Source organism: Diplotaxodon limnothrissa, linkage group LG23 (assembly GCF_057381915.1).
Source record: "Diplotaxodon limnothrissa isolate DT_005_m linkage group LG23, D_limnothrissa_male_GT1.1, whole genome shotgun sequence".
Taxonomy (NCBI): domain Eukaryota; kingdom Metazoa; phylum Chordata; class Actinopteri; order Cichliformes; family Cichlidae; genus Diplotaxodon; species Diplotaxodon limnothrissa.
In genome coordinates this window covers 34,130,143-34,254,355 of record NC_140617.1, presented here as the reverse complement: position 1 = coordinate 34,254,355, position 124,213 = coordinate 34,130,143, and the positions used below count along the sequence as shown (strand labels likewise).

The window sequence follows — 124,213 nt, the reverse complement described above, 5'->3', positions numbered from 1 at the left end:
ATCCATAGCCAGTGTACCATCAAGTGGTACCTTTTTCCTAAATTGGTTTGAAAACCACGTAAAAATTTGGCTCCAAAAAGTTTTCAAGACAGGGCAATGCCAAAATACAGGGAGTGCAGAATTATTAGGCAAGTTGTATTTTTGAGGAATAATTTTATTATTGAACAACAACCATGTTCTCAATGAACCCAAAAAACTCATTAATATCAAAGCTGAATGTTTGTGGAAGTAGTTTTTAGTTTGTTTTTAGTTTTAGCTATTTTAGGGGGATATCTGTGTGTGCAGGTGACTATTACTGTGCATAATTATTAGGCAACTTAACAAAAAACAAATATATACCCATTTCAATTATTTATTTTTACCAGTGAAACCAATATAACATCTCCACATTCACAAATATACATTTCTGACATTCAAAAACAAAACAAAAACAAATCAGCGACCAATATAGCCACCTTTCTTTGCAAGGACACCAAAAGCCTGCCATCCATGGATTCTGTCAGTGTTTTGATCTGTTCACCATCAACATTGCGTGCAGCAGCAACCACAGCCTCCCAGACACTGTTCAGAGAGGTGTACTGTTTTCCCTCCTTGTAAATCTCACATTTGATGATGGACCACAGGTTCTCAATGGGGTTCAGATCAGGTGAACAAGGAGGCCATGTCATTAGTTTTTCTTCTTTTATACCCTTTCTTGCCAGCCACGCTGTGGAGTACTTGGACGCGTGTGATGGAGCATTGTCCTGCATGAAAATCATGTTTTTCTTGAAGGATGCAGACTTCTTCCTGTCCCACTGCTTGAAGAAGGTGTCTTCCAGAAACTGGCAGTAGGACTGGGAGTTGAGCTTGACTCCATCCTCAACCCGAAAAGGCCCCACAAGCTCATCTTTGATGATACCAGCCCAAACCAGTACTCCACCTCCACCTTGCTGGCGTCTGAGTCGGACTGGAGCTCTCTGCCCTTTACCAATCCAGCCACGGGCCCATCCATCTGGCCCATCAAGACTCACTCTCATTTCATCAGTCCATAAAACCTTAGAAAAACCAGTCTTGAGATACAGTGGGGCAAAAAAGTATTTAGTCAGCCACCGAGTGTGCAAGTTCCCCCACCTAAAATGATGACAGAGGTCAGTAATTTGCACCAGAGGTACACTTCAACTGTGAGAGACAGAATGTGAAAAAAAAATCCATGAATCCACATGGTAGGATTTGTAAAGAATTTATTCATAAATCAGGGTGGAAAATAAGTATTTGGTCAATAACAAAAATACAACTCAATACTTTGTAACATAACCTTTGTTGGCAATAACAGAGGTCAAACGTTTACTATAGGTCTTTACCAGGTTTGCACACACAGTAGCTGGTATTTTGGCCCATTCCTCCATGCAGATCTTCTCGAGAGCAGTGATGTTTTGGGGCTGTCGCCGAGCTACACAGACTTTCAACTCCCGCCACAGATTTTCTATGGGGTTGAGGTCTGGAGACTGGCTAGGCCACTCCAGGACTTTCAAATGCTTCTTACGGAGCCACTCCTTTGTTGCCCGGGCGGTGTGTTTTGGATCATTGTCATGTTGGAAGACCCAGCCTCGTTTCATCTTCAAAGTTCTCACTGATGGAAGGAGGTTTTGGCTCAAAATCTCACGATACATGGCCCCATTCATTCTGTCCTTAACACGGATCAGTCGTCCTGTCCCCTTGGCAGAAAAACAGCCCCATAGCATGATGTTTCCACCCCCATGCTTCACAGTAGGTATGGTGTTCTTGGGATGCAACTCAGTATTCTTCTTCCTCCAAACACGACGAGTTGAGTTTATACCAAAAAGTTCTACTTTGGTTTCATCTGACCACATGACATTCTCCCAATCCTCTGCTGTTTCATCCATGTGCTCTCTGGCAAACTTCAGACGGGCCTGGACATGCACTGGCTTCAGCAGCGGAACACGTCTGGCACTGCGGGATTTGATTCCCTGCCGTTGTAGTGTGTTACTGATGGTGACCTTTGTTACTTTGGTCCCAGCTCTCTGCAGGTCATTCACCAGGTCCCCCCGTGTGGTTCTGGGATCTTTGCTCACCGTTCTCATGATCATTTTGACCCCACGGGATGAGATCTTGCGTGGAGCCCCAGATCGAGGGAGATTATCAGTGGTCTTGTATGTCTTCCATTTTCTGATGATTGCTCCCATAGTTGATTTTTTCACACCAAGCTGCTTGCCTATTGTAGATTCACTCTTCCCAGTCTGGTGCAGGTCTACAATACTTTACCTGGTGTCCTTCGAAAGCTCTTTGGTCTTGGCCATGGCGGAGTTTGGAGTCTGACTGTTTGAGGCTGTGGACAGGTGTCTTTTATACAGATGATGAGTTCAAACAGGTGCCATTCATACAGGTAACGAGTGGGGGACAGAAAAGCTTCTTACAGAAGACGTTACAGGTCTGTGAGAGCCAGAGATTTTCCTTGTTTGAGGTGACCAAATACTTATTTTCCACCCTGATTTACGAATAAATTCTTTACAAATCCTACCATGTGGATTCATGGATTTTTTTTTCACATTCTGTCTCTCACAGTTGAAGTGTACCTCTGGTGCAAATTACTGACCTCTGTCATCATTTTAAGTGGGGGAACTTGCACAATCGGTGGCTGACTAAATACTTTTTTGCCCCACTGTATTTCTTGGCCCAGTCTTGACGTTTCAGCTTGTGTGTCTTGTTCAGTGGTGGTCGTCTTTCAGCCTTTCTTACCTTGGCCATGTCTCTGAGTATTGCACACCTTGTGCTTTTGGGCACTCCAGTGATGTTGCAGCTCTGAAATATGGCCAAACTGGTGGCAAGTGGCATCTTGGCAGCTGCACGCTTGACTTTTCTCAGTTCATGGGCAGTTATTTTGCGCCTTGGTTTTTCCACACGCTTCTTGCGACCCTGTTGACTATTTTGAATGAAACGCTTGATTGTTCGATGATCACGCTTCAGAAGCTTTGCAATTTTGAGACTGCTGCATCCCTCTGCAAGATATCTCACTATTTTTGACTTTTCTGAGCCTGGCAAGTCCTTCTTTTGACCCATTTTGCCAAAGGAAAGGACGTTGCCTAATAATTATGCACACCTGATATAGGGTGTTGATGTCATTAGACCACACCCCTTCTCATTACAGAGATGCACATCCCCTAATATGCTTAACTGACCCAGTATGAACCTTCCAGATCCCTCAGGTCATCTGGATCCGGTCTTTTATCAGTTCCCAGAGTCAGAACCAGACACGGAGAAGCTGCATTCAGCTTTTATGCTCCTTATATCTGGAACAAACTCCCAGAAAGCCTCAGATCAGCTGAAACACTCAGTTTATTTAAATCCAGGTTGAAGACTCACCTATTCTCAGCTGCATTTGAATAAAGTACCAAATCCACACTTTTAAGCTTAAATTTCAAAACTTACATTAACTACTGATTTTATCTGTTTTGATTTTATATACTGTTTTGTTTGTTAGTTAGTTAGTTAGTTAGTTAGTTAGTTAGTTAGTTAAGTGGGTTTAGAGCTCTGGGTAGCTCCCCAGCTGGGTCTAGACTGGGTCTAGAGAGTATTTTAAATTCAGGGAATTTAAAATAGAAAGTAGCTCGTCCACAGAAGGACTGGTAGCTCCCCTTACGATAAGGGTTCAGATCGCACGAACAGGTGTGAATGTGAATGTGTGTGTTTAGTTAGTTAGTTAGTTTGCTTGTTTTAATCAATTTTAAATCATGCTTTTTTGTTTTTGTTTCTAATGTCTCTGTAAAGCACTTTGAATCACCTTGTTGTTGAATTGTGCTATACAAATAAATTTGCCTTGCCTTGCCTTGCCTTAATTGGTAGTAGGCTTTCGAGCCTATACAGCTTGGAGTAAGACAACACGCATGAAGAGGATGATGTGGACAAAATACTCATTTGCCTAATAATTCTGCACTCCCTGTAGATGTGCAAGGGAACCTTCACCGATATTACATCTATCACATAAGGAGGATACAGAATTATAGATCCGGTTAAGTTTAAGTTTAGAAAAATGTAATCTGTGAATGACTTTAAACTGGATTAATTTATATCTGGCATTTATTGAGCCTTTCTGAATATTGGACAAACAGTTTGACCATTGGTCCTCAGACAGAGGAACACCGAGGTCTTCAGCCCATGTACTCTTAATTCGATCAGAATCAACTGGGATTATAAAGCACTTGACAAACTGAGATATCAGATGTTTAAAGTCTGCTTTCCGAATTATATCAAAGTAAGTATGACTTAGTGGCTTCAGTGGAAAGTCTAAAAAGTTTCGTTGAACAAAATTCCTTATTTGAAGATAACGAAAAAAATGTGATTGAGGTAACTGAAACTTTTGTTGAAGTTGAAGGAAAGACACAAATTTGTCATCTATATATAAGTCCTCAATGCATTTCAATCCCTTGCCAACTTTCTTCTGATTGGCCAATTCTTGCAAAAAGCAGGTCAGAACCATAGCTGGACTGGCCATCGGCCCCCCTGGCAAATGCTGATTTTTCGTTTTTATGGGCCAATGATTTTTGATTTTTTTTGTAGTAACGGTATAAACAATGAAAGGTGCTGAAAGGTGCCAGATGCTGGCAGATGTGTAAAAATAACTCAATTGTTTGGTGGTGGCTATGGCAGAGCTTCAACAGAGTCCAGCAGGTGGATGAGGGAAAGGGGAGGCAGGAGGAGGAGAGATCCAAGGCGGCTGCCGGTGCGAGTGTCAGGTGAACTGAACTTCAGGTAAGAAGTTATGACCTGCAGTCTATCTGGGTCAGATATAAACCAACTTTAGGTGTAGTTTATTTTCGTTGTGCTGACTTTTTACAGTCAGTTACAATAACTCGTACTGTGTACTAGCTAGCATGACAGAGCTTACATAGAGCTGCTGGGTGGGTGCAATGATGTTACTGATAGTGAACTTTATTTCATTCATAAGGTTAGTTAGTAGAGTTGCCAACCGTCCCTTAAAAAATGGAATCGTCCCGTATTCAGGGAAAATATTACGGGTTTCGTATTGAGCCGAAAAGGAGCACAGTTTGTCCCGGACTTCAGCTAGAATGGAAAAAGACACAAAGCTGGATTTATTCTGCGTCTTTACGCTGTCAGCTGTTTCTTCTTCTCTCATTCTCTCCCCCTCCCTCTCCTGTTTCTACTTCAATCGTGAAACTGATCAATGATCAGCTGATCGGCTTTTCTCTCTTGTTTGTTTATCGCCCACTTTGCGCCAGAAAGAGGAAACCAGCGGATGTCGCGCTAAACAACAGCAGCACGTTTAAGCTTGATCAGCTGTTGTTAGAATTTATTTGATATTAATTTCTAGTATCAGCTGATGTTTGCTGGAGCCACAGCTGTAAAAGCTGCTGGTCATGGTATCAGTTTGGATATGTGATGAGAGGGAAACATGAAGATGAAACCAGGAGATGCTCTTACTGAATCATCAGAGCTGAACAGGTGATGGAGAAACAGGTTTACCTTTATAGGTGGTTTGAATGAGTTTAAGGGAAGTTATGAACTGTTTCTGAGAAATAACACCAGGATCCTTTTCGGTGTAGCTGACAGCTGGTAACTGTGCAGGGGTGGGTCTAGCAAAGTTCTGTCAGGGGGCCATGTAGGGCATTAACAGGGAAAGGGGGGCACAAAGAAATACTTTTCTTTCTTATTCTCATTTAAAATGTCTCGCTTTTATTAAATAATTATCTGAATCTTACAACCAAAGTTTTTATCTGACATAAAATGTATAGAAGTCATACATATACCAACAAGACAGTGTACATGACTGTCACAACAGCGTCTGTTTTCATTCAAAGGCTTTATGGCTTTTCCTATAATTTTCCTGGTGGGCTGGTCTCTAGTCAAAATGCCCGGGCCGATTTTTTGTCCCAGTCCAGCCCTGGTCAGAACAGCAAACCGTCTGTGCTCACAGCTGTAGCTGTATGTGTGCTTGACCTGACCATATTAGGGATCTGCTTTCTATGACATCATACGCATGTGTCTACATTTTTTTTCTTCTTAATCAAACCACACATTACTCTGTGCTCTATAGTTTGTATTTACCCAAACCTATTTTGGCTGCTCCCTTATTCACAAGGATTCACCACAGTGCACATTTGATTGGGCAGACTTTTACACTGGATGCTTTGTCCAGACACAAGGCGTGTCTCCTAATTTACCTACTAGCAGTCAAATGCCATCCTTAGGAAGCACCAACCCGAGCTTGATTTACTGCCGTGTTTGGCTGTTACTTTCACTGAGGGCAGGCCGTACTAATTGCAGACTCATACAAACCCTCCCTGCAGCCGTGAACCTCTGTTTGGTCTTATTACTAGCTCATTAACTTCCCCTGAGTGCGTGCAGTACTGGTGGTCCAGGAGTTGCTTCCAAACCATTTGTCTTCTGCTTCTGTCCTGGGTGCTGCTGCTGGTAGCAGCTCTCCAAAAGCTGCAGCCAGCCTAATGAGAGCATTTATCCCATTAGGGACATCATATTTCAGCAATGCTGGATTTACAGCAGATGTTTGCATCTCCAGATCGTCGGGACTGATAATCTGCTCCTGTGAGTCCTTTTAGGGGACCAACGGCAGCACTTTGTACTCACAAAACTGCACAAGGAAAAAGAGCTGGTTGAGTACCTCTAATTAAAGCCTGTCACTCAAACGCTCACTCAGCATCACCTGGAAATAGTGCAGAGTGGGCGTTGGGTTACAGAGTGCACATTGAAGTACATAATATTTTTTTAACTACTAATGAAGACAGTTTTTATCTCTTATTTTGACAAATTTGGCAGAAGACTGCTGAAAAACATGCCTTAATCTTTATCAATATCTTAAGCATAGAATTTTAATCGCAAAACTATGCAACAACTCTACAGGGAATCTAACAACGTGTTAACAACAGGCCATTATTCACAGTATATGATTAGGAAGAGGTGTCTCATCACTTATACTTTAAAAATGTATTCATGCGGCATTTACACATAACAAAGCCCAGGGCGCCACAGGCAGCTGCCTGCACCTTAGAGATGATGCTAATGAAGGTTAGAACATATCAAAGACTCCCAAGACTCATCAGTGACATTTTTGAAGGCAGGAAAACATGGCCACATCTTTGTTGGAGGGCCTTGAGCTGAGCCAATTTTAACGTACCCCCCGTGTGGTCCCTTGTTGAAGAGCTGAGGCAAAGGCCATCGCTTCACACAGATGTTGTCTTTAAGAAAATTATTAACAAATTGTATTTCAAACCCCTTCAGGATTATTTATTAGAGTCGTACTTCATACATAATGACACAAGAGCACAAAAAACAGGAACAGTTCAAGACATTTTTCTTACATTAAAGGACACCACGTGAAATTGTCTTCACTTGTCATGAACACGCAACGACCTCCAGGGTGAAAATTGAAGGCCATGTGAAAGTGCCAAAAACTACAGTTCCTCTAAAGCCACGTGGCACTTGTTCCAAAAGCAAATCAATCCCAAAGATGAATATAGCTGCTGTGATGCCTCAACATTAGCATCTGGCTATCACTTTTGTGGAGCCAGAAGTTACTGTACTTGGACAAAAGGAAGACGTTTTTAGCTAATGGTAGCAGGCTGTATTCACAAACACACAAGTAGCAGGCTAATAAAACCGAAGCACAAACTTTGATAGTTTGCACCACAGAGCAGGTTGTATTACCTGTCACATCTTTCTATTACAAAGGGCACAGACAGTAACACGCAAACACAAGTCCAATTAATGAAAGTGAGACGGTAGCAGATGGCTTGTATCTGGACACCTCTAATTCAAGTATCCAAATGAATTGATTATATTAAATTTATATAAAATTTTTCTACTAGGATGTGGTAATTCTGTAAAGTTGGGCATTTTAACATGGGCGTCAGTGTGGACTTTTGGAGCCAGCATCAAATGGCCATTAGAGGAACTGTAGTTTTCGGCATTTTCACTCCAGCTTAATCTTTAAACCCTGGATGTTGCCTCTTGGTAACTCGCCATAAACTTCAAATCTAAAATTTATAACTCTACATTATTAAAAATCATGCTTTCAGCCTGGTGCACAAAGTGTTTGGGTCTCTATGGATACTCTTTCCCTCTATGACAACTGAACAGGAGGTAAATGTTTCAGTAACTCACCAGCCATATGGGTAAGACGTGACACATATAGCTATCGCCAAAAACTTCATTCATGTATGTAACTGAAAGAATCCTGCTGCTGGTTCCTTTTGGAGCAATATTATTATCTGGAAAATAATGTGGCTTGCTGTGAACTTTAGATACCAATGAGTAAAAATCGCAGTGGCCATGCACATCTTTCATTTACAGTCTATGATCATGTTGAGTGTCTTCTTAGGCTCTGGAGGGAAAGCTCCAAACGTAACTGGCTAAACAACCTCAGATTTGATGTTTTCCCAATGGGTTTGGAGAAAATGGATATTTAGAGGCTAAGGTCGATCAAATCAAATACACTGTGGAATCATGGGAAACACGAGTCAGTTTTTCCAGGTTCAATTTGAACCATTATTTTCTTAATCTCTCTCTCACAAGTCCGTCAGCTTAGCTAAAGTGAAACATGAAACCACTGGAGCGCCCCTTCACAATGGACAGATTATTATGGCAGAGCATTCCCTTGCTGCTGCTCTCTAATGTGGATCATTCACCGAAATTACTGTCAGAATTAAACCTTCCATTTCTGGTTAATTGGCAAGTCTCCTTTCTGCTGCAGAAACAGTTTTAATAACTGCTTGGCTAAAAATCTGAAAGAAGGAAGGACCGACCCCCATCCCCATTCTCCCAAAAAGCATCTGAACCCTTCATAATGATTCTGAGTTTGGAAATTGAAAAACCAGTCAGCAGCCTATTCATTTAAAATTAATAATAAGCTGTCTCGTTAAGAACACAAAAGACAAAACTCACAGAAACTGAAAACCCTGAGAATTAGTGTCGTTGGAGTTTTCATGCTGTAGATTTTATTAAAGAGTTTATTCCTAATCGTATTAGGAACAAATTAAAAATGCTGAGTGTCCATTTAAATGTACTAGAGCCTCTTCAAGCCAGATATTCAGTGTCATTCATCACATGCCCTGCTTTGATTGAATCAGTCACCCATGTCTCTTTTACTATCTTAAACTTCCTCCTAAAGCAGCGCCTCAGAGTTCTCAAATCCAGAAGTCTTGTTGCCTCTGCAATAATAACATGTGAAACGCCTTCCTCCAGCTCTTCCACCACTTTTCCTCCATGGTAACGAAACTCCAATGCCCTGGTGTCCAGGCAGGTGGCAGGTATGGCACTTTTAGGGTCTCCTATGTCAGCAAATCTGTCCATATATGCTGTGAACGGTCTGAACATGCTGGTTGGAAGGTCATCCCAGCCGTAGCGTCCCTCCACCTGCGTGACATTCACCTCGTTTGCTGCGTCTGCGCTGCTGATCCTGTTGAACACTTCCCGCAGCTGCTGCTCGTCTGTGTCAACAAAGTAGCTGTCACCATAGTTGTCGTACTCCTTGGCAAAGTGCTCCCTGGTGGAAGGCGACATGTGGATCATGTGGCGGGGTTGCCATGGAACCACCTCCTTCTGGTCCAGGCACTCCAGCAGCCAGGTGGCCCAAACTATGTCATGCTGGTTGGATGAAATCAGGTTCTTCACGCGCATGTTCTCCACACCGGCAACCACGCAGTAGGTGTCCCGTCCAGGGTTCTGAACTACAAAACCTCCACACCTAAAGTGGGAATTACATAAAAAATTATTAATTATTAGACACTCAGTCATAACCACCACCTGAAGTTTCTTCCTGTTAAAAAGGAGTTTTTCCTTACCAGTTTTACCAATCGCTTGCTCACAAGGGGTCGTCGGGGTTCTCACTATTCTCTGTATTTTAGGGTCTTTGGCTTCCAAATGAATCCTTTCATGCATGAATTATGACAACCTCAATCAGGATTTTTTTCTTGAGTATTTTTATTCATCTTTAGGCATGAAAAAAAGAGTGACCCCTATGCGTGAAAGGGTTAAAGTGCCTTGAGGTGATTATTGTTGTGATATAGCGCTATATAAAGAGAACATTTGAGACTTTCCTCCAACAGCTGGATAGACTCCAACTCTTGGAATCCAGTGGATAATGAAAGTCCTTGTCCTGTTGTTGCCTCTCTAACCAAACTTAAAACACATGGAAAGCTAGTGCTGCTATGCTATAGCTTACCATGGCTGTAGAGCAGAACAAATGATATTGTTTCCAGCTATAGTCCAAGATAGTCGAATTGGAGTCATCTAACTGGTTGAGAACCTTTTGGAATTACAATTCATTTAAGAAAGCGAGGAAGTGCCTCCTGAATGCCAGTGCCACTTGCACCGCCACAGTTCTACTTATCCAGATGTTGTTTACTCAAACATAAACACAGAAAAAGTGATCATAATAACAAAAGTTGAAACAGATGTTCCCTGTTTCTTCACAGGGCTTGGCTAACACACCATTAAAGTCCCTACTGTTAGCTAAAGCAGTAAAGCTGTATCTCTGCTAGGGCTGTCACATGTTTACATTTATTAAAAGTTTATCCATTTACATTTTCTTACAATGTGTCTTCATCCTGTAGACACATTATAAAATGTATTTATTAACAACTTTATTAAAGTGAGAACTCAGCCACGATATCAGCGCTTTACTTTAAGATAGAATTGACTTAATCATAAAAATTTCATTAAAATACTAAATACGTAAGAAAAATGTTGTCTGCCCAAAATTTCTAATTCAGTCATATTTTTTTCTTTAACTAAAATACCAAACTAACATTTACTTTACTAGAAAAAAATAACTTCTGTTACCTGGCCACACCCTTTTCCAGTTCAGACTTGGGATGATCTTCGGTGCCATTCAGGATGCAGAACTCCACGTCCTCAAACATATCTGTTTCCTTGGTCACCCCGGAAAGGTCCTGGGGCTTAAATTGGTCAATGACGCCGATCACTTTCTTGGGTTTGACTGGGAGCTTGCGCTTCTTCTTTTGCGGTTCATCGTTGTCAATGTGAAGGTGCCGAGAGGCAAGTTTCCCAGACGCCTTGCTGCGGAACTGATCCAGCTCTGCCAGTGTCATGCACTGGTACCATTCTTTGTCATCTCGAATCTTCTCAATCCTGGGGAAGCGCAGAGTACAGTTGGTTTTATACATGTCGCTTCCGACTATCTCAGCCGCTTTAACCTGGATGATAACGGAGTTGCAGGGTTCAATGTAGACTTCCGGTTTCTCTGTTCCACACAGGATGGATGCTGGTGGGTTGTTTTTCCGGTAGACCTTCCAGTGTTTGGTGAGCTTTAAACCAAGGTCATACAATTCTTTCATGGTGTAGCCGGAGCCAATGCGGCAAAGGGTATGGAAAACTGAAGGTTTCTCGCCAGGCTCTGGAGCTTCGGCCACAGCACATAAGAAATGGGACATCATGCCACCCCTTCTCCCTTTTCCCCAGTAGCCACCAACAATCAGCAGGTCAAGCTCATCCATCAAGCCATCCACATATTCTGGTTTTATCTTCAGCCAGCCTTCCCCTCGCTTGTCAGGTTTATAGATGGATAAAGGATCCTTCACCATGATCCCCTCTTCTCTGCTGTCAATAGCATCGTTAAGAGCATTCACCACCTCCTGCATGGTTCTGGCTTCAGCCTTTGGCACCAGATGCAGCCTTCCCTTGGCTGGAGTGAAAACTGTCTGAAGAATCTCATGTCGCTTCTTGAGAGTTTCTTTGCCTAACTTCTGATCATTTATTAAAAGCACGTCAAACACACAGAAGCATGTCTGCAACTCTGAGTCATCCATCAGCCTCTTGATGTCAAATTTGCTCCCTTTCTGCATGAAGGTGTCTGCTGCCGGGTTGTATGCCATCATCTCACCATCAAGAATGCAGTTCACCACATTGCTTTTAAAAACATTGTGGATATAAGGCGTCAGTGATCCTTCCAACGGGGATCCTCCAAACTGCTGCGTGTACTCAAAAGCATTTCGGCTGAAGTACTTGTATACATCCCCATCTTTGTGCAGCTGAATGCGCTCTCCATCCAGCTTTGTCTCAATGTAAAAAGTGCTGTTTCCCATCTGTTTCTCCACGTTGCGGATGTTAGCCACAGCTGCCAGCATAGGTTTGAAAGCAGAAAAAAGTCCAATAGAGACTTCACTTAAGGACACGGCTGGATTGTGTAACTGCTGGCACACCTTGTTCAAGTCTGTGTTGACGTTGTAGAGCTCAGCAGCATCTGGGTGGAAAACTTGGAGAACGGTTTCTTTGCTGATCCCGAGCTTCATGTCCTTCAGAATCATTCTAATGAGCCACTTTTGCTCAAGAGCTGAGCTCTGGGTGATGAGGTGCAGCAGACTCTTTTTGACAAGATCTTTCTGCTTGGTGGCATTGCTGGTGGCTACTGAATCCAGGAAGTCGTTGACCTCTTTAATACTGAGATTTCCTTGGCTGGTGCATCGTTTCTTCAGCACAAAATACGCCATGCCAGCAAAGTCTCCAGCTTCTCCTTGGGACGTGGTCGGTGCACGGTAATTCAACAGCTTATTAGCCTCAGGGCCATTCTTTGGGAGGCCTAATACATCAATGTAGAGTTTAGCCAGCATGCTCTCTTTGATGCCATATGCCACTCGCTCTCGTTCAAAAGGCGGGACTATGAGGCGCATGGCAGGATAGAAAGAGTCTGTAGTTTTGGAGTTGTCTTTGTGGAGGGCAGAATGAAATTCCCGCCATTTCTCAACGAAGTACCCAAGGATCTTGGATTTCTCTGGACGGAGTTTGGACTTTTGAATTTTTTCTAATGTGGTACACAAGTGAAGGAAAGGAACCTGAGAAGCAACAGATAACTGACTGGAAGCATCAGTTTTGGAAGTGCTGTCCATGGTGAAATCTGTAAGACCAGCTAAAAGAAAGAAAAAGTCTGCTCAGTTTAGCCCTTCTTTGAATTCCTCTATTTACCAGCATTTAACAAATTAAATGAGTCATTTGAGAAATTAGTTATTCAACAACAACAACAAAAAGAAACAGATTCTTTTAATAATACAACTTTAAAAGAGGGAATTAAATCTGGTACCACATGTGAGGACTTAATGCTTTCCCCATTTTGTGTGAAGCTGAATATATATTTTTAGACATTCAGACAAAACAAGATGAAGCCAAGACTTGACATGCTCAGGAGCGCAACAATCCAGTATCTAGACTAGATGTTGACAAGTCCAACACACACACACACACACACACACACACACACACACAAAAAACAAAAAAAAAACACTGAATGTCAGTGATAATGAGCCAAACTGTTCCATTTCATCCTGTGGTATTCCATGTTTACTACACCACTCGTCATTAAAGTAAAAGATCAAAAGTTAAAAGATCTTTTGCACTTGCTATGATAACATGTTTAGACTTGATAGCATCACAGAATTCTTGGCTGCACATCCATGATGGGACTGATGACTATGAAGGCAATTTGAGTAGTTGGAGATGATGCATTCAGCATTCAGAAGATTGATACATTGTGGTCATTAAGGGATGGACATGGTCAGTGATAACACTCAGATAAGCTGTGGAGTTTAAACAATGGGGCCTAAAGTGGGCCATGAAAATATCCCCTACATTATTACACCATCAGCACCAGCTTGAACCACTGGTACAAGGCAGGATGAATTCATGGCCTCACCAAATTCTAACCCTACCATGCTTGGTTTCAATTCCAGCAGGTCACCTTGACCATGCGTGCATGCCTAAATGCACTTGCTACCATGTGATAAAAAAAATGATTGCACATCTTCTCATCACAGTGAGAAATAGTATGTTAATGTGATAGCGGTATTAACTGGTACTTGAAATCAGCAAATATATAAAGCCAAGGTATAAGTTGGAATAAAGCATGACTATAAAAGCGCAATACATTGCTGAAATAAAAACACATTTGTAATAATAATGATAATAATATTACTGCTAATAATAATAATAATTTGTTCTCTCTCACTTTCAATAGAACAACTTGTTTTTAACAACTTGTTTTTTGTAGGTTTTTTTTTTTAGCTCAACTACAAAATAAAACTTAATTCAGAAATAAGCAATCAACTTAAACCACTGCTAAATACTTGTGGGTAAAAATAAATTTTAAAATGACTTAACTGCTACTGTAAGTTTACAGGTGCACAATCGCTGATTATTTGTCTGTGAAGGTTCTCAGTCATCCAGGTCATCGTAGTCAAAGGAGCTTGCAAAGAAAAGCGTCTGGACTTCTTTAAGTTACTTGAAGACGTTTCACCTCTCATCCGAGAAGCTTCTTCAGTTCTAAGGTCAAATGGTGGAGAGTCCCAGATATAAACCTAGTGGGAGTAACCCCCCACAGAGGGACAAAAGGACCCCCTGATGATCCTCTAATCGCCTGAGCCAAGGTGTGAAACTGGGTGTGGGTCCCAATCAGCCAGAGTTTCGGGTGTGTTCATTGTGAAACCTGGCCCCACCTTATCATGCGAATTCCTGAGGTCCGATGGCCCAGGATGTGAGTGGGCGTTAAGGCGTCTGGGAAGGGCTCTCAAAACTGGATTATAGATGGCAGAGAGTTGGTGTCGTAAACCACCGCCTCTGTTCAAAGATGGTCGCTCACAGTGGACATAGATGGCTTCTTTCACTCCTCTTTCAAACCATCTGTCCTCTTTGTCCAAAATGTGAACATTGGCATCCTCGAAAGAGTGTCCTTTATCCTTAAGATGCAGATGGACTGCTGAGTCTTGTCCTGTGGAGGTGGCCAAACAGCCACTTCACAAGCGCATGGCACAACACAGAAGAGCCACCTCCACAGGACAAGACTCAGCTGTCCATCTGCATCTTAAGGATAAAGGACACTCTTTCAAGGATGCCAATGTTCACATTTTGGACAGAGAGGACAGATGGTTTGTGGGGGGATACTCCCACTAGGTTTATATCTGGGACTCTCCACCATTTGACCTTAGAACTGAAGAAGCTTCTCGGATGAGAGGTGAAACGTCTTCAAGTAACTTAAAGAAGTCCAGACGCTTTTCTTTGCAAGCTCCTTTGACAATCGCTGATTATTGTTCCACACAGATCAAACATGCTCTGACATGTCTCACACTGACTATAAACTCGTTAAGCAGCAGACACTCCTACAGAACCGGAAAACTGTCTTTACCTACCTACCTTGTAAGTATTTAGTTAATAATAGCTATATATACTGAGAACTTGATGTCTGGTACAATAAAGAAAAGCCTTTTAAAGTGTTTGAAAAAAGAAGCAATTCCGCTTACGTTTCAAAATAAAAGTACTGTTGTCGTTTCACATTTGTGTTCGTCGGGGCATGTCTGCTCACAATGAGTTCAAGACCCTTAGTGACAAAAGCTAAAACAGATATGAGTCATTTTGTGTTTTAATTATCTGAGTGAAATATTCCGTTCACACAAAGCAAAACGTGAACTAAGCGCATCAAACACTCTGCTAAAGTAATGCCGGTTCCGTTTGAGAGAGTAATGACACATATTAGCAAAAATAGTGAAAAATAAAAGGTTAAAGATTTACCGTGTTTGCTTATATCCTCAAAAACGGCAGTAAAAGACTGATTTTTCTCACCACAAATACATGTTTACGCTTCCTCAAACTTTAGGTGGGGAGCTTCAAGGAAACCCTTCCCATAGAAACCGAAATGGAAACTTGGTTCCTAGAGACAATGTTTCCTTCCTTTGAAAGAATTATGAAAAATAATTACAAATTTTCTAAAAACCCACAGGTTTAGCATTCAAACAGGACAGGAAGCGCATCAAAGGTTTGTTCTCTTGGTAGTGCAAGCAACTGAGAGACGTGAATTATTTCTGAAAACGTGAAACGCCATGTCATTAATAAGACGTATTCATTCATCAAACCGGCTTTTGTCGAAAAGTGTCTCCGTCCTGTATTTAAAGTCACTGCTGTTCAGACACTGTATTCATGGGGTGAGTCATTGGGTGAAAAGCTGTGTTTGTGCAACGCGTGAAAAACAGAGGTCAGAACAGAAGGGGTAGTCCTCCTGGCTTTTATTTGGATTGGTAATCATTTCTACTCTTTATCTTTGTTTTGATTCTTTATTGTGCTTTGTTTTCTAATGTATGTATGTATGTATTTATTTGTTTTATTATTATTATTATTATTATTATTATTATTATTATTATTATTATTATTTGACCTGGTTTGTGGTTTTTCTTCACCGATAACTCTTCCTCAGTTCAGTTTTATTTTTTTATATTGGGCTCAGCGGTGATTTGTTTCTTGTTTGTGATTGCAGATTAACGTCTGCTTTCATTTCATTTCATTTCATTTCATTTTTATTTATTTCACACTTGGTACTACAAATCAAACAAAACAACCACATCTTCTGTCAACAAAACCCAACAACCATGTGTGAAAAGGAGCAGGAAGAAGAAAATATTCTTATTAAACCCTGCCCCCTATCTACCATCGAACTTATATCACCGGTGGGCACCAAAAATCAGGAACAAACTAATATTGACCTTTCTCTCCGGTCGAATCCCAAACCAACATCACATTCATTCGCATTCTTCATACTGAGTTATCGTTTTAAACATATAACACTTTTTAAAACATTGTAAATTTATACAATTCTTTAAATTATAATGAAGTGAATTCCACTTTAAAAACACAAGCAAAAAATATGGTTTTTGTCCTTTCTTTTAATGCTCAACAAATTTGGCAAAAGAGACAAAGGATATAGTAGCATATGATGTTGTATTGTAAAAATAAAATAAAATAAAGCCAAAATCATTTTTCTATATTTGAACAGCAGGTTTTGGTTAAATCCAGTGAATGCACCATATATACCACACAGGATAACCCTTCCTCCATTGCAATTAAAGATTAAAATAAATTAAAGGATCTTTGTGTGACTCATTTGATCAAGAGGTTGGTTTAAACCTTAAACACATGTTTCAGTATTAGGAATGCTTTTTTCATAACTACAGGACTGCTTATAACATTTGTTGCTATCTTAGTTAATGTGATTATCAAACTGTGGACATGTTCTTATTTTTATTTGACATAAACATCTTCTCCTTTAAATTTCCCTCGATATCATTTTCTTTTTCCTGTATCCACCAGCAGAGGGCAGAAATGAAACGCTGCAGTGCTGATGGAGGTACAGGTGGAGGTTGTTTACTACTCTGATCTTGGGGCAGCTGAGTCCGAAGCAAAAGTAAAAGGTAATTATGCATTCATACTTACTGGTAACCATGAGGCCATTCTCCTCACTATAGAGTTTGTGTAATCACTGACCAGAGTCCACCGGAAGGAGGAATGTTTATGTTTTCTGATAATTTAATAGATTGTAACTACGTGCAGTGTTCTCAAGTTTCAGTTTACAGTATTTGGGATTTACCAGTGTTTACTCAGAGAGTGCAGTACTTTCCAGAGTCCCAGCTATATAAATAGAAAATAAATAAAAGCCCCTGGAAGCTTTCCAAGATAAATGGTGTTATTGTCTTTTTCCACTGTGGGGAATCTGTATGGTCTTATCTTTACCTGGCATGTCAGGTGTCACGTGCAGCACATGTAAGTGGGAGAAGTGTGATTCATTGTACTTTGATGGTTGTAGAGCAAACAATATCAGAACAAGGAAGCACTTTTAGCCCTACTGCAAAACTTTGCCAGGTATTAACAACAACAACAAGTTGTTGATCAGTAATCTGCCGTGTTGAGGCCGTGTTCTGCAGAATTCTGCAAAAACTGAAAGCCTTGCCTCCTCTTTATTCTAAGCACCTCCTAACACAGACAGAATGTAGGGGTTAAATTATGACTGGGCTGGCTCTAAGAACACCGGGAGAACCATGTAGCGGTGCAGCATGCATGTGGAAACGACTCGCAGAACAATTTGAGCTGTAAACTTAGTAAACTAAGATTAGTTTTCTTTGTGTACACGCTGTGATCAGGTGACCTGCACTTCTGCTGCTGCTCTGAGATTTACTGCTCTTTGTGGATTTTCCCAACAGCATTCTGCAGTAAATAAGAAGATATAACATTAGCCAGAATGGCTGCTTCACAACCCCTATCCAGTGTAAAGCAAGAAAAGATGATACTAAAGAGCTTCATGATCTTAAATTCAACCTAACCCATAACCAATCCCCGAATACCACAATTTGCCCTGCACCAGGTAGTTGCCCTCCAGCACTGTGAACTTTATTACAATACTCCAAACCCAGTTTTATTTATTATGATTCATTTAGCTGTAAATGACATTTCACAGTATAATATAACAAGAAGCACTCTGAGAATACAAACCTCCACCTCCAATTGTATTTTCTATATATTCATTTTGTTTTCCTTGTTGTTGTTGTTGTTGTTTTTACTTCAAAGGATTTTTACAGCTGTAAAAATGAGGTCATTGATCAAATGTGATGTGATATTTAAAATCGTTATGTGGTAGTTTCTATATGTCAACTATACACACCAAACTTGTAAGACCTTTTGTCAATTTTCAACTAAGAAATCATTAAATTGACCTTGAGGACCTTGATGGATGCAAGGGAAGTTTTAATGAATTGTCATAACCTCCCTGGTTATCATACACAGATTCACTGTCTGATTAAAAAGCCTAAACTTGAGTGCTCTGATTTTCCTGCCTTTCTCACATCTTTCTCCATCTGTAAATTCTGTCACACGTAAACATTTTTGTTTAATTTACCTATTGGGGGCGATCGTGGCTCAAGAGTTGGGCGTTCGCCTTGTAATCGGAAGGTTGCCGGTTCGAGCCCCGGCTTGGACAGTCTCGGTCGTTGTGTCCTTGGGCAAGACACTTCACCCGTTGCCTACTGGTGGTGGTCAGAGGGCCCGGTGGCGCCAGTGCCCGGCAGCCTCGCCTCTGTCAGTGCGCCCCAGGGTGGCTGTGGCTACAATGTAGCTTACCATCACCAGTGTGTGAATGTGTGGATGACTGGATATGTAAAGCGCTTTGGGGTCCTTAGGGACTAGTAAAGCACTATATATATAAATACAGGCCATTTATTGTCCCCGGGACATACAAAAATATAGTCAGTCAGATTAGAAATCAACTCTCTGAAAAGTTGCATTTGACATGATATTAGCGACCACTGATTATTAATAAAGAGCATCAGCTAGATGATGAAATTGTGCCACTGCAGCTTTATTGACATCTGCTCACGTGAACACAAGAGAGAAACAAGAAGGTGTATGTGAGTCTGTATTTCCATGGCACCAGTCTGAAGGGATGCTGGGATCCAGCACATAAAAAATGACCAGATGTTATGATTATTAAACAGCCTGCTAGATTTAATTACTCATAAATGAAAGGTACAGCCCTGTTCTGGATCATTCCAGCCCACCGTAACCCCTGTATATACGAGATTCGTGTATTCTCTTCTCTGTTCTTTGTATGTCACAGACCTGATCATGATTTTGAAAAATGAACTAACATAAAATCCAGTGAAGGTGCAGGAATCAGCGTCCCCTCTTAACCACTTGAACTACAATGTGCTGAAACCATTAAAGATTACTATTAAAGATTTTCCATCCAGTATGTTGCATACTCCAGCTTCAGTGCATATAATATGATTTACAAATTCAACATTTGACAGTTCTGCCATGTCCATGTGTGAGGGATGCAAAGGGACAGCTCGACTGCTTTTTAGCCATCGGCTTTGTTTCCATTACAAACTTGTTTTGACACTTCATTAGCTGGTAGCTGGTGTGTTTCCAAGTACACGCCTGTTTCTTTTAAAGTAACGCGAAATCGTTCCAGTGGCATCTGGCTTCAAATCAAAACTATTTGAGGCATGTGCTGATGTGGAATCCAAAAAAACACAGGTCACATTCCACGCCCGTCCAGGCAGGGCACATTCTTTGAAAATAAACACAGATGCTCATTTCTCCGAAACCTGGGATCTGAGTCTGTTGGGCGTCCCTATTGGATGGAGCGGCTGAAGGCTTTTTGTGCAGTTTGATCTGTTATTAGAATGGCAGCTCTCCTCCAGCTTCAGAGGTGCTGTTCAGTCAATGACTCTAACTTCTGATCTGTGTGTGTGTGTGTGTGTGTGTGTGTGTGTGTGTGTGTGTGTGTGTGTGTGTGTCTCTCCCAAGCTTTACTTTAAAGAGCACAAATCAGCACAAAGAAAAATGACAAGTACTGATAATGTATAGGTGAGATTCTGTCATACTATGAATCTTAATAGAGAAAACGTATTCATAGATGTGAGACACATGCTCCATTAACACTTAAACAGTGACATTGAAGCTGTTTACAGCTGTTATAAAGTATTTATTAGATCAGCTTAAATAAATTGCCATGAAGCAAAAGGTCACCAACGATAAAAGCATTCAGGAATATCACAAGTGAGCTGTCACTGTGATCATTACCAGAGATGACAGCAGCATTTTTTTAAAAAGACAGAATATCTGATCTATTGGGAAAGATGAATTCAATTCTGCTTTATTTATATAGTGCCAAATGACAACAACAGTCGCCTATATTGTAAATATCTGTTTTATATGTAAAGATTCTGCAATGATTCAGAGAAAATCCCAACAATCCCCTACAACTATCCTCTGCAAGCAAGCGCGCTTGGTGACAGTGGGAAGGAAAAACTACCTTTTAACAGGAAGGAACCTCCAGCAGAGCCAGGCTCAGGGAGGGACGACCTTCTTCTGAGACCAACTGGTGGTGAGGGGAGGGAGACAGGACAAAAACAAACTGTGGACATCAGAGGTGTCTCACTTTTTACATGAACTCTCTGGCGATAACATTATGTTTAACTTTTTTAAAGATCAGTAGACGTCCTGTTCAAGAAGGTTCGGCAAGTTTATCTATTATAAGCTATACATGATACATTTAAAAAGACCATGAAAACAATAAAATACAAATTGGGCCACAAACCACTTTAAGGAAAAATGCCAAACAAAACATTTCAAGCACAGTCCAAATCTTGCATGTTATGAAACACTCAAATGAGTGCAGAGAAAATGCAGCTTAATCTGTTATTTGTCTGGTGTTTCCTCTAATTTAAGCACTGACATCAGCTCAGTAGGAGTGGACCACCTGTCTAGCAGGAGGACTTAATTTTGACCTGATAAATAAAAAAGACCCCGGCTCCACTTTCACTTCCTCAGCAACCCAAATTTGGTTTTGGTCATTGCTTCCTGTTGCCAGCAGGGGGCGAAGTGTGTCCACTCTCGAAAAGGCAGGCAGCTGTGAGCCAGAGTTGTTTACCTCTCTGCTGATGCTGCAGCAGCAATGGAGGACTGTGGCGTGTGTGTGTGTGTGTGTGTAGAGGGGGTCCTCTTGGAGTTATTATGTGCTCCAGGAGTGAAACCTCTGTGTTTTCAATCCGTACACAATGCAGGCAATGGAGGGAAAAGTGTGTGTGTGTGTGTGTGTGTGTGTGTGTGTTTACTGTATGTCTGCATACAGTATGTGCATGCACCTGAGCTTATGTGCGTGGGGATGATGTATCGTGCAGGCTGCAGCATGAGACCCCCACCGACCCTCCCGCAGCACACACACTCTGCAGTAAAGCGTCCGTCATGCTGACATGAAGCAGGCAAGGGGGTTACATAAGCCCTGCTGGATGTGCTGCTGCACTGCAACGAGAGGCGACCTACAAGACAGTAAACAACTGACGTCACTGCTTCCGTGGCATGCGTCAGCTCGCACTGAAGAGAGAGAGAGGGGGTGAGAAAAACGAGGAGGGGGGCTTGTGTTTATAGCGTGCTGGTGGGACTCGGTATCCTGGCATGGAGGCACAAGAGGAGGAGAGAGAGGGGGGCTGCAGAGAAATCACGCTGTTTGTGATTAAATGGTGCTTCCACTTTCAGAGTGAGCTGTTGGAGGAGTGTGGCTTCAGAGACAGTGGTAAACACTTCCTGGCCCATGCAAGGGGGAGGCAGGGGGCTGACACACTGAGAAATGGGTTTGCCAAAAAGCTTCACCCACTTTTTTTACACTCTGCTCAGGTATGAAGGGGTGGAGGGGATCCAGGTAAAGGATGGAGACAGAAATGGCAAGAAACAGAGAGGCAGTTTTAAAAGAGCTGCTAATTTTACATGTGACAATCTGCTAACTAGTCAAGAGGAGTGCTGCTCAGCCGTGAAAGCAGTTGTATAACATTTTCTGTCAGCCCGGAGGGAGCTTTTTATGGGCTGGGAAACTAACCCTAATGATGTCAGAGTGAAGTCATTAGAGTTTAGAGTAAATGCTGTGCTTAAATTCCAATATCCCTGTTGGTAACACTCACTCTGTGTACACCATGTACTTGTTTGTGTAGTATGAAAATCCAGTACAAGCTGTTCAATTCAAGGAAGCGATGTGTTTGCAGCATTTGGAATTGATTCTCCTGCTAGCTGTGGCTTTTCTTTAAACTAACATTTAAATCTCTGAACTCGGAGCACACGATGCAAAAATCTTCCACACTCAAGCACGGTGGAACGCAACACCTGAAATCCATCTTAGAAGACCATAAATTCAAGCGTGGCCGCTTAACCTGTCAGATCAGCACATCTAAATGCCAGCTGACATCAGCTGATATGCTTGTGTGCATCTGTTTGGCAAATATGTTGGCTGATTTAACCTGTCCCTGCTCTAATTTCATTCTACTGTTGTCTGTACAATAAAGCACCTGTTGTGAACTGGACTCTCTGAGTCCACATATTGAAACTTATAAGATACAAAAGGAGTCAAAAGAACCTCACGACTAAACTGCTGTTAAATCCTGATTCTTTGCTTAGAGCTTGAGCTTAAAATCCCTTACCTCTGGCATGGAAGCCTTCTATATATTCAATTAGCAAATATCATACAGGCCATGCTATTTAAGCTGCTTTGACCTACATCTGCAAGCCACTTTGGAACCAATTTCAACCCCAGCATCTTTGTGCTGTATCTGACTTAGACTAGTATTTATATTGCCTATGGATATAACAGTCTCCTTTTTGGCTGTAGTGGTCCTGACCGAACATATTAAACAGAAATGCTCGTTATAGATCTGAAGAGTATTCTCGTCCTGATGGTTCCTTCCCTTCTTCCACTAGATGCCAACCCCTGAGGGTAACAAGTGTACAAGTATAAGTTCCACACACTTTTTGGTAGTTTTCAGCATACTATCCTGGTACTGATAGTGTACTAAACATAGCCAGTGTAAAAGCAGTCAAAATACCCAATATAACATAAACTAGGCTTATTTTGAATTGCGAATCAGGCAAAGCTACTATAGTAGAGTCCAGGAAATGAGCATAATAGGTGTCTTTTAAACCTACATTGTCAAACCTTACTGTTGATCCATCTCGAGTGCTCAGGGGAAACATTCCACAAACATTCTCCTGTAATTAATTACATTTAAGCATGTGACTTCATTGCAGCTTAACCACAACGCCTTTACCTGACTGCTCTTTTTTTTTCTATTACAGCCACAGTAATGTGGTTGCACAAGCTCAGTTTCAAAGATAAAAGTGAAAATAAGATAAAGTGGGTAGGTTTCCAAAGGCTGATAGATTGTTACTCTTTAGTCTTACCTCAAAATTCTTACGAATTTCTGTGCTGTTATATTTTATATACGGCAGGAATAGATATCCAAAAGTCACGTTCTAGTCCATTATCTGTGCTTACTTCATGTTTTTGGTGCTGCTGCATCACCTGAAATTCCTCAAATTCACTGTTGTTTACACTGTTGTTTGCACCGTTAAATGAAGCATGTTCTTGAAACCCCCGCGTCTAGTGCACCCGCTGTAAGCAGCAGCCCAAGGGCTCGGTCTGATATACATCACAGGGCTTACAAGCGTACGTGTTTTTCCGTACAGTATGTACCAACACGTACAAGTGCCTAATTTGTGTTCCCAGCAGTGGCTGTCTATACAGAGTGAGCAAAAAATAATCCACGCTTGCCAAAGCCACGTTTGATGTTGTGCCGCCGCCTCGAGACACAAATGAAATCCTCACCACATAATCTTACATAAATGTCAGGAGAGATGAGGACAGTGCGATCCTGTTTGTCAAAATTGCAGAGCACAGAATTTTGTGCGAGGCCTTTTCTCTCTCTTTTTTTTCAGCTGGCAAGGCGAGCCAGACAGAACCAAGAGATATTAGGATACATTAGACATCACTGTGATTCTGGAACTCTTTGATATCTGTCTGTCTTCCCTGTTTACTCCCCTTCATAACATGCTGTGTCATAACAGCACCTCCCCTCTCCCTCTCTCAGTTGTTATGAAATGCCATTCCTGTGAAATCCCTGACTGGACAGCAGGCTAACCTGTAACCTGTGATTATGTCATGTAGCATAATAGCATAGGGTTCAAGGGGTCAACACAGCAGCACAAACCAAGAGACAACAGCTAGTTCAGCCATAAAACAAGGCAGATGCACCCCTGGTAGCCAGGGTTAGATTATTAGAATGTGAGACTGTGAGACTTGTTTTTAGGAGCTAATTAAGTCATAGAAGTCATTCAACAACACTCGTCAGGTCCACTATCAGCACAGTAGACTTGTGTGAGTACATTAAAGGGAGGTGACGGGTTAATGCCAAACTCTCACTGATGCCTTTTATGCCTTAAACTTAAGCCCATTCAGACTAGTGCTTTCTCATTGTGCTGCTGCTTTTGGTGCCGCCAAATACATTATCCGAATTTATTAATAAAATTCCAGATTTCACACGTCAGGATCTAAATTAGATAGCTTCTCTCCTCTGTCTGTTCTACCGGAAATTTGCAGTCTCTAGTGTTTATAAACAAAATGAGAAAAACATAACCGCACGCCCACGCCAAAGCTGATATTGACTCATCAGTGCTTCGAGGTACGATCGCATTCAGAGCAACAGTGTCAGGAAAGACGAGGACAGGGAGATTCTGCTTTGCTAACTTTCAAAATATTATGTTAAGTTTTTGTTTTCCAGCTAGTGGTGTGGAACTATGGAACTAGTCTTCAAGCGAGAAGTGGTGTGTCTATAGTACAGTGGCCCTGAAAGGTCAAACGCATTGCAACTTAAAAAAATACTAACAAATCCCACCCCCAAAAGAAAATGCTGCAAAAGCACACAAAACACATCAACTTTGAATGAATGGAAATAAAAAATTTTCTTGAAAACAAAAGTACAAACTTCCTGTAAAGTTTATTCCACAGAGCAAACCATATTATGGTTCTCAGAGGTTGTCATAAAGGGGAAACTAATTATAAAAGCCCAAACCATTTTTTTGTACCGCGCTGTATATCAGTCTAGTTTCAGAGACTTCCGTAGAACTGAGTATTGAAGGTGCTCAAAGATGTGTTTTTAACTGCCGACTCTGGAAAAAGTACTGTTTTAAACCTTTTAGGCTTCTTTTAGATTCAAGTGAGCTTTTGTTAGCTCACTTGAATCTAACAAGGTATCTGTGAAAGGTATCACATTCAAGTGATACCTTTCAGCCCAAAAGCATCACTTGAATGTGCCTCAGGGCTCGATTCTGGGGCCTATTATGTTTGTGTATGTTATGTTTGTATCCTATTTGTTTTCAGCCTGGGCCCTCACTGTTTACAACCTTGCATTAATTTTTTTACTATTTCAGTAAATGACCATGAAGGAAGTCTTTGTCAATAGTAAAAGTTGTAAAACTAACAAAAACACAGTTAAAACTCCAAAAATGTATGCACTTCACCACATTTCTTTCACGAGGGGACTCAACTCAGCTGGCTGCCAGCTGGTTGTATTCTGGTTATTTTCCTATAGAACATGAACGTTGCTTAGCAGAAATCTGATAGTTAAGTGTTTCTGTCTATGTAGAGAGGAACAAATGTTTGATTTTCAGTGATTTATCATAGTTAATTGCTGCATTATCAGTAACAGATTGCATGTACTTTTCAGCATGACCCCATTCAACTGCAGACACACTATTTCTTATGGTAATATTTATGGCAGGTTAATAATCTCATTTTGCAGCAAAATGAATAACTACAGTGAGATAACTTTATCTTATTGTATAAAACAGATACTGACAAAGTTGAACTTTGAGGACATATTCGAAATGTTATAGATTGTGATATATCTTCCTGCAAAACCAAGAATATCAGAAGAATGTAAAAATCACAATGATATTGTATTGCTAGTGAAGTGTTGTGACAATGTTGTATCATGGGGTGTCTGGTGGGTCCCACCTCTAGTATTTGCATTGTTATTCTGTCCATTTCTAATGTAAAAGCAACACTGTACGGAGTTCCCTGTATTCTCAACCAAGGCTCTCTGCAACATACATTTGCACTGTTGTCATTTATAATGCCAGGCTTCTCCTCCCATAAGGTGATGTTGTTGATCTCACTGACGCTGCTGTAATTGTTATCTGCTGCAGTCTTACTATCTGAATGTTTTCTATGAACTCAGTGACTTAAAGAGCTTTGTCGTCAGGAAGAGCTGCTCCCATCCTGACCTTCAGCCTAAACATGACGCGCTAACCTTCACTCGCTGATAATACGCACAGTATCAGCCACCACAAAGAAGTCAAGACATTACCCTTTAATACATCTTATGTAACCTTATACTATCACTGGTCCTTCTCTAAAGTACGAAGCTCTGCACAAACAAGTCCTTACGTAACATTCAAATTAATGACATTTCTGAGGGACAAGGCATCTTGTTTGGTGAGGGGGAAAAGCTCTGATGCGAACGCAAGGGGTTGTTCCAAGACAGTAGGCTGTACACTTTGAACTTACTAACATACTGTTGGCTACTTCACTGCTGTGTTGTTTACTTTTATAACAATTTATTGTGTTTAAACTACAGTTCCATCATAAAAACATGAACCTAGATATTTACGCTCCTGTGAAATGTTACGATCAGCTCAGGATTAATTTATATAATAATTATATATAAATTGCATATACGTCGCTCTGTGTTATTGACATGTTTTTGTTTTCCTCAGGCCGGCACTCTGGCCCTGCGTGTGTGATACCAGTCTGGGACACTTGGCAGTGGCTGTAATCCAATGAGCAATTGGAGCGACTACAATCTGGTCATTTGTAAACAAACATTTGCTCGCAGCCTGTCTGGGTGGCCCAGAGCAGCACTGTCTCAATGTCTACACTCATTTGTATTTTGAAAATGCCAGACTATGCATGTCCAGGTCTGTGATACTGTTAAAGTCAAGCAATATTATAGAGTTAAAGACTTTAATCATATTAACATGTGAGCAAACCCTCAAACAGCCCATTAAGAGCAAGTCAGATTCACAGATCCTATGCGACATTACCTGCTAAATGATTTTTAGTTTGTGTTTAATGAAGTGATTTCTATCAATTACTAATGCTTTGTAGACTTATCTATAAAAACCCATTGTTGTTTCTCCTCCATATTAATTGAAACTTACTTAACTTCTTACCTTAACAGCATCTGCCTAAGCATGCTGTTAATGTAGCATTTTGAAACACAGTAAGTCCACTTCCTGAAATGATTTCTCATTCCTTTTTTCCACTGAAACTGATAAAGAACAACCCATTAGGATATTTTTGACTGTACAAAGATTGATTTGATTCAAACATGTAAAGGAAAATGGGAAAAAAACGCAAAGACTGTATATATATATATATATATATATATATATATATATATATATATATATATATATATATATATATATATATATATATATATATATTACAATGAGGGAAATACTCCAACAATGCAGCAAATCCCAGATTTGGAGGTGAACAGGGTCCAGCATTCTTGAGTTAAATCATTTTTCTTTCTCTTAATGTATAGTTCTGAAAATATTTTCATAGTTTGTGTTGCATGTGTAGCCCGGATGGGAATTTGGGAGTAGATACTCGTAATTCCCATGGACTTAAACGCCACAGTAACATAAGGTGTTCACAGTTAATATTATGTGATTTAACTGTACTCTGAATGTAATTTGCCCTGTAATATGTCACAAGGTAAATACAGGTAATTAGAGCAATGAACCTGTTATGTTAATCATAAAGTATTATTTTATGGTATGTAACTCTGAAGAGAGTTAAAGTATTGTTCAGAGTTCTAATTTTCTGGAGGCCCGTGAAGGTAGCATGAAACGGGACCTGTGTATCTGTTGTAATGGAGGAAGAGAGGAGAACGGCATGGAGAGATGCACGAGGTTAGCTGAACCAAAGTGAGAGACTCAGCTAGTTTTACTGAAGTTACCTAGCACAAAAGAGTGTCGGACTAGAAAGCTAACCGTGTGAGAGCTTCGCAACAGAGTGTGGGGGAAGTGACTTTGTGTTCAATGGTCGCACCACCGTGAAAAAACTGTGTTTCCAGCTACGACCGCCGAGGCTAAAGGCTAGCCCGGACTGCCTGGCTGCGCCACGGAGGCAGCCGCTATGGACTGTCGGAGAGCTGGACAGTGACTGGCTAACGCGTTGTAGCAGAGACAGTATCCGGTCCGCAGGGAGAGCGGAGAGTGAATTTAGTTTGGGACTGGCGAACGGAAACCTACCGAGCAACTGAACTGTAAGTTGGACTTTCGTGCTCTTACTGGGGAGAAGAGGATTTTTCTCCATCGTCCGGCGTGAGCAGCAAACAGGCCTGCAACAAGTGTGAATGTGAGTGTGTGTGGGGCCCATGTGTGAATATTGTGTATCTAGTGGATTATATAGCATATTTTTGAGTGTACATTCGTGAGTCACTTACCAAGAGGTGATAACATAATTTGTGTTGTTTAACATAATTTCAAAGGGAAATATTTCATTTACACAGCATGTTTCATTTGTTTATGGAGCTGGATATCATTTGAGTTGAGTTAAGAAAAGGGTGTTTTATACATTACTTTTTCCTGCCCTTACATTCAGTAAACGTTTGGTTTGTGTTAAAGAGTTCTCTGGGGTTGATTCTTTTACTACTGGTTAAGTCTAACTTGCAGGCAAAGGTTTACTGATAGTTTCCCTGATTCCTGTCTATACCAGAACCTTTTTGTGGTATCTAGGCTGTAACGAACCTAACACCCCGCCTAGGGGGTCCAAACTGAGGTAAGTGGATTTAGACTCCGTATCACGGGTGGGGTGCTACATAAAATGGAGGCACCGCTGGGATAAAGACTGGTAGTAATTAGTATTAACTTGTGACCCAGACAACCTTTAAAGAGAGGGTGATTTGAAGTTATAGTAGGTTACAGCAGAGCAAAATCAGTTTGTGTTTGGTATTGTGTTACACTATACACATACAGTAAGATTCACACACTCAACACCAAGAAATGGCTCAGTTACGGCACTGGTGTAAAGGAGAAGGCCTTAACCCTTCGCATGCCATACTACTTAAAGATGTTCCCGAGGACACAGAGATTGAAGTCATAGAAAGAACTCTGCAATCCATTAAAGTTCTTGGACGTGTGAAGGTTAGAGGACGTATGTATGATCCTCAGAGCAAGTGTTTGACTGTACTGTGTGAATGCAGAGAAAAGGTAAATACTAAAGCCATTCCTCTGGACATTCTAGCTGATGGCAGCAATTCACCCTGGAGAATCATCGGCCACTTAGAGGAGGAGGATGGTTCAGTTGACCAGCTGGTTGCAGATGACTGGCAGGCATCTCAAACTGATTTGGGACCTGCCGCCACACTTCAGGCCTCCACTCCTGAAGCAATCATCAGAGCTGTTGGTGACCTTCTGCAAAATACCTCTAAGCCTGCCAGTGACAATAGCAGCTACAGGAGGTTGCGCACCTTCTCAGGGGTTGTTCCCACACCCCCAGGAGAGGAGCAGTTGGAGAACTGGATACTACAGGCTCGACTGATGATAGAGGAATATGATCGGCCTGACCGAGAGAAGAAAATCAGGATAATGGAAAGTGTAAAGGGTCCCGCGTTGGAGATTTTACAGGCTGTACGATTTAATAACCCTGAAGCAACACCTCAAGAATACATTGATGTAATTGAGAATACTTTTGACACACCAGAAACAGGAGAGGAACTCTATTTTGCCTTCCGAATGCTATGTCAACACAGAGGGGAGAAACTTTCTGAGTTTCTGAGAAGAATGGAGAGATCTCTCAGCAAGGTGGTCAAAAGGGGAGGTCTGTCTCCTGCCCTAATAGACAAAGCACGTCTTGATCAGCTCATTAAAGGTGCAACAGGGTCTGACCTGATGCTGTTAAGTTTGCGTTTAAGGGAACGAAAAGATAATCCCCCTACCTTTCTGCAGCTGTTAAATGAGGTCCGCATTGAAGAGGAGCATGAAGCTTCTCGGCGCAGACTTAACCTCAATAAAGTCGTGCATGTCAAAAGCGCTACTGTACCCACAGGGGCACACGTGGAAAATCTCAGACTTGAGATACAAGGTCTGAAAACCCAAGTCAGTGATCTCACCACTGCTGCCGGGGTGCCAGGTGTCCATTCACCTGGGGCAGCATCCACAGAGAATGTGGAAGCAGACGGCTTGGGAGAAGACAAAAACTTCCAAGCATTAAAGAAAGAAGTGGTGAGGCTAAGAAAACAGATCTCTGTCATGTCAGTCAACCCCAGCAAAGGGGTTGCGGTGCCCTCACCCAGGCACCATGGTTCTCCCACGCACCTTCAGCGGGGAGCAAGAGCACTCAGAGATCCCAGTCACTTTTTCTGTTATCGCTGCGGGGAGGATGGGCACATCTCTACCAAGTGTAAGGCTCCAGAAAACCACCCTAAAGTGATACAGAAATTCATTCATGCTCAACGGAAACAGGGAGAAAGTAATAGAACTCCCAGTCCTGCCAAAGAACCGACCACCACCAATGTAGGTGTTAACCGGAGTGTTGTCAATGTCAGGACGCCTAGTTTCCCTGAAGGACTGGTAGGGCCACCCTCCACAGCCGGTGTGAAGGTAGATGGTGTACCTTGCACCGCTCTCTTAGACAGTGGCTCTCAGGTGACCATCATTTTTGACAGCTGGTATTCAAAACACTTGTCTCATGTGCCTTTACGCTCTGTTACGGGCCTAGATATTTGGGGACTAAGTGAATCAGAGACCAGCTATCCTTACAGGGGGTACATTCAAATTGAATTGGAATTCCCCGAAGAAACACGAGAGAAAGTTGAGACTATCCCAGTCCTCGCTTTGGTGTGCCCAGACCCTCGGTGCTCAGATACCATACCTGTCTTGTTGGGCACCAATGTTCATAAAATCAGACCCATTCCTGCAACTGGAAAGAAAGTGAGGGTGGGGAATGTTTGCTCTGCCAAAGTGAATGTTCAGCAGCCTCAGAACCTACCGACTATTATGTCTGAGTCTGCCAAGGATGATGACAGTCCAGTAGCTAACGTTAAGTGGACTGGTCCTGGCCCACTGGTCATTCCAGCTGGGAAAGAACGTATAGCTGTCTGTAAAGTCAAAGACATCCACACTATTGGAGACAGCATCCTCATCACAGAACGGGCAGCTTCACATGCCCTTCCCCCGAGTGTGCTTGTGCAGCCAACCGTACTGTTCTCCAAGATGCTTGATAGAGACAAGTTTCTGGTGCTCATGCGCAACCAGTCACTAAAAGACACTGCCATTCCCATGGGCACTGTGGTTGCACATCTGCATGTAGCTGACATAGTGACTGATGTCCCCGGCCCAAACACAAAAGCTTCTACTATGCTTGACCCATCTCTGTTTAATTTTGGGGACTCTCCTATACCAGCTGAATGGAAACAGAGGCTTAGTCAGAAACTTGCAGAGAGAGGCAAAGTTTTCTCGACGGAGGAATGGGATGTGGGTTTGGCTAAAGGAGTGCAACATCACATCCGTCTAGCTGACCATACCCCCTTCCGAGAGCGGTCCCGCCGTGTTGCCCCAGCTGACCTGGATGACTTACGCCGCCACCTGCAAGGACTTTTGGCAGCGGGGATAATAAAAGAATCAAGGAGTCCCTATGCTTCCCCCATCGTCTTGGCACGAAAGAAAACGGGGCGGTTGCGCATGTGTGTGGACTATCGGACCCTGAATCGCAGAACTGTCCCTGACCAATACACAGTTCCTCGCATTGACGAGGCGTTGGACTGTTTGTCTGGCAGCAGGTGGTTCTCTGTCTTGGATTTGCGTAGTGGATACTACCAAATTCCCATGGCAGAAGAGGACAAGGAGAAGACCGCTTTCATATGTCCTTTGGGATTCTTTCAATTTGAGAGGATGCCCCAGGGGATAACCGGAGCTCCCGCGACCTTTCAAAGAGTAATGGAGAAAGCAGTGGGAGACATGCACATGATTGAGGTCATAGTGTACCTTGACGATTTGATCGTGTTCGGAAGAACTTTGGAAGAACATGAGCAGAGACTAATCAAAGTTCTTGACAGACTGGAAGAGACTGGCCTAAAATTGTCCATTGACAAATGTCAGTTCTGCAGGCCACAGGTGACATATGTTGGACACATAGTGTCAGAGAAAGGGATTGCCACTGACCCAAGCAAAGTTGAGGCGGTAGCTCGCTGGAAGCAACCCACCGATCTCCCATCACTGCAGTCTTTCCTAGGGTTCTGTGGGTATTATCGTCGCTTCATAAAGGACTACTCCATCATTGTCAAGCCGTTAACCGAACTATGTAAAGGTTACCCACCAACCCAGAAGGGAAAGCGAGCTGTCAGAGTCCCAGAAAAGACCTACCATCGCGTAAATGAACCGTTTGGGGACAGGTGGGATGCTGCATGTACAGAAGCTTTCCAGAACATTATACATTCTCTTACAAATGCACCTGTTCTAGCATTTGCAGACCCAACCAAGCCATATGTGTTGCACATTGATGCTAGCCTTCAGGGGTTGGGTGCTGTGCTCAACCAAGAACACCCAGAAGGGCTGCGACCAGTTGCATTTGCTAGCCGAAAGCTTAGCTCATCAGAGAAAAACTACCCCGTGCACCAGCTTGAGTTTTTGGCGTTGAAGTGGGCTGTAGTTGACAAGTTTCACGACTACCTGTATGGAGCACAGTTCACTGTGAGGACGGATAACAATCCCCTCACATATATCCTCACCACTGCCAAGCTCAATGCCACCGGGCATCGGTGGTTAGCTGCTCTTGCCACTTACGATTTCACTCTCCAGTACCGACCTGGGAGCAGCAACATTGATGCTGACGCGTTATCGCGCAACCCCTTACCAACAGAGGACACTGATTGGCAAACTCTGCCCTTGGACAGTGTCAAAGCTCTGTGTAAGCAGATCTCCTGTAGAAATTCAGCAGGAGGGGGGGCAGTCAGCTTTGCTGAATCGTTAGGAGTTTCCCCTGAGGCACTCCCAGAGTGTTTTGTTTTCCCCACTCATCTTGACTATGGGTGTTTGACCCAGATAAGCAAGGCCGAGCTTATCAAAGCACAAGACAATGATCCAGTGATCGCTCCTGTAAAGAAATCTATGAATGGAGCGATTCCCTTTACTTTCGACAAAGACTCCAATGCAGAAGCCATGTTGCTTCAAAGAGAGGCAAACAAGTTGGCAATCACTGATGGAGTACTCTACAGGAAAGTACAGAGACAACCTGGAAAGGAAATCCGTCAGCTTGTACTACCCCGAGAGCATGTTGCCATGGTGCTTAGATCACTTCATGATGAGTCAGGTCACCTGGGGGTGGACAAGACTGTGGAGCTCATACGAGACCGATTCTACTGGCCTAGGATGAGTGCAGAAGTTGAGCAGTACATCAGGAATTGTGGGAGATGTGTTGCACGTAAGGCACCCACACAACGAGCTGCACCATTGAACCAGATCACCAGTAGTGGGCCACTAGATCTCGTGTGTATTGATTTCCTATCCCTAGAGCCAGACTCTCAGGGATATGCTAACGTTCTGGTAGTGACTGATCACTTTACCAGATATGCACAAGCTTTTCCAGCTAAAGACCAGAAAGCCTCCACAGTAGCCAAGATTCTCTGTGAGCGGTACTTTGTGCATTATGGACTTCCGACCCGGATACATTCCGACCAGGGACGTGATTTCGAGAGTAAGCTGATCCACGACCTTCTGAAAGTGTTGGGAATCCGGAAATCCCGGACAACGCCTTATCATCCCCAGGGAGATCCACAGCCAGAGAGATTTAACCGGACGTTACTTTCCATGCTGGGAACCTTGGATCCCAAGAAGAAACAGGCGTGGAATCAGTCCATCAGTCATTTGGTACACGCGTACAATTGTACGCAGAACGAAGCAACTGGGTACTCACCCTACCTGCTTATGTTTGGCAGGGAGGCCCGGCTGCCTGTGGACATCTGTTTCGGAACCAACGACCAGACACACAGCAGTCTGACACATCACCAGTACGTAGCTAAGCTGAAAGCTGATTTGCAACAAGCTTACCGCCTAGCGACAGAGGCTGCTGACAAAAGTCATCAGAGAAACAAGAAAGCACATGACAAGCATGTGAAAGAACAGACCTTGGCACCAGGAGACCGGGTGTTGCTAAAGAATTTTGGTGTCTCTGGAAAGCACAAGTTGAAGAATAAGTGGAGAACTGCACCCTATGTTGTGCTTGACAAAATGCCCCGTCTACCAGTATACAGAGTGAAACCTGAGAAGGGAAGGGGGGTGGAGAAAACGGTGCATCGTAACCACTTATTACCCATAGGGTATCTAGTGAGACTTCCAAATGATAGTGAACCAGAGTTGTTTGATAGACCTGTCACTCGATCCCAAAGGGGACTCGCCAAGGCTACACCAGTTGACAATCAGGGAGATGCAATATCTTCTTCAGAGTCGGAATCCGAAGATGCATGCCTGACACAATTCCCATACATGGATTGTGAAAACCTTCTGTCACTGTCAGAACAGCTTCTGAGGGACCAAGGTCAAAAGCCAAACGTGTTGGATCTTGAGAGTTCAACCACTGATTTTGCAGATATTGAAAGAAATTCAGATGATCATAACCCTCCAGCTCTCCAGCTAGACCCTGAGGCAGTTACAGTGACTGGCCCTGAGGAGGGAACCGAAGAGAGTGGGATGTCGCTGGAAGGAGAGGAGCATCCAGTGGGCCGCCCACAGAGACTAAAGAGGCCTGTGGTGAGACTGAGTTATGATGAACTCGGGCAATCATCAGATCACCCTGTAGTGGTTTTGAGCCATGGGGTTTTGGTGGGAAGTGGCACTTACAGACATTCACGAGATCACACTTGCCAGACTTCATGGTGTCACCCACTAGCACTATGCCCTTCCTGTGTTAAATTAGAGCTGGACTAACAAAGCACAGATTTTTGTGTTTATAAATCTGTGGGGTTTGATAGGGGCATCAAACGCATTTAGAGGGGGGAGGGTGTAGCCCGGATGGGAATTTGGGAGTAGATACTCGTAATTCCCATGGACTTAAACGCCACAGTAACATAAGGTGTTCACAGTTAATATTATGTGATTTAACTGTACTCTGAATGTAATTTGCCCTGTAATATGTCACAAGGTAAATACAGGTAATTAGAGCAATGAACCTGTTATGTTAATCATAAAGTATTATTTTATGGTATGTAACTCTGAAGAGAGTTAAAGTATTGTTCAGAGTTCTAATTTTCTGGAGGCCCGTGAAGGTAGCATGAAACGGGACCTGTGTATCTGTTGTAATGGAGGAAGAGAGGAGAACGGCATGGAGAGATGCACGAGGTTAGCTGAACCAAAGTGAGAGACTCAGCTAGTTTTACTGAAGTTACCTAGCACAAAAGAGTGTCGGACTAGAAAGCTAACCGTGTGAGAGCTTCGCAACAGAGTGTGGGGGAAGTGACTTTGTGTTCAATGGTCGCACCACCGTGAAAAAACTGTGTTTCCAGCTACGACCGCCGAGGCTAAAGGCTAGCCCGGACTGCCTGGCTGCGCCACGGAGGCAGCCGCTATGGACTGTCGGAGAGCTGGACAGTGACTGGCTAACGCGTTGTAGCAGAGACAGTATCCGGTCCGCAGGGAGAGCGGAGAGTGAATTTAGTTTGGGACTGGCGAACGGAAACCTACCGAGCAACTGAACTGTAAGTTGGACTTTCGTGCTCTTACTGGGGAGAAGAGGATTTTTCTCCATCGTCCGGCGTGAGCAGCAAACAGGCCTGCAACAAGTGTGAATGTGAGTGTGTGTGGGGCCCATGTGTGAATATTGTGTATCTAGTGGATTATATAGCATATTTTTGAGTGTACATTCGTGAGTCACTTACCAAGAGGTGATAACATAATTTGTGTTGTTTAACATAATTTCAAAGGGAAATATTTCATTTACACAGCATGTTTCATTTGTTTATGGAGCTGGATATCATTTGAGTTGAGTTAAGAAAAGGGTGTTTTATACATTACTTTTTCCTGCCCTTACATTCAGTAAACGTTTGGTTTGTGTTAAAGAGTTCTCTGGGGTTGATTCTTTTACTACTGGTTAAGTCTAACTTGCAGGCAAAGGTTTACTGATAGTTTCCCTGATTCCTGTCTATACCAGAACCTTTTTGTGGTATCTAGGCTGTAACGAACCTAACACCCCGCCTAGGGGGTCCAAACTGAGGTAAGTGGATTTAGACTCCGTATCACGGGTGGGGTGCTACACATGTGTTGTAAAAAAACAACCCAGTTATCGATCACAGCACAGTGCGTAAATTCTGACTTCCTGATTCACTAAGCAAACTGCTGTTCACGGGTTTGGACATTTCCATGGTAACAGTGACCTCCACCAGTCAGTGACATCGCTGTTTCAACTCTGCTGTAGCTCTTTTTCATGACAAAGTGAATCGAACGCTCTTTTGTTAAAACAAGGTTGCTATCATGCAGACTTGTGTTTCTACGGGAGCACAGATCATCATTTCACAATGTCACACCTCCCACTAAATCTGCTTTGGATGGCTACAAGATTATGGCTTATACTCAAAATTCCTTATGGAGAGCCAGAAGTTTCCATAATTAGGTAAGAGGGGGGAGTGCTTTCCGTTCCATTTCTGCATTTGTTTCCTTAATGGTGTTTTATTTTAAATATTTCAGGCATTTAAGTATTTTATGAATGCAAACTTATATGTGAGGTCATGAAAAATAACAATTTTGATGTGACAAAAGTCAGTCCTATTCACCCTATTGTCATGTGTAAAATAATTATTTAGTCATTAAGTTGTTTTGTAAAAATTCATAAAGTTTTGACCTATGACCATCTTCAGCTTCAGAGCATTGCAACAGTGTGAAAAGCCTTTTAAGAGTCAGGTCCATGTTTAGGTAGAAAATAACATAACTGGAAGCACAATAGCCCGCTTACAGCCCCACTCACACCTGCAGGCGTGTCTTATTTAGTAAGCATTATGACAGGAAATAAAAGGTCATGCTCTGTTTACAACCATCTTACATTAATACAAAAATTGTCACGTTTATGATGTTCGTTGAACTCCTTGTTGAAGCTTATCACAGATTCCACCCCACCTCCACCCTACTTTATGTTGTTTCTACAAGCTGGCTTCAACTGTTTCGCACCTGCTGGTGATGTCAGAGCGATGGGGCATAGAGTTGTTTACTGGATTTGATCAGCAGGTTGCGTGTGCAGCTTCTTTGCGTGCTGCCGACCTCCATTAAGCCCCTCTGAATGTGTGTCTCCGTCTTACTCGGCCCTGTCTCTGTAAGCTTTAGCCGTGTGGCTGGGATGTTTGACAGATGATTTACTTGGCTGCCATGCAGGCAAACATGCCCCCGATGTTACCTCGGTTGGGTGTTGTCGTGTCACTGACTAGGCTTTCTATAGGCACTAACCCATTCAGAGTAATGGGATTGTTTCAAATTGTGGCAGACAGCCATGTGTAGAAAGATCATATGGGGAATATGGGAAGCACTTTTACCACAGAGTTCTCTTACACATATAAACATATCTGTATATAGAGAACTCATATTTCAGGTTTTATGTATGTTCATGTTTGTAGCTACTGTATGGACATTAATAGTGAAACAACTAGTAGCACAGTGTTCCAACATTTGGAAGAAGTAACTGTTATCACAAATGAGGTACAACACAAATGCTAAGGCAAAAGGAAGCCTGGATGTCAGGTCAGGGGGTAGATATCATCACCCCCACCTGAGATTAGGCACCAAGCCCCAAGTCCAACAGAAGGAGCGTTGAGTGCAAGAGCTGACCTGAAAGATAGCATCACGGTGAAGCCCCACTAAGACTGGGAGAGCATCTGGGAAAAGGACGCAACACATAACAGCAATGCTCAGTGGCTAGTAAAGCTAAGAGCAGACCATAGTAACCTCTCTGAACAGGGGCCAGTAATCTTCACAGTTTGAAGACTTGGACACAACTGACCATGTGCTTAGTGAATACTTCAGGCAACAGAAACCCAAGAAAGAAGAGGAGCAAGAAGAAGAACCATCATAGAAGGACAGGCCTCTGCAGGGTGTGTACCACCGGCAGAGAGAAGAAGTGGCTGAATCCTAACAGCTGGACAAAGCTGGACTGAAAGACAGCACAGAGACACTAGTTATGACAGCACAGGAACAAGCTCTAAGTACAAGCTCCATAGAGGCTGGGGTCTATCACACCAGGTAAGACCCCAGGTGCAGGCTGTATAAAGCACTTGGTGCTGTGAACCCCAAGCTAGGCAGGTGGCTCCAGCAGATCCCAGGACAACAACCGAGATCTTCATCCAGAAGAACAGAGTCCTATATATATACATATACATGGGTTCTGCGCTATTTATGCATTTATTTTCATCTGTAAACCTCATGAAGTACAGTGCATTGATTCTAAAAGTGACATTTAAAAGGGTTTTCTGTTCAATCTGACCCAATACTAAATTCTTTGCAGGGGGGTGGGGGCATCCAAGAGCCTTTGGAAAGAAATATCGACTTGCTGTGCTCATCAATAGCTCCCTAACATATAACAAACACGTCAGTGGAGTGTTTTCAGCAAACATGAGAGGAAATTGCCATAGATTGGTCAGAGTATAATGGCAACACACACACTGGAACTGGTCAACAACTGCCCGAGGTGCATGTGTTTCCACTGTGTGTGTGTGTGTGTATGTGTGTGTTCAGAATGCGTAAGCTAAGTGGGCCTTTATCTTTGTTGTGTGACCTTAAAAGCCCGGTTATTGGTCATAAAAGCGCACGCGTCAGGACACTGTGCGCAGACAGAGTGTAAGGCCTCAGCACCAGTGTGTGCAGTATGTGTGTGTGTTGGAAAGCTTAGCAGTGTGTACACAGGGTTTCTTTATTTGATCACTGTTTAGATATGCTGTGCGTGACACCAGAAAGGCCATATCATTAAAGCTGTTTGTTTGTGTGTGGGTCAGTGTCTGTGTGTGCTGCCCTGTGAGCCAGGTAACAGGGGAAAGTGTACTTTCTGATAGATTAAGCCTTACATAACTCCGCATTCCACTCAGCAGGTAAACAAGCACCAGGACTAAGGTCAAAAACAGTGAGGTACCAGCTCAACTGTGGAGCCAGATGCTGGAGCCTGAAGCACATCCCAGCCTCAGTGACCCACATGCTCACAAACCCAAGCTGTCATTAAAATCTGTATGGCTTAGAAAGCTCAGTAATCAACAGGAACTGTAAGCATCCATTTGCGTAGTCACTTAATTGCCACTGTAGTGCAGTGACAGTCTCCAGCAGAGGTCGAGGAGTGCTTGGAAGAATGTTTGGACATACAGAAAAAGCCTTTATTTACACTGACACACTCAAGCTAGGAAACGTACGGCAACTTGTTACATTGGGAATAGATAGAAAGAGAGTTGCTATAGAAGAAATTCATAGTTAGTAAATCTTGGCTTCGAATTTAACAGAGTCTACGTGCAAGAAAAGTGAGATCACAATTGAACTAACGCTGTGAGGTCTAAGTCACGATTGGTGATGATCCTAAACTAACTTGTTAGCCAAAAGTCACATGAAAGGGCTGACACCGCTCACATGTCTCTTTATTTATAAAACTGGAACCCGGAGAGCAGTTAGCTTAGCATAATGACTGAAAACATGCAGGTAGACTGAAGTTTATAAACTGTGCTTCTACTTTTCTTGAGTAGAAAGCACATTTTACACTTCACCTACACACACATTCATACTTCAGCACTTTTAGTCTATCACTGAAATATCAGTGAATGCATCAGGGTTCAGCATCTTGCCCAGGGACACTTTTCACATGAGGCTCTTTGCTGTGTGTCTTCACTTTAGGTTATCTAATCTTCTCCAGGTTTGGGTAGTGACTGCAGCACTCTGAGCAGAGAATCCCAGACTTCCCTGACCCTGGCCACCTCTTCCAGCTCATCAGAAAGGACACAGTCTTTCCCAACATGTACACATTATGCTTACGTGTGGACGACTTTAATGCACAAGGCTAAGAGGCAGGCATGACCCTGGATTCACATGCACGAGCCTTGCTAATAGATTCACGGAGATGGAATTAGAGGAAAGTATTTGCAGGGAGGGAGGTTTTAACATGATTTGTAACAGGATCAAACTGCATTTGCATTGGAATTGACAACTGAATTTGCATCACTGACCAAAACATTCAAGTCCAATCTTCTAAATATATAAATTCATTTATAAATGGTTGTTCTGTGATGTACGTTTATTGTCCCAGTGTTAGCTGTATATATGTCTGCGTGTAGAGCTTTTATGACCATTTATACAATGCTTAAATAAACATTGTGTGATTGGTGTTTATCTGTGCATATGAGCACAAAATAAAGTATCCCAGTGGTATAGTAGCACTGAAATTTAATTAGCTCATGGACACTTTTTGGCAATAGCCTCTACTCTGATCCTTACCAGATGTACCTGACTCCTCAGACTATCAGATATTTTACTCTCACCTTAGGAAACTCACAGGCTTGATGGGTAATTTTCAATGCTCACTATACAGTTATTTTTCAAGCTGTTTGGAGAAATCCAGGAATTAAACTGACAGCTCGACAAATGAACAAATTCAACATAAATCTGACTTTCTGACCTTCTTGGCTTCGTAAATTTCTGGCAACATTCATCGGGCACCAGTTCAAGAACTTTAAGCACTGCAGGATTACCATGGACAACTCGGTGCTGTCATTTAAGTTTAATGTATAGAACCTTTTTTGATAGATAACTAAAACCATTAAGGTAGCAATTAAACAGTCTTCACTTTTTGTCATGAGCCTTAGACTGCATTGTAAAGAGAACGATCCACTTCAATAAAAGACAGAAGCTGAACAGCTGAACGTCCTTTGTTAAATACCACATAATAAATTCAGTCCACCAACCAAAGTTGTTGCATAAATGTGTAAACCCCCTTACCCTCATGTTATCAGTTTGAGTCAAATGGCGCACAACCACACACAAGTGCAATCTGTCAGGAAGGTCACTTTACTATTTCCAAGATTTATTTGCTTACATTTAATGTCTTTTATTATTTTCTAATGTAAATAGGTGCAGCTAAAAACCAAAGAAAATGGTCCAAGTAATGCTTGAGGTAAACAGCGAGAGCCTGTGTTGTGTTGTACATGCGTGTTTGCTGATTTTAGGTCACCAACAGTATCATCCCAAATCCAGCGAGTCAGATTGGTTGTGTGCTAAGGCTGCCCTCAATGTTAAACTGCCATGCTCTGCATTATACAGTGGGGCAAAAAAGTATTTAGTCAGCCACCGATTGTGCAAGTTCCCCCACTTAAAATGATGACAGAGGTCAGTAATTTGCACCAGAGGTACACTGCAACTGTGAGAGACAGAATGTGAAAAAAAATCCATGAATCCACATGGTAGGATTTGTAAAGAATTTATTCGTAAATCAGGGTGGAAAATAAGTATTTGGTCAATAACAAAAATACAACTCAATACTTTGTAACATAACCTTTGTTGGCAATAACAGAGGTCAAACGTTTACTATAGGTCTTTACCAGGTTTGCACACACAGTAGCTGGTATTTTGGCCCATTCCTCCATGCAGATCTTCTCGAGAGCAGTGATGTTTTGGGGCTGTCGCCGAGCAACACGGACTTTCAACTCCCGCCACAGATTTTCTATGGGGTTGAGGTCTGGAGACTGGCTAGGCCACTCCAGGACTTTCAAATGCTTCTTACGGAGCCACTCCTTTGTTGCCCGGGCGGTGTGTTTTGGATCATTGTCATGTTGGAAGACCCAGCCTCGTTTCATCTTCAAAGTTCTCACTGATGGAAGGAGGTTTTGGCTCAAAATCTCACGATACATGGCCCCATTCATTCTGTCCTTAACACGGATCAGTCGTCCTGTCCCCTTGGCAGAAAAACAGCCCCATAGCATGATGTTTCCACCCCCATGCTTCACAGTAGGTATGGTGTTCTTGGGATGCAACTCGGTATTCTTCTTCCTCCAAACACGACGAGTTGAGTTTATACCAAAAAGTTCTACTTTGGTTTCATCTGACCACATGACATTCTCCCAATCCTCTGCTGTATCATCCATGTGCTCTCTGGCAAACTTCAGACGGGCCTGGACATGCACTGGCTTCAGCAGCGGAACACGTCTGGCACTGCGGGATTTGATTCCCTGCCGTTGTAGTGTGTTACTGATGGTGACCTTTGTTACTTTGGTCCCAGCTCTCTGCAGGTCATTCACCAGGTCCCCCCGTGTGGTTCTGGGATCTTTGCTCACCGTTCTCATGATCATTTTGACCCCACGGGATGAGATCTTGTGTGGAGCCCCAGATCGAGGGAGATTATCAGTGGTCTTGTATGTCTTCCATTTTCTGATGATTGCTCCCACAGTTGATTTTTTCACACCAAGCTGCTTGCCTATTGTAGATTCACTCTTCCCAGTCTGGTGCAGGTCTACAATACTTTTCCTGGTGTCCTTCGAGAGCTCTTTGGTCTTGGCCATGGCGGAGTTTGGAGTCTGACTGTTTGAGGCTGTGGACAGGTGTCTTTTATACAGATGATGAGTTCAAACAGGTGCCATTCATACAGGTAACGAATGGGGGACAGAAAAGCTTCTTACAGAAGACGTTACAGGTCTGTGAGAGCCAGAGATTTTCCTTGTTTGAGGTGACCAAATACTTATTTTCCACCCTGATTTACGAATAAATTCTTTACAAATCCTACCATGTGGATTCATGGATTTTTTTTTCACATTCTGTCTCTCACAGTTGACGTGTACCTCTGGTGCAAATTACTGACCTCTGTCATCATTTTAGGTGGGGGAACTTGTACAATCGGTGGCTGACTAAATACTTTTTTGCCCCACTGTAGGCTTAAGCTAATGCTCATTAGCAACAGCGTCTCAGTGGATGGGTTACATGCACACATTTTTTGATTGAAAATTTCAGGTCAAATTTTACATGGAAAGTGATTATGATGATTCTAATGTTTGTGTGCATTTGTCTCCTGCTTATCTTTCTTTGATCAACTTCCTAAAAGTTCGCAATCATTGCAGTCCAGAAGTTAGTGCAGACTGTTGTTTACAATTATATTTAAAAAAATTTAAAAATGCATTTTTGGGAAGACAAGAAATGTATCAACACATTGATGCCAAGACGAAGAGTGTGTTCAGAACAAAAAACTGCACCCAGAAAGTAATCAACTATTCAATCCACAAGAAGTGGGCTTCATGTAAAAGTAGCTATATGTAGTAAAGACAACAAACTAACTTGAATTGCATTGTCCTCCATTACAGAAACATACGAGGCTAAAGAAACGGGACAAAGATGCAGAGTGCATTAGCAATAAAGAAAGAACAGTATCACACATGGACAAACCTCTACGGCATTCTCCACATTATAAAGCTCCTTAGGTGTGTTCAAATTCCTGAGCATTTACCTCATGTGCATGAAAACATATGCCACCAAATGACTTCCCACTTGAACACTATAGCTTGGTAGTGAAACATTCTGCAAAGACACCATAGCTAAAGGATTAAGCAGCGATTAAAAAAGACCAACAGATTAGGCATCTTCAGTAATAGTGATAGAGAAAACTCTTTATGATGCTCTGCGTACAGCAGCATGGGTCTTTAAAGTTGTTTGCCCTTGGGCCAGTAAAGGTCGGAAACACAGATGGAAAACGTGGATAAGCCGACAGGATTTATGTGCCCGACTGTATGTGTGCACCAAAGTCACCATTTCTCCTAATCTTGCCTTGTGTGTTATGGTTTCTGATAGCGGCAGAGAACTCCACACTTAAAAATCCACTCATGTCATGCACACGCTGTGTTTCCTGACATGAGTGGATTAAGTAAACTGTGCATGGAAGCTGTGCTTTTACTCTATGTTGTGTTCCGTGACTTTAAAGACAATTGCATAATTACAGTGAAGGAAGAAGGAAGAAGAAGCTTGCTTTCATGATAAATAAAGGATTAAATGGGATAAAACAAATGTAGTCTTTGACCTTTTTAGCTTAGCTAGTGACATTACTCTAGAGATGCTACAGTGACTTCTGTCAGCCTAGACTCAAATACATGGATCTCAAATCATCTCCGATAGAGTGCAATTGTATTTTGGACATATATTTATTCATTGTACTGAAGATGACTTCTGATGACTTTCGTGTGTGATCAGATTTGAATTGTCATGCCACCACGTTGACATTTTTTGGCCTTGACTTTAATAGCGCAAATACTTTTTTCCAACCAATTCAGGATGAAAACATTGATGCTAACTTTAAAATTGTTGACATTCACTAAGATGGCATGCTAATCCAGAGGTTAGCTGCAGCAGCAGCTCACTATTGCAGGGAATTTATAACCTGAAACTTTAGCTGGACTATATTATCATTATATGAAACATGAAAAAGCACTTGCTGCTTTATTTTTCAATAATATATAAGAATGAAAACATTGTGGCTAACTTTAAAATTGTTAACAGCCAGTAAGATGACATGCTATCTAATCCAGAGGTTAGCTCTAGCGGCAGCTCACTGTTGCAGTGAATATATGACCTGAAACTGCAGCTGGACTGTATTTGTCACGGTTCTGGGTCGGTTCGACCCAGTAGTTTGAGTTCTGATGTTTTGGTTTATTTTTGAATGATTGTTGTGTTTTCGGGTGCTATTATTATTATTGTTATTAGAATTCTTTGTGTCTGTTTGTTCTTGTTTAAGGATTTGTTCTTCGGTCGTGTCTGCTTAGTATAGGTCTAGTTCCATGTGTCATTTTCTGTCTGTCTCTCAGTGTTGAGTCTGCGTCTTTGTGTGATGATTTCTTGTTCCTGTTTTATTGTGAAGGTCTGCGTCTCATGTGAGTGTGTTCAGTTTTACCTCTTGTCTCGTCTCGTTAATTACTCCCGGCTGTGTCCCCCACCTGTGTGTAATCTCCCTGTGTTTCTCTGTGTGTATTTAAGTCGTGTCTTCTGTCTTTGTAGTTGCTGGTCCGTCTGTGTATCTACCATGTTCCTTTCGTGTGTTCGCCCTGCTGTCACTGTCATGTACCATCTTCCGTCTTCCTTCGTGTTCAGGTTCGTGTTCTTGTTCAGGCTCAGTAGTTTAGTTGTCCCAGTATAGTTTAGTTCTCCGTTTGCCGTTTGTCTATTCTTATTTTTGTGTTCAATAAACCACCTTCACCACTGCCTGCGATTGGATCCTCCTTTATTATTTCCACATGGCTCATTTCACTCACTGACAGTATTATCATTATATGAAACATGAAAAAGCACTTGCTGCTTAATCTTTCAATAATATATAAGGCACTTTAGAGCTTTTAGTGATGCTGTATTGTGATTGTTAGTTTTCATTTTCTTCAGTAAGGTACAGTGCTCTCTGTTTCCAACTTGCGATTCCATGTACACATTTCTCTATATCTGCTCAAAAAAAGATAATCAAAATAAATGATGGGCACACCAAACATCTGTATGCAGGGGTCTGTAACTTGATGATCCAGGTATGTATTGTACCATCTTGCTAATTGCAAAATAGGAGGCTAAACCATTCTATGTTCACTTGCTCAAGCCAATGAGCTTATGCTGTTTTCTGCCTTCACTTAGTCTGGTTTCAAAATATATGAATTAAAATGACTATGGCAAAAGTGTTCAGCTTGAGGCTTCAAACTGAGACATGACTAATGAGTAACACTGTGGTGCCTTTGTCTATGTTTTACAGGCTATATGGTTCATGGCTAAACATCTACATCCTAGCATTACTACGCTTGCATGTTGGTGTTCTTGCGCACAGTTTCAAAGATCCCCTACTGTTGCTGTATACACTTAAATTGGCACAGTCAGAAACATTACAAAATTCCAAAAAGGAACCTGAAAACATATTAAATGTTGTCACTGGTAACAACATTGCCACTCTGGAAGTCTTGAAATGGAGCATTAATAGAAAACATAACTGTTATCTAACCCTGATCAGATGGTGTTGATCTCTTAAACTGATTAAAACAGGAGTGAAATGAATGAATAATGGTTGAAGATAATACCTGAAATGAGAGTGGAAGTACTGAACTTCACACTAAGGCTGATGTAAATAGTCACTGCAACACACACACACACACACACACACACACACACACACACACACACACACACACATTCAGTATCCAAAAAGCAAAGAAGGTTCAAGGTCCCACTGAGAGTTTAAAATGCTATAATGAGAAGTGTAATTACTTATATATATAAATATATTCATTATGAATAATAACATTTGTGCTTTTGTTTAATTATTTAAAAATTGAAAAGAATATATCAAACATGTGTTCATTTTGTCTCCAATCACACTGAATCATGATGCAACAGCTGGAAAAACTGAGAAAGTACAGACTGTAACTAAAGATCTCCAAAACAAAAAGCCATCTAACTATTTTTAAACAGCTTGAGTAAAGATGAAACTTTTGTTATTTGCATGTTACCTATTAGCAAGAATTTGCAAGATAAATACGTGTTCACCTGTTCAGCCTAAGGCCTGCAGTGACTCATAAGATAAGATAAGATAACCTTTATTAGTCCCACACGTGGGAAATTTGTTTTGTCACAGCAGGAAGTGGACAGTGCAGGCCCGTGTGCGTCAGTCAGAGAATTCCAAGCTTTTCCAGGCTTGTTTTTCCCATATGAAGAACTTGCAAAGACGTGAACTTGACTGAGGTCAAATTTCAGGTAAATTCTTTCCAATGGGCTTTTTTTTCTTTTTTTAAGATCTGAGGTTTAAAATTCCAGAAGTATAAAATGTATATTTAATACATATATAAACAGGCAAACAGAAAACTGACTTAGAGATATTTATACAACATAATGGGAATGTGTGTTGCCATTCAATTTCAGCTTCAGTACATGTGCGGTGCTAACAGTGCTGCTACAGAATTGTAAAGATGCTTGTTACTTTCTGTTAAATGCTGTTAGCACAATAATTGGTGTTTTGGGCAGAAGATTTTTTTTGACTGAAGAGACTTATATGTATTTAACTGAGAACTTGCCTAGCACATCTGCAGTTGCCCTCCTCTTGAACTCCAAAAAAAAACCTCCAAAAAATGTTCAGTAAAAAGAATAAAAACCAAAATTTCTAACTTTTCTAAACTTACTGTTTGTCTGCAACATTTCCACTGATGTAGGTGCTGCTGTGATCCAATCATAGTTAACATTGGCTAATGTTCACAAGTTAGAAATATGACTATTTCTAATTTTCTTATAATAATATTATTATGTCTGTTCATGCTGTTGGCAAAATGATGAACTTAACCACACTCAGAACAGTCAAAATAATGGATGTTGCTTATATAAATAACTAGAAGATAAATATGGGACTCGTTGTTTGTTTTTATACAGCAAAATACCATCCATCCATTCTCTTCCGCTTATCCTTTTCAGGGTTGGTCTGGAGCCTATCCTCTCTTAGGGCAAGAGGCAGGGTACGCACTGGACCTCGACAGAGAACTCACGCAAACACGGAGAGAACGTTCAAATTCCACACAGAGAAACACGGCCTGATTGTCCAGTTGAACTCAGTGAGGCAACAGTTCTAACCACTGTGCTGCCCTTTGCAAAATACATTTATGTAAAATTATGGGACTGCATTGGCTGTGCTTTCTCAGCCCTACACTCACCAGCCAGACACTGTTGACACTCCTGAAGTCTATAATAAAATACTAGTACACAAGATCTTCCTCAGTTAAGATGTTTTTTAATTCTCTTATAGAAAAAAAGAGGATTTCATAACTCAGCTTTCATTATGTTTGCATATTCCTTATAGTTTAACTATAGAGGTCAATGACATACATGTAACAATACATGATGATATGGAGGAAAAAGGGTGATTAACATGTCTTGAAGTCTCATTGCTTTAAATACATTTAAAAAATTATTTCTTCGACTTTCTCTAACAGATAGAATTAGGAAACATTCATTCAAACTGAAATGAGGAGTGTAACCTTGTCACTTTTTAATATTTTATAGCTCGTATTCACAGCAGAATGATGTTGGATGTTGATCTTCTGGGTTGCATGTTAGCTGATCGAGGCTTTATCAGCAAATCTTTCAGCTTGCCAGAAATTTGTCTTCACTTCCTTGTCAGCTGAATTCCCTTTTCCCAAACGGGACTAACACTTCATACACATCCGTTTTGCTTCTGTGAGACTAACATTCCAGCCTTAAACAAGTTTCAAGCATGAGGTAACTGGGTACAGGTTATGTGTTGGAAGACAAGAGGGGAAGAAAACCAGCCTGGAGGCTAGCAAGGTCAACCACAACGTATTCTGTTTTAGCTGAATCCAAAATTAGTAACATCGTAATGCTGCAGACATATCGCTCCCATTCAGCATGTCAGCCACTGAAGGTCACCAGAGATATAAAAATATATAAGCCTAGTTATGTTTGGCTTTTTTACAACTGTTTTCCCTGAGAATTCCCTCTGCAAAACATGTTTACAAGCTGTGAGAGTGTGTCGGCTGATAAGACAGCATGTGGACAAGCAGGCTGGAGTCGTCCACTCTGCTGCCAGCATGGCAAACACCAGTGGGAGTGTTTGTGAGCAGTGGGCAGGACCTGGACTCCACATGCTGTTCAAACACGTGGATTCTGAATGCCGTGGAGCAAGAAACACAGAGCTGTGGACCATCCCTCCCTCCCTCCACCCACACGCACACACACAAACACATGTATGCACAGGCTTCTTCACAGACATGTGCTCCTATTTATAAGAGTAAGACAGAGATGTCTTACTCTTATAAATTCTAAGAGAAATCCAAAGGTTTTAGACATAAATGACTAAGCACAGAATCCAGAGTTTCCTACCTGGGAATTAACTATTAAGAGATAAATAAAGCCAACTGACCTGCTGACCTCCCATTGAGATCACAAGACTAGCTAAAAACAGACTCAGATGACCTGATCACATGACCTCTCACCACTTTTTTCCGTGAATCAGCCTTTAACAATTTAATACCTACTGCATCAAGTTTTTGCTTCTCCAGCTTTTCTTTCTGTGCGATTACCAAACGAAGATCTCAGTTTGTTCAGTGGATGATGTCCACATATGTCCAATATGATTTATTCCCAACAGCCACTCCTCTTTATTGTGCTTTGTGTTGGATAAACAATAATGGTGAAAGCTGTTGTCATGGTGCGGCTGGCTGGGCTCAAAATCCTTATTTTCCTGTTTCTCTAACCCTTCTTGGTTTTAGTCTCAGGAGTTTCTCCGTTGCTGCTTTCTTACACCTGCTGTGCATCAGGTAATCAAGTGTTTGGTGTTGGAATGTTTCTCTGCCAGAGCATCATTGCCATTATGGTGAACCTTCAGCTCCCTCTCTTACCCATTGCTTATCTTTGTTTGCCTGCATTAATCCAGCCTCTCCTCACCTCTCCTAGTTGTCAGCTTGATGCTCCTGTTGAAAACTAACTAACTCACCTACTCTGTTACCCACTCTCTGCAACATGTCAGGACTTTTCTGCTTATCTGCCTGCCCACTCTCCACTTGTCACCTTTTCCAGTTCTTGAATTACTGCCAGCTGTTTATATACTCCCACCGAGTCTCCATTCCTTGACAACGCAAGTAACATTGTCTCAAATTATCATGTTTCATCCTGCAAACAGTATTTAGTTTTATTTATACAGCGCCAAATCACAACCATCACCTTAAGGTGCTTTATATTCTAAGGTAGAGGCCCTACAATAATACAGAGAAACCCCTAACAACCAGACGACCTCCTATGAGCAAGCATTTGGCGACAGTGAGAAGGAAAAAAACCCTTTAAACAGGAAACCTGCCCTACTGTGAACAGGTAGTGCTGTCCAATGTTTCAATGAATCATCTACTGATTATATGCTGTCCCCCTCCAACCCCACTATTAGAAAATTAGTTGCCCTCTGACAATAAACACAGTAAACTTTCCAACTGTTCTTTGAGTCTGCTCCTCGGGTCGGCTTTTTGCCAAAACATGATAGTTCTATTGTTCTATTTAATCTGAACATGGCCCTAAAAAAGTCAGTGACCACTGTGGAACTCTCTTGGTTTTTATTACCACTGTTCATTTTAAAGCTCAGTTTTTAAAACCTTACGATATAACTACAGCCCAGCCCATGCAGCACTATATTAATGATTGACCTTGATTAGCTTCACTGTTTATATTATGCTAACATAGCTGTTTCGCTAGCCACCATGCAGCACATCATTATATACCAAATAGCCTAGGGTGACCAACCGTCCTCTTTTCCCCGGACATGTCCACTTTTCACGTTCTGTCTGGGGGGATTTTCAAGATTGATAAAAATGTCTGGGTTTTCCTATATTCCGACAGAGGACCCATGTGTGTGAAGTCATCCCCGAACTGCTGCTTTGTGAGCGCTTGTTCTGCGCTCACAGACGGGAGAGACAGCGTGCAGCAACGCGCCTAATGATGTTTAAAAGATCCCAAAGCGCAAGTGCATCTTTTCAGACAAACTGCAAAAGAAATTTCCCTTGTACCAACCATAGCTGGATTGGCCATCGGGCATACCGGGCATCTGCCCAGTGGGCCGACGGTGATTTTTCGTTTTTACGGCCAATGGTTTTGTTGTTGTTGTTTTGTAATGCTATAAACAATGAACGGTGGTGGATTGGCCAGATGCTGGCCGGTGTGTAACAATAACTCAGTTATTTGGTGGTGTCTGTGGCGGCGCTTCCACAGAGGCCAGCAGGTGGATGAGTGTCAGGTGAACTGAACTTCAGGTAAGAAGTTATGACCTGCAGTCTATCTGGGTCAGATATAACCCAAGTTTAGGTGGAGTTTATTTTCGTTGTGCTGACATTTTACAGTCAGTTACAATAACTCGTACTGCGTACTAGCTAGCATGACGGAGTTTATATACAGCTGGGCGGATGCTATGATGTTACTGATAGTGATATGATGTCGGTTTGGATATCTGGTGAGAGAGAAACTTGAAGATGAAACCAGGAGATGTCCTTACTGAATCATCAGAGCTGAACAGGTGATGGAGAAACAGGTTTACCTTTTAGGTGACATGAATGAGTTGAAGGGAAGTTATAAACTGTTTCTGAGAGACAAATAACACCAGGATCCTTTTCTAAGTAGCTGACAGCTGGTAACTGTGCAGGGGCGGGTCTAGCAAAGTTTTGCCAGAGGGGCCAGGTAGGGCATTAACAGGGAAAGGGGGGCAAAAATAAATACTTCCTTATTCTCATTTAAAATGTCTGGCTGTTATTAATTAATTATCTGAAGCTTACAACCAAAGTTTTTATCTGATGTAAAATGTACAGAAATCATACATATACCAACAAGACTGTACATCACTGTCACCACAGCGTTTGTTTTCATTCAAAGGCTTTATGGCTTTTCATATAATACCTGGTGGGCCGGTCTCTAGTCAAAATTCCCTGGTCAATTTTTTGTTCCAGTCCAGCCCTCATACCGACCCAGTACTGGTATTTTTTTTTATGCAGATGAGGCATTATTTCTGTACCATTATTTAATTCCAGAGGTTTTTAAGTTATTTTTTTGCACTTGTTGACTTGTAAAAGCCTATATGACATATTTTATTTCACAATTAATTAAACACACAGAGAAGGCATCATTTAAATATGTTAAATATGTTTCTTTAAGCAAGTTCTTCAAGACTGAGCTAAGTGTCCTCCTTTTTGGAAATCAAAATATGGTCACCCTAAGATAGCCCAACTTCAGTAACCCTACAAACGTCACTACTGTCTAGTTTTCTGTCTTCATTTATGTTGGAAGTGATAGCAGAGCTGTACGTTTAATTTAATTTAATTTAATTTTTCAGAAATCTTTCAGTCTGAAGCTTACAACCAAAGTTTAGATGGAAACTAGTGAGCTAACTTCCTGCTAACTTCTAACTCCGTTAAACTTCATAAATGCTGTTTTCATGGATGCCTGGATGTTAAACTTAATTGTTACACCTGGTAGAGCAGAACACTGATCATTTTATTAAAGATGAAAGAATTTAGACAGTTTGTAACTCTCAGTGATGCCACAGTGTTTGTTTGATTTTGGGACCTGAAGCAGAGTTTGGACCTAGAAACAGCTAATGACATCAGACTTAAAGACCTGATAGAGATGGCCACCCCAGTGTCCAGTTTGCACTCAGTCAAAAATGAGAGCAAGAAGAAATTGTTTTGGGCAGAGTGAAACATTAAAAGACCAGGACTAAAAATTAAGCTAACACAGAAGCATGAAAAAAAATTGCAGCTTCTCTAATGGCCACTTGAGGCTTGTCCAAAAAGTGAGTCAGCATATTAAAATTCGTTTTAGACAGTTATGTAAAAACATTTAGTGCCAGGTGCAAAAAAATGTTTGGGCTTTATGGATAAAGTGCCCCTTTTCTTCCCTGTTTGTGGTGGTGGTGGTGGCATTTTTCAATGAGTCATCTACTGTTTATATGATTAGCACTAATAAACAGTATTCACTGGCTTCAAAATAATAAAATAAACAATATGGACTTTTTTTTTAAATCTTCAACAAGCTTTCTACATGTTTTTAATTTTCAAAACATTTCTTGTGTGTTTTAATGCAAAAAGAGTTGTTTTTTCGTGTGGTATTTCTAAAATATATGTCAGTATGTTATGTTTTCATGCGTATCTGCAGTACTATGTGCCTTTATTGCCTCCTCTACGAAGAGCCAGGGCTGGCCACTGTAAGTGGGTCACAGCTCCACCCTGCTGCTGCTGTGCGGTGGAGCTCAGTGAGCCCGGCTGAAACCCTCCTTAGGCTGATTCAGGGAGAAATAATGGGGCCAACGACTCCCAATCCCCTCAAGAGCCATGGCAAAGCACGGCAGCAAGCTGGCAGGGAGGCCCAGTGGAGCACAGGGTGGAGGAGGGTTTCAAAGGAGCAGCTACTGGCTCACTAAGACCCTCTCACATGTTTGTAATCTACAGTGTATGTCACAGAGGCCGTTTTGATTTACAGTGCAGCAGGTCTATACTGTAATTAAGCAGAAATGCCTTTGAAAGTACTACCTGATATGATTACGTCCTATTTGGCTGCATTCTGCACATCAAGGCACTTACTAGTCAGGCCTCAGATATGAGTTTTATTTCACTCATGCTTTCCTTCCAGTTTCCTGTAGATCCCAGATGGAGGTGGACATACATGCCCCTTAAACTTATAGTACTATTTGTAGGCTGAAAATTAATTATCATTTTTGTTGCAATATTCTACAGTCAAAGATCCCAAAACTGATAATCAGTAGCTTGTCTATAAATACAATACATCACAAAGGATCATGTCACATGTACATGTTTGTACAGTACTTTCTGTTGCTAATTCAGCTAACATGCTGCTGTCTCTACATGACTCCTTTTGGAAAGTAATGTCAGCCATGTCTGTTGAAGTCAGAATTTTTGCCATATTCAAAAGAATCTGCAAAATTGAACATGTGGAGCTAGCCACTGGGGCAACCCTTTGTGAAAAAGGGGGCAGCTGAAAGTAGCTTCTTCCTCTTCTACCATCTTCAAAGATATCTACACACAGTTGAGGTTGCCAGGCTACTAAATCAAAGAGAAAAATGATGTTCAGCTTCAACAGCCAGGCTGAATTCTTTGCTGCTTGTCCGTGTGTGCGTGTGCGTGTGTGTGTGTGTTTACATATCTTTGTGGGGACCAACAACCTTATAGGTCAGACTCAAAATGTGGTTTTAGTGTCAGGTTAGGTTTAGATTAAGAGTTGGTATTACACATTCATTTTTGATGGTTAGGGATACGCGGCTAGGGAAAGCCTTATGTCAATTAGATGTCCCTACAAAGATATGAAAACACGGTGTGTGTGTCACACACACACACACACACACACACACACACACACACACACACACACACACACACACACACACACACACACACACACACACACACTTTTTGAGAGCAGCATCCTGTAAACTGTATTTAGGAAGCCTTAGCTGTTGTAGCACAGGCTTGAGAAATCCACTCTGTTTAGGAAACTGTTTAGTCCCCTTTGTTGAGCACAATGACAGAAGCGCTGCAGAGCAAAAACCTGCTGCTTTTCTTTCCTTCTCCTGTGGTTTGCCTTTGGATCAGAAATGCCCATAGAAAGATTTTTAAAGAAAAGGGAAAGGAATGATGCTGATTTAAAAAAAATAAAAATTCAGTTTCAGACAGTCAGTGTGGAGAGGGGTGAGGAACACTGTGTTCCTGCTGGTGGCTTGCTAGAGGGGTCTTATGTAAGGCTGGTTTCTTTCTGGCAGCAGTGCAGAGCCCCCGATGACAGTGTCATACTGCTAATTAATACACACCAGCTAGAGGTGAGTCCTCAGTGGCTGCTTGTGTGTGTGCTCATTTTTGTGTCTACATGGGAGACTTAGAAAGCAATGCTGATTGATTATTAAAGGGTCACAGATGCATTTTAATTACACTGTGAGACCTAAGGTGCCTGTCTGAAACTAGATTCTTATTGGAATATCAGTGTAGTCCAGATGTAATCAGTTTTAATGAAAGGCATTTTCAGTGGTGGACTAATGAGATCACCCTCAGCACACCCACTAAATGTATTGTTGTGGCTACAGGAAAGCTATACAAATACACTATTGCTAATATATTTTAGTGTAGCAACTCCACTGGGGCAATTTCTTTTGAACGAAATCTTTAAAAATAAATGGATTCAAGTTTGAAAGAATAGACATTTCAGGAAATTATTTCTTATCATGTGGAGAGCAAGAATGCAAATTGACACCACTCTCGTGTTGAATCTCCTGACCTTCCAGCTCTGACTACACAGTCTTTTCTGGATCCAGTTGGCTTGGCAGGAAGTCATTGGCTCAGTATGAGCTTCCTGCTTCTGCCTCAGCCTGAAATAAAAACACAGAGAGAAAGTTCTGGCTGGAGACTCCAGCTCTTCACTCTCCACAGGACAGAGAAAGGATATCCTCCTCTCTTCACACACAGTCAGGGAGCTGTTTGACAAAGTGCCAAATATACGATGATATCCCCAGTGTTTCTTTCTTCTTCTTTTATCTCATTAATTTCTTCATTTAAAGTTACGCTTTCATTTAGAGCTGTTAAAGATGTTTCTTAGGATCTATAAACCTTCCTTCCTTTTCCCTTAAAATAAAATATCTAATAAAAGCATAGTTATTATATGAATTCGGTCACTTTAATGACACATATTTGCAGATATATTTAACATAGTTTTGCACATTTGAACTTAACTTAGATAAATAATGCACTGTGTAAAATAGCAGCAAAAAACATTCTTTGGCATTGTCCATACCTACATAGTTATTTTTACTCTCCATTTTGGCCTTTCATGCACATGTAAACAGCATTTTAGGTCGCTGGAAGTAGAGCTTTTAAAAACTGCTTTTTTGGAAACTCGGTTTGTGTTTTTACTTGTGGAAAAGGAAAATAAGATTTTGTCTTGCAGCATCAAAGCTGTGTACTTTTATTTGGTTTTTAGTCAGATTGTGTGTCATCTTATTGGCCAGTTTTTCTATATGGTTGGGGTTATATCACAACTTGTTTCTTTGGCATGCCTTTGACAGGACTTGATGTTTGTGTTTTCATATAGACAGGGATATTTTCTAAATTAAATTGAGAATACCGTGCCTTAAAAAGTACTGTTGTGAGTGTGGGTGTAATGTTACAAATCATAAGCAATCAAACAGACACGTCTTTCTGGATCAGTTCTAGATTTTGCTGCTGCAGCCTGTCTTGGTTTTATTATCAGCTTGTTAGCTAGCAAACTGTAGATGTAAACAGATATTGCCGTGCAGTTTGGCTTCATAATGATGCATGTTATGTATTATGTATTAAACATATGAAACAAAGAAAGAAATTAGTAATTACTGTTATGATGTAGTTTGCAAGAAATACAACTTATGGTAATGAAAAAATAAGGACAAAAACAGTAGCTCTTTAAATAAATTCATTTATTTCCTTAGGTTTGCTATTCATAATTAATACAGACAAAAGCAATACTCGACTACCAAAATTTATAAATCATTATAATCATCTCTTGTGTGCATCACAATAAACAGTATATTGAATTATGTACACTGGAAGACAACACATTCAAACTGAGTGAATCAAAGATGAGTGGATAAAGAAAAATCTGTCTATGGACACAGAAATGGGGAAAGCGCATTTAGACATGTCGCGAACAGAGTTCCCAGCCATGGAAAAACAAAAACACTTGGCAGAAAGAGAAATGTACAAAGAGCTAAGCAGCTCCTGCTCATCACAATAAAGAAAAAGAAATCAATGCAACATTACATTTGGTTCCACAGTTGTAAACTAGATTTTATTCATGTCACTATTGCATATGCCATTAGGTAAAGTGTGTCAACAAGGCAAAGAGATTTCTATAGTAAAATAGACAAAGATAATTTTTTTTCCCCATATAGTCACTGTGAGGGAGAAAAGAATAACATAAACTGTATTTCCCAAAACGCCCCCATCCCCTCTTTAAAAAAATCGGTAGCCAAAGTCTTTACAGAGGAATATCATCGCAACATATTTTAAATCTAAGTACTTTATGTATATCCAATAGATTTTTTTCTTTAGTTAAACTCTATATACATAATATACACATTCAAGATTATGAAGATAAATAGATACCACGACTTAGTGTGGTAAAGCTCCAATATTATTTCACTCTTGTCAAAACCATTTGCACATTGTTTCTGAGGTGTTTCCACCAGCTCAACGATACATTCAGACATAAAATTTTACAATCTACTGTACACTAAAGGGGTAGAGAGCCAGTTGGAGTTGCCACAGCAGACGGCACAAAGACCACAGTTAGGATACCGATAGAGTGCTTTAAATTTACCTTGAAAACAAATACCCTAGCGGCCATTTTGGAGGTTCACAGAAAGAGTCTTGATTCAGATTTGTTTTTTCTTTTAATAATTTCCCCCCAACTGGATTCATCAAATTAAAACAAGCCAGTTTTTCTAAAGAGGAAATAACAAATTTTTCCTCTAGCAAATTAAACTGTGAATATTGCAAACAGTAAAGTTAAAGGTTTTGTGTCTACGAGTTAACATTAGCAACATTTGCTAACAGTCCTAGCATTACCGAGCTTTTGATAACATTAGCCAGTTTGCTTACTTCTGAAATTTCTTTAGACTTATTAGCTTTACACAGTATGTTAGCATGTTCAGAAACAGAAAAACATACACATACAGATTGTTCTCTTAGGAGTTCAGACATATATTGGTCTGGAATAAACAGTTGCTAATGGGGGGGGTCACAGGTAGCCACAGGCTAATGGTAACTAATAATAGCAAACGTTAAATAGACACATTTGTGTGATACATCTTTGTTATGTCCATTTAGTTATCATTATATTTATTACTATTGCTGACTTCTACTCTTCTTTGCTTGGGCTAATGCATTGTACTGTCACGAAATAATTAATAATAATAATAATAATGATAATAATAATGGATACTTTATTGATCCCCATGGGGAAATTACTTGTTTTTCTCTGCATTTGACCCATTCACTCAGTGAAGCAGTGGGCAGCCCACTAAGCAGGCGCCCGGGGAGCAGTGTGTAGGGACGGTACCTTGCTCAGGGGTACCTCAGGGTAGCCGTTAAGTGGATTCGAACCGCCGACCTTCCGATCATGGGGCGACCACTTTACCTACTGAGCTATCCCTGCCCCAATTATTACATAATAATTCAATTACAACGGCTTGCTTTAATTCGTAACCTTATATAATTTTCTTCAGCTAGCTCTAATTTTGTTATACTGTCTGCAAAGTAATCATATTTTCCAGACAGCTGACTCTTCCGTGAGCCTCCGTGGGGATGTCACATGTGGCTGTGGGCCTCTCTTGTGCTACATTTTCTTTGCTGCCCAGCCCTCCTCCCCCTCGGTGCCCCGTTCCCCTTTTCTTCAGCTCTCCCTTGCCGACCAGATATCGGCTCAACTGCGCTCCCCAACCTCAACAGCTATCGTTGGCTCCACCCCTCCGTTATCACCTCGCCTAGACAATTGTACAGTCAAACGATATCACAGCAGGGCGACCTGCATCGAGCTAAACAGCAGGCCGTAGGTTTGAAGGTAGGAGTGTGTGAGGTTTTCAGGCTCAAGTGACTGAGGAGCTGTGGGAGGTACAGTGCATTCAGATGCCTGGTGTTGTGGGGGTCTGAGCTGAGTTATATAGACATGCATAACTCTTGAAGACATTTAGAAATATATTTCTTTTAGTCCAGCACTTCTGATTGGACAAAAAATAAACTAAGGTACAATTAATAAGAAATTATTAATTAAGAAAATACTTTAATATCAATACAATAAATCAGCTCTCAAGCAGCCCCACAGTACTGTACATTTCTTAAATAATATATAGATTTAATGGTAAACTAGGCATTTTACTTTCCACAAGAGAATAACAATATAGAGATGTAGGTCCAAACAAACATACAATAATAGAATATTTATCACTTGTTTCATAGAAAACATAAGGACAGTATAGACATTAAGGCATTGTGTAGGTCTTTTCAGACATTCATCATCCAAAAATAAATAAAGTATCTAATCTAAGTATACTCAGTGTACCTTAGTATCCTCTCTCCCTTGGCCATTTCTAGGTTTCATTGTTCACTGGCATAACTGTTGGTCGTATTTTTGTCAGAAACACGCACACACATGCAGGCAGTCATAAAACTACCCTCAAGTAAATAAATAGTATTTGGGTACCATTAGACTTCTGTTATTGTCTGACTATCTTCTGTGCTTGTGCCAAAAACTGGGTCACAGGAGAAATGGCCTCTAAAAGTGCAGGAGACACACCGATTCACAACACATTAACACACCCATCCACACAAACACACCTGCCCTGCCATCAGCAAATCCATGACATGCATAGATGGTGATCTGCTTGTGTCCCAAGTGTGTATTTGTGATGCCGAGGGTCCACACAGTCTTTTCGGGCTGCAGAGCCCCGTAAAAGGGCAAAGTTTGGGTTTTTTTTGTTGTTTTTTTTCTGTTTTTTTTTTTTTTTTTTTCTCTCTTCCTTTTGAGCAGCAGGTCAGTCAAGATGCCAAGTCAGAGGACAGATCAAGTCCTTCAGTCTGGAAGAGATTACAAGAGAGAGAAAACAACAGTTAATAAAAATATTTAACATTTTCATTCTTACAGTGGCTAAGCCAAATAAACTAGTACACCTCAACTTGCACCCTCTAACGATCATATGCATATTTGGTCATTTGCATCCAACTGTCAAGCAAAGCACACTCAAATTCTTGGCATGTAAATCCACGCAAATAAGCCTCACTTTAAGCAGTTTAATGAATGGAGACTTAAAGCCTCAATTTTCTTTGTTTGGAAACAAAATGACTAAATCTTGTGCGAATATCATCCAAGATCTAAGAACTGTTTTTTCATAAAGCACCTGTAAGGTCAGCTGGCCAAACGCTGCTCTATAGCACCACTAGTGGCCAAAAAGACCCACACTGCACCTTTAATGCTGCAAAACATCCAATGACTTGACAAATCTGGTTCTTCGACAATTCAAAACACAAGTTCTTTAACTAGAAAACTGTAACAGTCATCCTAAAAGGAAATGACCCGTGTTAGTAGTCTGATAGTTTCCCCACAAACAACACTGGTGCCAATTAAGCAGCTCTCTTGAGGCAACAGACATGAGGGCCTCTGAGAGAACAGTGTTCACTCTGTAAGGTACACATGTACTGTACAGAGTGAACTCATTCACAGGCTCAGATTAGGGTTTTGTGTGTCACAATAACAAGGAGGCACAGGGAAAAACAGCTTAAATATCAAGTGGGTGCCACACACATGGGACAGTTCTGAACATATAGTTTTACACATCTAAAACAACAACACGTTTGTTTTTTTTACATCAATATCACACATGTTGTATAATCTGACTCTAGCCTGGTTATTGATTTAAAGGCACTTTGGTATTTGAAGCTATGCCTCTTATCCACAGAGCTAATGTTGGGTCATTTTGACCTCACATTTCTAGAGCTGCTACTGACTAAATATGAAGATCTTTTGTCCAATAAAAAGTATCCTGCAGCTGAAGGTGTTAAAAGTATGTTTGTGTGTATGCTGGGCCTTATTGGATAGTAATGTTCTGATCTTAATACACCAGCTGTTTAGCCCAGGAAAGACTTGAAGGACAGTTTGTGTGTGGTGGGGCAAAGGGGCTCATCCACAGCAAGCATAATTACATAATCTAGGATGCAGAAAGATGAGGAGGGGGTGGGTGTTCCTGTCATGCTGCTCTGGACACACGCTTAGCGCAGCTACAAGCGGTACAGCAGCATCTCTAATATTAAACAAACGGAAAGGAACTGTGGCTGCATTTATGCTGCAATAGACGATAAGAATGGAACATTTGTTTTCTTTCTGTGGAAATGCAGCCGCGGTAGGATCTGAAAAAGACAGGGAGCATCAATGTCCTTAAACAGTTTGAGCTAAGAAAACTTTAGCACTGTAAGGCTGATGAAACCCTGGGGAAGAAAAAAAAAAGCCAGCTGAACGACCTCAAATATGCGCAGCGATCAGGCTGTTTGTGTTAGTTCCTGAAAAGCTGCCATTTTTGGATCTGTCATTCAGCGCTCTTATAAACAAGCAGCCCAGTTCTCTTTCACAGAACCACACGTTTAGATCTTTTGAAGATATTTTAGGCCCCATAAGATGATAGTGTAGCTGAGGAGGATGTTAGAGATGTTAATCACTAAATCCAAAGATAAGTCCCTCGATCTTATATGATTTTTCAGAGATTGACTATAATGACGAGATCATTTTACAGTCAGGGTCAGATTTCTGTTGAATTCAGCTTTATAAACATGTTCAAATTCGGACAAAACATCCTAAATGCCCGCACCTTACATTACGCATTCCCCAGCTCCTCTCCATGGAGCATCCACCGGCTCTTGCTGATCTACCCTTGGCCGTCTAATCTTGCCCGCAGAGGCTATAATCTCATCTGGAGCCGTGGCTGGTTAAATGTGGGGAACGCTGGCCACGCAGTTATCTAGCAGCTAGCGCTTCTGTCTGGAACATCCCGGCCTACTTTAGCCCCCCTCCTTCTCACTGAGCCGTGACACACACACACACACACACACACACACACACACACCATTGGAAACTCTGACATAGGAGCCTTTGGCATTACGTGTTTGTTCTCCATATATCATGTAACATGGCATTTCTGGAGTTCCTGCTTTGGTTGTTTGCCGTTCTTTGTTATTTTAGTAAGATCCCAACTTCAATTTTCCTCTGATGCAGGTGTAAATAAACTATTTAACAGCCGGCATGCGTATGTGTTCAAGGGTCAGGGTATAGCAAGAATGGATTGTGCAATCAGGCTAATGGGTACAATCAGGTGTCATCTTTAGGAGTAAATCCACAAATTGCGGAAAAAAAAATAAATGTTTTTTTAAATGTGGCTGTAAAATCCAAACAGAGCTCTTTGTTGGGGTAAACATTTAAAGAGGATGCAATAGTTCCAATGCAACCATTAAATGCACAATTTATCTGCTAGTAATTGTGCCATCAAGTTTTAATATTTCGAATGGAGTTTGAATTTCCTGTACAAAAACCCATTTTTAGCAAAAAAGCAAAACAAGATACTTTTCCCCCCTACCATTTATCTCGTGATGCATAACACAAATCTCAGCCCTTACTTTGGGAACTGAATAACAACCTGGTCTACTGGGCATGCTCTGAGTAACTTAGTAATGCATGGCTGGGCAACTTAGACCGCTTTTGCTTGCTTCCCCCTCTGACATCAAGGACACGAATCAGTGGAAATTTGTGTAACAGATACACAGTGCATGCAGTGGGTGCATTTACCCACTGCATGCACTTTGCAATGACATCACTCACAATACAACCAACCGAATGACGTCAGGGGGGAAGTGGGATTTGAGGAGATGGACGCGGATGTCTCTAATCTGGCCAACAAATTACACACACACACACACACACACACACACACACACACACACACACACACACACACACACACACACACACAGAACTGATACACTCTGTAGCCTGTGGGCGCAGCAGATGGTCTGGGTTGGGGGTGGGGGTGGGGGGGTTAACCGGTTTGGAGTTTGGGTGTGTACTGCAGAGAGAAATATAGCAGGATATATGTACGTTTACCAGGTAGTTTGTATGCATGTGTAAGGGAAATCAGTGTAATGACAGTGTGTAAAGAAAGAACAGGATGGCAGGTGTTTAACCCCCCCCCCTTAACAAACCCATGCGCACTCCGGAAAATGGCCATCTGCCACTAGCACTCAGGAGGGACTTGAAGTGACACAGCAGGGCTCCTTTTGGACTTGCAGCCCCCTTAGGCCTCAGTCTATTTCCCACCTTCTGCTAATGTTTAGTTAAAATTGAAGCCCACAGATAAACACCGCTATTCTAGGTATAGATTTATAACACGTGCATGTTTCCAGTTTTTGGAAAGTTTCACTAGTTTGCTAACTATTTCTGTTTTCAATAAGTGTCTTTCTAGCAGTAGTGTTCCAAAGGTTTCAGACCAAATTACCTTGCTATTATTACAAGTGTGCCACAGAGCTCCATTCCTGGACCTCTTTAATTCATCCAGTACACACACACACACACACACACACACACACACACACACAATATCACTTGTGCAACCCAAAACTGTACCGTGTATCTTAAGACAAGATGACATCATTTCATACGCCATTATTATATAGCTTCCCTTGATCTGGCTATTGCAGTTCTGTTTTGGATACATTTGAGAAATCTCTTGTTAAACACTAGGTTTTTTTAAGCTCAAGGGAGCTCAAGATTGTTATGTCACAGTCCAAGCTGATAATAAAGTATACAGAGATGGATGCTGCTTTTAAAAGTTAAATTGTGCATGTCAGAAACTCATTCTGAAACTCATCAGAATGGTGAGCTGCTATGTTGTAATTTGATACAACTGTACAGATGACTGTTATGTCTATTCTGATAAGTATATTAACAGCAGAGAAAGAATTCTGAATGCCCAGTTCCTTGTATGCATACACATACACGTGTACTCAATAAAGCAGATTCTGATTCTGCGCTTTCCAGACTGGAAATAGCAACAAGAAGCTGAGGTTTCAGAGGCAACAGTGCATGGCTTGGTTAGCAGCTGCAAGAAGGGCAAACTTCACCTTTAACAACATTTTGGAAATTATGCTTTTGTGATCACTGCAGTCGTTTTGCATCAGCCCAAAATATGGATCTCTTGTTTTGAATGCATGCAAAGTGTCCAACGTGAACACAAACACATCTGCACCATGAGCATTTAAGCAGGTTATTTCCCCAAAAAGTGATACAGAATGCACTTCATCCATTCCTGATGCTTGTTTTTTTACATAAAGATGCTTGCATCACAACTTTCTGCAAAAAAGATGTGAAATCCACCTAATTTTAAGGAAAGTGTCTGACAGTCAAACAGATCAGGTCCAAACCCACTGCCTAATGTGTTCCCCTCAATGCTTAAACAAAACGTACAGCCGTAAGTCTAGTGAAGGACAATCATATCAATACAGCATTAGGAATGATCTCTTCAATCATCACAGGAAGCAGGAGCTGATTGGTGCCGTCAGATAAAGGTATTAGTCAGAGGTGGTGGAAACAGAGACGGCTGACTTGGCTAATCTGAGTCTGGTACAGAACATCCACCTGGCTGAGCTGCGGCTAGCCAGGGCCGCAAGTGGAGACAGCCTACTTGGGTAAGCGCGGCAGTAAACACCGCCTCTGAGTCACATGGCCTGGCTCCCTGACAAAACAGGAGGTAAACAAACTCCTGATACTTATGCCAGGCATTTAAGCTCACTGGAGGTGGAGCATAGAGAAAAACAAACAAGAAAAAACAACAAACCAGGAAGCAGCACGTCACGTTTTTTTTCAAAATGCAAGGCTGTCACATGGAAGGAGGAGCAATTTGGGTGTTTAGTTGCTTTAATCCTCACTTTAGAGTGAAAGTTACCCACCGGGCCAAACTGCATTTACCTGCGAGTATAAAATTAATCAGCAGGGGTGTTTGGCTGTATTGAAAACCTGCAGACTTTTGGGTCAGAGTGGCACACGGTCCAGGAGCCCAGTGTGCCGTCCCTATAAACACGGGATCAAAGCCCTCCGCCAGCGGGGCCAGGTGCCAAAATCCTCCCTTGCAGAATGCTCTGACCTCCTTCACCCTGCTTCACCGCGCAGCAGAGGAACCGGGTAAACAAGGGCTCCCGCTCTCCCAGAATGTACCTCAGTGGAAGAGGGGCCTCACAGATGAGTTTATTTGTTCCTTTAAAAAGCCAGAAAGCCTCCCCTCCCCTTTCTACCGAGCACTCTGCCGCCCCCGCCTCCTTCTCTCTCTCTCTGCTTACTTCTTCTAAGTGAACAGACTAATGAGACAGAAGGGCAGCGGAGTGCACGTGCCATCCTGCCCCATTATGCACGCATTTACTCGCTCTCCCGCAAACAGGCAGGCAGCACTGGAAAACAACACAGCCTACACACTCTCTCTCCCTATGCACATCTTTGCCAAGCATTCAAGGATACAGGCTCCACCGCTGGAAAAAAAAAAAAAAAAAAAAAAAAAAAAAGGGAAAAAAAGAAGAAGAAACAGAGAGAAAAAAAAAACCACCCTATGTGTACGTGCTAGAGTCCACATGTATGTTCCCTCCCCCTGTCCCCTTCCTCTCCATGGTCAATTCAAAAGCTTTATTAGTGTCATAAAAATATTAGCACTTGTCAAAAACATGAGTTGGGGACACGTGCAAGCCTGCAGAGACAAAAACAAACATGTCACTGTCTCGGTATTGTTACATTCCGCTTTATTTACCAGAGTGCCACTGACTCTCCAAATACTAATAACTTAACAGAACCCCCCCCCTACCCATTTCTACATCCTAAAAATCAAACCTCCTCACATGAGGGGGGGCTTTGTGGTAAAATAAAAGCCACCGTCTGTTCAATCGGCCTGGAGCCAGAGAAAAGCAAACCCCCTCTCACAGCAACTTTTTCTAACCAGCTCAGCCAGGAATGCAGACCATGACATCCAGTTACCTGATGGCCCTGCTTTGTTGTTTTCCCCTAGTCATTGCTCACAAGGACATGCACATATATCCACTTACACTGGGCCTCACATTGGGGGGTACAACATCCCTCCACCCCCTCCGACCTCTACGTACTTGCAAGCACATGTGAGCTGCATGTCTCAGTTGGATGGCAAGGGTGTCAAAGAGTCACACTTAGCTTTAAAGTCAAAACTGTGCTGCCCCCCACTCCACAGCACTTTTTGTTTGCTTCCCCCATGATCCTTTCGTCTACTGCCCCACACTGGGGCTTTTGTTTTGCTCACTGGGATATTCTGGGACGCAGTATTGATCACAGGATGGTGGGAATAAGGAGTCTGTAGAGGTCACATTGATGTGCAACACATCCTAATGCCTACCCAACTGAAAAACAACAGCCGGAAATGCCTGCGGCTCAGAGAGACATTACAGCTGACAGGAAGCCTCCACTAGGATTCCCGTGACATCGACAACTGGGTTATGCCTGCTAATAACCATCCACAGTAAACCAGTTACATACACTTCACAGATAAATATTTAATGACTTATTAGTTGCTCTGGAATTTTTTTGCATGAGGTTTAAAATGAATCTCTAATTTGGAATTTCTGCCCATTTTTGCAACAAACTTCGACTCTTTATAAGCGTCGGTGGAACTCTGAGCTTGTATTTTCGGTATCATCAGCCCACGACAGCAACAGCGAGGCAGCATCCTGCTCTGTCACGGTGCTTGTTTACTTCACAGCCCTCAGCCTGGTCACGTTTCATAGCAGTCACATGGTGTGTTCACATGTTGTGGGAAATACTGCAAATTCTCTGATAGTGATCTTAAAAGCAGTTAAGAGTATCTTTAAAATTGCTGCTGCTTTCCTCGCTTTATTTGGGCACTCCCAATTCCCAGTAGCACCCTAACATTTAAGCACAAAGAGATTAACTACTCACAGAAGAACTCAAAAGTAGAAGCTTAAAATGAGCACTTGAAGGCAGCATCCGCTGCTGAGGGCCAGTTTGAATTTGAATCTAGAGGAAATTCAAGTCTCTCATATTTTTTTTCCTCCCAAATTTTTCATCTGTGCAGTACCGCTTTCTTTTTAATTAAAGAGATGCCTCCCACATTCCTGAAACCCTTCATTCCCTGTGCTAAAATCTGACTGTTTGGATATTTTATTCAGCAGTATCTGACATAAACCTGACCCACCTTTGGCAGTGGTTGCAGCCTCCTTGAATCCCAGGCAGACATATGGTGAGCTGTGCAATCCATTGATGCCCCCTTTGCAGCTGCTGGTGGGTTTGAAGCCGACCAGATCCTCACACTTCTCAAGGTTCAAGGCAATATAGTTGAGTCCATTGGGGTAACCCTCTGAGCTCTGCCGGTTCTCAGGGCTGCCGTACTCCTCGTCAGAACCTTCGCTGCTCCGTGACGAGATGTTCTCCACTGAGCTGTGCCTCTTCACGGCGTCGCCACGAGCAAAGGATGCGAAGACCGGGGTCACAGTGGCAGTAGATGAGAACGTTTCAGAGCTGTGGCGCCGGCGTCCCTGTGGATTTGCCCTGATTACCTTGGCAGAGCAGTCAGGGTCCACTGTGGAGGAGGAGTTTGGACCGAGCAGGAAGACCCCAATGTGCTCTGGAATACCCTGGTCTTCCATGGAGCGCATCTTCTCTCTGCTGCCCTGACTACTGGAAAACAGAAGCAGAGAAATTAAGATAAAAATAACTAAAAATGTGACTAAAACTAAATATGAATTTAATTTAAATGACGTTTTGTTGCCACCTGCAGTGAACCAGGATTTTTACCAAAACACACAACCAAATACTTTAAATAAATAATAATTAGTGATAAAACACAACAAACAGACACACACCTTGCTGCGTTCAGAGGTACGAGCTGTGGGGGCAAACTGGTCATCCCAAATGTCATCTCAGTGTAATCATTTTTCACCTCATCACTGAGGCCCTGGGAGTCTTTCTCACTATCCACATGGTATACGCCATCCTCCTCCGAGCAGGGGCACAAGGTTAGCTCTGGGAGTGTGTCCAAGCGCTCAGCAGGAGTGTCAGCATCCTTGGGCGAGTGTGATCCCAGCTCCAGGTTTATGTAGTCTGCTAGAGATGACCTCCCAGGACCCCCACCGCTGGAGCCCAATGATGAAGACTGGCTCTCTGTGGATACGACAGAGGGCGGAGAGAATCTGGCACCACTGAAGTCGATGTTAATGTACTCCCCAGGGCTCCTGGGCTCCCCTGGGAGGGGATGTTCATTCATGCTGGGCAGGGTTCTGAGTGTGTCCAGAGACAGCCTGTTAGGCCTGCCCAGCCTCCCCCTGTAGGAGAGGTTCTCAGCCCGGCTGTGTCTGATTGGGGAGGGTGCTGAGGGGCACAGCGGTGAGGAGTGAGCTGCACTGGGTTGCATCACTGAATAATAGTCAGACTCCCCAGGTCTCTGCCTCAAACTCTGGGGACTCATCAGCACATACTGGCTGTTATCTTCATTCTTGGAGGCCTGCAGTTTAGCAGGTAGTGTGAGGGAGCCGGTCTGATATGCTGATCTAACTGATGTGGGTTCAGCAGCCAGCAGGCCCAAGCAGTAATCTGGTGGAGTCTGGAGAGGAGGTGGGTTTCCAGGGGACATGTTCATGTATTCACCATGCCGATCTGGGCTTTCCATGGAGGATTTAGCGCCACACCACATTCTCATGTATCCGTTGTCTTCTAGGGAACTGGAGGAAGGGGAGTTGGTCTTGTAGCTGCCACTGGCAGCCGCCTGAGGATGCACCCTAGGGTTCACAATCTGCTTCGGTGCAGAGACGCACATGGGGCTCATAGGCACGTAGTTGTCTGCCTTGCCAGACTGAGGTGCTATACCTGGTATCATGGGCATATAGCCATCGTCACCAAGGTTGCTGCTGGAGCTTCTGGATGAACCGATTTCAATATCACCGTAATCCTCCGGGTAACACACTTTGGGTGAGGCAGAGTGGGAGCTCTGTCCGTGGGTCATCTTCATAAGCGTGTACTCATCCAGAGAGGCTGAGGACAACGGCGCTACCACCCTCTGTTGACGCGGTGTGGTGAGGGAGTGTGTTCTTTTCCTGTAAGCCAGACTCTCACCCCTGTTGCACCTGCTCCCATTTACTCCCTCCATTATCATGTAGCCACAGGGGTCACTAGTGTCACGGGAAGGAGGAGTGCTAGACAGGGAATCGGGGGTGTCACTGCGAGTAAAGGGGAGGAACCGGAGTTCACCTGGACTGGAACTGTAATCATCACACAGCATGAAGCCAGTATCGCTGAGAGAGCCCGAAATGGAGGCACTGCAGCTGAAGGGGCGCCTAGCTTTGTCAGGAGTAGAGATCCTGCCCCCCCCTCGTGGAGACATGCTAATGGGGCTGGAGACAGCGGGAGGGGAGTTGGACACTGGCATCGAGCGGCTGTGATGGAGGTTGTATGTGGACTCCAGCATCCTGCAGGTGCGCCCATTGCTGAGGGTGTAGGATCTGTTCAGGGGATTCCCAGAGTTTGGACTGGTGGGACTCCCGTTTACAGATATGGACATTGACACAGGCCGGGTCACACTTCCGTCTCCCTCGCTGGACGTTCTTATCCGACAGGGCGTGACCTTCCTTCCTGGGGATGTGGCTGCCATGCTGTCGGTTCTGGATCTCCTCACCAGGCCCGTCTGACTTGGGGGGGGATTGTTCAGGTTGCGCCGCGTGGGCACAGAGATGGGGTTGGTGCTAGCAGACTGGCTTTTGCTCCTCGGCCTGAACTCAGACAGCTCCTTCATGGCCTTCATGGCATCCAGGATCGTTTCGTGGATGTTCTGTGCCACCACCGAGTCCTCCGCCTGCATCCAGAACTCCCCGGGCCCCGTGACCGCAGAGCGGCCAACCTCTATGAAAAAGAAGCTGTCTGAGTGGCCACATCTCCTGATATTCATGAGCTGTAAACTGACAGCAGCTGTTTCAGAGTTCAGTTTCACAAAGCTGATGGTCCTGCTGGACAAACACAGCCTGTACACTCCAGTGAGGTTCTTCACCTGACCTAAACCTTTGGATTTCAAGTTGACCTGCCATACCTCCTTGTAGGTAGGTGTTGCCGGAGTGAGGAGTCCATAACTGGCCTCTTCAAAGCCAACTAGAGAGGAAGTGGAAGCAGGACTGTCATACACTTTCCCCTCAGCTATTAAATCAGTCAAAACCCTGTACCAGCTCTCCTGCTCCTGCTCGTTGTCTGCAGCTACGGCGAAGTATTCGTCCTTGGTGTAGAGGGCGATGAGGTGCTTGTGTTTGGCGTCGGCGCGTTTGTTTACGCACAGACAGGAGTCCAAAGTTATAACCCGTTTCGCGGCGGACTTGTTTCTCCATTTCTTCTCGCTCTCATAATACTCCAGGCGGGCCGGGCAGCGCTCGATCGGCTCCCGGAGCACAAAAAATCGCCTGTGTCCGTGCTTCTGCTTCCTCAGGTATCCGCACTTCTTCACCCCATTCGTCCCATTAGATAACAGGTGTCCTCCCGTCGCCGGAGGACTTGCCATTTTCCCTCCGCTTTTCTTTTCAAGTCCAGATCGGCAAATTCCTCTTGCTTTTTTTGTTCGAAACTCACAGCAAAACGCAAAATAAAGAAATTATTTATAAATATATAATACAAACCGCTAAAAGAAAAAAAAATCTCTAATCCATTGCAGGATATGTCCGCCACGGCAGAAGCAACAGTGCAGTGGGGACCAGACTGATCAGATCCAGGAGAAAAACAACATGTGACGCTGCTGCTCTAAAAACAGAATAAAACACACAGTCATAAGGGGGCGGGGCGTCCTGCAGGGGCCGTGCCTGTCCGTCACGCCAAAGCGTCGCCGACTATTGGCTGTTTTACTCACTTGAAACAAACAAACCCCGCCTCCCTCCCTGCTTCTCCAACAGCAACCTCTCTCACGTAGAAAACGAAAATACCAGCGAGTCCATTGAGGAACGTGAATTCCTATTTCCCACTGTAAAACGAAAGCGTCACGCACCCCCACTACCTCATCCCGCCCCCTCCGGGGTGTTTTCTTTCTTTTTTTCTGTTTTTCTTTTAAAACACCGACACCTCACTTCAAAATATATCCATGTTTGTCGATGTGATTGGCAGGCCAATTGAGCCCGTTTGGATTAATGGGGGATTTGAAATGTGCAGCATAATGCTGGATTGTAACCCTTTATTTCTCAAGAGGGGACGCTGTAAACAAGCCTGACGTCCCACTTATTATATAAGGCGTGTTGTGGCCTATTTTTATACCTGTGGGTATTCCTATCCAACTGGAACCTCGTGTTTCCTATTTGAGCGCATCTCCATTTATGCTCACATCCAACTGCCCGACTATATTCGGTGATAATTAGGGTGATTAGCTCTTTAAAAACTGTCTTTTTTTAAATGATGGGGAATGAAAAAGCAGAGAATGGTGGGGAATTCGTTGTTTTTTTTAGTCTTGGGTTCGGTATTCCCTTATGCTTATGTTGTACTTTATTTCCAAAATGTTCACACTGAATGAAAAACAGCTATCTCACAGAGAATAGTAGGAAAGGCTGAAGTAAACACCTCAGAGGCTTATGTACGAGCAAATTCTGCGGAAATGCTGCCATCATCTGTTTTCTTGGGCTCACTGCACAGCGTGTGATTCGGGGAAAACAAAGCAAAACTTTCCCTGGATCATATTTATAAAGTGTACGAACAGGAGCAAACCTGCACACAACATTCGGCATTAGAAACAGCTGCAGGCAGCAACAAATGGGACTGTTGTTGACATTTGACTGGCAGCCTTGGCGACAACATGAAGGGAAGGGTGCCGAATACGGTTGTTTTGCTGTTGATGGGAACGACACGTACAGGGTTTATTTAAGCACTCATTTGGATGCCTTTTTAAACCTCTGTACGACTCGTGGGCTCTTCCATCTTTAGTGTAAGCTCAGTTAAAAATGCAATAACACCAATTTTACACCTTCTCCAAGTATCATAATCCAAAGCCTAAATTTTGATTTTGTTAATTTTGTCTGATGCACCTTTTAGACCTCAGTACTAATGGATATATCATAGTTTGAATAGCAAAACTATATTCAGTGTAATGCGATTATGACATAAAGAAACATGAAGAATGATTTATGCCCCTAATTTACGTTTTCTCATAACTCACCGTAGACAACTTCGGAAAGCGTGCTCTGGGTAAATATTTGAGAGGTTTCACTTTTATCTAAATGATTTTACAGCCCATCATTAGTTGTGTTTCAAAATAATGTTCTAATGAGGAATAAAAACCTTAATAATACTGACTGAGTGAATACTATACATGTAAACAACGTGCCAAAGGTGTGGTTTACAGTTTTAACTCGCTTGCTCCTATTTCGCTTTCAGTTTATGTCTTAGCTCAGTAACTTTCACTTCATGTTAAAAACAAGCTGCCTGTTTTGTCATGAAAGCAGAGTATGATAACAATAAAGTAATAATGTCATTAACGTAGGATGTTTGAGGATTCTTTCCGGCTCAGTGAACTTTATTCTAGACCAAAAAAGACTTTAAATGGTCCCGATACAACTGAAAGACCCCTTACTTAGTAATTATAGGGTTTTCAACTGCCAGTATTGACAACATTAGGGATAAAACAGAGTGTCTCTTTTAGTAAACATCCACAGCCTACACATCCCTATACTCAAATTCTGATTGTAATTCATTTGCCAAACACATCAGAAACAAAGTTTAATTGATACTAAAGTTATTGTTCCTCATGTTTTCTAGCTATTGTGATAATATTAATTATTCTGAATTCTTTGGGTGAAATTATGATTTTTTTTTTTTACAGTAGATCAAAATAAAGTTTCTTAAAATAAATGTGTTTATTTTTACATTTTTTTAAACCAGTAAAATCCAGTGTTAATAGTCATAGTTGCACTAGTAAAGTAAAACGGTGGCAAATGGAAGACTGAAGGGAGTGTGATACCAGATCAGTACAAAGCTTTATATTTAGCTCTTTTAATCAGTACCATGTGGTGACTTTACTGAAAGGCAAGCAGAGACTGTGCCCCCACCACCGCCACACTGACACAAACATACAAAAACATCTTTTTCCACTGTTAAACAGGACAAATCAGACCTCAAACATAATGTGCTGCCTTTCTTTTATCATCTCGCCAGCTTGCCTGTATGAATGGACATTTTCACCTTTCTGGCTGAAGAATTGCAAAGACTTGTGTAGTTACATAAATATCAAATATATTCACCCAAAATATTTATCATTAGCTCGCAGTGGAGACTGGTGGAGGAATTTCTTAAAAACCATTTTTAAAGCAAAAGAAGCAACATGTAAAACTGCATTACTGGCAAGTTGTACGTAAATGATCAAAACTTCAAATAACTCTTCAGTAGAATAAATGTCTTATATCAGTGTGACAGGGATTGAAATGACTGCTGAAGGTGTTAAAACTGATGTCAAACATTTCATACTTTCATACTGTTTAATCTACAGTGATGCATCATATTCTATAAAGTCTTATGTTTGTATTGGCTAAAAAACACCTTTTAATGCTCTTGGGAAAATACCCCTACACCTTGATTTAAATAGAAATGCATTAAATATTTATTAATAACGAAAAATAAAAAATAAAATATCTGCGTGTGATGGTTAACTGTCAATTTCTGCAGCGTGATTAAAATGGACTGAAAAATGAATGTAGCATGCAGCAGAAAGGTTAAACTTCCAACATTCATTCAACAGAGTGATTTCTCATAGCTGTTATCCTGAACCTGTTTAGTTTGCCTGTTTTATTAAACTGGATTTGACATCTTCTCTTCGTCATTAGGAGGCTTTCTTTGCTAATGTACTAATGCACCTCGTCTTCAATACGTCACACATATTGGCAAAGGTGGTCTTTAAAAGAAAAGCCATCTATTATGATGCTAAACCCCAGACGCTCGTCTGTTTGCTAATGGTTGCTCCATTTTGACACAGTGCAGTTCAAATAAATTTTAGTTATATAGCACCATCACAATAACAGCAACCTAATGGTGCTTTATATTGTTAGGTATAGACCTTGAAATATTAGAGAGGGAACCCAAACAATCTGGTGATTGCTTATGAACAAGCACTTGGTGACAGTGGGAAGAAAGAACTCCCTGTGAAAAGGAAAAGGCCTGGGTTATCAGAGGAGCTTTTTAATCATGAAGACATGCAGCTAGCAGGGCTAAAAAAAGATGCAAATATTTATCTTGTAGCTGTATGACTTGTTCCATTAGTTATTTACAAAAAAAGCTTAGAAATTTTCAAAATAAGACTTAAATAATCGGAAGACTTTTGGGGGAAAACCTGGTTTTGTTAGAAGACTTTGCATCCATCCCACATTAGAAGGTGCAGCTCTGATTTGTAGAAGTTAATTTCCAAATTTATTAAACATTTAAATTTACAATAACAGACTACACAACAGTAGCCAACAAATTTCATTACAGTAGATGTATTTCTGAAAGCGCTGATGTTTAAGGAAGTTTTTCTCTGTTATCTGTTATCTTCTTCATTGTGGCAATCAGGTCATAAATTAATCCTCTAATTGGAGGTTGGCGGCTCCCTTACTTGGACACTGGCCTTTTGGCGGCACCTCAGCCAACTTGATGATTAAGTTTGTGGCCCACACAAACAGGTGAATTGAGAACTACAGGCAGTTATGATGCCTTTCCAACCAGTGCCATGATGTTACTGTCCTTGAAGATGCCCTCAGACAAAAATTGTTGTAATAGTAAAGGATGAGACTTTGGACCTTCTTAAAAGTATAACAGCTGGACAGGGATCTTTCCATTAATTTGTATGGGATCAATCCATGGGCATTGGAAAGATCCAGCTACAGTACTGACACATCCCCTCTGCTCCCCCGAGTCTCTCTTATCAGCTGGTTTACTACAACCGTGTGCTCTATGGACTCCTTCCCTCCTCCTCAACTGCTGTGCCAACATAGGAGTTCTTCAGAAGCAAATCCATGAAGCAATTTGTAACAATCTTGAACATGAAGTGTAATGCATAATTGTTGTTTATGTTACGAGTTTCGTCCTACTCTTCTGTTGTACTGTCATGTTTGTACTGGTACAGCTTCCTACAAGTATTTTATATACAACTAAACCCACAGATAAATACCTGTTAATTTGCACAATTTTAAGGCCCTCATTTTACTTTGCTATTGTATGATGACAAAAGATAAAGAAAGCCCTCCAGCTCTTTGAGCCCTCCTGAGGATCGGTAGCTGTGGTGTAAACATCTTTGAGCTTTGCACTTCTTGCTGCCAACAAAGAAAATGAGAATGGCGCAATTGAATAACAATCTTAGGAAAAGACAAAAAACTCCTGTTACACACAAAATCTAATAATGAACAGATAAACAAACAAACAAATATTAATGTAACTCCTGCATTTGGCTTCCACGTTGCATTTCCAAGTTCATATAAATCCCTGCGCTCAGTTCTATTTATGTAAAGCTATAAAATCCTTTCTGTTGTCAAAAAACACAACGTACAGCAAACTGTATAATGTAAAATAATCTAATATATAAATTGTATAAAAATTATATAATCTATTTATATCACTGAAACTCATTATGTATACTAAATCTAAATATACCTAAGAAATGTCACCATATTTGCGGTGATACTGTACTTTATCCAGTAGCGGTTTTTGATACGGGCGACACGGGCGGTTGCCCGGGGCGGCATAGTGGTGGGGGGCGGCATCACGGGCATCGGCAAAAAAAAAAAAAAAAAAAAAATTGCTCGTACTCATGCTGCCCCGACGTCATGCCAGCGCATACTGGGGATGGCATAGGCACCGATCGGTTTTCTATCGCCCATTTGCTGGGAGTAAGGGCGAGGTGCCTGCTGCTTGCGGCACAGGGAGGAGAGGGCGGGGTGGCGGGGGATTCTCTGGCTGGCTGGAGCAGCATCTAATAACCAACTCGCAAAATAAAACAAAATACAAACAAACCAACAAACACGAAAACACCCGACATTATGATACAGACTTATAATTTGCATGTTTTTTCGAAATTCTGTATGCGAAAAGTGAGCGCGAGAGCCCTCGGTGCGCTTCCTCGCTGCTGAAGTCAAAGTAAACTTTATTGTCATCTCCGCTACATACAGTCCTGTATATAGACAGACGAGACGACGAGGCTCCAGTTACAGCAGTGCAAGTAAACAAACAATAATTATAAGAAGAGCAAGAAAATAAATATACACTTTAAGACTAGGGATAAAGGGATCAATAACAATTTAAAATTGCTGCTCTGTCACTTCCGTTTATCGTTTCGAAATAAAATCTGACCCAGTAATTATGGAGCAAATGTGGATGAAAAATATCATCGTCGGTTTTATGAATACATATGAAAATAGCAGAAATACGCCCACCTCAATGGTTCCTCTTTTTAAATTTAATTTCCTTTAAAAATATTGCCAGTTTATTTTACGACTTCCGATGTAATTCGAGTCTGCTGCTGACTTGACCCAGCGCGCACAAGAGAGGAAATCGAGCCAGTTAGCAGCTGAAGCCAAGACAGGTTAGCGCTCTGCTGATACAGACAGAAACATGGTGCCAGCTGCAGTGCTCTTTGTTTTCACACTGACCTGTGTGTGTGGACGAGCCGCGGCAGAAAGAAAACTAGTGTATACGACTGTGGTGAGTAACGTTGAAGGTGTTGAAACGCCGCGAAAGCTGTGCGGAATTCCACAGTGTGTAGACGGTTGCGGAACTACATTTATAATTTAGGAGGTTTTCTGTAACCATCGGTTACTTGGCAACATGTATAGTTTCCTGTCTAGGAATGACATCTGGCAGAAGTCTTTGGAGTCTTTTAGAAACATCGGCATATAAATAATACATTCACGAATAATTATCATTAGGAAATTAGTAGGTAGGTTAAGTGTTTTGCCTCTCACCAGTAGCTAGTATCGTATTGAACTAGAAGGCTGCAATGCTAACCCGTTCTAAGACTGCACACTGAAGGAATATGTCAACGTCAAAGTATTAGAAATTGTCAAATGGCACGGTGTGCACTGACTTCAGACGAAACCACTACAGGAATCCTCACTACATGCTAACTCTGTTAGCAAGTGTCTATCATTACTTTAGTAAGAAACCTGAGGTGTTGTGGGCTGTAATGTTAATGTCACCGCTGGCACCAGGAGCTGCATGACAGGCCTTACCTTTCTGACGTGACAACTTAGCGAACTTAATGAAGTTGGAATGAGCTCTGTCGATACACACAAACACTTAAAAAAAAAAAAACCCGAACAATAAATGTGTAAATGTAGGTCACAGTGATGATAGTGTAGAATGAGCCCAATAGTCAAAGAACAGATGCACAAACTACAAAAGAGCCAATATTTACAGATGATCGGGAACACCGGCATGCCTCATTAAAGAAAAACAAAGTGTTTAAGGATAAGGAAGTTATTGTCTTCAAGAGGCAACAATGAGCTATACACTGCAAGATGTACTGTTTTCTGTTGTCTTCCAGTCCATATGTGTTTTGCTTGCTCTATGGGTGGTGCACATTAGGATCTTTTTTTTGCATGTCTAAGACTACCAACTGAAAAGGGAAAATTGCCTGTTTTTTAACACTTTGTGTATTGGGGAGAGCTCCAGGTCACATGTTCCCAATGTGTTTTAACAGGCATTGGCAACAAAAATGTTGCCATAGTGTGAAATAGGAGATCAGGATATACCTGGACTCATTCTTAGAAACTTACATGGAGAGCCAAGACTGTATTGTAGAACAGATAAGATTAGAAAGGGATAATCCACTCTTCAAATAGACTTGTGTAAACTAGAAAGCAGCATTTCTCTAGAGTGGTTTGAAAGCTGAAATTTAAAACCATTTGATGTGTACTGTAGGATGTTTAGGTGGAACTGCTTGTAATAGGATCTCCTTCACTTGAAACTGATCGTAATCAACCCTCATACCAATGTTAGGGTTCATAAAAGACCTGCTTCATAAATACAGGTTTCACTGTAGCCTTCTTATTATTAAATATGACACAAACTGCATTTAGTCGTTATCCGTGCTGTTTTTAGGGGACTGGTGTTAAAGCCATTTGTCCTAATGGTTTGACATTATAGTGTTTGCTAAGCAGTTTCAGGTGTCTGCTGACTGGGTATTATGTCCACCAGTGATACTGATAAAAGTAGAACAAAGGTTTTGTTGTCAGTATATGCAAGATAAGCTGCAGATGTTGCAAACAGTGATGTGCACTGTCGGGCAAATATTTTTCCTAAAAAAAAAAAAAATCCAAACACACACATTTTTGACCTGTTTACTGATTTACAGTTTCAGAACCACCAGGAGTAAGAGCTTGTTTCGTTATAATTCATGCAAAGCACCTTTGGTAGACTTTAAAAATATGTTTATGAAGATGGAAAATAATATTTCATGATTTGTCAGGCTTTCAGTGTGCGTATAAATGATACACAGAGCACACTTTGTGCAGCTTTGAATATTTGAAAATATTAAATTAAACTGTTTTAAATGCCAGTTTTTCATGACACTCTTTCTTTAACTTCTGTCCTTTCCAGTTGTTTCGGCATGGCGACAGATCACCAGTCAAAGCCTATCCCACCGACCCCCACCAAGAGAGCGACTGGCCGCAGGGCTTTGGTCAGCTGTCACAGGTATAACCAAGACTGCTTTTTATTCTAATGTAAACTGTTAAATCTACATTTACTACAGCAGGCAGTATTGTGTGTAGTAGAGCTGTCACACAGCTAAAGCTGATACAGAAAAATGTGTTCAGGGTACAAGCTAGATTACTGTTTTCCAAGTTTGTACAAAAAATAAAAGATAAATGAGATAAATACAGGTCATGCAAAATGTTGCAGCCAGGCTCCTGAGCAACACCAACCAGCTGGCCCATACTACTCTGATTTTTAACATACTACATGATTTTACAGTTCTGCTACTTTAGCCAGAGTGTAACTTATTTCATATTTGTCGTTGTAGATAGGGATGCAGCAGCACTTTGAGCTGGGCCAGTTTCTGAGGACTCGATACGAAAAATTCCTCAATGCATCCTACAACCGGCACGAGGTGAGATGGAGCCTCCTTTTCACTTTTAGTCCACATGACAAGTCGTCATGAAGCTTTTATAGTCAAACTGTGACTCTTGTTAATATTTGACAGAAGAGGCCTCTTCAGAGTTCGCACCAGCGCACAAATTCCTGTAATATGACGGAAGAGTGCCTCTGTTTTTGTGCAGTTTGTTTCTTAATATTTAACTTTTGACTGTTGATATCCTAAATTTCAACTATAATACATCTTAACCTGCTTAATGCCTTTTGTCTTCAGATCTTAGTTCGCAGTACAGACTACGATCGCACCCTTATGAGTGCCGAGGCCAACCTCGCAGGTCCGAAGACCTCTTCTTTCTAATATTCATACTGCTGTTTCTGGTACTCTTCTCATTTGGCGTGCCATATTTTTTTTCCCCCCTCATCCAGGTCTTTATCCTCCCAGCGGCCAGCAGGTCTTCAACCCTAACCTGAAGTGGCAGCCGATACCTGTCCACACTGTGCCGCAAAGTGAAGAGAGGGTTAGTGTATGAAGTCACTGCTGTTTGAAGTTGTTTATGTTTGCGAAAAGTTAGTCGGTGTCTGAAATATGTCTTTTTTGTTTTTTAGCTTCTCTCATTTCCTTTGAAAGACTGTCCTCGTTACCAGCAGCTGATGAATGAAACCGAACACACGGAGGAATTTTTAAACGTTACTGCAACGTACCAGGTACCGCTTCTCTTCTTTAGTATATCTATCCATTACTGTTGGGTCAGACGTATAGACTCAGCTTTAATTCAAGCGATTTAATATAAATAGTAATGTATTGACTGTTTAGAAATGCACTCAGTTTCATGTTTTTATGCTTATATAATGATAGCTAATTATAAATATAAGGAAATTAAACAAATGGAATTAACTTTAGACGTTTTCTCTCATCGAATGCTGTGAAAATGAGCCACACCTGGCCTTAAAACAGATCATTGGCCAATCACCTTTAAGCATAAAAAATCGACTGTATATGTTTGTTTTTTTTGTTTTGTTTTTTAAGTGTAGTTTTCCTAAATGATTTATATTTTAGTTTTGTTAGAGAAAAAGTGAAAGCCTGCTTTTCAGTCATGCTGTGATTGCTTTGTTTTCATTCAAATCCTTTATGGTGGGATACAAAAGGGGAAATCGTGCCATTGTCCCAAACGTTGTATAAAGAAAATTTTCACAGAGCAGACTTGTGAAAAACTCAAGTGCATTCTTATGGCTTTCATCGAAATTGAGAGGATTAGCAGCAGCTCGGTGCTGCTAATGAATTAATCAAGTGTGATCACCCCTATAAAAGCAGAGGTTTTGGCAGTTGACTGATCTGGAGCATTTTAGCTATTTTAACAAAATGCTGGAATCTTCCCAGCAAATTCGCTAACAAATTCAGTTAGCATGTTAAATGTTAAAGTTCAGGAGGGTAGAAAAATGGTCATAAAAATGACTGAACAAGTACGGCTTATTTGGAAAGGTTGCTAGAAGAAAACCTCCTGACATGGCAGCATGACTTAGGTTTGCAACACTGTGTTTAAATACATCACAAAGCTTTGACCAAAGTACTAAATGAAGATGTTTGACAAAAACCAAACGCAGTATATCAGCAGAAATACCTCATATCAACTGTTAAGCATGGTGGTGGAGGGGTGATGATTTGGGCTTGTTTTCCAGCCAGAGGACCTGGGACCAAGAACTTCTTTGTGTACCAAAGTACTCCAGAGCTTGGCTGAAACAGGTCTTGTTACAGTACAATTATCCCAGGCACACTAACAATCCTGACAAACAAAAGAATCAATGCGTTGATACAGTCGTAGTCAAAGTCCAGACCTCAAACTGGCTGAAATAAGACCTCAAAGGGCTTTAAGAGAGCTTTGCGTAAACAAATATCCACAAACAAAATGAACTGAAGCAATGTTGTAAAGAACAGCGACCCAAAGAGAGACAAAGTCGTACAGAAAATGATTACTTCCAGTCTAAAAGCTACTGAATCATGGGTGTACTTGGTTTTTCAAAGAATGCATACAATCCTGTGAAAATGTTCTTTTTCACATGACTGTAAATGACTTTTTATCATTGGAGAATAAAGAGTAAGAGTTGGAGGTACACTGTTCACAAGTCTGCTTTGTTCTTCTCTTCAGGATATCATAGAGTTGGTGAGGAACAAAACGGGGCTGAAGGACACCACTGTGGAAACTGTCTGGAGTGTGTATGACACTCTCTTCTGTGAGGTAAGAACACACACACACACACACACACACACACACTAAAAACACCAAGGGAAAGCCAAATTCTCTGTCAGCCGGTTTGTTGAGTTTTTATTTACAGCAGCAACATGTCAGAGCAGAATAGGCCCAGTTTTAAATGATCCAATGTTTTCTACTGCTGTCAGATATGCAGCTAAAAGAGGCCGTCACGTTGCTTTAGTTTCAAAATAACAGCACCGTGCTAGTCAGGACAAATCTCATATGTCACATGAGTTTTATTCTGATAACTCAACTGACCATTTTGAGGAAACGATGAACAGTTTTGGTAACACAATGTTTGAGGAACAGCAAAGTGCTGCTCACAGCAGTTTCACATTTTTCTTGTCTCACTTCCTGCATTTCAGCCTGACTTTAGGTGGACCGCATGAGCAGTGGCGTGCCACTGTTACACTGTTCACACTTTTACTCTTAGTGAGAATAAAGTAAAGTAAAAGGTGCCATTTATACACCAAATGGTGTTAATTTTCATTTGAGCAGAGTACAGCTGGGACACAGAGTGCAACCGCTGAGTAACTAAGTAGGAAAGTATGAAAAAACTCGTCTTTATGTCTGTCTGTGTTGCCCCCCCCCCCCCCCCCCCTCCAGTCTCAGCACAACATGACGGCTCCTGATTGGGTCTCGCCTGACGTTATGAAGAAGCTCCAAAAGCTCAAAGACTTTGGATTTCAGGTAAAAGCTGTGGTTCCATCTCAGCTTTCATTTAAAGTTTCTGATCTCAGTACTGATATTTACTAATATTATCTAATGTGACATGTTTGCAGGTCATATTTGCGGTGCACGAACAGCAGGAGAAGAGTCGGCTGCAGGGAGGTGTGTGTCTGTGTGTGTGTGGCTACCAAAACTAAATTTGTTATGTTTCAGCGTCAGCCTGACAAGAAGATGTGGTTTGAAAAAAAACAAAACCCCAATAACCCAAGTATGTGTTTGGGTGTCTTGTTAGAGTTTTTAGAAGAACGAAATGAAAAACATGAGAACACTTGTTATGATCAGTGTTGGGTAAGTTACTTTAAAAAAGTAATTAATTACTAATTACTCAGTCAATATTGTATTTAAAATACTTATCTAATTACTGTGTCAGAAAAGTGACTTAATTACTAAATAAGTAATTTAACTAAATACTTCTTAAAATCCCTATACACCTTGAGTGGGCAAACAATAGAAATTAAACTCTTTAAGTAATAAATACATTTTTTTAAAGACGGAGACTCTACAGTACGCAGCAGTAGCATCTCTTCCACAATGTAGCCTGCAATCATTGTTTTAAGCTCACCTTCAGACGCTTTCTGTGCTGCTGAAGTAAAATCAGGCTTTGCCTGCTTAGCAGGAGTTGCCGCGGTGTTATCCATGGATGATGAACAAAGATCACTCAGAAGTGTTCGTCTATGCTCTCGTGTCAGGCGCTTCTATAGATTACTCGTGCTATTAACAGCGGCCGATAGTTTTTTCTCCCCAGGACATAGCTTACATATTACTCTAATATTCTTGTCTGCTTGTTTCAGAAAAGTGAAGAGTCGGGAATATGTCCATTTCAAAAAACAGCCACTCGCTTCAGCCAAGTCCGACATCTTCCGCTTTAGAATACGACTATGCAGCAAACTGGCGCAAAATGACGAGCACCTGCACTGCAACGATGTTAAAGCAGCAGAGTTTACTTCTACGTTTAGAAGACAAATTATTGAAATTAAACAATGATATTCAGCGAGTTTAATTATTTTACAATGTAACGCAAGTACATTGAAAGTAACTGTAATTAAAATACCTAAAAATGAACAGTAATTAGTTACTCTACTTTTTCAGTGGAAAAGTAATTTAATTACAGTAACGCGTTACTTAGTAACACATTACACCCAACACTGGTTATGATGCAGGAATACTTGACTCCATCTGCAGTAAGTACAGATAAATAGCACTCTTGGATTGGATACTTTTAAAACTCCCGCCTCTGAGTACAGTGGTATTACAGTTGCTTTGTGTTCGCTCTACAGTACTAAAATATAAATATAGTATTAATAATTTAGCATTAATACACATGAAAAATGAGATATTGACACAAAGAAAGCCATTAAACAAATTTTGGAGTATATTTGTGAATTCTGTTTCTAAGAACAGTAATTAGTTCATTTTTAAGGAGAAATCTGTGAACTCTGCACCGTGACTTGGCAAGGGTCTTCTGTATTACTTTTGCATATGTGAAACGTGCAGTTTCTGTAAAATTCAAAAACGGAAATGTGATTAAGATAAGAGCATGCTACAGAAACAGTACGTAATCTGCTCTTACTCTCTGGTAACAAACATGTAGCACTGAGTTATAGAGACAGGACTGTCGAGCACACTTTTAGATTAGATATAATGAAGATTTCTGCTTTCATACAGAGTCAGCCTGTGGTTGTTTACAGCCCAGTTCTGTGTTTTTTAGAATTTAATTTGTGGGATAAGTCACCCTACGTTGGTGTTCTGGGGTTAATCTGGCAGTAGGTTGGAGTAGCATCATGAATGCGATAAATTAAAAACAGCGGTGCTGTTGATTTTCTCATGGTTTTTATATATGTAAAAATATGTTAAGAGTAGGTGAAAAAATCCAACACTAAAGGGAGTATTTGTGACGGCTTGATGATGATCTGCAGTGTGTTCATGTCTGAAGGCGCATGTTGTCCTTTTTTAATCATTTTTTGAATAACAATGGATCTGTGTTACACAAAGTCTTTTTTTCTGTTCAATTTATTTATACAGCACCAAGTCAAAATAACAGTCACCTCAAGGCGCTTTATATTGTAAGGTAGACCCTACAATAATACATACAAAGAAAACCCAACAATCATATGACCCCCTGTGAGCAAGCGATTTGGCGACAGTGGGAAGGAAAAACTCCCTTTTAACAGGAAGAAACCTCCGGCAGAACCAGGCTCAGGGAGGGGCGGGGCCATCTGCTGCGACCGGTTGGGGTGAGAGAAGGAAGACAGGATAAAGACATGCTGTGGAAGAGAGACAGATTAATAAAAGATATGATTCAATGCAGAGAGTCTATTATCACATAGTGAGTGAGAGAGGTGACTGAAGAAGAAATGCACACAGCACTCACTAGAAGGAGCAATAATTGCAAATGCTGTTTGTTTTTTCAGGAGATTTATTAACAGTATTAAAATGATTCGAGCTGTCATTCATGGCTACAGGATTAAAGGGATAATAGTATCTACTGTCTGTCTTTCAGGGATGCTGCTGGGTGAAATCGTGAAGAATCTTTCCAAGATGGCCGTTCCAGACCCAAAACAGCAGCTGAAAATGATGATGCTCTCAGCGGTGAGCTAGTTTGAAGACTTATTAGTAACTTTTTGAATTGTTGGTAAAAGATTGTTTTGTTTTTTGACTGAGCCATGTTAGCAGTCTCCCTGTTTCTGGTTTTTGCTAAGCTAAGTAAGCTAGCTTAAGCTGTCCTATACTATTCTTTATATGTGTGTGTCTGTGTGCCTCACAGCATGACACCACTGTAGCCGCTCTGCTGGCCAGCTTGAGCGTATTTAATGGAATACAGCCGCCATATGCCTCCTGTCTCATGATTGAGCTCTACAGGGAAGACAACGGGTAAACACACACGCAAGCATCACAGTAAAACAGACTCCATTGAGTTGATAACAGTATATTTAAGTGGGATGATGGGACTTGTAAAATTGTAAAAGTCTTTGTCTCGTGTCCACGCAGCTCTGCTTCAGTGTCCATGTTTTACCGGAACAACACCAAGGAGCCCCCGTACCCGCTTCAGTTACCGGGCTGCTCCCTTGACTGCCCCCTGGATGAGTTTGTAACAATTACAAAGGTCTTCATCTCAGACGACAGAGACAAAGAGTGTCAGCTCCCTTCAAAACACACAGATAAACGTGAGCACTTCACACATAATAAAACATGACACACTTGACTGTAAACATAAAAAAAAAAAAATAGACTAAAACAGTTTTGCATCATTTTTGCATTCTTCTTCATATTTGCAGTGGTCATCACCAGCCTGGCTGTGACCGGATGTGTGCTCCTCGTCCTCATTGTCATCCTCCTCGGCGTTCTTTGTCGGCACAAGGATCCAATAAACAGCCGGGGATACCAGCATGTGATCAACCAGGAAGGCGGAGAGGATTCCTGACAGAAGCACAAACTCCTTCCTCGGAGATCTCCAAATCTTGCATCTTGGGAGACCAGCGATGACGATGAACTTTGAACTCTAACCCACCCGCTCGCAGAAAATTTCAAACTCAACCCAGAGAACAACTCAGCAAGACTTTAGATCCCGAGATGAAAGCGGAGAACATCCTTGGTTTTAACATTCCTTGAAAAAAAATTTTTTTAAATTTGCATCTTTATTGCTAAAGACTGAAAATATAGATTTTTTTAATTGAACGTAAATGAGTAGATTTTAATGAAACGTGTGGAGGATGGGGTTGGGTGTTGCATTTTAAGAATCCAGATTTTTATAATAGCAGTTAAAAAGACAACAGCTGTGCTGTGAAAATTTTTTTTTTCCTTAATAGGTCAGTCAGAGCGCGGCCTCATTCTGGGCATTTGCAAAATGAGTCATTTACAGATGCTGCACTTAATAACTCCGCGGTGACGTGGCATTACATGGTTAATGGTAAGGACCCATCACACTTACCATAGTTGCCCTCACAAACAGCAGTGCACACCCATCTAGTATACACAGTGACAGGGCTGTGGTCGCGCCACAGTTTGCGCATAATGCTACCAATACAGCAACCATAATGGGCAGTTTATGCACTGTAGCATCATGACTAACTGCTAGGTAAGCTAACCATGTCTTGTCAGCTCCTCTCCAGCACATCACATGTTACATAACCCCACTTGCTTGTTTAGAGTACGTTCAGATTCACCAAGTGCCACACTGGGAAAATATATGCCTTACACAGTCATTTCATGTAGCCATACATTTGGTCTCCATTAGCCCTTCAGCCAGTTCACAAAGAGTTTATTAGCCTTTGTTAAACTTAGTCAAGCAACATGCTGCATAATGATTACAGTTCTCAAAGGTGGCAGCAATACAACCCATTCACAGCATCATGCTTCACAAGTGTGAATCTGGGCAGTAATGCAAGTATGTGCCGCTGAATAAATCCAAAATATATCCTGATGGGAAGTAATTAATCTTACACAATATTAGTGCAAGTCTTACTTAACAACCTGTTTCTGTGTTAAACGTGACAACTTGATGACTGTTGAGGTGTGGAGGTGCACTTATCTGTTTGCTTTGGCATTTGCATGGTGCTTTGCAGATCTGTTAACACAGGATGGGGTAAAAGCTGCAGCTTTTGGTTCTATTAATTTACTAAAGAGGTTTAATCCAGCATATGTCTTCTTGTAATTATATCATTGCATTCTCCTGGATATTTCTAACTGCAAACCTGTGTGTTTGTGCCAGTGCTTTCATTCATTCTGCCTCTCAGTGTGTGTATGTGTTGCTTTTGCACACTGGGGGTAAGGTTGATTCATTTCAGCTTTGGATCTGTTTTGACTCCAGCACCTAATGATCAAGATGCCTTGTATGTTTTTAATAATATGGTGTTTTTTATGCTGTTTGTAATTTCAAATCTTCCATCTGTGTTTGATTTAATAAAGGGAGGTCTGTCACTGAATGCTGCCAAGCACATTGGCAGCTTGGCTTAAGCCCAATGTTTAATCTCTTTGCAGCAAGAAACTAAAATAGTATTCTTGGAATTACCAAGAAGAATCATTAGGGTTTTTTTGTTTTGTTTTTTTGTTAAAGGTGTAATCTGAGTGGGGGTTTTTTGCCCCCCCCCCAGCTTCGTTTTTAATCGATCCATTTATGAAAATCTGAGAACTTGGGAACACTGGAAATGCATCTTTGACTCTCTGCCTTATTTTTTTTAATACTTTAAGTCATTAAAACCCATTAATGGTATCTCACAATGTTTTACAAAAAGAAAACACCCAGTTTTGGATGAGATTTTCAGACTGCATATAAAAGATGGCCAGAGCTTCCACCCCACCCACCTTTGTTATAGCATTCATGTTACATATTAATTACATTATGGACACCCAGACGCATTTCTACAACAACAAGCATGCACACTGGGTTGTAATGAAAAACCAGTTGAGTCGTAGCAAGTCCATCGGAGTAGGTACTAATGGAAAAGTGCCTTTAGAAATACAGTGTGTAAAATCTCACCACTAGATGTCAGTAGACAGCAGTCGACTAAATTCTGTTTTCTTGCCCCTCCCAGTTCAGTTGCATAATCCTAGTTTTGAACTGGTTGCTGGCATAATCTTAGTTTATAATTCAATTCAATTTTAATTATATACTGCGACAAATCACAACAACAGTCGCCTCAAGGTGCTTTATATTGTAAGGTAGACCCTACAATTTGTGATCTTTAAATTAATAACTTACAAGGTGCACTACATATATGGCTGTTCTCCAGTGACATACTTGAAACGCAGTCAGGTGGAACGGCGATGTCCATGTTGGTTTTTTTATTCCAGATGGTGGGGCAGCATGGCAACTTCGATAAATCTGTGCTCACTCCTGTGTCTTTTTAATTGATTAATCCTAAGTTTATGAGAATGCGTTAGTTTGTTGGGAGACATAATTACACACTAATCAATGAGTAAAAATGTTTTTCTGTTAAATGGGCTAAAATAGGTTAAATTGTTTTTTTCAGGTAGAAAACCAAGTGGTATAAAAGTCTACTGAAAAACAAGTTTAAGTTCATTTAAAAAACGTTATTCATAGTAAAGTATTTGAAAAAAAAAAACAGTTTTAACCTCCTAGGACCTGGCGTCCACATATGTGGACATCACATTTTGGGTTATTTAGACCAAAATACTAAATTTTGCTCTACAAGGGCCTGATAGCCACTTACGAGGACATTATACTGCTACTGTTCTATCAAAATTTTAAACGAATATCCTCATGTGTGGATATTATTTTATTTTTCTTAAAAACAAAAATAAGGTAATAAAAAAAAAATCTGGTAATTCTTTGTTTTTACATTCATTGGGCCCCAATATGCCCAAATATCAAAGAGAAATTAAAAATGCATACCGTGGAAGAGTTCGGGTCTTAGGAGGTTAAGGCAGCTGAGTGAAAATACACTGGGTTAAACAACGAGACTTCAGTAACCAATAGGTGATGTAACACTGGCTATGTCCATGTTATATTTCAGTCTGTTTTGCATAAGTAAATTCAGGAACCAAATTTAAGTCTAAGCCACGAGGATGTGTACTTTGAACTTGCATTTTGCAGTTATCACAAATCAGTTTAAAAATAAATAAATAAAAGAATGGACATTTGCTAAATGAGCCAAAATGTGCTGTTATTTTTTGTGTGCACAACATGAAAAGAAATTACATATTCCAGGGAAAATGAGACTTAAATCTAATCAGAAATCAAAGCTGTTATGTTTTCTGGTGCTACATCTTGCAGCTCTCTGAGGAATAGCTAACATCTCACCTTCAGTTCGGATCATTTCCATAATCTTGTTAGCTGGTCAATTCTGCTGTGTGTACTCGTAGGCGAAGTCAGAACTGGTCAGATCCATGTTAGCAAACATAATGAGGACCTTCTATACATGAACGATTTCCATCTTAAAAACAGTGCAGTAGGCCTTTATTCAAACATGGTAGTGTTTTTCTTGCATACATCATTAGTGATCTCTTGCACAGTAGGTTACATTCATTATGGCCACAGATGAAACAATTCATAACATGAAACAGTTATCACTGCTTTTTTGTAGCAGGAAGAGCAAACACCATTTTTACACAAGTATTACTAGCTTCAAACGAAAATAGGAAACTGAGTTGTTGTGCACCGTTTCAGAAACATGCATTCTCCACTGCAGCTGGGCCAAAAAGAAAAATGAGAACTTCATTTCTTTCACTGTGTTTCAGAATATCCAGTATAACCTGCTGAAGAAGTGATGAAAGCATGAAATGCAATTGAAACGATTTTATTGCTAATTTGTTCCACAAAAGTGAACCAAACAGACACTTTCTTGCTTCCACCCCCCCTTTTGGTGGTATGAAGTTTGCATGGTCATTTACAAGTCTGTTGAAGTGTTCCAAAACCATGTGGAAACATTTTTTCTTTCAGTCAGAAGAGATTGAGGGATTCTGATTTGTGAGCCAGGTCATAAAGCAAAAAGGTTCCATTAAAAGTGAAGCTTACAGGCTGCAGTCTGTTATGAGATTTGGAACATTTGAAACATTATGAAGAACAATGGGGCAAAAAAATTAACTGCATAATCTGTTAGACAGTAAAAATTAATGTAGAATAAACAGTAATGTAGAAAAGCATAACACACAGACTCAAATTACTTCACACACCAATTAGAAATTACATAGCCAGACACAATTAACAACATCATTCAACCTTTTCTTTTGTGCAAAAATATTTTCCTTAAGGAATGAAACTATTAGATATGATGACGTGATGGCACATTGATGTTTTCCTTTCCAAAAGGATAAATGGTAAAATACAGAATAACGATGATTACTGAAGAAAATACAAGGTTTGAGAAGAAAAACCTACATTCAGGCCCTGAAAAGGTTTTTTTTTTTTTTTTTTTTTTTTTTTTTTTTTTAAATTGAAGGTGAACTTCTTTTCTAAGTGCAAATCGTCGCCTCACAGCTCGCAAAGAATTAGGTACCATAAAAGTTTTTGGTCACGTTTCACCGAACCTTTCCCTTCCAAACGAACAGTAAGGGCCAAGTTATAGTCCAATACTGGATGTAGGCCACATATTGATGATATAATCTCCTATGTATGATGTGAGATTGTGATTGAGATGAAGCTATGATATATTTTAATTCTTCTTCTCACATAAGAATATGTGATAGAATTTTTGCTCCAGTCTTACATTTTCACAAATTTTCATTGTATGATTTTGTCCAAGGTTGCCTGGATGTAGCTGTTAAAATTTGTATCCAAAATCAGCAGTTTCATCAACATCGGCATTCTCTAGAAGCCAAGCAGATTTTGTTGAAGTCTGGCTCGGGCAATAATCTGTTAAACAGTCTTCCTCAACCGGGCTGATTCTGTTGAGATTGATACCCATACAGCTGCTACATATAAATCTGACTGTTTTGGGGGGTTTTTCCTGGACATAACTCTTTTTTTTTTTTTTTTTTTTTTTAAAAAAAGGGTGCCTATTACAAGTTAAAGAATCAATCTATGACTTCATGTCCACAACATATGTGACTTGTGTTGAAGTAATATCAGCCAAGTTGAACTAGCCCATATTTTTGTAATACCAATGTCAAACACAAGAGGGCGCTCTGAGTCAATCAGGCAAGTCATTAAGTATGCATTCGTTTTAATGGCAATCTAGATGCCTCTTGAGGACACAAGGGTGTGGCTAAACAGAAATGTGAACCTAATTCAGTACACCTGTTGTTAAAATGCTGCCTCCTGGTGGTGAAAGTGCTGATTTAACTTTTCAGAGGGTAATGACAAAAAGTACCTTTAAATGTAACAGTATTTTGCAAGTTTTGAAAACTAAACTTATTTGACCCAACCAACATTACGTGCCAGTAAAGAAGTGGTTCAGCAGCTTAAAGTAGCAAGGTTTTTGATAGTTTTTGTACACCTTTCTGTTTGTGTGGTACAATTTAACGGAAACATTTTAACAAAAGTAATAAATTTGCCTTTAAAAACAGATTCCTACCAATCTGTTTGGTCAAGGAATTGGTTATGAAAACACATGAAGCTAAGGAATCATTAGCTTCTTGCATTTTCTTGGTCTCTGCTAATTTTCTTGCTAAACAGATTAACAAAAGTGTCAGCACTCTGTATAACCTAGCACTCGCTGAATCAACAGTCACTGGCAAATTAGCAAACGCTAATTCCTGTCAAAACTAGATCTTAAGAGTGATAAACATCTTGAAATGTCTTTTGCAAAAGTACATAATTTAGTTTTCATAGTGAAGAGATACTCCTATGTTTAAAGGGTTAGATTTTAATGGCCTAGCTTATAATGGTATTATGACAAAGGTTTGAACTTTCCCAAGAACATTCTCTATAGCATAAGAGGATTGTGAAAAACCATTCCCAGATCTCAATTGTGGGAACAAATCTCTGTCCAAAAAAAAAAAAAAAAAAAAAAAAAAAAAAAAAGTATGCATATGTAGGAATGTGTAGGCTTACAAGATTTCTGGTTTCTGTTCATAGTCCATTAGCCAAATAGCACTGGCCAGTTTAATTTGATTAGGCTGTTTTTGCATTCAGGTGAACCATCTGCGTGGCAAATAAAACAAGGAATGATAATTAAACTTTTTATTAGCTTCATCTTTTTTTTTTTTTTTTTTTTAATGTAACTACATCAGTACACAGTGGCAGGCACACAAAATATTTTTTCCTTGTTAGCTGCTAGCCACACCATTCTCTCCTGCAGCTAGCTTGTCAAAAGGTTTTAGCTATGGCTACAGCTGATGACTCTTGTGTTTGCGTAGCCATTTATTTAATAACGCTTAAGAGGTGTTAATGTGCGATAACTGCATACTGAATTGGTTCTTCTTTTGAAAAAGCCCACCTGCAGTGCTGTGCCCTTTCCCAACTTAGCCTACTGCCAATTAAAATAATTGCATTTTTACAATTCTATTGCAAAAACCGTCACATGATCCAAACAATTTGACAAGACGTCCCAAACTCGTCACTGTCATACTGTTGCAGATTCATGATTAGCCACTTTAGCTTACATACCTGCTTGATTATCGTATATATGTCAAAATAAATAGTGTCTGAGTGGAATTGACCAGGAAAGGGTGATGATTTTTCCCAGTCGATGATTGGTTCCAATCTCAAGAAGTTATTGACCAAAATATTAAACAGCAAAAAAGCATCTTCATTTGTAGGCATATTAGCCACTAGTGCTGCAAATTGTTCCATGGTTTCTGTTTAAAGATGGCTTTCAAAAAGCAAGTAGTCATGGTGTGCCAACCTTATACCCCCACATTTCTCCAAAATTATTTGGCAAACCAATTATGATGCACAATTTGGTCCAGAGAAAAAAAAAAATTGTACAAGTACAAGCTATGACACTGTTTGTTAAGCAGAATGCAGACAAGGAAAAAACAAAACATTTTAAGTAATTAGTCCCTCTTCTTTCTTCCCCCCCCTTTTTCTTTTTTTTAATCTTTATGACCACTCCAGCTTAATTCTGTGGGGTGGTGAAATATGTCTGTGATCCGCAGTGATAATTCTGTGGCGTAGAATAATAGTTACTGTGATGGTGATGGTGGTAGTTGTTCTGGGGGGTGGAGTAGTAGTTGTGATGGTGGTGATGGTGACTCTGGATGTTTCCATAGGCAAAAAGGAGCGGCGCAGTGGAAGATGGTGGCTGCTGGGCAGATGACACCCCTGCTGCTAAAGGTGCATTACATTGGATGGAGCCATACCAACTAGATGCTCCTGGTTGGGGTGTGGTGGACAGGAGACTGAGGATGGGAGAGAACACATTTTTTTTAAACGACGAGCTTAACATGATTTAAAAATGGTGACTTTTAACTTCAAATGTTCATACCCACCTGGCCCGATCAGTCCTGTTATTGATGCTTCTGGACAGGTCGTCATCGCTGTCGTACCGCCGGGGATTGTCAAAGAAATAAGCCCTGGAGCTGAAACTATGGCTGTTGATCATGCCTCCTGGAGCCTGAGAGATGCAGACATATTTAAGTTTTGTCTCAAATTTACAACTTTTGAAAAAGTTCACATGAGACAGTATTTTTAACTTCTTAGTTTACCAGGTTTTGGTTGGGTCTCTGGACTCTAAAGAAAACCACCACTAAGCTGGTAGGCAGCAACTCCCAGAAGAACAGAATGATCCCAAACACAATGTAGGCTTCACCGCTGATCTCCTGTACGTCAGCCTTTAACAAGAACACGCTGTATTACAGATATTTTCTTTGACCTATAACATATTGAAGGCAGCAAATAACTGAAAAAAAATTTAAAAATAATAATTTAAAAAAAAAAAAAAAAAAAAAAAAAAAAACTTAAAATATTGAAATAATAAAGAAGGCTGAGAAGCGATGGATACCACTCTGATATCAAAGTTCCAGTTTGTAGCTAGCGCCATGTAGCAATTATCGCAGCTTAGCCTAAATACTGGGAGCACGGAGAAACTGCTAGCCTTTATATATTTAAAAATATGGCTTCCAACTACCTACAAATTTACACATGTACCTTTTTTGTAGACAAAAAAAACTCCAAAAGAAACAGTTAAAAATATTTACTAAATTACCAAACCTCAAGTTTCTATTCCTTTCAGTTTGTATGCTAAGCTAAGCTAATCAATTCCTAGCTCAAGCTAAAATAGTAGGTTTTAATTTTATTAATTATCTCATAAACATACGTTTAAAAAAAAATTTCCTTGTTTACGTAATATTAGAACAGATGGGTGGGGTCTCATGGAACTTAAAGAGAGGTTAAAACAGCATATTTCTGTCAGACAAATATCACTCATGAATCATGCAAAGCCTCTAGCACCCAATATGGAATGATATTGTCGGCCAAGATTAGGTGCATGCTAATCTATCATTATCAGCATTTATAATATTAAAAAAAACAAAAACAAAAAGGAGGTGAACCACCACCACAAAACCCCCCAATCCAAACCAAAACCCTTCAACCATGTTTTGACTGTTGATGTTCCATGCTGTATCCACCAGAGGGCAACCTTGATCATCATTGACAGCAATGCACATGTTTAAAACTAAGGAGAAAACAAGCTGAAACAAGTACTGGATTGGTTTATATCAGGTGGGCTATACTTAGTACACACTTATCGAATAGTTTGGCTAGTAATTTAGTGGCAAATAATCTTCATAGACAGAAATACCAAATAATACATATTATCATTAATAATAATAATAATAATAATAATAATAATATTATTCACACAATTGTTGTCTGTTATGTGTATGCGTATATCTTCTCGTGATGTAAACTGAAAGTGCTCAGACGCTACACAAAGGGATAGAAGAATATTAGACTGCCAGATTAAGGAAATAATATCAGATTACACTCCTGTTAGAGATTTGTTACTGTTTGTCGTGTGCAGTACCTGCCCACAAAATACACAATGGAATGATTTAAAAAGCTCTGTCCATCTCAAAGCCTGAACTCAGATGTAGGTCAGTTCACACAGACACATAGTTATTTATAGCAAACAAAGCCCTTTACCCCATTAAGTATCATCTTACCAAATCTCCTTAGATGGACTGTCCACACACACACACACACACACACACACACACGATATATCTATAACTTAACACACATGATACAGTACCTGATCAGAAACACTGTACCAGCCATAATTAAAGGGACTGAATCGGTCCTGTGGGGTCAGGGCCACCACCACCAGATTATAACAGGCTCTGGACATGAAGAGGAGAATCACCATGGCACCGATGGCTGTCGCTTGGCACACGGATGTACCCTAATGGAAGAATTTCTGCACTTATTACAAGCTCACGCATCAGCCGGCCAGCTTTCCTGTAATGTATTGTCAGATGTGGGCCACCGATGTGATCCACCAGTACAACAGATGCTTTAGCGTGACAGAAATGTCTGACTACAGCCAAAGATTGAACTATAGGAGAGATATGATATTTTCTCATTGGATTTCTAAGGTTGTGTCCAGAGAAGCACCTTGTTCATTCATTCACTATTCCCTGTGTAAAGGTTACTTTATAGTTTTTATACTTTGGTAGTGTAAAATAATTTCAAATTTTGGGACTTTTGGGAAAGGAGGATAAAATATCTCAATCGCCCCCATGTGGCTGTTTGCAGAATAGCTGATCATATTTTTTTTCCCCTGATAAATTGTTTTTTTACGTTATAAAGACAGTTTATATCATAAAAACAATGGCAGACTCCTGCAGATGGGACGAAAATATGCAGGTTACAGTTTTCTTCACTTCCCAAACAGTGCTGTTGGAAAGTGGATGATCTGAAGACACTGAATGATCAGCATCAAAATTATTAATTCCTAATATCTCACATTGTTGAGTATTAACTGTATTTATTGATTAGAAGAAAGTAATATCAGTGTATCTAAAGAAAAAGCAGCTGAACAATTCATGCTTTTTTCTTTTCTTTTTTTCCCCTTCTACCTTTGACTCGAGATAAACGTTGGCAGATGACATCTTGGCGATCTTGAAGATGCACACAGCCAGAGATATGGCACACAGCACAAACAGACTGTCGTTGATCAGGACCCGGGCCAAGACTGCATGTCTGACACTCCCATCACTGGAAACACAGAGGTTATGCTAATGTCTTTAAATACTGGGATAAAATTCAGAATTAAAACTGTGCTATGAATGAATGTTTTCTCCGTTATTTTCAAGTAAGTAGAAAACATTCAATTGACTGTTTTGTTTTGATTAAAGGTTTTTGTGTACCTCGGGGATTCAGAGTGTTCAAGAGCTCCTTGCACTAACAGTGCACAAGTCAAATTCACCACCAGGAAAAATATACTGAGACACAGGAAGAACAAACGTAGGGGAACCCTGGAGAGGGAAACAGACAAATACAGACAGGCAGTAAAAGGATGGCCAAAAATGTGACGTTATTCACACACAACTTATTAATATTCATAGTGTTGAAGCTGCAATCCATCTGCGCGCGCGCACGTGTGTGTGTGTTTGTATAAAGAATAAGAAAGACAAAAGAGAGACTCTAGCCATAAGCAGAAGAAGGATCTTATGACTTATTCTGAATTCTGTCTTAAATAATCAAGGTTAAAGGGAATACTGCATAACTAAATGCAGTTTACTTAAAAACACAAATATTACAGATTAAAAAGAGACTTACTTGTACTTTGTGAGCTCTGGTGAATACTTGGCTTTAGCTTTAAACATCACCTGAGAAAGAGACAATGATATCACTTTTATTACAATTATAGGGCAGATACTGTACATTAACAGTGTACTTCCAGTCCATACTGTTATCATTGGCATTTAGTATAATAGCTTTGCATGCTGTAGCCCCCTCAGTTCAGCCCATGTCTCAGTTTAGCCCCTCAAGCTGACTTTCTTCTCATTGGCTGCCCCAATGATCGCAAATAAATGATTTAAACAACAGGTAGGTGGGGCTTCAGTGTTCACAGCTAGACATCTATGCCTGACCCAGCCATATTAGGGATACCCACTGTCAATTATATTATATAGAGCCAAGAAAAAGGTAATCTGTCTAAAACCGAGTTTAGAGCAGTTATAGTGACACCTTTTGGCTGAGCCAAAGATAAAGAAAAACATCATAGGGGCAAAGATGTTACTTCCACAGAAACCACTAACAGATATATGGACATATGGCAAGTCTTTTAATCCATGCACTGTTAGCTTTTCTAGTAAGACATAATTTGGACTTTCTAGCTGAAGGTTAGACAGGATCACATTGTGTGCTTTTCTTTTATATATTGTTGATTTTAGAAATTACATTTCTGTATGTTTGGGCATTTTATGACTCACTGATTATCACAGACTGTCCCTATGGAGCAATAAAACTGTTCTCTGACACAAGCAGAGCCAGTACAGCTGCACTTGCAAAACCTCTACTGGTTGGCAAGACTGTCATGTTGCTTTAAATATTATCAAATTGCAACATTCACATTGTAAAGGCAAACTAGATGTTAGCCAGAAACTAAATGCTAATAACAACTACTAACTGCTCTGCTGTATGCAGATGAGTAAATGAAAAATATGTCTATAGCCATCTTTTTTTTTTTTTTTTCCCCCCATTGACACAACAGAACACACTGATCATATAATTTAGAGAGTAGCAACACAAAACATAGACAAGTTCTTCAGGTTGGTCTTTAAAGGTATTTTTTTCAGTTACAGTGTGCACGGGTTAATAACATTTTCACCACTAAGGGTGATGTGTGCCGTTTTTCTTCTAACTTTTGATATTTCTTTGTTCTCTACCTACATTTATGTGCCACCAGTGCACATAATGTGCTCCCAATTATTAGCCTGTTTAACTCTTATGGTTCAAATTGGTACTGCATGACAGTATGACCCAGCCCCAGCTTAACTTGAGTCGATTACTCTCTACAACAACAGAAAGTTAAAGAGCCCCCCACCCCTACATGTCTTTGACTTTTACAGCTCTGGCTAATTTTATAAGCTAATTTTAGATAATTTTTAAACATAGGAACCCGTTAAAATACTTCACCTGTGACAATCATATTTTTGTAACATCATAAAAATTTGGAATATTCTTTAAACAGTAAAACAGCTAAAAATGAAATAAAATGATGTTAGCTGCTATGCAATGCTATGCTATACTATGCTAACTGCTGCACACAGCACAAAAACGAGCTAATAAACTGCTGAGACCTGCACTACACAAGCTATTGACTCTCAGCCACCTTGTTGCCAACATCTTATCAGTAGTTGCCTAAAAAACATTAACCTGTGCCCAAGTCCAGCTTAAAGGTACAAAAGCTGGAACACAGACATCCACTGATCAAGTTCACTCGCTCCTTGGAATGAGTCCCTTTTCATAGATATTTAGCAAAACAGTCTTTATTCAGCGATTATGAGGTACAAACAGGGAAACGCCAACATTTGCCTTTGAGCAACGTTAAATGAATCATCATCCATTTCTGACATTACTATATGTTACATTTGCACTGGACACACAGGACACTGACCAAGTCAACGCTGAGTTTAAACACACACATGGACACGTACACACATTATCAGTGAGCCTTTTGTGTGAGAATGTAGGCCAGGAGGAGGTAATTGGTAACCTAGAAATGAAGCATCAAGGCAACAGATGACTACCAGGGTGTATACTTTATGTGCACTATGTTTCTGCATGTAGGTTATGGAATTAAAAAATAAAAAACCATCTATATAAAATGTCCACTTATCAATACTTTGAACTATTCTCATTGTCTACTTATTAATAAAGACAATTTGTTATTGTGTTTTCTCTCAGCATAGGAAACTCATCACTACATTACACTTTTTGTAGGAAGCAGAAAAAAAATGTATAATAATGGGAAGTACATCACATGCCAGGAGTCACAGCTAACTCATCAGAAAGACACTATTTCCACACATGCATGTCACACAGCAGTTGCATGATAATATATCAGACCTCAGCTAAAGAGGCAAGTGAACATTAAACAGTGAGGTGGAAAAAAAAATAAAATCATTCAATACTGTTTGAAAGAATCGGTCATGTGTTTCAATAGTAAAGCCCTGCAGATCTAAAGGTCTGTGATGATACTATGAAGCTCTTTTTAATGCATTTTCAGAAACGAAGTCAAGTTAAGTCAGAGTATTTGCTGAGAAATGAATGCCAGTCTATCGGCATAGAAAATACTGGGTACAATTTTTAGGCTCGCGTGCAGCTCTGTGCTCTCGTACAGGAGTTCTAACATGAAAAGCGACACAACACACATTTTTAAATACTGCTTTATGTTTAAGAACTGCCTTGCAAGATGGAGAAGTAGTATTTAGACTCTTAAATAAAAGCAATGACTCTGCAAAAGTAGAAATACACAAGTATTAGCATCAAAACATTAAAATACCTAAAGTTAAAATATTCACTATGCTGGGATATAAACATATCACTGGATCAGAATTCTTAATTTGGACCTTATATTAATGGCGAGATGATCTGAATTCCTCCTATTATGCTGCATATTTTCATAAGAATCTTATATATTAGCAGGTTTAAGTTTTTAAATCTATAAAATGCTAAATATTTCAATTACAAATGTTACAGTAGCCCTGGGGCATTTGTCACGACCCTAAGAGGTCCATACCTGGACTCAAAGAATAATAAATTTCATTATTTTTGACAAGACATTTATCAGTTTGGTCATTTTTCAATAACAATAAGATTTTGTTTCATGTTTTTAAGTGTGGAGTTTTCTTAACAGTTTTTACAGTAAATGATATCGTTTTGTGGGTTTTGATAGTCAGCAAAATGACCCTTTATGAGTCACTGTCACATGGTTAGTGAAGACGCTTCCAGTTAACCCTGAGTAAGTGTCAGTAAGTGTCTGCCATTGATTTCCAGTATTTTTGGCTTTTGTCCCATTTACACAAGACAATATTTGTCTGGGAGTTAATATTAACCAAAGCCATATTTCTGATATCCATTCATGCAAATTGTCACAAGGTAGTTTAATGCAGAAAACAAGCAATAAGCAATCGCAACCCACAAATTCCAATTCTTACCAGCTAACTCTGTTTTATTTTTTGTAACAAGCAAAGTGACAAATAAAGCTGAAAGTTTGTAAAATTATTCAATTCTTTACAAAGCACAGTTGAGTTCTTTGATGCTTCATTGCTGTGAGTAACTTTGCTTACATGCAGGCCAGCTGAGCCACCGCTGGCGTAGAGATAACAATGGTGGTCAAACAGAAGAAGTGAGCAAAAAGTGTTTTCTGCTATTACTGAGCCTGCAATAGTTTACTGCAGAGAGAGCTTTCAGTTTGAGCTGTATACACTATAAGAACATATGATTCAGATATATTACTCAAATCTGGCCAGACCTGGAAATGTTCATTCACTGGGCTGGCCTGTCACATGATATTCCAACATGGGTATATTTAAATTTAGATTTAAATCTATAGTGACAACAAAGCAAACCAAAACTATATGTGACATGATTCATTTTTGTTATTTCAACACAAGGAAATGTAAAGCTAATTTTATTCATATTAAAAAGGAGCATAGTTTGTGTGCATTTACACATAAGCAACAATGACTAATCAGCAGTCATAGGACACCATTGGTTTCATTACCAAACCTCCACTTAGCCAGTTGGATGGGCTTCCTTTTTACTCTCCCTGTATGTAAATGAGACATTAGTGAACCAGCCGAGAGTGTGGAGGTGCTTCTGACCAGACGTCAAACCACAAGCTGGAAATGTTTGTTCACTGGGCTGGCCAGTCATGTGACAATCCCAACATGCGTAGATGCATTTGGCATGGGCAGGTGTTAAACAACTGCGTCCGTGACAGCAAACAGGGACATTTTCTTGAGTCCAATCCACTTTCTGCACAGGAAACACTAATGGAGGTTAGAAGCAAATGCAATCCACCTTCTGTCACCCCAGGACATGAACAGAGTCTACTTGCAAAGCTTTCAAAACCAACCCAAACTGCTTCAAACCAGTCCGCCCAGAACATGTAGGCCAATGGTGATAACACTGGCCATATTTATTTAGCTGCGCATACATTTTTAGAGGGAACCCCTGCTATTTTAGACACCGCGTAATGAAAAACTGGCTATATCAAATTGATAGCTTTGATACTGTCACTTTATGACAAATATTTCAATAATAAGATTGAAGACACTTTTATATCCATCCATTAAGTATTGATGGAATATCACTATTACTATTTTTAGTAGTAGCAGTAATAGTATTGGCCAAGTATGACATTACAATTAGCAGCTGATTAGCTTAGCTCAGCATAAAGTGTGTTTAGGCTTATTAGCATAACTAAAACTGCAAGCCTTAGTTTCTCCAAAAGTAACAAAAACAATTAGGAAAGCTTAATAAACCAAATATACAAGAACATGTATTTTCCGCATGTAAGGTTTCCGCAATCAGAAATGTTCTTACATCTGAGAATGACCACTTCGCACTAATTAGCCACTTTAATAAGAATACCTGCTCTCATCCGCCAGTCACATGGCAACAACTCACTGCATACAGGCGTGCATGACGATCGAGACGACCTACTAAAGCAGGGGTGTCCAACTCCAGGCCTCAAGGGCCGGTGTCCTGCAGGTTTTGGATGTGTCCTTGATCCAACACAGCTGATCTAAATAGCGAAATGACCTCCTGAACATGTCTTGAAGTTCTCCAGAGACCTGGTAATGAACTAGTCGTTTGATTCAGGTGTGTTGATCCAGGGTGCTATCTAAAACCTGCAGGACACCGGCCCTTGAGGTCTGGAGTTCTCCACCCTTGTACTAAAGTGTAAACGTGAGGATGTATCCAAGAATGGGAAAGAAAGTGACTTTAAATGCTGCATGATTCTTGGTTTCCATATAGGCTGGTCTGAATATTTCAGAAGCTGCTGATCTGCTGGGACTTTCCAGCACAAACACCGAGTGCCACTCCAGTCTTTACCCCAACTTTAAGATAACAGGGTCTGAATTTGATGTAGACAACATGAAAACGTGGCTCAATCCTACCTTGTATCAACGATTCATGCTGGTGATGGGGTTTTAATGATGTGGGGATATTTTCTTGGCACTCTTTAGTCCCTATAATACCAATGGAGCATTGTTAAAAATGCTACAACCAACTTGGGTATTGTTGCTGACCATGTCCATTCCTTTATGACCACACCGTCCGCATCTTCTGATGTCTGCTTCCACCAGAATAACAACGATTTAAGCTTTGTAATAGGACAACTATGTGACAAAGCTGAAATACTCTTAAACTTGTGTCTTCGTCACCAGATCTCAGTGCAATGGAGCACCATTCAGATGCGGTAGAACAAGAGAATCTCATGACTTTGCAGCAGACAAAATCTTCAGCAACTTTGTGATGCAATCATGCCAATCTGAGAAATGTTTTCAGCACTTTGCTGAGTCTACGCCACAAAGAATTAAGGCAGTTCTGAATGTCAAAAGAAGATTCAAACTGGAACTAGTAAGGTGCACCTAATAAAGTGGCAGATGAGTGCAATATAAAATGTTTTATCGTGCATTCAATGAATCTCTGAAGGTGAATTAATTGCTGCCTACACCTTTGATGCATGGTCCGCTAAAAAGTATTCATAATGTACAAGTATGTCTATGTGAAACACGTGATACTTGTTTATTGAAATACAAAGCAAACACTGAGCTACTGAATCTGATAAACTATCATGCAGCTCTGAATTCATGACACACAGAAGATGTATTATCTGTAAAACCTTTGACATACCATTAACCTTGTGCCTGTCCCTCTATGTAGCTCTTACTTTCTACAGGTGTGTCTTGTGATCTGTGCTTTCTGGTTCACCTGGTAAGTCTCTCTGTCTTTAGGCAAACCCAATCTCTTTCTAGGCTGTCCAATCACCCTATTAAACCTGCGGCACAGTTATACCTCTTTCCCCCCATAGAGACGACATTTGACGACCTCCACTGTACTCTCAATGACCAGTTTCGACACTTCAGAATATATCAATAAAGACTTGTTTTGATGACCATTTGAATGGTTTCTGGGTTTTTCCAAGCGTAGAGACCACCCTCACTAATTTCTGGTGCAAACAGTCATTTTGTTCTATATGCAGGCCTAAAATATAACAGCAACCGCTCAGTTCAGAAAAGAACTTCAAGCTACTCCTAATAGTAGCTTGATGAGTTTGCGGTGTTAATATCTAGTTTAGAAAATCCAACATAATGCTCATTTTATGTATTTTGCTCCCCTTTAGAGTACAGAAGGCTCTCTTTAGGTTGGGCCTACCTACCGTTTGACTGTCCAGTTCCTCTCAGTGTCTCGGTCATATACACCCTGTGTTTGTAACATGTGGTTTAAAAAGTTAGCATGCCAATGTCCTTCAGCTCAAGCCTTCAAAGACAGGATTTAGTGACATCATAGTGGCAACATCCATATAGTCTGTTATTAAAACTTTTCAAACTGGCAGCACAAGACCTCAAGAGCACTGGATCCTTCACTGATGATGTGTTTTTCCAGTCCCCTGTGACTGACATTTGCACTAGACAGGTGGATAAAGGCATCCTTGACCAACTGTAAGTGCTTATGCTTGCATTTAGGGCCAAAAGAAGGGAAAACTGCAGTGTCAGCAGTTTAATGAAATCTGGTATCTCATACAAACCCTGTACATCTCACACACACACCCTTACCTGTGTGAAGTAGAGGTTGAGCAGGCAGAGGGTGAAGAACTGCAGGCAGACGGGGAAGCAGTAGAGCAGCCAGTAGGCCAGAGGCTGCAGCTGGTTGGCCTGCACCACATTTTTAAAGTAGAAAGAGAAGAGCGTCGTCCGCAGCGCTGCCCACAGCAGGCACAGAAACAGAAACACGCTCTGATAGCTGAAACGCTTGTGTCCGTAGTGCAAAATGAGCCAGAGCTGCAGGTAGACGAAAACAAACAGGAGGGAGTAGAGGACGGTGTAGACGGCAGTTAGACTGAGCTCCAGTGCTGGGGAGACTGCAGCTCCGGAGGACTCCTTCAGTGAGGTAAACAACTGGGAATGAACCTCCTCTCCTGCCGAAAACATCTCCGCCGGCGGCTCGCACTAACACATGAGGTGCAGTGAAGGCGAACACACTTCAAAGTGGGTCAGACCTGGGCTAAATTCACTGTGGGTGACAAAAAAGACGAGGGGGTGCGGGTGAAAAATTGCGAGAAAAGCAGTTTATTCTGAAAAGAAGTGGCATTGTGGAACTGCGCTGTGCTTTAAATTCGCTACGGGTCTGAAAACGAAAAAAAAAAGGCTGGATTTAGTTTTTTCTAAAGCGCCAGGTTAAAATAACAAGACAGAGGAGAAAGAAAACAAGAGAGAGGTCCCCTTGTGATTCTCTGCAAAGCTGCTCTCTGCAAAAAAACAACTTGAGGGGGGGGGAACCTCCAGATCAGCTGTGATGCAGTTATATAGACCCGCCCCCTCGGTCCCAATTAACAGGGAAACTGGCTCTTCGCAGGCCGCCATCTTGGCTCCTCACCAGCCTTGTTTTATTGGAAAACATCTGACTCCTGAGCCGGAGGTTGTAGCTGTTTTCCGAACACCCATAAGTGAACGTCAGTGGCACACCCACATTATCAGAACACCGCTTCATTGGCTCATCAGGCCGCCCAACCTCCAGAACTTCCTTCCTTCATTGAGTGACGATGATGTCAGCTGCGGAAGTTTCCGCCCCCTGCGCGCGTGTGATTGGTGATTTGCTCAAGTCAAAACCCTTCCACAATGTGTTTGGTTCAGGGATGCCAGTGGGTGTCTCTCGCAAGCAGATAGATAGATAACAGATAGATACTGTTGGCTGAAAGTTGGGTAAAGGAAAAAGTCAGAGGCACCAAAACGTCTGTGGTTTCAATATAAACGCACATGCTAGCTTTACGTTAACTAAAAAAAAGAGAGAGCAGCCTGTAATTGTTTTTCTATTTTGTTTTCAAGAAGTCACAGCTCCTTTTGTCTGTGAAGGTTCTCAGTCATCCAGGTCATCGTAGTCAAAGGAGCTTGCAAAGTTCTAAGGTCAAATGGTGGAGAGTCCCAGATATAAACCTAGTGGAAGTAACCCCCCACAGAGGGACAAAAACCCGAAACTCTGGCTGATTGGGACCCACACCCAGTTTCACACCTTGGCTCAGGGGATTAGAGGATCATCAGGGGGTCCTTTTGTCCCTCTGTGGGGGGATTCTCCCACTAGGTTTATATCTGGGACTCTCCACCATTTGACCTTAGAACTGAAGAAGCTTCTCGGATGAGAGGTGAAACGTTTTCAAGTAACTTAAAGAAGTCCAGACGCTTTTCTTTGCAAGCTCCTTTGACCACAGCTCCTTTTCTTTTCTTTTTTTAATAAAGTGCATTCAGGCGACTGTGTTGTGATTTAGCGCTTTATAAATAAATTGAATTATCATTTATTTTCACTCCTGTCCTTGTCCCTGACCATTTCCAGAGGAATATTAATCAATATCACCAATTTGTACAGAGGTCATTAGAAGAGAGGTACAACAGCCAAGGTTTAGGGGTGCATTTCAACCAGTGGTGTTGGGTATCTTATCAAAATTGATTGAATTATAAACGCAGAAAAGTACCGTTAGATTCTGATCCGCCATGCAATACAAACAGGAACGCATCTGATTGGCAGCAGTTTAATTTTCCATCATCACACTGAGCCCAAACACACTGCCAAGGCAATAAAAGTATACCTGGATAGAAAAACCTAATCAGTCATTGATTTTTTTCGTCTCCAGAGTCTGAGCCTCGATATTATTGAAGCAGTGCTGGATAATATTGACAGAAAGCAGAACAAAAGACAGCCAACATCCCAAGAAAGAGCTTAAAATGTCATTCGAGAAGCTTGGGGAACCATTCCTGAGGACTGCTTAAAAAATTAGAAGAAATAGAGGCTGTGATGAAGAATATAGCTGGTGATACATGATATTGACTTTCAAGCTCTTTATAACTGTACAGTCCTTGTTTTTGGCTTATATGCTATATTTTCATGTTTGCTTGCACGTATAAATAAATTTAAAAAAATATATATTATTGTGGTTTTATTTTGAAACGCTTCCCGGAAGTGCCGTCGTAACTGAGCATTTAACAGTGTTTTGCTAAGATTGGAGAGTCACATCTTGAACTATTTTCTTAGATTTCATTGTGTATCAAGGCGAAAAATAACATTGGAAACAGTTTTGGTTTGGGCCTAGATTCCCCGCGGACATATAGCGACATGCATATTCTAAATTTAAAACTAATATCAGCTAATTGTTAGCTATTTAAAGCCCTTAGCACGAATATCCATCAATAGGCAGCTAGCAAGCCTAGCTAAAGAATTAGCTTTTAAGAAAATCTTAAAGCGGTGTTTTTGGACTTTTTGGACGTTTTATATTTGTAAGATGGTTTTTTGCTCATAATTATCGCTGTGATGTTTCTCCCTCCAACAATGCTTTAGCTGTGGTTTTTACCTCTTGGAAAGAAACAAGTTAAGCCTTAAGGTTTTCTGCAGTCTGCTTCTTCAGGTAACAGATAGCATGCTTTTTTTGTCACTTCTTGCGTGCTGCTGTTCATTTGATTGAGCCGAACAAGAAATATTAACCAGTTATAGCAGATGGTATGGGTCACATAAAAAAAATAACGAGCCTTAATCGTCCCCTTTTCTTGTTTAGGACTCAAATATGACAGCTCCCCTGCGCAGTTTGGAAATTTCAGAAGCTGAGATTATTACAAACTCTATATATATATATACAATTGTGCTCCTTTAACAGTATTGTTTCTTCCAAAGAACACACCTCAGCCATGATGTGGATGTGTGTTACTGTCTTCCTGCTGTGGATGAGGTCGGGACGGTGCACAGACAAGGCCAACACTTCAGACCTGATTGAATACACAGCTGCGGACTTTTATGAGAAATTGCATTCTGGGAAGATGATGTTCATCTATTTTGAGCATCAAGGTAGGCCGCTCACTGCTCATGCTATCTCAGCTGTGCTGCTGTATATTTGTCATAGGTCCCACGCTCCTCATTATCAGGCTTGTGATGTGAAACATGCAAGCGTGCTGAACAAGTGTATTTTGATGAGTTCAACATGCTAATGAAATTAGCAGCCATGCTGACGTGACGTCAGTTTACTGAAATAAGGAGCTGTGCGGCATTTTTGCAGGAGAGCCATCTCTTCTACATGAAGAGATGAAGAAGAGCTTTGCAGAGATTCTAGATGATGCTGGAGGGTTAAAAAGACCAAAATGACTACCAGAACATCAATGTGTTGTTTCTGGCTGTGCATAAATAGTGAGTGACATTCTGTCTGCTAGGGCCCTATTCCAGGAAGCAGGATTAGCTAACATCTCTGGGTTTGCTTTCACCATAAATAAGGGAAACTCTCGCTTTCTGTTCCAGAAAGACGATTAAATTAAATTCTGAGTCAGTTGCCAGGGTAACAGACTCTGTGAACTAGACCTGCTGGCAGGCTTAGTTCACAGAGACAGTTTCTCTCTGACTCCTCCCCTCCTGAACCAGGTGACTGATGCTTTGATTCCATTCCAAGGTAATAAAGTTGCTGTCAAAGCTCATGTTATGTTTTTACAGACACAGAAATACCAGTTTTACGGGAGTTTGCTGTTTTGTGTACTTAACATGAACACTTTCCCAGTTATTGAGTCATAAATATATAAGGACAGAGACAGCGATCACGTTTATTCATAACCAGCTCACAATCAATTCTGTAGAGTCCACAACTCTAACTCTGTGTGTGGGCAGTACTGCAAACATTTACTGTATGTTACACACTGATCAATGATCAATTATTAGTCGTGCTGTAATCGGTCACACTAATGGAAAACTGTCTGTCACAGTTGGATCTTGCAAATGATGTGTACTTTTGAGTGAAGCTGAAGCTGAAATGACTTTAAGGCTCTAAACTGAATCAAATGTATTTAGAGTGACGTTTTCAAAGCAGCTACAGTCTGATTGTAATCCAAACACATTTAATGTTGAAATGTGTTCACAGATTGAGATTCAGTCATTAAATGATGTCAAACAACATTTTTTTTTAAGGTTTAGTTTTTTAAAAGTTCAGTTTAATAAAAAAAATTAAATCTTTAATACATGTGAATGTGTAGCATAAGATGAGTAAGAGAAAATTCATCATACATTAAAACGTGTGGATTCAGATTAATGGAAAGCAGTCCGTGTCTGAAAGGCGTTTCTCTTTGTCGCCTCCTCTGTTTCCAGTCTCTCCGACCATCTCTCTGTTCCTGGTGGAGTTGGAGAAGTCTGTTGAAGCTCTTCAGGATTATGGAGTACTAGTTGGTAAGGTAAGTGTAGACCCCTGTGAGCACTGCGCTTCATCAGTCATTGAAGTTGATGTTGAATCACTTTTTTGTCGTTGCTTTTTAGGTGAACTGTAACAAAGAGCTGGTTTACACGTACTGCGCAGAGGAACAGCTGCTGCACACTGCTTTTTTGTTCAGGTGAGTTGTAAAGTCTCAGTATGTGTTCATTCTAAAATGACCAGAACATGGAGGGGCAGCCAATCAGAAGAAAGATGTTTTAAAGGATGGGCAAAGTGAACTAAAATAGCTTGTTTCTGAGCGTGGGTGAAGTGGGACCTACAGCAGCCAAAGCACAATAAGTGACGGTTATTTTAAAGTGTGAATCATGCTAAGCTACAGTAACAGAATGGAAGAATAACAATTCAAGTCTGTAAATAAGGATAATAAATCTGCTGATTGTCTCTTTCTCTGTGATTTCCAACTTAATTCACTGGCATTTGTTCACACTGGGAAGTGATGTTCACATTTAATGTAAAAATTGGTGTAATTTAGCTCTGTGTTTGAATTTGATCTCTGACTCATCAAGAAAGAAAAGACGTAGCTTCCCTTCAACCTGATTCCTGACTCCATGAGCAATCAGATCCCAACTCTGTTGGCTGTGTTAAACAGGCAAAGTTATTCCACCAAACTATATCTAACTGGTCTCTCCCCCACTTCAATTTCTGTTGCTCCTCAGTATGAAAATATCTGCTGCCACCTGTTGGCATCCACCCTAAATGCTCTGCATCAGAGTCCAGAGGAAGTTCTAACTACATGTTGGAAGGACTACTGCTCATATTAATGAAAACTTTACTCTCATTGTATTTCTAACAATCAACACAAAAGGTATTATCCCAGCTATCATCACTGAGATACACTATTAATGCTACTGTATCAACCTTTTTACCTACTCCCCTAATATATAGTAATGAAGTGGACAAAGTATTATGGAAACTGAAATGTAATGCAGTAAACTTCTTAACAGCTTCCCTTTAAAACTAGAATTTGTAACTGTAAAAAAACATTCAGTGTCCATAAAGTTTCATCAATGACTTTCAACAGCAGTGAGAATAAAAACTGAACATTATAACCTTCATGAGGGTTTTTGTGTCTGCATGGTTGCAATCTCGTTGAATCTGCCCTTGTCTTTCTGTTGCTAGAGGCGGTAAGGAGTTCTTGAGTTTTGATTTGGACACTATCTTTGACGTCAACTCGATAGTCTCCGAAGTCTTGTTGTAAGTAAGGCTTATGCTCTGTGTTGTAGAGACCTTTGTGAAACTTTAACTTTTGAACCCTTTAGGATCACATACATTCAGATGATCCACTGAGATTGAACCAGAACCAAAGTCACTCATTATTTTTTGTCTTTTGGTGAGCTTTGTTGGGGGAAAAAATGAAAGGAGGGAGCCAAACGTGTACTTCTGGCATTTAACTGAAGACGGCTTTTCTCTTCCAGCGCCATTCTACGTGATGAGATAAAGTATGTCCACACAGACGCTGACCTCCTTGCAATGGAAAAGGCAGCCAGAGGGAAGAAAGACATTGTGCTTGGTTATGTTTGCAGTCTGGGAACACAAGGTATGGGAAGAAGGACAGGAAGGATAGTAATTAATGTAAGGCTGGGCAGTTAATTCAAAAGGAATCAAAACGGACAATCACAATCTTGCCCGTGTCTGTTATTTTTGTTTCTTTGTTTTTCATTTCTGTTAATACTTATATAAACTATAAAACATACCGTTTGTGTTGTCACATGACTCAGAGCGTAATTCGAACACTGAGCCGACTGTAAAACTCCAGCAGATGGTGATTCTACATTGCCCACAGGTGCGAGTGTTGTCCGTCTCTCTGTGTTAGCCCTGCGACAGGTCACCAGCCTGTGTATGTGTATGCATAATCATTCATCGATCAAAATTCAAAATCATGATGTTAATTTGAGGTCATATCACCAAGTCCTAAATTAAAGATGGTAAACTTTTTAGTAGCTACTCATAGGTTTGATCGTACTTTGTAAGACACACATTGTCCCAGTGATTGATTAAATGTATCATCTTTGTTTGTTTTTTCTTAAGAGCACAGATCGATTATGGAGACGGCCTATGTGTATGGATCCAAATATCAGTTTATTCTCATAACAGGAGGACCCGTTTTGAAGCACCTAGGGTATGTTCTTTTTGGCCTTTCTTTGTGTACAGAGCAGGAGTCAATGACAACACTTGTACCTGGGAAGTATTCACAGCGCTTCACTAGTTCAGCATCTTGTCACGATACAGCCTTCTTTCAAGTTAGATTAAATTCAGTTTTCAACTAAAACATTCTACACACAATACCCCATAATGACAAAGTGACATTAGTTCGCTTGAATTTCTTGTAAATGTATTTAAAAAAAACCACACAAATATAACATGTACATAAGTATTTTTACAACTTGATTGGAGTCCACCTGTAGTAAATTCATTTGGATGTCATTTAGAAGACACACCAAGCACAAACCAAGCCGCAAAGTTCAAGGAACTGTCTGTAGACCTCTGGTGCAGGATTGTATAAAGGCACAGATCTGGGGAAAGTCCCAATGAGCACAGAGGGTTCAGGGTAGAAGGGCCTTAGGCTATGTCCACACTAATGCGCTTTGAAAACGCATCTTTAATTCTCACTCGCTTTTGCAACTTTGTACTTTTGTGTTACTCACAGCAACAACTCCACCTCATTGTTAGTCCATTTAAAAAACTCAGTGCTTTTCCTCAACATTTTACTGCGACGTTTCAAAGAGCTGGAAAGTAAATAAACGGTAGACAAAAATGAGGCAGGTCGAATCGTCTTGCTTTTCCCGCATGCACAGGACTGGAACATAAGTGTTTTCGGACGTTTCAATGTGGACGCAGAACTCTGTGAAAACGACTGAAAACACTAGTGTGGACGTGGAGCGTTTTTCAGACGAAAACAGTTTTCAAATCTATCCGGGCTAGTGTGGACGTAGCCTTAGTCAGGGACGTAACAAAGAACACAATAGTTGCTCTGACAGAGCTCCAGGAGAACCTTCCAGAAGGACAACCACTTATGCAGCACTTCAGTAATCAGGCCCGTGTGGTAAAGTGGCAAGATGTAAGCCACTGCTCAGTAAGAGACACATGACAGCCTACGTGTAGTTTGCCAAAAGGCACCTGAAACAAAATTCTCTGGTCTGATGAAACAAGGACTAACTTTGGTTTGGCCTGAATACTGTGGGCCGTGTCTGAAGGAAACCAGGCATCACTCATCACCAGGCCAATACCATCCCTACGGTGAAGCATGGTGGTGGCAGTATCATGCTGTGGGAATGGTTTTTTGGAGCACGAACTGGGGGACCAGCTATGTACAGAGACATCCTTAATGATAACCTGCTGAGTTATCATCCAACAGGACAACAACCTAAACACACAGCCAAGATAACAAAGAAGTGGCTTCAGGACCTCTCTGTGAATACCTTTGAGGGGCCGGCCAGAGCTCAGACTTAACCCGATTAACCCGATGGCTGTGCACCAATGCTCCCCATCCTGCCTGAGAGGAGAAACTCCCCCCAAAAAGTGTTTCTTGTTGCATCATACTCAAAAATACTTGAGGCTGTAATTTTGCCAAAGGTGCTTCAGCAAAGTATTGAGCAAAGGCTGTGAAAAATTGTGTACATTTAGTTTTGCTTTTAATTTTTAATGCATTTGCGAAAATATAAATCAAATGTTTTTCACCTTGTCATTATCGGGTATTGTGAGTAGAATTTTTCAGGTGATAAATGAATTGAATCCAGCTGGGGATAAGGCTGTAACATGACAAAATGTGGAACAAGTGAAGCGCTTTGAATATTACGTAACACAACATAGAAAAGAAGAAGCTGAGATTGAGGCTCTTTGCAAAGTGTCCTACAGCTGTGCAGCAAATGTAGTTCCAGCTACAGCAGCTCGTGTGATATTTACTGAAAGTTTAAGATGACAGCTGATGTCTCTGCTGTGGCCTTGTGACCTCAGAGATACATGCTCAAAACCTTAAACTCACATGGCGTGAAAACCAAAGGGACTGTCATTCGAAACAGGCTTTTAACATACCCAGGATAATTTTTGCTTTTCTGGTCTGACTCCAAATACTTGGGAGAAAATATGAAAAGTCTGACATCCTGCTGGAAATGCATAGACAAACACACAAGTGTGGATACAAAGAAAAGGATTCATGTAATTTCTCATGTTATAAACTAAAGACCCGACAGTATGAATGTGTTTGATGTTAGTCTGTGTTTTCAGGAAGTTGTCTCTGTGTGTCTTTCAGTGTAAACGAATCGTCTCCTTCGTCTCGAGTGTGGTTCCTCCACTGCAGAGTTCACAGTGGGTTCATGACCCCAATGACCTCTGAGCGCTGCCCTTTGACCCGCATGAGGAAACCCCTATCCACCTTAAGCCTCCACTCCTTCCTGCAGCTCATGGAGGCTCCACTAGTTGTAAGCTGGTACAGGATTACTTTGTAAATTAATGCAAAATTTATCAGGTTATTTGGCGTATAAAATGTCATCGAGCTGTTGGCGTCGTGCGAACAGAGTGAAGTTCATGGTTCAGTTTTCTTTGCGTTAGCTGAGTTGACAAAACCCCAGTCAGAGATAAGGGTTGTTATCAGTGTTCTTTCTGCTTTAGGCTCAGTGTCTGTGCTCATTTGGTGATACAGATCTATGCAAATAAGACAAGACAGCGGTGCTGCAGTTGGTTGTTAATCTTCTCAATTTCTGATCTTCACAAACATGCCAAAAAAACAGAATACTGTCTTGAGTTGTTTAAGTGTTTTATTTCTCAGTGCCCTGTCATTCCTGCTGTTTGTTACTAATGTGACAGCTGCACATCAGCGCTCTGACACCTCAGATACATTAAAATATTTAGTCAGTGTGTTCAATCTCCCACAAGCTCATAGAGGAAAAATTGAGAACGCTTTATTTGTTGCCAGGTCAAAGTGAAATTTATTTTAATAAATGAAGATTATTGGCAAGAAGTGGCCAACAGATGTAACTGATCACTTTTCTAATCTGATCTCTGTTAGGTGCAATTCCAGCTGCTGTAACTCTTTGGCTGGGCTTCAATCAGTGGCATTAGTAAGGTACGGCTTAACAACTTTCATGTATAAAGTGTATTTCTTCAGCAATGAGTCTTTATAGCTCTAAAGCAGGGATGTCCCCGCCGTAGTACATTTTCCAGTTGACCGGATTGGACACTTTGGCAGGTCATTTCTAGCCCCCGGGCCTCACAGTAGGCATCCCTGCTCTAAAATATATTTTAAGTGAAAGATTCGGTGAGAAGCTGGGCTTCAGCATAAGTTACCACAGTGATTTAGCAAGGGTAAAATAGACCAACCTTCATGACACTGACAACTAAACTAAACTAACCTGTTAAACTCAGCGGTCCAAAACAAAAGAGCAAGATCAAAAAGAAATTCAGGAGTTCAGTCATTAAGAAGCAACAAGAGTGTATGAAATGATGCAAGAGACAAAACTACTGATGTGTCTCTAAGTGGAGATGTTGCTGATGGGGCTAGCGAACATAAGAAAAAGGAGAACACAGCCTCCTGTTCTCTTTGTGTATAGTAGTCACATATCGTGACATTTCTTTCAGTTACCTGTAGGCTGACGTTTCTGAGGTGCGAATAAAAGTTGGACTTACTCGATGCTTCCTGTAAAAGCAGCTTTAATAACAATATAAGACTCACTACGCAAGCTTCTTCACAGTTCACAAGTCAAGTCAATTTAGTTTTATAGTGTCAAATCATAACAAATGCTTTATATTGTAAGCTAAAGATCCTCCAGTAATACTGAGAAAACCCAACGATCAGATCACCACCTATGAGCAAGCACTTGGCGTCAGCGGGAAGAAAAAACACCCTTTTAACAGGAACACAGCATATTAGATCATGTGGTTATTGTGCTGTCATTGCAGCTGTGTTTTGTAAGTAGACCTTTAGAAAAAAGCAACGTACAACTTACCAAATTTACAAAAAAAGTAACCATGAGCATGTTGTGCACAAAGAGCCACCCTACCACCAGGAGTAGAATCTCTTAACACTTTGTGTCTCTTCCTTACCAGACCGAGGTGTACGACGACCCCTCCTCAGTCCAGCCCCCCCAGTTCCCCTACCAGCAGACTCCCCAGGTCTTCCTCTTCTCTCATCCCGCAACCGAGCACCTGGACCTCGATACGGCCACCACGCTGGCCTGGAGGCTGCGAGGCCTCGCCCTGCTGCTGCTTGTACACAGGTGTGCAACAGCTCCAGCTACATGTACGAGCATGGATATGAAGACATTAAGATAATTTCTTTTATGGGTTTGTGTGTTTCCAGGCAGAGCCCTGCAGTGAAAACCCTTGATGAGTACAATGCTGCTTACAGGCTGCCTGAGAAGGTGTGACTCTAACATGGCACGAGATAATACACAGAATGAGAGTACCTGTTATTCTTACCCACGTTTTTGTTTGTGTGTGTGCACCTCCAGAGTTTAGAAGTAAAGTATTTGACCTTAAACAGCCTCGATGAGGTGTTGGTGCTGTTCGCAGATCAAGAAAAAGATGAAGAGGAGGAGGAGGATGAAGAAGACAATGAAGGTGTGGATGATGATGAGGAAGATTCACATTTTGGTAAAGGGACTCAAGAGTGAAAGAAGCGTGAAGAAAAGGAAGAATGAGAACAGGAGATTAACTTTTTTGTGTCTGCATCTGTCTCCAGGCAAGCTGGACGATGAAATCGCAGCAGCAGTTTTTGAAAACAGAGGCACCTTATCGGACATGGATTCAGTTACCCAACTGACGTCTGACAACTTTCACAGTGCAGTAGCACAGAGTGGCCTCACAGTGGTGCTCTTCTACCTCAAATGTAAGACAGAGTCGCTGCTTTAGAGGCGTCTTGGCACTTTAGGCAGTTAATACAACAAATTCAGTATTTACCAGGAAAGAGAAACTACATGTATAGAATCATCAGAAAAATCTGATATAAAACTCTAACAATGTTGCTCATTTACCGTACTTCTAACAGTCTTTATGAAGCCTTTTTCCTCCCCATGGAAGTTATACTTCTACCACCATATTTACTGTTTTGGAATTCATCTCTTTCATATAATGTCTCTTATATGAACCAGGCATACTTTATGTTTAAAAAAAAAAAAAAAAAGTTTTCCTCTTGAACATGAAATGCAAGTAAATTGCAGTTTCTGTTTTCTCCCACCAGGGGATGCTGTTTCAATGGCTTTTCTCAGCTCTTTCATTGAAGTTGCAGAGAGACTTGCAGGTAAACAAGCAGTTTTTTTGGGGGGGGGGGGGCTATGTTTCCACTGTTTATTTTAGCAGACGTCAAAACAGAGATCTGTATTTGAACAGAAGTGTGTTTGGATGGCAGTACCACGTCAGTTATGACTCCTATTATTGTGCTTTACAGTTTGTCTAAATTTACAAAAGATGAAACCCCCTTGTGAACCAACATACAGTCGTCTAAATCCATGTACTGAATGAATTGCCCTTTTGCCTTAACCACAAAGGATTGTTATCTAGGCAGATGTAATATTCAGGCCTCATTTGCACATTTCAAAACTTGATTAATAGCAACAATGGATAGAAAATTCACTCATCAACACATGATTTGCTCTCACTGACCTTAAGACTCAGAGGTCAACGAAGTTCAGATGAGTGTGGTCGACTGCAGCGAATGGACCGACCTCTGCGCCGCTCAGCCAGGCAGTGCTGTCCCCTTCCAGCCAATCACTGCCTTTCCCAGTGTCTTGCTTCTTCACCCCCAGCATCCGGCCCAGCACTTCAGAGGAATGCTGGGTAGTGAGTCACTACATCGCTTCATCATGATGTGAGAAAACATGAATATAACTTTGAAGTCATATATAAGCCTTTAACCTCAGTCGGGTCCAAATCAAGGACTGATGAAATAGCAGTTAGTGTACTTGTACAATCCTTTCCCTTTAACCTGAAATAGAAATGGAGGTGTGTTTAGTCTTGTAGCGCTGTCTTTTTAATGTCAGTCTACTTACATGTACACGTGTGTTTGTGTGGACTTGATTTTTTTAACCAGAAGCCGTGTAGCTTCTCCTGTTCGTCTGTCCACTCTAGAGGAAGCGCAATCATTCCTTCTGGAAGTGCCTCATCCTGAGCTAGCAGGGTACCAGCTTGACAGAGTTGTGGGATTGTTTGAGGCCCAGACACAAACAGGTAAGATGTTGTTATTGTGCATTGTTGTTGCAAGGGAAGCCTCAGTGCAAATGCTAAACTTCTATTAGTTATGGTTATACTACTAAGGAAGATCTCCCAGTAGCTGCAATCAAAACAAGAACTTTTAAGGGAGTGGGGGAGAAATACTTGGAGGTGTTTTGTAGCTGTTAATTAACACTTTTGTCTGTACTCATTCACATTCAAAGCTATCTCAATGTTAGCATTGTGTTTACAGTAACAGAGTAGGTGTAATCAGCTAATACTTACTCTGGCTAATATATAAAAGATACATTTAGCTACTGTGACCTCTGTTGGTTTGTGAACTCCTGTTTTAAAGCGATGAGATGAGTGTTTTTACTGTTGCTATCTTGGTGTTTGGAAAGTGGGGGTGATAAATAAGGGGCAGATCACTACACATGATCACTATATGAATGGGAGTGGTAAACAATCGAGTGGGAAAGTAGCTGTCTGTCTGCTTTGTCACAATAAATTCAATTTCATTTATATAGCACCAAATCACAACATCAGTCATCTCAAAGTGCTTTATATTGTAAGGTAGACCCTACAATAATAGATACAGAGAAAATATACTAGATACTGGAACCAATGAAGGGAAGCTCTCTCTTTCATAGGAGCTACAGTATTGAGAGTCGTACGTAATGAGGAGGTAAAATTATTAACAAGATAATCTTCCAGAAGGAAGTCGCCCAGGATTTTCACATTGATATCACTGAGGCTGCTTGCTTGGTGCATCCACTGCGACAGTTGAGCGATCGGTCAAAATAAATTGCAGTGTGAGTGTTCATGGTAATGTGGAAATATATCACCTGATCTAACAATGCAGCTCGTTGTTGTGCTTTCATTCAGTTCTGGACAACACAAACGAATGAGTTCAGATTCTGCTCATTGTTGATTTTAGTCTTTTCCTCTTTGTTATTTTAAATAGACAGTGTGTTTCCAGTATCTTGTATTACTTACTCTTTCTTTCCAAATTTTTCTTTATTGCCATGTTTAGCAGCGTTTACCGAAGCAGCAAAGTCCCTGAGAGGAGACGCACTGACTGGACTGCTGACAGATGAACTGGCAGAGAAATGGTACGAGCTCTACCATTTCAAGGTTGAGGCAATTTGGCAAACTGCTTCTTCGAGTTTAAAGTCCTAAATTACTGGAAGTTTTGAAAAACACACTGTAGCTGAAGTTTGAAAAGCACAAAATATAGTTCCATGAGTTGTCTGTTTTTCCTAACTTTGAAATGTAGGATTTCCAATTGCTTTTAAAGGCTTTAGGAGATGGACAGTTAAGCAGTTTGTTTTTGAGGGGTGGAAATCCTACATGTACCTACTATAATCCAACCTGGCTTTGGAAAGACGCTTTAATCAGTGTTGTAGTTACATTTTGTAAAGGTTTAGACATACCTGTCATTAGAAACTTAGCTGTGATTCTAATGTTTAATATTTAAACTTTAACCATTTAAAATATTGTTTATTAGTTTTACTTATATTGTGCGTGTGCGTGCGTGCGTGCATGTTGACTATGCAGGGCTGCAGACCACACTGTAGACCTTCCCGCAGTGTTAGTGTTTCCATCTTGGAGGACACACACTCATCCTTTCACACTGCCTGCCTCCTCGTCTGCTGAAGAGCTGCTCACACACATTAACACTGCGCTGCTCCACCCAATGGTAAACCATAGTGTGTGTGTGTGTGTGTGTGTGTGTGTGTGTGTGTGTGTGTGTGTGTACACTTGTCTTTATCATTTTTTGCAAAATTAGTCACAAATTCAAGTTGGATGACTTGTTTCAATGCAATCATCCAGTCAGGAATAGTGAGTGAATAACTAAGTCCAGCTTGATTTTAATCACTATAATCCGTCCATCTTCTTCCTCTTATCTGGGGCCGGGTCGTGGGGGCAGCAGCTTAAGCAGAGAAGCCCAGACCTCCCTCTCCACGGCCACCTCTTCCAGCTTCCGAGAGATATAAACTCTCTAGTGTGTCCTGGGTCTGCCCCAGGGCCTTGTCCCAATGGGAGATGCCCAAAACACCTCACCCAGGAAGCGCTCATGTTGCTCATGGAGGAGCAGCAGCTCTACTCTGGGGCCCTTCTGGGTGGCTGAACTTCTCACCCTATTTCTAAGGGAGAAGCCAGCCACCCTTCGGAGGAAGCTCATTTCCACTGCTTCTATCCGCGATCTCGTTCTTTCGATCACTACCCACAGCTCGTGACCATAGGTGAGGGTAGGGACATCGATCGGCCAGTAAAGTGAGAGCTTTGCTTTTACACTCAGCTCTCTCTTCACCACGACGGACCAGTACAGTGTGTCCGCTTCACTGCAGCCGCACCAATCTGTCTGTCGATCTCCCGCTCCCTTCTCCCGTCACTCTTGAACAAGTACCCGAGATGCTTAAACTCCTCCACTTGGGGCAGGAACTTGTCCCTGACCCAGAGTGAGCACTCCACCCTTTTCTTGGCCTTTGAGGACCTCCTTAATCCCACTTGAAAATACATTACAATACAATATACAATTCTTGGATGTTTATAAAAGCCACTATGGCGTGTTCATAGTATCATAGTCTCAGGTAATGGGCTTCACATGTGGTTTAGTTACGGCTTTCCAAATACAGAGGTCATGCCAGGTCAGAGTAATGCTTCGGTAATCCTTGATGGATGATAAGATGGGTTAAGGGTCTGATTCCTGCTGTGGAAATGCTTCCATGGAGCTTGGGATCAAAAGTCCAGTCAATGACACATTCTCCCCTCTGGCTGTGCTGATGACCTCACACCAATCAATCACAGAATATGACTTGATACAATGAGTTAAATGGAGACATTAACACTTGCTTCTGTGTTATTTATGATGGTGAGAGAGTGACCTGGACTGAAATGTGTCATATATAATTCAAGGAGAATTGCACCCTCAGAAAAATCCCTGCTAGTGTTAAAAGCTGCTGACGGGACTGATGAGGCGCTTTGTTTTATATCTCTTTGTTTCCTTTTAACTGTACAGAATTCGGAGAGTATTTAAACAGAAACGTGACAGTAATTTGTGTCAGTTATAGTAGATTGCACAGGTCAGCATTAAATCAGATTTGTGCATTGTCAGCAGATGACTCGCAGTACCGTCCACTCTCATGGATACGTTTATTTTGCAGTCGCAGCCTTGTACTCGTGCTCTGCTTAGTAAATCTTTATCACTTAATATTGGCTCAGCCATCTCACTATTTAATTGACAGACCCTCTTAAAATTCCACCTGCAGTTTTCTTCACAGGAAGTAAACAGCTGCTTCTAACATGCTTGGTGCTGACCTTTGTAAGCAGGTTTTCTGCAGGATGTTGCAGGTGCAGCAAAAACCAGTGATGTGTAAACTTTGGATAATTAGCCGAAACTCAAGATTTGTGCTGATTGTGTCAAAGTCAAACCTTCTCTTTTTCATTTGGGATGTTGTTCATTTCACTGGCCTGTGTTTTATCTGGTTTGTAGTGTGATGACTGAGTTTGTGAAAATGCAGATATTTGAAGTCTTTGTGTTATTTGGCACTTCTTCGTCCTCTTTTCATGATTTCTATCCCCAGCCTGAGCTGACTGTAGAAAATCTGCCATCCTTCCTCTTGCTGGGCAAAGCCCTACTCCTTCTGTTTGTGGGAGAGGAGGAGGACAAGATTGGGCGAAGGCAGAACCAGGCGCTGGTGAAGGAGATGAGAACATTAGTAGAGTCGGAAGGGGAAACGATGGAGCGATATTTGGCCTGCTGGATCCATCTGTACGTTTCTGTTTCTGCTTATTTGCTGCTCTATTTTTCCATCGTGTACACAATCCAAAATCCCCACTTTTTTATTTATACTTTTTTTAAAAATATATTTTGTTTTAGTGGACGCACTACAGCTGGTATGTCCGTCCTGGGGTCATACGTAGGCTTTATGCCCCCTCTTCCTGCACTAGTCCTCACACACTTGCCCTCTGGAGACCAAATATACCAGTACCCACCCAACACCCCCATAGTGGCTTCCTCAGTCCTTCACTGGCTGCAAAGGGTCGAGGATGGTACTGAGTCACCAACAGGTAAGGAGGAGAGAAGAGAAAGCTTAAAGCTGAGTTTACAATCCCATAAATTCCAAGACAGCTATGCTATACAGCTATAATTCTGCCTTATTACAGACAGTTAATGAACCGGTCACTCTTAAAAGCAGAATTGAGAGTAGAAATGTGCAAGATTACCTTAAAGATTTCAATGTTCAGGTCACCTTAGTCTGGATGGAATTTCCAGTCAATAAAAAATCAATAATAAACAATTCAACTATGCCTCAGATTTACCTTTAGCAGTTTGTAGATTCTAGTCACCTGGAATTTATTTGAGTTACAAGCACATTTTGAAAATCTCGCACAAAGTCATCAAATGAGACTGGATGCAACGACAAAAGCAGACATTGTGTGTGATTGTTGACTGACCTTTGTGATCAAGAGGCTGTCCTTCTGTCTATTTACATTTGCCTTTCTACATACAACAGTTAGTCTGAGAAATTACTTGTACTGGTGATATTTCTAAATAGAAATAATACCTGTGGTCAGCACATTCCCACCATAAAGACTGACTACACATTCAGCAGTCTTCTCTATCAGTGAGAGAACTGTTAATATAACTGTTGAACGTAGTTCAGATATGAAACCCGAACTATCTGGAGTCCTCTTTTAGCTCTGGAGTGTATAAAGGCAAGAGCCGAGATAAGATGCTGGTCTCCATCACTGAAATGCACAACGTTTAATTGATTCTCTGCACACAAACTGCAGACTAACAACCTTTTTACTAATGCAGCAGGACTTAAGGTTCTGTTTTTGACTTGCTGTAATCTTGTTTTAACCAAAACTCTTCTGCTGGATTGCAATGTATTCATTTTTACTATTCATCGATTTGGAAATGCTGTTAAACCTGTATTATGTTTGCAGACTCGCATTTAGTTTACAGGTAGCGATGGTTGTCATATATGAGTGAGTCCTAAAATTATTATTTGAAGTCATTTTATAAAAGTGAAAAAAGTTGTTGTGACGATTATAAATTGAACTTCAGGAACAAAAATGGTCTATAAATAAATAAAATTTTATTTAATTTATTTATAGAAATAAATAGAAGCAAAACTAAACACACTGAACATGGAACGCAAGACTATCAAAATAAACCAGGAAACACTAAGACACAGACTAACTCATAGCATGACACGGGAACTGAGAGGAAAGGACACACAAGGAAACAAGATGGATTAGGGAGATAACGGAGGAGATAACGAGGGGGACGCAGGAACAGATAATGGAGACGAGACACAGAGAGTGAGAGGAGAGACATGACGGTCTGGGGAAACATGGGATAAAAATGACAGGCAGGGGAGGGATGAAATGAGACATAAGGAGGAGAACATGGGAAGAGAAAAGGGAAAGAAGACACAAGGACACACACATAAACAGAGACACACAGAGAGGGACACAGAGGACAAAGACACAAGGGAAACCTAATAACCAAGGAGCTAAAACAGGACAACCTGGGCTATATAGAATAAACTCAAGAAGACTGGAGAAGTTAAGCCCGACTGATATATCGGCCAATATTAGCTATTTGCTGATATATTGTTATTGGCATTTAAAATGACTGATGAGTAAAGAAGACACAAACGAAATTGATGTTACAGCACTCTGACACCAGGTATCAACATTCCTGTGAAAATTCCTGTGTTTTACTTTCTAATCTTAAGACAAATATGCTTTTAACAATATGATTCATTTTAATTCTGTATGAAACTTCACATTATAATAAAATATTTTTGTTCTGTAGGTTTGCTGGATGAGGATAGCTGGCCACCTGCTTTTGAGTTCTATGACTTCTTGAAAATTATGGACATGCAGGAACCTGACTCTGCCCAGCAGCAAACTCCTAAGGAGGAGGAGGAAGAGGTTAATGTGAAAGAACATGTAGTGGTAGAGGACATGACAGGTGACAATCGTCACGCTCACTCTGAACTCTGAACATCAGATGGAAAGAACACTGCTGATCTGATTTGTCTGTTTCTTTGTTTAAGTTTTCTTTTCTATTAATAATATACAGCTTAAATGTTGGGTTACTGAGTATTTAATGAGAGATTATTATAATAATGTAATAATAGTAATAATAATATTTTTTCCATTGTGTTTTAATGTGACATGCTGGCTATTAAACCTTTCAGTTGTTCCTGGATGTTATTTTTGGATTTTTTTTTTTATTGAGACTGTTTCATTGTCTGATTTCTTACTGCTGTGATTTTGTGACTCTTTTAACTTTGTAGATGCATCTGATTGGCTGTTTTTGTTTGGTTTTGTTTTTAAAGCTGCTCATGTGCCAGTTAACTGAACTAATTATGTGTCAGTCAGTAAACTGTCCCTTAATTTCGTTGTAACTCATAAACCTTTGGAAAACAAAAAGTGTGTTTAACTATTTTTATGAACGCATTCATAAAAATGTGTTCATTCCATTCATTAACTCAAAAACCAGTCTTATGTGTTATCATCGTGTCATATCGTCTACTTGGTGAAACAAATATCTGTACCTTCGACAACATACGTTTTCAAAACAGACTCGTTACATTAGGTTCAGCAGTTTCATTTGTAGTGTTTATACTGAGGAGTTAAAGTGGGCTGGAAGGAGTGCAGGTGTCAGAATCTAGCTAGAGGAGGAAGCATGAAGACAGTGATGTTTATTTAGTTGCAGCTAATTTCAAATTCAGCGTTTCTATCAGCTCAACAAACACCAGCAAACACACAAACTCTGTGTGCAGTTTGTCACACTGTTTCTACTAGCTAAAGCTTCAGCTGCTGTATTTCCCAGGGACAGAACAGAGTGTGAGAACTTCACTCAGAGATGTAAGAAAAGACAGGACAGGAACAAGAGAGGTTAGATTTAAAGGATTACTCAGTGATGCCTGATAAACGGCAGATTTAAAGCTTACATATTTGCTAGGTATTTAATGGTTTCAGCTTAGTTTATTTTATCTAAAACTTAAGTGCACGGTCCCTGAGATTGACTCATACAGATCCCAGAGCACTCCAATGAAGTAATCAGTGAAGCTGATTACAGCTTAACAACCAGTACTGGGCAAGTTACCTTGAAAAAGTAATTAATTATATTTACTAGTTACTTCTTCAAAAAAGTAACTAAGTTAGTAACTGAGTTACAAGATTCTAAAAGTAATTAATTACTTGAAAAACAACTATTGCCTTACTTTAAAAAAATGTTTAACCCTCTGGTTATGTTATGTACAGTTATGTTTTTATTTTGACACACTGTATTGATCTAAAATCAGACAAAAAACATTAGATCCGATTAGAAAATGTTATATTTTTTACTGTTTCAACCACAAACATGTTTAATGAATCATATTTCATAACTTTAAATGCAAATATAAATGGTCAATTTTAAAATTAAATGCACAAGTTTTGCAAACCACAAAGTTTTTCACCCCTTTTTCAATAAGATGCCACACAAATTATTTGTGCCACTCCAAAAATTTCTGTCCAGTATAAAGGAGAACATCACAGCCTGATACCTGCAGGTCTGACAGCAGCAGGTGCATCACTCCCGTTTCTACCTGGAGACAGCAGTCACCTTATTGTTCTGACACACAACACAAAACTATCCTCGACACTACACACTAACTACATAAGACAACACATTACAAACACGTTAAACGTCACAAATCTCTCACATCTCAAAACTCGCTCTTTCTTTTTCTGCTGTCTTTCTTTCTCTCTCTCTCTCTCTGTTGATAAATAGTAACACGACCGCACCACATTTTCTTCTTAGTAAGGGTAACGGCGTTGTAACGATAGGAATAGAAATTAGTTAGATTACTCATTACTGAAAAAAGTAACGCCGTCAGTAACTCCGTTACTTGTAACGCCGTTATTCCCATCACTCTTAACAACTGACTGCAAATCAACTCAAAACCAAAACAAACCATGAGAGGAAAACCAATAGGTCAGCAGGTAAGAAGGGAACCACCTTCTAACATAATACAGCATGTGTGTTTTAGTAATAGCATTTTTACTTCAGCATAGCTGTGCACAGTTACCAGTTTGTCCTTGGAAAGTCCACATGAGTCCAGTTTTCATTCAGTCTTTTATTTATAGCATCTTTTAAGTGATGATATGGTCTGGGAATATATGTGAAGCTTGCTGTACTCATCAGTGAATGAAGAGCAAACAGTGTAGTACTATTGTCATGGGAACATGCATGTATTAATTTAGTGATTTATTAAATGTATAAATGTTATTATACTTGATTCTAATCAGATGCTGAGTCTTTTACGCTGATGGAAATGCAGATAACACCGATTTGATCTGTGACAAACTGAATGATTCGTCTCCTGTGCTCTTTTTAACAATGTTGCCTTTGACTGGTATATTTTTATGCTCTTTATACTGCAGATTTTTACGTCTCTCGAATAGTTAGTGCTAATAAGGATCATTTTCTATAGAAGAACACGGATATGATCAGTGAATTAGATTCATAGATGACCGCTAGATTAATTTGATGCTCAGTTACCCAACTGATGTCTGACAACTTTCACGGTGCAGTAGCACAGAGCAGCCTTACAGTGGTGCTCTTCTGCTTCTACTCGAAAGGTTTGCTTAGCAATTGTGAAAAACTTGAGGGACATAAAGTAGGGGATGCTGTGTTTATTGCTTAAGATAGCTCTTCCTTTTGTTTAAGCAAATTGTTAAAATTTAAATTGAGACATGTTAATTAAAGCTACAGAGGAGCACAGAAAACTACTGCATGTGTCATTCTGACAAATTTATTTTTCAGAAAGAAAGCAAAGAGCTGACCAGCTGAGTCACAGTGTAACGTATATGTTACAGCGTAATCAAGTGTTATTTATCATCAGATGATTTGCTCTCACTGACATTAAGAGTCAGACTTCACTG

At 40.9% G+C, this 124,213-nt stretch overlaps 6 protein-coding genes across 9 annotated transcripts; 3 read left to right on the top strand and 3 right to left on the bottom strand.

The window, feature by feature from the left end:
• Positions 1-9,045: 9,045 nt before the first annotated feature.
• Positions 9,046-15,599, bottom strand: lig4 (ligase IV, DNA, ATP-dependent). Of its 2 annotated transcripts, none has more exons than XM_085348176.1 (3): positions 15,544-15,599; positions 10,813-12,883; positions 9,046-9,715 (listed from the first exon to the last, which is right to left on the bottom strand). In XM_085348176.1, exons 2-3 carry the CDS (start codon positions 12,873-12,875, stop codon positions 9,046-9,048), a joined length of 2,733 nt encoding a protein of 910 aa, XP_085204302.1. In that variant the 5' UTR covers positions 12,876-12,883; positions 15,544-15,599. The 2 variants fall into 2 exon arrangements, with proteins under 2 accessions (XP_085204302.1, XP_085204301.1); XM_085348175.1 differs by having other exon boundaries at positions 10,813-12,895; positions 15,544-15,584.
• Positions 15,600-27,769: 12,170 nt separating this feature from the next.
• Positions 27,770-35,879, top strand: LOC146608580 (uncharacterized). The gene is made up of 2 exons (XM_085348665.1): positions 27,770-34,938; positions 35,691-35,879. The coding sequence occupies exons 1-2, from the start codon at positions 29,197-29,199 to the stop codon at positions 35,877-35,879; spliced, it is 5,931 nt and encodes a 1,976-aa protein (XP_085204791.1). The 5' UTR covers positions 27,770-29,196.
• A 20,228-nt stretch (positions 35,880-56,107) lies between these two features.
• LOC146608579 (insulin receptor substrate 2-like) lies at positions 56,108-70,007 on the bottom strand. 3 transcript variants are annotated; one of them, XM_085347210.1, is made up of 3 exons: positions 67,122-70,007; positions 66,455-66,936; positions 56,108-59,273 (listed from the first exon to the last, which is right to left on the bottom strand). In XM_085347210.1, the coding sequence occupies exons 1-3, from the start codon at positions 69,791-69,793 to the stop codon at positions 59,269-59,271; spliced, it is 3,159 nt and encodes a 1,052-aa protein (XP_085203336.1). In that variant the 5' UTR covers positions 69,794-70,007; the 3' UTR covers positions 56,108-59,268. The 3 variants fall into 3 exon arrangements, with proteins under 3 accessions (XP_085203336.1, XP_085203334.1, XP_085203335.1); XM_085347208.1 differs by lacking the exon at positions 56,108-59,273 and having other exon boundaries at positions 64,835-66,936; XM_085347209.1 differs by lacking the exon at positions 56,108-59,273 and having other exon boundaries at positions 64,835-66,933.
• A 5,779-nt stretch (positions 70,008-75,786) lies between these two features.
• acp2 (acid phosphatase 2, lysosomal) lies at positions 75,787-86,323 on the top strand. Its single transcript, XM_085347678.1, has 13 exons — positions 75,787-75,930; positions 77,827-77,922; positions 78,251-78,337; positions 78,596-78,656; positions 78,748-78,839; positions 78,928-79,026; positions 80,466-80,555; positions 81,177-81,260; positions 81,353-81,401; positions 83,800-83,888; positions 84,064-84,170; positions 84,288-84,463; positions 84,575-86,323. The coding sequence occupies exons 1-13, from the start codon at positions 75,841-75,843 to the stop codon at positions 84,718-84,720; spliced, it is 1,266 nt and encodes a 421-aa protein (XP_085203804.1). The 5' UTR covers positions 75,787-75,840; the 3' UTR covers positions 84,721-86,323.
• Positions 86,324-90,729: 4,406 nt separating this feature from the next.
• Positions 90,730-103,128, bottom strand: gpr137c (G protein-coupled receptor 137c). Its single transcript, XM_085347955.1, has 8 exons — positions 102,444-103,128; positions 95,425-95,474; positions 95,013-95,120; positions 94,722-94,860; positions 93,896-94,045; positions 92,346-92,471; positions 92,130-92,254; positions 90,730-92,039 (listed from the first exon to the last, which is right to left on the bottom strand). The coding sequence occupies exons 1-8, from the start codon at positions 102,816-102,818 to the stop codon at positions 91,757-91,759; spliced, it is 1,356 nt and encodes a 451-aa protein (XP_085204081.1). The 5' UTR covers positions 102,819-103,128; the 3' UTR covers positions 90,730-91,756.
• A 1,738-nt stretch (positions 103,129-104,866) lies between these two features.
• On the top strand, positions 104,867-121,384 carry txndc16 (thioredoxin domain containing 16). The gene is made up of 20 exons (XM_085348007.1): positions 104,867-105,280; positions 105,544-105,714; positions 106,993-107,075; positions 107,158-107,231; positions 108,233-108,307; positions 108,529-108,650; positions 109,142-109,232; positions 111,363-111,531; positions 113,156-113,325; positions 113,409-113,469; positions 113,560-113,701; positions 113,790-113,936; positions 114,288-114,347; positions 114,716-114,914; positions 115,137-115,273; positions 116,289-116,367; positions 116,813-116,954; positions 118,843-119,030; positions 119,139-119,329; positions 121,089-121,384. Exons 2-20 carry the CDS (start codon positions 105,558-105,560, stop codon positions 121,277-121,279), a joined length of 2,478 nt encoding a protein of 825 aa, XP_085204133.1. The 5' UTR covers positions 104,867-105,280; positions 105,544-105,557; the 3' UTR covers positions 121,280-121,384.
• Positions 121,385-124,213: the final 2,829 nt, after the last annotated feature.

Excerpts from the sequence above, each read along its gene's own strand:
- acp2 (XM_085347678.1), top strand. The coding sequence starts at position 75,841 with ATGGTGCCAGCTGCAGTGCTCTTTGTTTTCACACTGACCTGTGTGTGT. Across the intron at positions 79,027-80,465 it reads ACGTTACTGCAACGTACCAG|GATATCATAGAGTTGGTGAG; the intron begins GTACCGCTTCTC and ends TCTTCTCTTCAG. Across the intron at positions 81,402-83,799 it reads GAAGAGTCGGCTGCAGGGAG|GGATGCTGCTGGGTGAAATC; the intron begins GTGTGTGTCTGT and ends TCTGTCTTTCAG.
- LOC146608579 (XM_085347208.1), bottom strand. The coding sequence starts at position 69,793 with ATGGCAAGTCCTCCGGCGACGGGAGGACACCTGTTATCTAATGGGACG. Across the intron at positions 66,937-67,121 it reads GTACCTCTGAACGCAGCAAG|TAGTCAGGGCAGCAGAGAGA; the intron begins GTGTGTGTCTGT and ends TCTGTTTTCCAG.
- lig4 (XM_085348176.1), bottom strand. The coding sequence starts at position 12,875 with ATGGACAGCACTTCCAAAACTGATGCTTCCAGTCAGTTATCTGTTGCT. Across the intron at positions 9,716-10,812 it reads CTGGAAAAGGGTGTGGCCAG|GTGTGGAGGTTTTGTAGTTC; the intron begins GTAACAGAAGTT and ends TTCCCACTTTAG.
- gpr137c (XM_085347955.1), bottom strand. The coding sequence starts at position 102,818 with ATGTTTTCGGCAGGAGAGGAGGTTCATTCCCAGTTGTTTACCTCACTG. Across the intron at positions 94,046-94,721 it reads ACGTTTATCTCGAGTCAAAG|GGTACATCCGTGTGCCAAGC; the intron begins GTAGAAGGGGAA and ends TTCTTCCATTAG. Across the intron at positions 92,255-92,345 it reads AGAGACCCAACCAAAACCTG|GCTCCAGGAGGCATGATCAA; the intron begins GTAAACTAAGAA and ends TGCATCTCTCAG.
- LOC146608580 (XM_085348665.1), top strand. The coding sequence starts at position 29,197 with ATGGCTCAGTTACGGCACTGGTGTAAAGGAGAAGGCCTTAACCCTTCG. Across the intron at positions 34,939-35,690 it reads AGAGACTAAAGAGGCCTGTG|CTACGACCGCCGAGGCTAAA; the intron begins GTGAGACTGAGT and ends CTGTGTTTCCAG.
- txndc16 (XM_085348007.1), top strand. The coding sequence starts at position 105,558 with ATGATGTGGATGTGTGTTACTGTCTTCCTGCTGTGGATGAGGTCGGGA. Across the intron at positions 108,308-108,528 it reads ATAGTCTCCGAAGTCTTGTT|CGCCATTCTACGTGATGAGA; the intron begins GTAAGTAAGGCT and ends TTTCTCTTCCAG. Across the intron at positions 108,651-109,141 it reads TTGCAGTCTGGGAACACAAG|AGCACAGATCGATTATGGAG; the intron begins GTATGGGAAGAA and ends TTTTTTCTTAAG.